General features: G+C 38.2%; 3 protein-coding genes across 10 annotated transcripts in view; 1 reads left to right on the top strand and 2 right to left on the bottom strand.

Annotated features, from left to right (window-relative positions):
- Nucleotides 1-1,559: 1,559 nt before the first annotated feature.
- USP32 (ubiquitin specific peptidase 32) lies at nucleotides 1,560-102,585 on the bottom strand. 6 transcript variants are annotated; one of them, XM_068909801.1, is made up of 34 exons: nucleotides 102,086-102,585; nucleotides 58,031-58,158; nucleotides 53,466-53,571; nucleotides 52,775-52,893; nucleotides 47,723-47,882; nucleotides 36,698-36,829; nucleotides 35,502-35,609; nucleotides 34,607-34,722; nucleotides 34,107-34,169; nucleotides 32,413-32,496; nucleotides 29,705-29,766; nucleotides 29,479-29,581; nucleotides 28,601-28,793; nucleotides 27,311-27,486; nucleotides 26,392-26,532; nucleotides 21,736-21,895; nucleotides 19,269-19,423; nucleotides 17,296-17,377; nucleotides 15,817-15,891; nucleotides 15,078-15,216; nucleotides 14,688-14,793; nucleotides 13,262-13,435; nucleotides 12,616-12,790; nucleotides 11,805-11,956; nucleotides 10,967-11,078; nucleotides 10,170-10,384; nucleotides 8,545-8,729; nucleotides 6,935-7,021; nucleotides 5,901-6,021; nucleotides 5,014-5,205; nucleotides 4,110-4,404; nucleotides 3,227-3,660; nucleotides 2,431-2,523; nucleotides 1,560-1,896 (listed from the first exon to the last, which is right to left on the bottom strand). In XM_068909801.1, the coding sequence occupies exons 2-34, from the start codon at nucleotides 58,091-58,093 to the stop codon at nucleotides 1,723-1,725; spliced, it is 4,752 nt and encodes a 1,583-aa protein (XP_068765902.1). In that variant the 5' UTR covers nucleotides 58,094-58,158; nucleotides 102,086-102,585; the 3' UTR covers nucleotides 1,560-1,722. The 6 variants fall into 6 exon arrangements, with proteins under 6 accessions (XP_068765902.1, XP_068765899.1, XP_068765900.1 ...); XM_068909798.1 differs by lacking the exon at nucleotides 102,086-102,585 and adding an exon at nucleotides 82,902-83,067; XM_068909799.1 differs by lacking the exon at nucleotides 102,086-102,585 and adding an exon at nucleotides 82,902-83,067 and having other exon boundaries at nucleotides 21,778-21,895.
- Nucleotides 99,241-105,289, top strand: CHCT1 (CHD1 helical C-terminal domain containing 1). The gene is made up of 5 exons (XM_009672999.2): nucleotides 99,241-99,465; nucleotides 100,250-100,378; nucleotides 101,389-101,564; nucleotides 102,117-102,216; nucleotides 105,107-105,289. The coding sequence occupies exons 1-5, from the start codon at nucleotides 99,241-99,243 to the stop codon at nucleotides 105,287-105,289; spliced, it is 813 nt and encodes a 270-aa protein (XP_009671294.2).
- Nucleotides 105,290-111,653: 6,364 nt separating this feature from the next.
- The window catches only part of APPBP2 (amyloid beta precursor protein binding protein 2), a 29,878-nt gene continuing 19,635 nt past the window's right edge, over nucleotides 111,654-121,896 (bottom strand). For 2 of the 3 annotated variants that reach the window (XM_068910588.1, XM_068910589.1), the window contains 9 exons: nucleotides 121,856-121,896; nucleotides 120,967-121,056; nucleotides 120,412-120,479; nucleotides 120,228-120,333; nucleotides 119,765-119,889; nucleotides 119,471-119,556; nucleotides 118,859-119,049; nucleotides 118,479-118,644; nucleotides 116,171-117,677 (listed from right to left, as the gene is read on the bottom strand). The exon at nucleotides 121,856-121,896 is cut by the window's right edge and continues 128 nt beyond it. In XM_068910588.1, the coding sequence (XP_068766689.1) occupies nucleotides 117,424-117,677; nucleotides 118,479-118,644; nucleotides 118,859-119,049; nucleotides 119,471-119,556; nucleotides 119,765-119,889; nucleotides 120,228-120,333; nucleotides 120,412-120,479; nucleotides 120,967-121,056; nucleotides 121,856-121,896 (1,127 nt within the window). In that variant the 3' untranslated portion in view covers nucleotides 116,171-117,423. Of the gene's footprint in view, nucleotides 117,678-118,478; nucleotides 118,645-118,858; nucleotides 119,050-119,470; nucleotides 119,557-119,764; nucleotides 119,890-120,227; nucleotides 120,334-120,411; nucleotides 120,480-120,966; nucleotides 121,057-121,855 lie in introns of all 3 variants that reach the window. The other variant, XM_068910590.1, reaches the window with a different exon arrangement.

Below are 121,896 nucleotides of genomic sequence, written 5' to 3'. Positions count from 1 at the left end.
ACCACTTGAAAGATAAAAGAACATACAGGATAGGGAGCAACACTTTACAAATAAGACAATACTTATTTTGGAACTGATCTGCTGTCCTTACTGAGGCACAATCTCCAATTAAGACAACGAGGTTTTTGCCTGAGTAAAGGCAGCAAGAATAGCTGACGCAATTTGGATACATGGATAAAACCCAGATCGTTCTGGAAACTATACACTTACCGGTAGGCTTGGCATTGTTGTAAAGCACATTAAAAGGAAGCCAAACATTAACTTCAGAGATCAATAGGGTAAGTTACAAATTTTGTTAGTGAAGATACAAAATTTAAAGAATTTGGAAGATGTGTTGATAGAATTAGTAAGCTTCTAAGACTCAGCTGAAGAACAAAAGGCTGAAAGAGCAAATCGTTTATCTTGATTCAGATGTGCAAAAAATTTAACACTGAAAATGTTTAAAGAAACGCCTACTCAAAAAAAATCTTTTCTTCTCAGTCTCTGCTAAGATTCAGTCATGCTTTCCTTCATACAATAAACCTGCTGATTTAAAGGGCATCTTACGAAGACATGGATAGCAATTATGTTTTAATTGCAAGTATAGGCATAACCTGTTGCAAGAAACAGACTTTGAAAAAGGCAAACCCAATTTTGAAGAAAAAAGCCCTATTAAATTATGAAATCAATTAAAAAAAAATACATGAATGCTACGATAGCTACCTGACAGCCACAGCTTCTTATCTGTTTGAAATACACAGTGGATAATTCACGGCCATTCACTCCAGAGCCCTTACAACAACAACAAAAAAACCCTATGTTTTTGAATTTAATTATACAAAATTTTAAAAGTGCAAATTTAAAAGCAACACCAGTCATGAAATAGAAGCTCAAGCATCTTTCCTTCCAAAAGCTGGGAACACTTTGTGCAATGTGCACATTTTAAGACACCATGCGTATAACCACAACTACTCTCTTCAACCTGAAGTTTCTTTTCTGAGGCATCTCAGAAGTCTAAGATAGCACTCTTCAGGCCGAAAAGCCATTCCTGAAGTATGTTGACTTGCACAGCCACCACGCGGAGAAAATACAATTATAATAAAACCATTCAAGTGTAGAAATTAATCTCTTCTCAAATTATGATTTGGTTGTGCTCCCAACATACAGAAAGTAATTGACACACGTTAGTGATGGCAAAACTGGAAACATTTCCAACTCTCGATGTTCAGTCTTTAAATTCACACACTTTTCATTCTCTTGCTTTCCCTGTTTTGCCAATAAAATGCAATAAAACTGCAGGGAAAAGGAGGTAGCAATATCATGTTGTCCAAAGACAACACTACAATTTTTTTCTCCATTATCTTAAATCTAAGGATAGCCTTAGGATTTTGTTAGAATAATTGGTAAACTCTGCACTACTCTGTTTAGCTCTTATTTGGACTATTTAATTTAGCTCTTATTTGGTCCTAGTTGGCTTTTCTCAAACCATTTTGTTTAAAGGCCAATGGCAGTTTCAGCCTGATGTCTAACATCAGAAATGTTTAGAGCATGTAGTGAGATAAGAGAACAAAACAATACTATCTTTATATTAACTGCTATTTAATTAGGGTTTTCTTTTTGTGCTTTCATATCACAGGTACAATTACTACACTTAGCTTATCTGTTTCAATAACATTTTCGCCAAATGCAAGTTTCAGCATGTTACCCTTATACTCTCAAAACAGTCCATGGAAGATCATCTGCTTACTGTAAAACACAGTACTTCTTATAATCTGACTCAAAATCTTCATCCATGCTGCTTGTATCTGCCATCTTTTTGCCATCTATCTTTGGCAGAAATTGTGCATAGTCTACCCCCTGCTGCTCGTAGAAAAGAATGTAGGCAGAGTCGGTGTCGATTTCATCAGGATGCAATTCCTGCGAAACAAAAACATTTTCTGAAATATGCAATGGTACAATTGTGTTACTGTCACCAAACTTCAACACATGCATGGCCCTAGAAACAGTCTTTTCGAAATGGCTGTTTACAGCAAGAAGAATCACATTTTCTCAGTCTCCCTTATTATAGCTATCAGGCTCTATTATTTACTTGAAAAGCATAACAAATTTTTAGTGACAAATGCAAATAGTTAGAAATATTAAAACTTAATTATTCACTAATTGAATACAAAACAGCTAGCATAATGAAAAAATATTCTTAAGACTTTCATTTTTAGTAACTTTTCCACCTTTGTACAAAATAAGCATCTTTCCTTACCCATGTTGGCAGCTGATGAACATACACTAACATGAAAAAATGTCATGTACCTTTTCAGTTTACAATTTTAATAGTCATCTGATGCAAACTTTGAGATACTCATGGTTTCAAAGAACAGCTCTCAAAAAACATATATTTCTTTGATGCTAGGTACTCAAGAAAAAAAATATTTCGTACAAAAATAAAACATTTACCTTACAGCTACTGTCATTGTAGCAGTACCACTTGTTGTTTGGGTTTTTGGCATAAGTAACATAATGACCCCCTCCCATAATTCCTGAATGGCACTGAAGAAAATGAAAAAGAAGAAAAATTTGGATCAAACATCAAAACACAGAAACTGTCACAAAGAAATGTAACAAATCCATGATCTTTCCATGAGTGACAATGGTTTATGACAATCTATACTTGCCAAAGGTGCCTAAATGTTACAGGCTCTCTTAAAACAAACATCTTCCCTCTGAAGCAGTAGTGCAGTATACCATATATGACAGAAATATTTTATGCATGCTGGACCCAGCAGTTCAACATGGCCAACCCAAGACCAATGCCCCTCTCACACCTCTTTCTGCCTTCATCATTTTCCTATACTACCAAATTTTGTTTCCTTTTCAACCCACCTCAAAAAAACCTAAAAATGATCCAACTGCTGGAGAACAGAAAGGTCTTGCTTGATAAAAGCAGCAGAGACAGACAACCTGAAAAGTATATTCTAATTCTGATCCACTGTGCTGTGCTTTACAACTTGTTTTTTTAAAAGCGTCTGTAACTGACTAAGTTTATACATTCAAGTAGAAAAAAAATATTATGCAAAGATATATTTTTCAGTTACGTTCAGTTTTATGGCAATTTTATTTTGCTCACAATGATTCTGCTTTGCTCTCCTCAAGAAGAGATCTCTACTTTTTGCAATGAAAACAACAGAGTACACACATTTAGTCAAAACAATGCCATGTAAGGTAGTTTACTTATTATAAAATGTCAACTTACCGAAATTGCATATAGATTGTAAATAGGGTTAACACAAACTTCTTCTCTTTGGTCATCTGTAATATCCTCCTCGCTGTGGTTGTCAATTTGACCATTGATACTTCCATTACTACATGCATTCTGCTCACAAATGTATCCGTTGGCTAAAGTCATCTCAGCATCCTGAGCAGTGTATAGTTCACTCTGGCTACCACCCAAAATCTGCCCTCTAGCAAGAACATCACCTTGATCAGAAGTATATTTCTGTTCCTGGTCAGTACCATTCTCTTTACTTGCATCCAAATTTTCTTTGCTATTTGACAGTTTGTTTTTACCTAGCTGTGGTAGCCGCAGGCGCCCTTTACCTCTTCCTAAAGTCCTTGGGCTACTATTTGGGCTACTGTTTTTACTTGAAGGACAGCTGGTTCCACTTTTCCTTCCCAAAGATGGAGACGCTAGAACAGAAAACAAATACAAACTTGAAAGATAAGTTAACACATAGTCTAGATTTTTTAATAAAAGATTTCTTTCAATAACCAAACATTAAAAATCCACTTTTCCATTGCAACTTACAAGTAGTATATACAAATAGGACCGTCTGTGCACACACACATGCACGTTTCTAAACTGAAATTTAACTTTTAAGCAGGAGCACATTCCTCATTCTTAATCCGGCCCATTTACATGAACAGACAATGCCAGTACCAATACTGTCACCAAGTAACTTCATTTCTTCATGGTAAAGCTTCATTAAACTTCCCACAGAAAACAGCAGCAGCAATGAGTGTTTTAGAATAAATTTAATGCTTTGGCCAATAAAATGCTAACACTTTGTTAAGAATATATTTTTTCCCAAAATATCAGCATTTACTGGAATGTGCAATTTTCCCTAATTATTACCTACCTTTGATATTATTCAAGACATTAGAAGTGTTAAGGGAAGATGGACTTCTGTTCAGTACATCCCCTTCGCCTGCTGTGTAAGTGATTTGCAGATCTATTTTTCTAGACTCCCCTTGGAGAGTCCGTGCATCAGGAAGGTCATCAACATGGGGAGTAAGCTGTTTTCTTTGAAAATGACTTGGATCCCTTTGTACCAAAAAGGCACTTGGGTCAAAATTTTCTCGGGGAAATTTAACAATTTTCTGAGACTTTATCCAGCGGCCATTTACAAACTGAAATCTTTTCAGGTGAATGATCTAAGGAGAAATGTGTTAGAGAAAGTCAATGGAAGACAGTTACACCAAAAATGACCTAATTTTACTGTTAAAAGATATTTTTGTTCCTGAAACTTATACATTTTATCATATACTAATAAAAAGCAATAACAATACTGTATCTGAGCATTTGCATTTTTGGGTACAAGCTGATAAAACATGGAACTAATATTTTCAGGAAAAGGTTGCTTCATTTCAGCCAACAATGCTGTGTAGAACCTACCAAATTTGAAATGTAAACACAGGTGTTATTATATAACTAGACCAAAGACCAAGACTGTGTCACCGAGAAAGACTGCCTAAGTGTGAATTCTACATCAGAGCTGATCAAACTGAATGTAAAATACAACTACTTGCTGCAAAATATCAGCTAAAAAGATGCACAATGATTTGAGGTTTGTTTTGAGTTATCTGCCTGCGTTATGGAAACGCGTGATGCAAATAAAGTTAGCAACCTGCTGAGACAGTGAACAGAAGTAAATCTAAATCTTCTTATTTAGTAAGAAAAAGGAGACATACCTAGCAATTCAAAATTTTTGAGGAATGTACTTTGTTTCTGTTGTTGTAGAGGAAAATTATACAAGATCATACCAAAATAGGGGGGAGCCTCCAAAGATCCAGTTTTTTGGTGGCCAAACAATGGGTCTTGCATTTGGAACAGTAGTACATCTCATCCTCTCCCAACTCCTCCTCACTGGTGAAGGCTCTAAGACAGCTGTCTAGATTGATGGGCTCTGCTTGAGCTCGTCGGCTTTGTTCAACACTTTCGTGTTCTTCTACTATCTAAAGAGGCAAGATTAAACTGAATCTGACTTGGAAACACATACAAACTACTCAGAGGCAGGCTGTAGTTAAAGTACAATAAAAGGATAAGATTCACATAGTTATTTAGGATTAAAGATCCAAAAATAGCTGCACTAATTTGAATAGTTATTTTATTTCAACTATGAAGAGACAGATATATAGATAAGGTGCTGTCTTTATTCTTGGATTTTGCTTATCCACAAGGCACTAGTTTATAGATTCTACTTACAAATTGGAATAGCTCTTCTAGATTAATTCAGTTGTCTGCTTACCTTTTTCCTGTTTTGTAGACTCAGTGAAGCAACTATGTTTACTCACACACAACTATTTGTAGCATTGGTGTCCTTAGAGAGCGTACCAAATTAACATACTCTGTACTATACTGTGGAAAGTAGACTAAAAGCAATTCAGAACAGCCAGAGAATACACTTCTGTCATTTCTTAAAATATTCGCTTTCATGTTATGGACATGTGGGAGGTCTAAAATTAAGACATAAATTTATCCAGAATATACTCTTCAGTGACTACTGCCTTTAGTTTAATAGTAAAGGGAAAAAACAAGCACCGTTAAAAGAAAAGAGAATATCTTCCAAACTCAGTCTTTGTAAAACGGGATGCGTTTCAGAGCTATTAACATTCAAACAAACACAGCAAGCTTTATGTTGTAATTTTACCCGCTCCTGTGATGTCTGGTAGCGTAGGTGGAGTGCTGTTGGATCCCAGTCTACAGCAATGTAAGCATTCCCAACACAAGCACTATCTTCTGTGCACTCAATTTTACAGCCACGACAAAATCTAAAACGAAAAGTTAGATATGATAAACAAATTGCAATCACTCAGATCTACATTAATTCACGCTCCAATTCTACTCCTTATTTTGTATTAAACACATCCCCACAGTTACAGGCTTTGTCTTCAGCGTGAGAGACAAATTTTGTAAAAAAGATAACCAATGCCAGTTTTGCTATTTTGTTACAAAACTCTAATGTGATGAAACACTGAAGCATTTGGGTGAGCTCAATCATCTATGTGCAGAGAGTGCTGAGCAAACCTAATTACCACACCAAAACTACTACAGTTCTTTGTCTTCACAGGTATTCTACAGTATGATAGCTAATATACATTATTTATCTAGCTGTAGAAGACACCTTTTTGGAATGAGCATGTGGTCTGAATACCTTCCAGCAAAAGTCTGGGATTTTCATTAGCATGTCCCTTTTTTTTTTTCTTTTTTTTCTTTTTTTTTTTTTTTTTTTTAGGAAGAAGTCCAAGAGTGTTCCCAGGGTGAATACCTAGTGTCCATTTTAGTTCTTACTTTTCAAATGGCACAGAAACTGCTAACAGTAAATGATTTATATGCAGAGCACTCTGCTGCCATATGAAACCACCATAAATCATCCAAATACGTACAAACACACACCTGCATATATACGCACATGAACAGGGAAGACTCTAAGGGGTTAAGAAGTTTTTGATAATCTGATGTCTATCTCCTAATTTAAAGTTTCTGTGTCAGCAGAGTTTTCAGCTCTTCAAGTCATAACAGCAATTCTGCAGTGAAAGTCTGCCATGCGGGGTTTCTGGTTAAATTAGATTCTAGACTCTCATTGTTTGATATTACCCCTCAAGTCTGAAATGTATCAAAAACCCGTTATCGTAAATTACATTTCTGCTGAAGTGTCTCCCATACTTAAAAAGGGCAATTTACCTGTACCATGGACACCAAGCGCAGGAATTTCCATCCTTCTGAACTACCCTCAGGGTGAATGGATACTGATATCCCATGCTATCATCACTGAAACAGAAGAGAATGCAACACGAAACATGAGCACTGATTCAGACGGCCAATTACTTTTGACCTTACTTTATTACCCTTGCTGTTTACTTAAAAAACAAAACAAAAAACCCACAAAAATAAAAAATCCAAATGGTTAGAAATATTAAACATAAGATAATAAAACAAGATCGGCCTTTATGTTGTCTAAATTCTGAATATGCACATCATAGCATCAGTTTTAAGTTTGCTCAGCAGGATAATCATTAAACAGCAATTATTAAAAGAGATTCCAAGCTGTAGCAGGCACAATTAAAATATAAATCAATCACACATTCAAACTACTATCAATAATTCTTCACTATTTATAAATACAGTAATACCACTAGAGAGAAAGGAAAATTCAAGAATATTGTTAAAGGCCTTGTGGAGGTAACAAGATCTCACATAGGCATCAATGGTAGCAACATTTTCTTGACACTCGCTGGTGGATGCACAAATCAGTTAAGCAATAGCCAAGACTATCACAGTTTCACAGCGGTATGTCCAACTAGAAAATCGTCACTCATCTTATAAATTGCTTTATATACTGAAAGAAATTTAGGCACTAAATCACTATATACTAAAGATATGAGAGAGTTGTTTAGTAGAGGTAACACAGCAAGAAAATAGAAAAGAGCTTGTGATAGAACTCCTAAGGAGCACAAAGAGAAAAATCTGTTAAGAGGGTAGGTCTCATGCATACAAATTGACACACCCTCAAATAAAGGTGAAATTTTCAGTCTAATTAAATCATTAAGAATCTATAATTTAAGCTCATATTGCATTAACTTGGATTGGGTCTGACAGTGACAGAAATGTAACTGAGCAAGAATATCTGAAGTGTTTCCACAGAGGATTTACACATTGTTCAGTACTAAGCCTTAGTGAATACAACAGTGAGCAGGTGTGCAGATGGAGGCAGACACCACAATTTAAAAGACTTGGTCCTCCACACATTCTGCCTCAACAATTAGCCTACATATTCCAGATATTGTGCTTTTTGGGGGGAGGGTGACGGGGGGGAAACCAACTCTCATAAAGAGAATCAGATTTAGCATCAAAATCATCAGCCGCAAAGCAGAATTCAAACAACAGAAAGCTCTCTCCCCAAAAGCCCAAACAGTTTAAAGAGTTTTACAAGAGAATTAAATACACGGAAGACACTTTATTAAAGACAGTCTCATATTTTCACGAAGCTACTCTACTGCCTTTCATTGTCATTACTAAACCAAAGGACTTTTAAATGACTTCCTACAAAAATAACCTGCAAGATGGAATCTGCAAGCAGAAAACATCTGAGGTAAAAGCACACACAACTGTCTCCAAAATTGTTGACATTTAAATCTTAATTACACATTAAAAATCATACATTCATTCCACTGAGGTATTTTCTGCACTTAAAATGGATAAAGATGAAGAAAGAGTATTTTTTTAAATCTTCTAAAGGAACCTAAACTACTGGATTGGGTAATTCAAGTCAAAGGTTGGCATGCCATACTCACCAGTCTTGTGCATGATTACTAGCTTCCTGAGGAGGGAGAGGGCTAGCAAGCCTGGAAACCTGAATCCACACTGCATCATACAGGTCTTTTTTCCGTGTATGAACAGTACAAGGAACAATTAGGGGCATTCCAAAGAGGCTAGGACGGTTCTTCTGAGATGAAAGAAAATATAATTCTGTCCGCATCTGCATACGTGAAATAAAAAGAATGACTCACACATAAGTATGCATTAACTCACATTACCATGATTATTACAATGCTGACCTTGTTACTCGTTTTAGTTTTTGGTAATTTAAACAAACAACTTATTCAATTAAAAGTACTCAATTTCAGTAATTCTTTCAATATTAAAAAACTTAATTTTGATCACTGACTTCAAACTGCCTGAAAATTTAAGTGCATTTTATGATATTGTGGTGTTAGACCATGTCAACACTTAGCATAAACCTGTGTTTCAGCCATGTACAATTTTTTTTAAATTTCACGTGATGCGTATTTTCTTACTTTGCCCATGACATGGTAACTTTATAATGCAGACATATGCTAATATCTTTTCCAAAAGGACTTCTACACTAGGCAAGTTTATGTCCTCTAGAGAAAGGAAACTTATTTCTAAAGAATGTAACTGGAAGCTAATTTGGGCACTACAGACTCATATACAACTCATTCCAGGCAGATCAACTAACCTATGTGCTGTACTCTTTTCATCTCTAAGAAAGATTTAACACACTGACTTAATGATACTGAAGTACAGTAAGCTGCTACTGAGCCTTGCACAAGTTTTATGCAACTGACAAACCTATTGATAACATTTTTATCAATGACAAGCACGGATTCCTGGAAAGGCTTCCAGAAGCAACTTTAATGCTTTGTAAGCTGTAAAACTGGCCGCCTGCAACAACTCAAAAGCATTATACCAATTCCCCTAAGAGATTCTGCCAAATCTTGACTCAAGATCGTAGTGATAACAGTGGATATTGGCCGCCATTTGAGAAACTACAGCAAAAAAAGCCCCACACAAACCTATTGTAAAGAAGGGAGTTCAATGGCCTCCCAGCCCACAACCACTAGACTCTAAACGTCAATAGGTTTTAAAGCCTGGAGACAGAACACACACAGAAAGCAAGGTTATTTGAGATGTTCGGTCATTCAGCTTTCACATTTAGAGCTCAACTTGGCTACAAATGCTTTTACAAAGAGTAGTTCATGCTAACAGACTGACCCATGAAGGCACTATATAGCTTCACTCTATTTCTGTATAAGAAATAAGGCTGTTCCACATAATGGGAAAGAAATTTCACGTTGTTTCTCTAATTGTTTTTTTCTGCTCAGAGACTCTTGGAACATTTTATCAGGGAGTCAGTGAACACCCAACTATGCATCTCAGCATTAAAGAACTGGGAAGCCTGCCAACACTGAGGAAAGACAAATACACCAACTTTAGACACTGCAAATTAAATCTGTGAAGGAGAACTGCGTGCATGTATAGCAGGGAAATGTGTATTCATGTTCCCTCTTTTTAGGGATACGGATCAATTAATCACATGGACTTCAAAAGAAAATCACATTGACTTTGAGAAAGTATGTTACACACACAATTTGTAACAAACACAAAATCTACTCACCATTTTTCTGTGGACTGCAATTATATAGCCTGTACACGGACTATCAGAAAGCAAGGGCACGTGACCATTGAGAGCCCAGTTGGCAACGTTATTACGTTCTGTTCCACATGGCACTACAGTATTTGGCATTCCATTTGGAATTAGGATTGGTTTGGGAAGGTCCCCATTCATCATTATGTTAAGCACTCCATTAGCTGATGACCCAGTTGAAAGATCTGTAGATGGACAATTACTCTCAATAATCCACAGCAACCAGAACTGGTAACAAACAAGATTTTTCTGCCTTCCATTCTGCCCAATGCACTTCATGAAATACCTTCCACCCTCCTTCAGACCAATACTTAATCTTTTGTCTACAACTTGCAGTAGTAGTAGTAGTAGTAGTAGTAGTAGTTGCATGCAGTAACAAGAAATAATAGAGTTGTTTACAATCCATATATGAAACCACAAACAATGAAAAAGAAACCAAAGCTGAATACTGTGCTTACGTTTTTTTAAATGTGTCCTGCCTTATAGCCAATCCGCAAGGAATAAGGAAACATGCAAAATATTTTTATTAAAATAAGCAGATAGTGATCTTCAGACTCCTATCCTGGGCATGATCCTCAAAAGGATCACAGACTATCAGTGGATATTGAGATGGCTTAGTTTCTCTCTGGATCAGAGCTGTGACTTATCTGTCTCTTTAATTCTCAGTGTTCCCAGATTAGTTAGTAAAGATTTTTCTCCCGAATTTCTCCAGTATCTAAGCTCCGTGCATTTTAAATGAGCAGGAAAATAAGTATGTTTTATTTTACCTGTCTGCAAAGGACTTGATGCTGATGTAGGGGATCCTGGAACTGGTACTTCAAATGCACACAAAAACCCACTCACTGATAACCGGACTTTCTGGTTGTCTTGAGGAAAATTCTTCAGTAAAAAAGGGAAAGGTAATGAGACATGCATGTACTTTTATCTGAGACACAGAACATGTTTCATTCTTTTGAAAACAGTACAACTACCAGCTCATGTCTCCCCTCCCATCTTCTTTCTTATGCCTACACGGAAAAAGGAGAGCCAAAAACCACATGACTTTGCAGATCTCTACAGCAAGACCTGAGAGCACTATTATTGGTTCTCTGAAGAGACTAAAAGCACCCAATTTCTACTCACTGAAAGTAGTTTTAATTCTGCTCAGTGACAGCAAAAAAACGTATATATATACACACACATACACAATGTAAAATCTAAGTCAGTCATTTCCTATGCTTCCAGCCTTTTGATAGTGTTTAAATTCATCACAGCACTCTAACTTCAGACTTACTATGTCAAGAAGATTTATCTTTTTTTTTTTCCTAAACATATCATTAGTAATCAATTCAATTAAAGTTTTGCAAGCTTCCTTTTGGTTACAAGTGGTTTATTATGGTTTGGTTGCCTTCAATTTTAAATCTGTTTAAAGTAATACAAATTAAGGTTTTAAAATGATATAGAAGCTCACACTTAACTAAGCTGAATCTATCACACTTTTAGTTAAGTGGTTTCAGGGCTCCTGTAGGCAAAGCTTAGTATTAAAAAGAAAGACATAGTATGCTGATGTACAGAAATAATGAGAAATACTAAAATTATGTTGCAGCAATTATTTTTTATTTTTACCTTTATATTGGAGCTATGCACTTCTGCAAGTAGAATCTGTTCTGGTTTTAGCCCACAGAGTTCACTTAACTGTTTTTTCAAACCTGTATACTTTTCATCCATGTTCAATCTCAGGCCATATCGGACAGGAGTAGTACCATCTAATTTAATTACTTTAAAAGGGAAAAGAAACATCTTGGTCAGCAAATCAGGAAAGATTTAATAGATGAATACATTGCATCTACTTATTTATTAGAAAGTACTTTTCTTCCATTTTAAGATCTGATTATGTTTTCATTATCAGACAATTTTCAAGGTCTGCAAAGACAAAGGCCAGAAACCCCTAACCGCCTAGGCCATAGAAAATGGTTCCAAATTTTCTTCTTTCATTGTCATTCCTTTTCTCTCTTCTCCCACAATCTATTGGCTCTTCACAGTATAGTTCATGACCCACAGAGTAATTCTTGTTTGCCAATTCTCCCTCCTGCCATTTTTGCCCTTTAAGATAACCTACACAATATAAATTTTCAGTGCCCAGAAGAAAAAATGTGCAATATTGAGATTTTGAGATCTTATGTATTAAATACTTTAGCCAAGACTGAAAACGGACCATTTAGGCTGTTTTAGAAGATTTTACTTTAACTATATTCCAATGAAAATTCTTATAATCTAGTCTACTATACTAACTGGTTATACTATTTTTAAAAATTTAGCTGCATTGCTAGTAAGTGCTAACACACACAAAATTTGTTGTGACTGTTCCTTGAAAATCTGTTTTGTATTTATAATTTTTGTTTCAAGAAAATTTATAGTGAGTTAAAACACTACCCACCTGTAATTTCTAGGTGCATGTAGCTATCCATTGGTAAAGGCAAGGATAAAAAATTAAAAGGGTCAAATCTAACACTTATATGTCCACAAGTTTTACATTTTACTTGCGACTTAAGCTGCCCATGAAATAAATCTACGACAATGGATCTGTTTCTTCTCAGATGGTTTTCCCAGGCCTAAGACAAAACGCAGAAAAATAAAATAAAGTTAGAAACTGAAGACTATGTGCTAGAACTGCAGAAGAGGAATGCACTGGAATATCTCCAAAGCTTCAACAGCCTATGGAATATGGTCCTGCAGAAGTTGTTTATCAATTTAAAACAAATAAGTAACATTCAGTAAAGAAAAGTTCTTTCAATTAAGATAATAAGCTTCTGAGAGGACCATCAGGTATTCTGCAAAGTTGTGGTATTCCACATTCTGAAGAGCCATCCAAAATGACTGTGAAGTACCATCTTTATACCTTTATGTTATAATATTTAAATCAAACTCCTTTTCAGTTCAAAGGTGAAACTGATTATTTAAATTACAGATCTAATAAGTTTCAAAAGACAGTATAGTAACAGTAATTACCAGCCTTTAGCTTTGCTAAGAAATAAAGTAGTTTCTAGTAGCTTAGCGCTAAGAGAAAACACCTTAACCCATACCTCTGCTGCTACTTCCCAGTCTGGTCGACCATCACTATCTTTCAGTTCAACATAAGGCTTATCATGAACTCTGTTCAAATCCTCATGAAGGCCATCCAAAAGAAAAGCCAGGAGCTCCTGTGAGTCTTGTTGCTGAAAACCATTAAATCGTGGAGCATATTTTGCTATTGTCCACTACAAAAAAATCCAAAAAGTTATTTAATATTATGGGACAAAAGTTGCAACAATAAATCAAAATATTGCAGAAAAAACGCATGCTGTCAACCAGCACGATAAATGCAATTGCCAGTGTTAAAGTATCTCCCTATGCTTTCACAACAAAAGGCCGTTTACAGGCTATGCACGATCTTCTGTCCCTAACAAGGGCTACAAAAATCCACACATTAAACCACAATTTCCAATTCATTTGAGGTAATTCCACTGAACTTACAACCTCAACACTGAACCATGATTATATTCTGCAGACAGCTGCTCCATGAAGGCTAGGACTAATGCATCCTGGTAACCTACAGATATGCATCTTCTTCCCCCACAGCCCTTTGCTGAACACCTCCGCTACATTCCTTACAGACAAGGAATGGCAAATTCTGTGACCAGTTTGGAGTAACGTACACGATGACATATTGCCCAGGACACGCTCGTTGATATCACAGCCGAATTCTAATACACGGAACGTATGCCCAAGTTCCCCTCCCTTTCTCTAGTGGAGGTGTTTGAGTTTCTGCCCAGTATCTACACACTAACAAAACTGTAGGGATGTAATTACTTCTTTAAAATATGGCTGAAAATGGCCACAGAGTTCAATGTTATTGTGAGCAGAAGGTAGGAGAACTGAGAGAAAATTTACAAAGACTAATTGCATTAAGACTGAAAAAGAATACTACAGGATTAATCATGCATAAAACTAATGACATCGACTTGTGTTTTTCTTCCTTACATAGCACAGATTTCCATACTTAAATAAGCTGAATGATAATCATGAACAACCACCACCATGAACGACAACTGACAACCTGAATATGTAGCCTAACTGTACTAGCAGCACTATAATGTTAAGTAATTAAGTAGTATCAGTGATATGGTGGCCCCCAGCATATCTAATAGGTTGTGTAGTTCAACTAATAGATTGTGTAGTTCAAAATATATGTAGGTTTTTTTAATTATCAAACTCTTAAAATAAGAACACTTATTACAATAAGAACAGCAAGAACATTTTTGTTAGTATTTCCAATTTTTTTTAGCTATCCAAAAAAAAATTTAAAGAAAAATTTAACTTTTATACACATGATCAAAGCAAATATGATAATTTAGTAGCATTGAGGAGGTTTTCCCAGAATTATTACAATACAAATAACACCAGAAAACAGAAGAGTGCTTTTACAAATTTTTGCTATTCAAAAAATAAACAAACAAACTACAGACTTACTCGCAGCTTTAATGGTGCTACATTCTTCTGAGTTCCACTCCACAATTCCTGAACCAAATCCCCGTAGCACTTAGCCATGTGTCCTTTCATTCCTATTGGATTTGTCCTAGGATTCATGAGGTCATTAATGTCATACTAAAACTTAAACAAAGTTCAAGCATGGGAATAAATGAGGAAGCCCAAAGGCTTCTTGCTGAACTGTTCTAACTCTCCCAGAAACAAAATAAACTATATTTCGGTAATACCTAATCTGGTATCAGTTGCATAGCTGATGGTTGGTAACACTAAACTTAAAAGGATTTATTCATGCTTCTACTTTTGCAGGCTGAAACTAATTGAAAAAAAAAGTTAACACAACTAAAATGCTAGTGGGCTCAAATAGAAGATTACCTGTTAAGTTCATAAAGATGTCTTCCAGAGATGAAATATCGTGTTAGAGGTTGCGTGTTACTGACACACTGGATACTAGAGTTCATGAAACATGTGTTACCCAGATTGCTTAATCCAGTAGCACCCTTTTCAGTAGGAACTGAGAGAAAGAAAATATAATTATGTCAACTGTGTGGATGTGAAAAATTAATCCATAATGCTATATTAATAAAGTTAAGTTTGTGACCTTTTAATTGCAACTTATTCAATTTAATCTGCTCCCAGTTACAAGACTACAGTTAGCACAGAGGCAACAGAGGACAGGTCTGTTCAAAATAGCCACTCTCTCAATTTTACTTAAGTGAACAAAAACTGAGGTCAGCCACATTTCGTTGGGTCTGATCTAACATGGCCATCTGTACAGTCCATATGAACTATTTTCTGGTAAACAATTATGGTATTGCAAGTTCTGGCTTCATTTGCTAAAATCTTAACTATTCCTCACCTGAAAAAAAACACAAAATAATAAACACAAAATCTAGAATTTGTTAAGTTCCATTTGCTACTGCTGCACCTATGCAACCCTCACACATTTCCAGCATCTAAGTTAATAACACAGAAGGAAAAAGCAAAGTAGCAAAGGCATAAAAGATCTCATTCAATGTTAAGAGTACTTACATTAAAAATAATTATTTCAACATAATATACCCTCTTGAATTTTTTTCTCATCACAGTTCAACTATTGTGCTGAAACGCTTACCTTTATGTCTGTCTATCTTACTGCTGTTTGCTATGAAAGACATCTCCTCTGGCCAGCTCATGTCTTTGTTTCGAACTAGAAAGAGATATGGTATAAGGGTTATAAGGATTTTTTTTCCCATATTCACACATGATAAAGCTGGGGAAAAAATTCAAGCTTTCCTAAACTGGCCTCACCATCACCTCCCAGTCATGGATTCCTTTCCCTCTGTAAACCTCTCCCTTGCATTGACACAAAGCACTTGTATGGCCATGCAGTACACTGGCTTAGGGAACCGATCTAGCAGAAAAGAGGGAGTTATTTCTCACTGGATCAGCTCTCAGAGTCAGTTCATCAAACAGGTGTCAAGTAGTTGTCCACAGGTAAGGAAAGTGGCATAACACAGGGAGGGCAGACTGCTTCTTTCGGTGGCAGCGTTGACATAAGGCAGTTTGTTCACCAAAGACTGCACTGAAAGGTGCAGTCCCTCTCTCCACTCATCAGTTCCCATTTCTTCCCTTCCATCTACTCTAGTGATTAATGCAGGTAAACAGTAAGTTGGATTAGCCACTGAGCCAATTTTAAATTGATTAAATATGAACTGAGCCAAGTGGCAAAAAGCACTACGCCATTCAGCACACCAGCCTGAGGTATAACATAAAAGCAAACCAAGTGAGGCTTGTACAGAAAGCAACGCAACAACCACTGTTGCATATTTCCTCTAAATATCTATTTCTCCCATTTTAAAAATGAGGATAGCCTCTGCAGTATAAGGGCAATAGCAGAATGGATTAAGTATGTACAGCTGTGCTTCCAAATTTAAGACATTAGACAAAAAGTCAGGTCAAACTAGCTGAAAAGTCAGCTGGTCTGTGCACCCTTCTACCTTTGACACAGGCCTATTTCATGAGCGACTAATAGCGCTGCCGAGCATAAGAGTGCATGGTGGGAGGATGAGCGACAATGGACATAGGTTGAAAGGAGAAAGATAAGGCCTGGATACAAGGAAAAACTTTTTCACCATGAGGACAGTCAGTCAAGTTCAAACGTGTTAGGAAAAAAAAAAAAACAGTTTGCAATGAAAATTTTAAAAATGAACCTGGTTGGACTGAAATAAGCAGTTTTCTTCACCTTTTGCTTTGTATTTAACAACATGTTCCTGCAAATATGATACCCCATATTCTTGTAAGACTAGCGGGGAAAAAAAAAAAAATCAAATAACCAAAAAGTCTCAAATGCTTCACAGAGCTTTTGTTCTTTCTCTGGTGTTTTAGTTACTATTGTAGCAGCAGTGGATTATTTGAAGTTTTGGAATTTTCTTCTGAATTGCTTTCAATATATACAGACAGACAGATGTATATTTACACACTCTTCCTTCCCAAAACATTTCCAAAGATTTAATAATCAGGCAAAAAGTGTTTGTAGTTAAGCACATACATACTCAATACAAAACTGTATTTGCCATTATTGCATAGACTACCCTATAGGCCTCTTTCATACCTTCTATTACTAAATGCTGCTCATCCTGGATTTTAAGATACTCCAATCTGTGATCTTCATCGTCCAACAAAGTAAGATAGTTCTGCAGGATAAAAGATAATTCATATAAATATTACTTCTAGATTTAAAATTCTCTGAGGATAATTTAATCTCAAAGCAACAAAATTAAAATAGCATTAATAAATTTTTCACATGAGTAAGAGTATCTGTTTCCTACTTACATTAGTTAAATATAGTAGTTCACTATTCTCCAGAAGCATGTATGTCAATTCCTACATTTTATATGATATTTCTTTAGAATGAGAAAAACTGTATACTAGATGAACCAGGAAATTTTGAGACAAAACAAGCAGAAAACATTCTCTTTGAAACTATAAGACTGGCATGTTCACAGTTGTAATCAAAGGGTGTTCTTCAGAGCACTTCATGATCCGAAGGAACACGTTCTGCTTTTTTTATTGTGATTTGTTCTCCTGAGTCATCCTAGAGCTATTCAAGTGCCTCCCTAACATTTAAAATTTACTGCATTTGCTAGGCAGTTTAGGGTTAGCCTGCTGGTCCCAGAGGTACAGGTAAAAAAAAAAAAACACATCAAAGCAGAAAAACCCTTAGAATGCTTGCACACTATTGCATACTCAGATCCACTAGTATTAAAGTCTCAAATTACACTGTCAAGGACCGAAGACAAAATTACTAACTTTCATCTTTACTGAATTTCCTGACATTTGCTTTCCCACTTATTATACTGGAGGATTTCACATCCTTAACAGCTTCAGTTGTTTATCAAACTAACTGAAGACAGACACAGGAAATCTCTTCCTTTCTTCTAGGAAGAGATGGGCTAACAAGGTTTCTCAGTTTAAATCTCTTTCACTTAGTGATACAGAAATGCTACTGTGCTTTAAGAAAGCTTCTCTTTTTGAATGCCAGACTGTATTCCCAGAAAGTCTACCTCAAGACAGCTTCTTTATGGCTTAAGTAACCACACTGGAACAATTTCATTGGATTTCTATAGTTTCATTAAAATCATTAAATCATTTAGAAATCTTAAGGTTTTTAATCAATGGGCAAATATCAAATATAAGTCTAATGAAAAACACTATGTGACTCTGGTACATGTGAGCTGAAACCTCAAACAACTTTTTCATCTTTTGGGATAACTGTTTACTGTGACTGTTGTGCTTCTTTTATTCATCATGTTAGAGTGGATATCCATATTTAACATATTTGTTCAGATACTGTGCAACTGTAAGGGAAGTCTAATTTTATTATGCAAATGACTATGGACTTTTCTGTATGACTATTTCAACATACTTACATAGAGCTGAAGAGCTCAGTAAACCGACAATACTGATCACAACTTTGCAATCACTATAGTTAGCTCAATGTAAACTGCACTCTGTATCACACCAATTAATTTGATTTAATGGCAGTTTTAAGTCAGTGACATTTCATACCATTCTTTTTTCAGTTTGTTGCATATATCTTTTTACATTATGTGTAAAAGAGCACCAATAAACGCACATACACATTTGAAAACGATCCTGGATAGCTGCTGGCTTGTGTGTCAACAGAAGCCTACAACATTATGTGCATCAATAAAAAAAACAAAAAAAAACAAAAAAACCACTACTTTCAAATCCTCTGAGTAAGGTGACTAATTGCCAATTTTTAAACGAAGCACAGGATAAATTCGTATGTATGAGGCAGGATGTCAAGAAAAAAAAAATTTTTTTCTGTAACTAAGAACTAAATTTCGTTGCTCAGAATGCACAGCAAACTCCAAAACACAAGTGACCAGACTGAAATCTTTATTTACACATTTTGGCCCAAATTTTTCAACCTGGGTGGCTAAATTGCATAGGAAAATCATGTTTCATTATTTTTTTCTGTGCAAATATGTTCAATAGTTTATGGAAAAGAATACAGATTTACAATATACAAAAGCCATAAAAAAGACATATTGACATTACCTCACTGTTGTATAACCAGAGGCGCATATCCTCTTCTTTTATACGTAGCCTCTGAGAGAGATATTCATGTATCTCTTTAATAGTTTGCATTCGACTAAAGCAGCCACTGTAAGCCAACACTCTTTTTAAAGGAGCATTAGGTGAAGGTACATTTCCTGGATTCACAACCATGAGAAAAAAAGCAAAAGATGTTCATGATGTGCATACCCATATGCAAGGTGAAGTAAAAAAAATGATCACCAATAACTTACTACGCCTACTGTGCTAAGTACTTTTTGCAAAAAATGAACTATAAAGTTCTACTCCTTTTATTTACAGATAAAATAATGGGTTAGATCAAAACCTAGCTGTTACGAACCCTTTGGGGTGTCTCACATCAGCACAAAGCAAACTTGCTATCTCCTATCCAAAATCATCACAAAGAAGATAAATTTATTTCCCTTCTAATCAGAAGTAATAGAAAATTGATCTAACAGGATTATCATGGGAAGTAAGTAGTTTACAGGATATTTTAACAGACTGGTTTGTTTAACAAAATTTATTTTTTTCTCTTAAAGATAGAGCAGAGACAATCATCACTTTCAATATAATTTCACATAATCAGTTTTCAATGCGATTTCCCATTTCACAATAAAAATATTCTTCAAAACTCATGTTCTGCAAACATATTCTGTGAAGATGCCTAGGATTTTGACCAGAATTTCACAACAATCTTATGTTTGCAATTCAAAGTAATTCAACTGATCAAGATCGTTGCTTTTTCTATAATGTTAGCTCAGCTTTATACAAAAAATTTGCAAATGCTCATGTTGAAACAGATGAGATCAACTTTACATATTTTACTTGTTCGCGCTTCTTCCGTCTAAACTTAGGAAGTTCCTACCTGCCACAGACAAGTCTGTAATATGTTTATTGAAAAGCTTCTGTTACACAGAGAAGTTTGATTTGTCAATTGCATTACTTTAAGTAACCACAGAAGCGGCATTGTTCTAGTTTCGTCATCAAAAGTTTAAAATAAATTAAGCAGTATCATATGAAAGGATACAATATTACATGCGATCTGACAGGAGAGTAAAACTTTACTGTAATCATCTTAGAAGTCAGTAAAGCATCAGTTTTGCTTCAGGATACCAGGCAAAGGACTAATTTTTTAAAGAACAACAAAAAGCTTTTTCTAAGATTAAGGATCAGAGGATTAGTTGTAAGATTACAGCAAGAAAGCATATTTGAAAAACTTCAAAAAGATTAATAATTGATTGGACAAATGAATTAGTGCAGAGCAAAATAATTCCAAATCAAGATCAAATCTGGCATGTCAGAAGATCCTCTTTATCTGAATTTGGGCATTTTAGGATTTCCAAACAAAGCAGTTTCCATTGTATTTGGCGAAGTAGGAAAAATGAATTTGGGTAGCAGGCAGTTTCTGTAGCGGAACTTGATCAAGCAGGCAGCCACTATCTGCACAGTAAATATGAGATTCTATCAAAGCAGTGAAAAAACAAGCATCTGCATGAGATTTTAAACACACACTAACACTAATAAGTCTCTAGAATTTAATTTGCAGTAGGCAGGTGAGCCTATTTCTGGACATAGGCTACTATGGTTGTCTAATCTGCGTGTATGCAAATACACATGCATTTGAAAATCGGGTATTTCCTTAGACCCGTTGTACAAGCCAATTATGCAATTGTGCATTCAAACTGATAAGCAAAAACAAGTCCCTGCAACACTTTTCCAGTTGAAAGTTTAAAAAGCTACAAATTAAAGATTATTCTATAACCTATGACTTGTACAATTTTTTAGTGAGTACAAACACTACAATGATGGCATACATGTTTTAGTTGGAAGTCTATAATTTGCATCAAATTCCCTCCACCTGTTTTTCCTCACTCTGTGTTTAACTTTGCAAACTGCATCAAGGAGACTTCATATCCATTAATTTAATCTCTTTCTAAAGAGCATTAAATAACTTCAGGCATCAAAAGTCTAGCCGCCCAAGTAATTCAGAACCAGGTGAGGGCTAAACAACAGTTTAATTTATTATAGCACTATGTTATCAGAGAAAGATATATAGATATGCATATAAGAATATATATATATATGTGTGTACACACACACCAGTATACAGATGCATGTATTCCATGGCTACATAATTAACTACCAACAGGAATGGTAAGATTGGCCCTTTGTAGCCGATTCTTTTATGCGTGCACACTTCTCACTTTCAATTAACCACTCTATTTGCAGTAAACCATGCAACTTAACTGACTTCACTGATAATGGTCCCTCATACCTCCTCCTTCCAAAAGGAGACAGGAAGAAAGCCTTTAAATTTTTACAAAATGCTGATTGTGCCTTACAGGTGATTAGCTGGTGTATAAGCACAGTGGCAGCAAGCTTCTACAGTTGTGGATCTCGCTTTCTTAGAAACTGCGCACTTTGTATTCTTGCTGCATTCTTAAGTTACCTCTAGGTAAATGTTGAGGAAACATTCTCAGGCTCATCATACCCATATTCACCCAGATGTTTGACTGCTGTGTTCGAGTGGCAGGCTGCTGTCTCAGAAAGAGCAGATAGCGAGGAAATAACTCTAGTTCAGGCACATTTGTTTTGCTGTTTTTGATCACCTAATAAAGACATTTAAAACGCATTTTAGAGACTGCTGTTCCAAACATGTAGGAAAACCTAACAGGAACAGGATGTAATGATTAAAGTAGAGGTCTAGGGAAATAAAAAGTTATATCTTACTAGGAGACAAGAAATCTTCTAACTTCTTATGGGGTCTTGGGCAAATATCCTCAGGGATAACATTAATTTACTGATTTTGAAGTACTTTTTGAAACTTATTACTCTCAGATTGTCAAAAGCAAGCACTTTATTCAGTGAAAGCATAGCTTCCTGTACAATACTAGAGAAGGAACACATTCATAATTCCCCTGAAATATTCAGGAACTTACAATGAACCTCATTAATTCTACTCAGTGTATTCTTCAGTAAAAAGGTTCACAGATGTTAAAATAAACCCTTACATTTTGAAGATTTTTTTTTCCTGATCTTTTTGGATTATAGGATCCAATTCAAACCTTCATAAAACTTATTATTATAAGGATATATTAAAACTTACTTTTGTCACATTTTTATATATTGACAGAAAAACCTGAAATTGCCTTCAATACATTACTGCAGCTACTCTAGTCACCATTTCTACAAAGATTTTTCTATCCTAATCTGCCCAGTTGTAGAGGTACATAAACGGTAGAAAGACTATTTTTGTGAATACGTGAACCAGAAAACGCCCACCTTAAGTTGTGAGAAGCGATAAACTGCCCTAGTGGAAGTAAAATGTATGGTATCAAACTTCAGTTACAAGAAAAACAATAGAGCACTGGCCTGTACCAGAAAGAAGTAACATAATATTCCCCTACTGCAGGGTGAGAGATTGAGATTTTAAGTGCTGCCTGTATATAAGGTTACAAGTAACCAAATGGTCTTCATCAAGAGTTCAAGTGTTTACATAACTAGATGTCAGAATATTCTTTAATTATGGACTGAAAAGTCAAATTTTATATATATATATATATATATATATATATATATATATTTTTTTTTTTAAACAGATTGGAATAAACCCCCAAACTCAAATTCTCCCATTCACAGATCATTTGCTTCCAGGAGCCTCCTCACAAGAACCATTCTGAATAGAAGTCTCCTTTTTAATAAGGCTATAGTGAAAATCACAAGCGTATTAGTTTGTGTTGTATACAAAGTGATGTGGCCTTTTCTGGATCACGAAAGGTGTTTGTTTCCATGGAGAACGTGTGGGAAGAGGATAACAGAAGCCAGTGATTTTTCACTGTAAAACAATTGCCAGTATCATGGCTAACAGACCAAATTGTTGAAAATCCTACAGCTAATTCCTTCTCATTTGTAACACCGAATGTTATAAAAACATTGAAAAAGAAAGCAGCTTAAAAGCTGTTTGGAATCAAAACATTTTAAAAAATGAAGCCTGTCTTCCATAAACATTTTCATCTAACAGTATCCAAAACGCTTTACAATTTACTAAGAATATACTACATACATGCAGTCCTGGAATTATAAGATTCCAGCTAACCACAAGGTGAATTCTATTGAAGAAGGTGAAGTTGAAGGAAAGCGAGCAGGATTTGGTAAGTGACTTTTTAGTATCACTATGAGCAGAGAATCCTATTGGCATTGGAAAATGTTTAGGCTATCTAAAGGGATACAAGAATCTCCAGACACATCTGGTGAGAATAAGGGAGGTTTCTTAAGTAACACTCAAGTCCAGACATTGTCTGGCCAAGTCTCAGAGAAATCTTGGTCAACTTACACAGGCAATCAGGAATCAAAGCAAAAATTCTACAAGAACTACTCAGGCTGCTCAACTGAAGGTATCTTTTGTTTGAGCAGTGCAATCCCTCTCAAAAGGGAAATTCCTTGTATCTTCAATCATGTTATTTCAATTTCAGAGCTGCTAGTTCAACCAGGATTTACCTGGCATGGTCACACACTATTCAGAGATGCAGGCTGGTTTTGTCTTTGGAGACGTGGCAAGTACAAGTAGAGTGCCAAGAAATGTCACTGATTGAAAGTTCCTTCAACAGTGTCAGGCATATCAGAGAAAGAATATATAGATATAGACAATCACTTGAAGAAGAGGTAGTATCCAAGTAACGATGTTATTTAGGGTGGGGGAGAGAGGTGTAGAGGAGGACAAAAAGTGTTTTAGGCATAGATCCACACACAGAGCTGGTATCTGGCCAGCATCTTATGTGATGCAAAAAGGGCCAGGGAACTTTCAAATACTTGGTCACAATATCCAGCTTTACATCTTATGAAAAAGCAATAATACCATACAATAGCCTTTTACAACAGAATGGCTTTTATATTTCTTCCAAGTGCCATTAATTCATGGGCTGCAATGAAAGCGGAAGATCTTCCGAAATAAAAACAGAGACAAGACTGGCCACTACAATCCTGCCGTTCAAGAAGAATTGACCATCTAATCTCTAATTGCTACCAAAAAAAAAAAAAAACCCTCACTCCCATTTTCAGATATTAAAGCATAGCTCTTGCATAATTCATTATATGATAAACAAGAAATCATTTTATGGAATTAATTTCTGTTGAATAGAAATTTAAGGAAGTTTCCAATACTGTGAATAGAATAGTCCAAAAAGTGAATAAATTATTTCAACTTTTCTTGACTCTAACTCCAGCCTAATTTTTGATAAATTCAAGATTAATAATTCAAAGCATGTAAGCTTTAGTTCTAAATGCTTATCACCTGTTAATCATTTTGCAATATTATATAGAGCAAAAGAAAGATAGCTGAATAAATTGTAAGTTATATAATTTAACAATGACTATTGCTATAAAACTATTGCTTCTTTTTTAGAGTGTACTTGCTGTTTTAACTATGCCTTGAAAAACACCTCATTGGGGTAACACTACCAGTTCCTTGTTAGTCTACTTAGTCAATTCCATTTAATATATACCACTTACAAAATTTAATTTTCTTGTGCCCAAAATTAATTTTTAAAGATATTTCAGCTTTAATTTTTATATATATATATATATATATATATATATATATATATAATACCACCGGTATTTAAAAAAGCCAACGTCAGTTACCCTCTCCTTTAAAAAAAATTGTACACAAACAAGTAAAAATATCACCTTATCTTTTGACAGGCTTGTGTTAATTACTCAATGTTACTGCAAGGTAATAAGTTATCATAAGCAATAAAAAATAGCTGATATAAATTTACAGTATTACTGATTCGCAAATGCACTTTCTATTACAGAAATACACTTTGGTTAACTGTTTGTAAATCTATTCCACAGTTTTACTGTGATTCACTGGCTCTTCTGCTTATTGTAAAATGTAAGAAGCGTGAAAATTCACCACAATGCATTTACATTAATTCTGTGCTTGGTATTCATACTGCCTTAATACATAGGGGCTCCAAAAAAAATGAGAGTATCCTTTATTTATTTTTATGAGTGCATGCATGCCTCTGCGTGTGTGTGTGTGTGTGTGTGTGTGTGTTTTCTAAAATAGATAGTTCATTCTTAACTTTCAAGAATTTTATATAAAAACCGCCATTCGTATTTTCACACTAATATTATGGCTAAGTAGACTAACAACAGAAGTCAGAACTAATAAGAATTAATATATGCAGAAAAACCTGACTGGATGAGCGTATCAGTGAAGATTATTGGTCTTGCTTTTAGCAATAAGCATGGTTAACCAGAATCGTTCTGACACGGCCTTTGATAGTAGATGGCTACTCAGTTTCAGCATCTATTTCTTGAGGAACTGCCTATGATAAATATTTTCTTGAAAAATCTTTGACTAGAAGCTGAACAACTTAATCAGTCTGTGCAATACTCAAAAGTTGATGTGACCATACTAAAACTTTGTAGGAATACCTTCTCCTGGAGCTTGTTGCTACAGCTCTGGAGTGCTTCTGAGCAACAGTTCTGATAAAGAATACTCTTTGGCTTTTTTTTGAATTTATTTATTTAATTTTTTATTGTGATCACCTAGAGCTACCCATTTTTAGATTTTCAGTAGATCTGGGGCATTGTGTTTTCTAAAGCTTAACTTGAAGAACAGCCATTGTTAGCTCCCCCTGCCATTTCACAGAGTTGTAAAGAGAGAAAAAAATGGACATTTAAAGTTGCAAAGGTTCCAATTTTGATTTTACTGCTTCTATTTTCCTTGCAGAACAGTTGAAAATTTAAAGCTGAGTGTTTTGATGCCACTTGTTTAAACTGCTTTCAAGTTTATTTTTGTCTGCTTTAGCAATCATAGTCAGTTAAGCAGCACTTCTGCCCTTTGCAATGTATTTCCTGGGGTTTACGCTGCAAACCTCCTGAAAAATGTCCATGACATTATGTCCATGTCCATTTCTGAGATTGTTTCTCCCCAGTTTGCTCTTCAGATTTTTCATTCAGTCTAGGCATTTGGGATGAAGTGGGAGGTGACCTTAGAAGATTAACTTGTGCAACTGGAAAAAGCTCAGACACAATAGCTTGTATACGTTATTTCAGTGGTTATGCCACGCAAATAGTGTCTATATTCACAACTTACCGGCCTAGGCAAGGACAGATTTGCTCCATACCAATGATAAAGTGCTCTCCAAACTGGTTCTGGTACCATTATGTAGTCTTTTCCTTCAATCAACTGTGGAGATCGCTTTAATCTTCCACCCTCCATTGTTAATGATGCAGCCTTTAAACAAAAAGGGATTTTGTTAAATCTCAAGTGCAGAAAATAGTATACAGCTGCAATGATTTTAGTTCATGAATACAAAACACATTTTGATTATTAAAATACTTCAAAGTGGCAATTAGAAACTGCTTTTCCTACTGAAAGATGGTATTTAAATGCAACAATAATTAATGCTTGAGTTTTACTATTTACTCTTTCTCTGAAAGGTTGTCAAATACAAAATTCCTATTATGTTTCTTCTGTGTCACCTACTCTGACAATTTTGGATACTGCATAGAAAAATCCTACTCATCACTGATGGTACTGGTCTGTGATTTATGTTTTGTTTCACATGAATACTGAAGAAGCTATCAGTTTGCTGCTCCTACGTAGCCAACTTTCTGTTTTTCTATGCAATAGCAGTATGGTATTATATTTAGATTGAAAACATGGTAAAGAAAATAATTATAAAAATATTTTTAAAATAACATTTAAAGTTGTGTTTCCACAGAAACATTTTTCCTTTTCTAAGTTTTCTGAAGCTATTTAAGTACACTTTGAATGTTTCTATTTTTTAACCAAATACTCAAGAAGAACCCCATTAGTAGAATAGATTTTTTTTTTCTTAAAATAAGAGTAAAATTTGAACTTTGTTATAACAAAGCAACATTTTGTTATAACAAAGCAACGTTAACCTAGACTTAAGCCACTAGCTGAAACCAACAGCAAGTAAAAAATCGTGATAAAAGAATAGTTAAAAGATACTTTTCCTGTATTCACATGAGTCAAATATATTTACCTTCACTGGTTCTTGTGTTACTAGGGGTTGATTATCAATAGCTCCTGGTTTCTGAGGATTAAGTTGTAGTAAACTATTCCCATTGTTTCCAAGCAAACACTGGTTATTATTGTCCGAAGTATTATGCTGCCTAGCAAAACATATATCAGTCCCTGGTGCGCCAGAGTAAAGAGCATCTGGAACAAAACAACAGAAAAATTCCCTATTTCACTTCCTGAAAAGTTAAAATAGTTTAAAAAGGCTAAAACAGTTTAATATTATTGGAGAAATTTCCAATCCTTAATACATCAGTAAAACATACAACTATTCCAAATTACAGAGTAACACATATATTTGTACTCTCAGAAAAAATGAAGTGGATATGAGAGACCTGTATACTAAAGTAGATACTTACACAAATACTGTTTTGAACACAGAGCAACTAGGCTTGCATATGCAAATGTGTTTAGCATATGCTTGCCTGGGTATTTGAATATCACCAAATCAAACTTGTGGAAATTTTATACATAAACACAAAAATATACACAATAATGCCTTATTTGCCTTTTTCCCTCCTTGAAAAGGCAAAATATTTCTGTTCATATAGAACCTCATTCAGTTAACCGGAACACTAGATTCAAATCTCAGGTTTAAAAAAATTTGTAATCTAAAACTTGCTTCTCCTAACATTCCATCCCCACCTCCCAAAAGGATCATGGTAATTTATCTGTTCTAAGAACAAGGATACAATTGTAACAATCAGATTTTAAAATACCAGACTTAATACTCAGCTATCTTATAAGGGGGAAAAAAAAAATCTCAAATTCTCAGAAGAACTGACTGAAAATCAACACTAAAATATCTTGTCCTTTCACAAAGATGGCTCTTAGAATCTGCACAAGCTCCTTTACATCACACGCGTCCTAATTTTTCCTAAATCCTTTTCTGCTTCTTTCCTTTCTGTAGTATCTGAGGATAGCTCACTGAAGACAGAGTACAATACCAACTAACAATGAGCTAGGAAGAACACAGTGAGAAGGGAAAAAAAAAACCACTCAGAAAACGATGAAAGGACAAAACCTATCTTGAAAACAATCCTGGAAACAAATCATAGCATAAAAGATGAAATAGTTTGTTTAAATGAGACTGTTATGGATTTTGGTTACTTAGGCTGTGGTGGATAAACTAGATGTAGGCCACTTATGCAACTTAAACTTCATTATCTTTAGTCTGGAGGAATCCATGCAGCATCTAGTTTTCTCAAAACCTGTTCTATATCAAACCTCCAAGGAAATAAGATTTTATGCTTACTGCTGCTAGTAGTCTCTGAGGCTTCAGATGCAGTAGAAATATTATCTGAAAACTTTTCTTCTGTGGCACTGCAGTAATTAAGACCTCCCATTTTGTCTTCTCCCTGTTCTGAAGTACTGGCTGCAGCAGCTACGAGTGAATTCTTACCTCCGCTCAAGACAGATGAAGGCTCTATCACAATAGGGTTTGCATCCTAAAATTAGTAGATAAGTAGAAAAGTTAATTATAAAAAAAAAAAAAAAGACATTTAATATCAGCCAAACCAATCACCAGAATTCACAGCTATGTTGCCACTTTCACATATCACAATGTGCTTTATAGAAAAATATTTTCTACATCTACTTATTAAGAATCTGCAGAAACAAACCAGTCAAGATTCTTAAAGCAGTGGAATAAACTCCTATGCACAATATAAAAATTGTGAAATACCAGAATTACTTGCTCTGTTTAGCTATCTAAAAAAGAGAATCATTTTAAACAGCTATAATCACAGACTCTAAACATCTGAAGAACTGTCCTTGTTGAATTTCACACGGTTAAATGAGAAGAGCACGTGCAAGAACAAAAACCATTCTTCCCTCAAACTTGCAACGTTTTAGTCTTCCCTAACTTTGTTTTCACCAGCCACAGAAACATTTTAATATCAGAAGAGGCTGAGAATAAGAAATTGACGTAAAGGTGACAGCTTAATGAAATTATAGTGAAAAGCTGTCTGTGTGACAATGATTCAGCAAAACAATTATTTTTCACTAAGAGACAGAAGATGATTAATTTCAAGCATTACTGGTTACGTAGTCTTTTGTTCTCCACTTTTTTCATAAGCACATTCACAAATACAAGGAAATCACTTATTCAGTGTACATTATCACTCTACTTACATATTTGACGTATTCCTTCCACTGGTGCCACCATGGCATTGCAATAAGAAACCAGTTGTGCCCTGGCTGAAGGCCATATCTGCTTTCCCTTTCTAACCAGCCTCTACACAGACAGAATGAACACCATGATTTAAGCATTAGCTGAAACATGCAAATTACAAATCCCTCTTTTGAAAATAATGAGAGGTGCTTTGGAAATCTATATAAGATTCAGATCAAAACACACCTAATAATCTGTCCTTCCTCTTCTGGAGTGGCAGGTCGTAGCCCCAAAACTATGTGACACACCTGGAAAAAGGAAGGTAATTCTTACTACAAACACTGTCGCTATGAAACAAGCATTAGGTAATTGAGAGGCGGGAACTTTAATGGAACTTTTCAAAAAATTTTTATTAACTATGTAGCAAGATGACTAAATCAAACAAATCACCAAACAAGAAATATTCTAAGCTCCCAGATTCACAACCTGCTCCCACTGTTTAGACAAAGATAGCAAGAATGCCAAATGCCCCAAGTTCAATCGCAGGGAATACAAAATGAATTTTCATTACTTTTACGTCTTAAGAAAAGCACACAGTATGAAAGACCACAATAACTGAAACAGATCTGATGTACAAAAAATTAAGATAGCTTTATGTACTTGGTGGAGAGAAAAGGTGGAAAGTGGAGAACGGAAGCTGCTGGAAAAATGGGGAAACCAGGAACACCGAAGAGAAGGGGTTATATAAGGGACTGAAAGGAGAAACAGCATGTGGAAAGACTGAGGGAGAAGTTTAAATGAGCCCAACCAACCAGTCACCAAGGAAACTGCTCTCAAAACCACAAAAAGATCTTTGAAAGTCAAAAGGTCCTTCCTTTGATTTTTTTTTTTTTTTAAATGCAGAAGGAAAAGGCACCATCTCCTAGACAGCTGCCCAGTTTGGGTGGGGTTCTATTCTGAGCACAGGACAGCAGTCCCAGAGGGCCCTTATTTTACTCCTTTCTATCTAGGAAAAGCTGTCGTGCCCTTGGCTGCAGTCAAGTCTCTGGCTAGGTTCTCGCAGCAGATCCCGCAGCTGCCCAGCACACGGTACGGAGTGACGAGCAGAGGGAAACAGACTCTACAGGCATCTTTGTTTTCCGTGTAGGAAGGAGGGTCAGCTGTCTCATCTTCAAGACAGTTTTTAGATTGGTTCCTACTCATAACACGACTTGTAGTCTTTTCCTTATGTCTCTTTTGAGGCTATCAATTTGCATCTCAGCAGGAGATTTCTAATGACTAGTGAGTTATCTTATTTAAATTTATATTACAGTGTGAGACCATTCTACAGTCTGAATAAAACAAAGGCCATCAGCTGCTGGGAAGAAACATTTTCTAGCACATGCAACACAGCTGGCTGTGATCTGTCTTTTTAAACTGATGTTACATTGTACTGGTATTAGCTTCTTCAGATAAACTACTCAGGCTGCAACCGTTAAACCAATTTGTTGAAAAGCTTTCCAGTGTGCTCTACTAAGACAGAGAAGATCATGACAGTTCAAATAAATTCCCAGACAAATCAATGGCAGACTTTGCCCTATGCCAAACAAGGGTGCCTCATAAGGTAAAGGTATCAAAGGAAATCAAAAATAAAAATCTAAAATGAAAATGCATCAACTCTGTCAGGAGAAAAATATTGCAGATGAGACCTCCAACAAGCAATGTGGAACAACTGCAAGTAATCATCATTAAGACAAATTTATCAGATGTTTGTTTGTTTTACCCACAATATGCATAGATATTTGTTAGCTAATCAACATTAAGCTATTATGATAGGATGTTTGACAATAAACAGTGCAAAGATAAAGACAGCCCTTCTTGAGAAGGTTACAACATAAGCAAAAACTGATGCAATTAGCGATAAAAAAAATTCATAGAACTTTCTGATTTTATTCAACTGTAGTAGAGCTGATGGCCTCAATATTCTCGCTCAGTCTACCTGAAGTTTTAGGGAAAGTACAGTTCAGAATACAGTGTGAAAAGTAGTCCAGAATTATAACCAGAGAATGAGTAGTATGCTATTCAGGCAGGCTCTGGCAATAATCAATTACTTGTTTCTTGAAATGCCACATGGCCTCTTTCAGAAGTATTTTCCTGCTAAAACCTGACCCTGTAACTGATCAAGCTTCCCTGATAAGATGAGAACGGAGCCCACTGTTTCTTCCCTGCCCTCACTGGAACAACAGAGACCCTCACAGAGGGCTGGAGGTAAATACTAAATTAGAGCAAATCTTCCAGACTTTATTAGGATTATTATTATTTATACTAAAGCTACCAAGCTCTATGGAAAACTAGTAAGGAATAAATTACACTGAATCAAAATACACTTAGGGGGTTATTATCTACAAAAAGTGAGTCAAGTACTAAAATATGACTGTTTTAAGAACTTTTAAAAATCCAATTCAAGCTCAATTAAAAAAGAAAAATCCAGTGCATGCTAATCCCCAGCTTCTGCAATACGATAGTGATTTGACATCATAGCTTTCAAGGACTGCTCCATTAAGAAAGCGATGAAAGGTTCCTTAGACAGCCTTTACAGAAAAAGGGAAAGCGTTAAAGAGTTAGCAGTACCTTCCCTTATTTCCTGTGTCACTTTCTTTGCAAAGATTTGGAAGAACAACCTTTCAAGGAACATAGCCCTTTTCTAATGGAAAATATACAATGGAACTGCTGATACATTTGAATTTCCTTTCATTTTATAAATATTACACTACATTCATTTTAACACATTATGCACTGAAAAGAATAATAACCAAACAGAGAATCATTCGATCAAGGTAATGCAAAACACAGTTTATTGCAACAGATAAAACTAAACATGTTGGCACAAATACTGATGCTGTACTTCATGGCCACAAACAAAGCAGATGAGTTAATTACCATAATTTTCAAGTTTGAATTTTCTCTAAATATACCTGAAAAAGTAGATTTAAAAATTCATTGGCAAGAGCACTCTTCACACTCCATATCTGGTAGTCTTCCAGAGTTAGATGTCCAAACTTAAAGGGTGGGCAAGAAAGGGAAAAGAAAAAAAAAAAAAAAAAAGGCAAACCGTTAACCTAACAAACTATGAAACCTGCAGAAGCAGTATGTGTCTGCTCAGGGCAATCGTTTAGTAGGCAACCAAACAACTCTAAAACTTCATTCTTCCAGATAAGCTCTGAACATATAGATAGTTGTACCCATACAGAAACAACCCACCATCTTCCTGTGTGTTGGGAAATCAATAAATCCTAAGGCATAAACTCCTCATGGTCTTAATTTACAATACAAGTGTTATAAATTCTGGTAACTGCAAAGTTATTGTAGCATAACACTGACCATTGTCAGAACACCTTCTACTTGCAAAAATTCAATGATAGGATCAATTCAATGCTGTTATATTGTAATAGAATCCATAACCATTTTTGCGGCAGTGGCAGCTACTCTGCCCCTTCTCAAAGACTGTTTTCTCCAGAGTTCACAGGTCAAATGAGTTAACATGTGAACAGAGGCTTAGTAACTCACGTAATAACTGCATCAATACTCTTTCCAGCACTACATTCATGACTCACTGAGAAAGATATTCTGCGAACTTTGATCTCTTCTGTTTTAACTATGTGGATATGAGACTGCTATATTCTTCCTGTTACACTACTTTTATTAAACGAGTAAACAGGTAAAACCTCAAAGGATGAAAGAAAGAGTTTATTTGAAACTGTATTTTCTACTGCTTTGGTAACGAAAGACTTCTAATAAAATATTTGCCTGCCACTTTGTTGGAATACAAGCAGGCAAGGTAATGATTCAAAGGAGTAATTAGGTATTCCTAGCCATCCTTTATAGTTTTTCTTAAATAATTTATAGTTTCCAGACACTCTTCCTCCATTGTGAAGCAATGGATTAAACAACGAAAACAACTTCCCAGGTACTATGGGCAGATGGTAGCGCCTATCTCAAACAAGTAAGAACGTAATTAAAGATTTATACAAAACTGTAAAGTACAATATAAGCTACTGAGATTTGTTAGTTTGTATGTCTGCCAGGACAGATTGCTCCACAGTTTCAGATACTCAGCTGTAAGATCATACTGCGGTATATAGTTCACTGCATGTATATAAAATTATCTGCAAACAACATAGTTTGATAATGATACTGTGCAAGTTACTATTGAATTAATACAGTCCTGTTCTAAGATAGGAGGATAATATGTATTCTTGTATAGCATAAAATGCAAGATACCCTAGCACACTATCCCTTTTTTCTTAAGATCATTTTTAACATGAAATAAAAATAAAGTTTCTTCAGAAAAAGTCAAGCATCTGACTTAAAAGTAGTAGTAATCATGCATAGTAAAGCCTTGCAAACAGCATATGGTTCAAATCTATTTCATCTAGTTATGTATTTTTGATTTAATTTCATGTATTAAAATGTCTTATAAAATTTAAACACAAAATTTTCCACATCGTTCTGTTAGAAAAGGAATAATGGAAACATGGCATTAACTGAAAGAGATTCTTTTATTGACATCTCTCTACTCTAAGAAAACAACAAGACTTTACCTCTTTCTTGAATTAAACTGAAGATACTAAAATATAAAAATGACAAGAGAAGAACAGTGAATTTTTACCTTTGTGGTATCATGCATATTCAAAATATCCTCTACAATTTCAGATAAATCCATGTCCAACTCCTTGAAAAACACAAGGATCAGGAAACAGAGTTAAACGCTTAAGGCACACTCCAGAGCTATATGCGTTCAGAATAAAAAAAAAATAAACTTTAAAAAATGTTGATGATACACTATAACACTGTACACTGTAAAATTCACAACTGAGCGGTTCCAGGCAGTTATATTTTTGTACCTAAGGTTTCTTTATACCACACAGAACACAGACATTATAGTCAAGTAATTCTACTTTGGTTAACGGTAGCGCAAAGCTACAACAGGTAAGTTACACGACTTCCAGTTAACACTACTCAGTTAAGACAGTTCAAGTGTGTATTTCACTGAAACTATGTTTAAGCAATGCTCACGTCTGAAACATGAAGTCAACTTCTAGTTTCATCATTTCGAAGGATAACTTTAGGAAACACGAGCAAATGACTAAAAAGTCAAATATGACTTACAGGTATTTTATCAGTACGGTTATCTTTCCAGACCTCTAAAAGTGCAACCACCATTTCTTTAAGTTCAGTGCGAGACAACACACCATCCCGGTCAATGTCAAAAACCTTGAAGCAAACTGAGAAAAAAGAAAATTATTTCTGTATGCGAGAACTACTCAACAACTATTTTTTTAATTTTTTCAAGCAGAAGGAAAGTCTGCAGAGTCACAAGAACATGATTTAGTGCTGACAGTTTTGACGACGTAAGATGCATGTATGGTAGAGAGGAAATAGAGCAGCTGTGTTTCATAAACTGAAATCTAGATTCCTGCAATTCTGTGCTGTGATTTCTGATGTGATCTAGCATGGAACATATGTGCATCCAGAAATTTCCAGTGAACGGTCACATCTAAGTTACAGTAATACGTAGTTGGAAAAGCATGGAATGAAGATATTTCAAAACGCAGGAACGTTGCGGGGGACCAGCTGAAAAATGGACAGTAAACAAGACAGAACATGCTGTTTACCACAAGACCATCAACAAGACTTGCTTTGTGTTATACATAATGAGCAGACAGATGTTTGCACTTTTCACTTTGTGTACTGAGATACACACCTCTGCATCATGATGAGCTAACACTGCAAAAAACCTCTGAAATAACAAGCTACTTCCAAACATTTATAATTTATATGAAATCATGGATAAAAATATACTGAATTAGATTTAATCATGTTTTATAAAAGAAAGTCTTCGTATTTCAACTAACTTCAACTTCTTAGCTTCTGAAGTCTGTCACCTCCCACAGATACACACTTGTTCCGTGGCAAAGCTTTTTAAAAAGTGGAAATAACAAACATTAATTGCTCAAACTGAAGAAGTTTTCTAAAATTAATAGTTAACATTTTGTGCACTTACATTTTTGTCTTTCTGCCAAGGGTCCCCTGCAGCATGCTGAGAGCCCACATGAAATTTCTTTAAAATCTATGTGATTGTCCCGATTTTCATCAAAGGCATTAAACAAACCTGCAAACCACAGAAGCATCTCCTGTTACGGAGTCTGGCCAAAACAGCTGACGATAGTAGTTGACATTTATATGAAGTTTTAACGGTTTACTTTTTCAAGGACAGGTACTAACTCATGATCATAACTAATCCGTAAGTGTAATAAAGATAAGGAAGCACTAATAAGAGCATTTTATAGAAAAAAATACAAGAATTATGAACAACAAGTCTCATTCTCATGCCTTCCTTGTATTGACTGATTTATAGTAACGTGCATCTAAACCAGGATGGTTAGGATAAGCGTTTTCCTAAAAGCTAGAGGACCAAAAGAGTAAAGGTACTCAGAGGCCACGATGGCTTTTTCAAAGTGCTTTGATACAGACACCTATGAAAATCATTGAATACCTTTGCAAATTTGGCCCTAAGGGAGTTAGGGGTTACAGTCACACCTGTTTAAGAGTTTTATTCATTCTGCACATACAACGCTTTTTATCCTATAAAGTATTTTAGCATCAATGACCCAAATGCTCTGTCCACAGGAGACACAGACCACGAGCAGAAACCATTCAAGTTTCCCCACAGCAGCTGTGTGAATTTATATTACTAAGTAGATGCAACATGCTCATAAGCAAAAGGATAAGGGGATATACCCCAAATTTTCATTGACTATGATACAGCTTCTCACAAAATGAACTGTCATTTCACAGACGAAATCGGCATTGGTCACTTTAAAAAAAAACGTGTTTTTACTTTACCACATTCAGGCACAGCAGGTTATTTTGTCATATTACCAAATCATAAGGAACCCAATGAAAAGTGTCAAGGAAGCCCATTTTGCCATATTTCCTGACAATTTGGAAGAACGCAACACACAGAAGCATCACTTCCTTTGTCATTCCCAGCAAATATAGACTCTCAGACACCTTCTGTCATTTTCAAACATTGTTTCAAACAACTAAGAGAAACGAATCTCCTTAATTTAAGTTTAACATAAATTTTAAAAGAAATAAGCCGACTTTCAAAAATCTAAAATTAATATTTTAGGAGACATCAGGTATTTAAGCCCACTTCAACATCACTTCATCAATCATTTTATCAAAGTTCCGTACCTTCACTCAGTGATGGATGAATAGGAGGGGAAACTAAGGGGGCAAATGTTTCTAAATCAAAACGTCCAGTTCTTGATTGAGCTTTTAGCAGCCAATATCGTTTTTCAAGATCAATGATGTCGGATTCTTCCACTGCATAATCAACAGAAATAAAAGAATTCTTTGGTCATACCTAGACCACGCTACAGTTCAGCATTAAATGCAGCATTACTTCCTCACAAAGAGGAATTGTGGTAATATTTTATGTTTGATTCTTGCACATACAAATTAAAAAAAAAAAAAAGCTGTGGAGAAATAAAGTTATAATTTGACTTTCTTTACCCACAGAATCATCTCAACTGTTCGATATCTAGGAGCATAAAATCAATAGTGTGTAATCATAAGTGTCTAGAAGTACCACAGAAATGAATATTGCTCACTGATAAAGGCTCCAGCCAGCTCTTCCAAGAAGCTAATCTCTTCTTGATGAATTGAACAGGTTGATTTATATATGCTATATGCCATATCATATTTTCATAAGATATCCAGTATTTAAATTCTCTAGAAAGGATGTAAAGTAGCATTAAAAAAAAAAATCCCACAAACTTTTATGGAAAAAGAACAACTTAGAATATGATTTCTCCTGAAAGATTCATCTTTGAAATTTTTAGCCTACATACATAGATAAGGCTAAATTTTATCATGACATTTTGATACAGTGTCTTGGCATTAGTTATTTCCACATATAAAACACTGCACTTTATTATTTGTGCTACAGACGCACCAAGAGACTCAGTCAACTTTGGGGAGTGATCGTACCAACCTAGAATATACTGTATGCTGAGAAATTTATAATCTAATTTAAAGAAAGAAAAAAAGCAACAACAAGTAAAATAAGGTGCTAGGCAAAGGCAGAAGAAATAGCCACAAGAAGAATTTGAGTTTTCTTTCAAACCATCATATATAAATACCATTTTAAAAACAAAATTTTTTTTTAGGGGGTCTCTCATATTTCTATCCTTGAAATTAAAACAAAAAAAGGAAAAAAAATATTATTTCTGCTCAGCAGTATTTTTAGCCTTTTTCATATGCAAGTGTGTCACAACATTGCTTTAGGTCAGTGCAAGTTAATTGGTTCTCAAATAGATGTGTAATGACAGAGCTGTCTATATTAAGAACCGCTACGTGTGATCCCATTCCCAGATTGTTCTGAGCCTTTAAATCCATGTCAGCTTTCTAATAGGTTTAACTTGAGCTATTTGGCCTGGTTTAGTCTACAGAAACAATAATAATCCTGTAAAGCTTAAGAATAAAAGAGAAAAAAATCCACATGGAAAATAAAGGTTTTTTAGTCTTTTTTCTCTTTATTTCTGTCATTGACAGTAGTCATTAAATCAGAACTACAACTTAGGTAACTTACAATTAGTGTGAGCTAGCTGTAATAACTCAGTAGGCATGCCATATAATGCACTGCAAACTGCACAATGCCTTACCCGCATCAGCACAAAGTTTGGAAAAATTATAACAAAATATTAAAATCTGAAACGGGGCTGGAGGACTGTGCAGGGTTTGCATCCTCCTGTAAAGTACTTTTTAGGTGGTCTGAAGAGAAAAGTAACACCAGCGAAAGCAAGTCCTCCTTTTCCTCCGCGCATTCAGTACGATCACTTGACAGACCATACGCTAACATGCGGAACACCCTCCCCAACGCCGCAGCTCTAGGGTTGCGTTAAGCCAATCTGAGCTCAGGCTGCGCCTGATGCCTACCTTTCCCTTAACTCCAGGCATAAGCTGCAGCGTCCTCACTCACACTAATATCGGCTATTGGGCTGAGGTGGAAAATTAGACAGGGAACTGATCCAGTTGAAAAATTAGCCCGACTTCCTTTCTCCTCTCCCCCTTCTGAAAAAGTACTTTCAGGCAGGATCAATTCCCCTCTCTGGCTTACATTTCCTAGCTCTTGTTCTTGTAGTAATACATATGAGAGCAATAACCTAAATATATAAAAAGTTATTCTACTAGGAATCAAGATGGAGAAATAGAAAATATATTCCTCTGAAAATGCATAGCAGCATCAGAGATGTTGAAAACCATGGCACAGATGCAAGCAGTTTCATGAGCTTAAGTAGAACGGTCAAGTGAGATTGAAGAAAGTACTGTATTTGGTATGTCCTCAGAAATATGGGGATGGTCATGCTGACTTAATGACACACCTGTCCCACAATGGTGAGAATATCAACAGATGAGAGAAAACTGTCAGATAAAATACGCTTCCCCTCAATCTTGTTTTGTCTACAGATATCAGGGTGCTACAGTATTGGTAACAAAAAGCTCACAAGTATCACAGTAGGACTAGACTTCCAGCATTCTGCAAGAGATGTAAAAAAGAATACACAGAGCTTCAAGATGAGAAATAACCAAAACAACCAAAAATGAAACGTAAAAGCTGCTTTGTGAGACGGAATCTTAAGTACACAAAGAGATTTGTAAAACCATTACAGTATCTAAACAACTGCTTATAAAGCGCATGTTTATACTCTTATTTTTAAAGAAAATTTGCGGGCACGCATTATTGCTTTCATTAGCAAATAGAAATGCATCAGGCTAACTCTTGAAGATGAGCATGTAAATCAGTTTGTGTCCTTTTAAGCTCCCTGCGTGACTACACATAGTTAAAATTAGGAAGTAAAAGAGTTAACAGGGCTGCTACTTCATTCTTGAAATGATTCAATATTTTAAGAATATTCAAAAAAGAGGAGGAAGCTCGCATCGTCTCTACCGAGGAGTAAACCTTAGGAGCAGACACTTCCTTTCTCTGGCAGGTGCATTATTTACCTTTAACAATTAAGAACTGAAGTTAAATTGTCTCACAGGATAAAATATTCTCAAATACCTATAGTATAAGCTAGTTGTACTCCACTCGCTAATTGTGTTTGACAGCTATTAACAACAGTACTACCTTTATTGCTCTATTAATTTAAACTCAGAAAGAAAAGGTTATCAGAAGGCATCTTATCTGCATTTCTGTCAAGCAGTGACTGAAATTACATAGTCATTAAAAAACAAAGCTTTTCCAAATCATCATATTTGAAAGAATAGCTGCTAAACATGAACATAAGAAGTGCTACATTGATAACGTAGCCAAGGCAGGTCAGGTGTACTGATTATACTCGCACAAGGAAAAGTCAAACATTTTGGAAAGTAAAACTGACAAAGCAGTAAAGAACACTCTTTGTATTAATTAGACTTGAACAACTTGGACTGAATACATTTTAAAAGTGAAACTGTGACACAAGAATACTTTTCATTCACAGTACCAGGAATTGTAGTCCATTATAACAGTTTCATTTACATAAAATAAAACAAAAGATTGACTGCATTATAGTACATGCAAATGTTTAACTCTGAACTCGAAGAGCCAGCTGCTAGATAATCCCATTTCTCCAGAGTGATTTCTTTGCATATATACTGAAATTAATTTACAAAATTATATAGTGCACCATATATTCCTCATTACATTTAAACAAACTGGAATCAAGTAACTTACGGCCTACATACTCCATTTCAGACACTCAGCTTAGGACCCACTGAGGATGTCAGCAATTCAAAATAAATACTGAACATAATTTCATTACAATTGGCACATACAAACTGGGGCATCAAAAGAAAAAATGAATTTCTAAAAACAGTGCACAGTATTCATAATCCATATGCCATACTGGCTTGATTGACAGCACATTTTCAGTAAAGTCTTCTGTAAGTTATGATATATACACATATTTGTAATTGAAGCTTACATGAAGTAGACTGTACTTTTCCAAACATACTAGTGCGTATGAAAAAAGCCATATTTTTCTAAAGAGGTTTTATCTAGATAAAGTATTTTAGCTTTTCAAAGTATAAAATTTTTCTTTTCCTAATGCCTGTTGAAGTCACATCAGGAAGCATGGACTTCCACTCAGTAGTGTGAATTCTGAATAACTTATGATTAAAAAAAACGTATTTTATAAATACAATATACTACAAAGCATTGGAATAGACATTTGTAGGCCAAGTAAGCATTTATTTTCATCAGTTATATATGATACGATTCTTTGATATCGCACTAAGATATTATCCACCTTTGAAATTTGTCATGATTAAGAAATATTTTGCGTAAGTTTAGAGCACACACTAACAGTTTACTCTCCTATGCTTTTTTCACGCCTCTTACCATTTGTCCATTAAAAACATGAAAAGCTTTCAGATCTGTGAAGTTTTAAGAATAGTATTTTATAGTTCAAGTTGTCCAAGAGTAGCAGTTAGAGAAGTTTAATTAGACGAATACAAGTACACCTTAAGTTACAGTCTTCACATAGTAAAGGAAGAACAGTAAACAAAACATTTTCAGCAAGAATATGCACCTAAGAAACTGTAAAATCTATTAAAAATCGCGTAAAACCAGCTTCTACACTGCTCAACTGCGCAACAAGGATAAACATTAAAATAAACACCCTTCGATTCAATGCCATTTTCATGAAAGGTACTTCCTTCTTAAATGTTACAAGTAACAAGTCATTAATAGGTAGCAAGTCATTAATATTCTTTTTTTCTTAGAAAAAAAGTTTTAAAATATGGTCTTTTTCAGGCCATATTTATTACAATTCTTTATAACACCAGAATTAACTGAAGACTTCAATGTATTTTAACAACAATTAAATATTTACCCACCTAGTGGCACGATTCTCTCTGGTTCACAACAGTAGAAGCATACCATATTCCCAACATGTTAACTGAAGCTTGGTTTGTTTTCCTGTTCACCATGATATTCTCCAAGCAAAACCAGGTCCCATTCACATATAGGGCTCTTCGTCACCAAGCGGCTGAGTCGGAGCCACAAGACTGAATGACTGAACAACGGTATTTCTGAACACGCACAGTTGTTTGTCACTTTCAGACTCGCTCAGAGAAGATGCGGGGACCTCAGGCATAGAGAGCTGCTTTACAAGACATCAGATAAGCTGGGAACTAAGAGGATAACGAAGTGGCAAGATGCAGATTAAGCCACGCTAGGGCATTTTCTTATTGGCCTAGTCTGCTGTAATACTTTTTTTTTTTCCTCTTTTAAAACAGAACAGGACACACAGAGAAGTGACTATTACAACTTCGACCAAGATTCTCGGGTGTGCCAGCCACTAGCATCTGGCTGTTAGCCTCGCAAAAGACAGTACATGCTTCTCAGTACCTTAATAAGATGGGAACACGTAAGGAAAAGGTATGAAATACTGAGGTTCAACTCAAAGCACAAGTGTCCACACACTTGAAATAAAACCAGCACAGCTAAAAAAGCTAAAGAAACCTCTGTTAAAAAAAAAAAAATCCAAATCTATAGAAGTATCTTATAGTACCCTTATGTACTTTATTGAGAGAGAGTGTTTCAAGTGTAGATACCAAAACTTAAGTAGGCAAGCTACAGAACAGGAATCTGCATCTAGATAGACTTTTAATATGAGCAAATTTAAGTGATCCCTTCATTTTGCTTTCACAGACTCGCATCTTGTTATAAAGCTCTATCGGTTTATAAACCCATCTTTGACAGGAGAGGTTACTTTCACAACATTTAGTTTCAACTTCATATACTATTATTTGAAAAACTCACTCTTGCGTTTCAGCTATGTCTTCTGGTTATCCAGACCTCCTCTCACTCATTAGGTTAAATTAGCAATAACCGTATGTTCTAAAATATAATCCTTATTCTCATTATACACTGTCTTACTAGATCTCAACAAGTAAGAGCTCTCAGAAAAAGCAAGGGTATGTTGATGAATTTTTCTGATGACAAGAGAGGCTCTTTTTAATTCAAAGGAGAATTAGGAGGCTACTTAATAAGAACTCAGTGACGCAAGAACTGGAGTAACAGCGCAGAAGTACAAATTATACAGCTTGTCAGTTTGAAACCAGGAACTTCTATGATAAATGGGAGCACTCTCCCTGCTGAAAATGGCTGAGAAGAACCTGAACATAAAAGCCCATCACGTGATATTGAGACATCAAAACGACCCAAGCATAAAAAAGGCAAACACCGCCTATGTTGCATCAGAAGAAATATGTCCAAGCGAAGGAAACCAGTGAGGTCTCATCTGGAACACAGCAGCAACTTGCTGCCTGCCAGAGCAGAAACTGGAGGATGCAGAAAATGACTCTTACGAATAACAAAGGGAGATGAAGCACCCAGTCTGAAACAAAGCCTTTAATTGGGCTCATTTTACTTTAACAAAAAGGCCAAGAAGAAATGTAACAGTCATCTGCCTTTATACTGAAGAGTAAAAGGGAAGGAGAGCAGGGACTGCCTGAGATCAAGGAAAATACTGACAGAAAAGATAGATATACACTGCCCGCAGATACATGTAGAAGATTTACTGGAATAGCTTCCCAATAATAACAACTGGAGAAAAAAAAAAAAAAAAACCTCTGTACCTTAGGGAAAGAATAATACAGTCACTCACAGGGCATGCATTCAGTGAGACAGGAGACCCCTCCATGTCTCTCTCATGTTCCTGTGTGTCCATCTGCTAAATTAAGCAGTAGAAAGCTGTACTTTGCGGGGAGAATGACCTCAGTTCTATTCCTGTAATTAAAAGAGTACTAACCAGCCACAGCATGCAATAAAATGACATCCTCCAGCGGCCAAGAATTGTTATATTACTGAAGTACTATATTTGGACTTGGGTACCAGAGGAGATGAAATATCTAATTTGTAATAATTAAGGATATGTAATAATTTGGGGGAATATTCTCCTACTGAGAATTTCAGTGTTAGTCAGTCTCTGACAGGATTTACCATTGATTGAAATGTTTCACTACATTTCTATTCAATGTGACAATAAATAAAATCAAGAACACCCAGTCATACTACAAAACTGGGAAAATTCAAGCTACTGCTAGTTGGACGTTATGCAGGTGGAGGAGAGACTTGTGTTCCTCAAACTGTTTGGGAGGAAATATACTGAAGGTCCAAGACAAACTTAAGTTATTTTGCTAGCTTTCAAATGGAAGGATTCATATTCATAATTTAAGTGAAATAGAAAAAAATTTGATTAAAAACAGCAAGTGCAACTTCCTGTAACTTCAAATTTTAATGTCTAATTATGTGTTGAGAAATACAATTAAAGTCATCTGCATTCTGAAACAAATGTTATTTACAAATGAAAAATTAGAATTCCTTTGTTTCCGTGACATCTTGCCTCATTAAGCAAATTTAAATGGAGTCGCTGATGCTTTGCAATAAAGTGTTTGCTGTCTGTTTCTAAATCAATGTTAATAACTGTCACTATCCTTATCACGGCAATTTTTCTCGTCTCTGACATATCATTCAGGACATTTAACGGCAAGCACATGAGAGGAGGCAGGGCCGGCAGAAGGGTTTGCAGCTCGAGCCGACTGATGTCCCAGGAGAGGGCGCAGCGGCAGATTCTAGTATCCAGGTGACAAATTTGCAAACTGCATTAGCAAGTCTTACAAATTAATTTTCATTACACACTACAAGAGATTTTAAAACGTTCAGTCTTTCACTATACTCTAACAGTGTTTGCGTAGGTTTACTAAGCGTTATTTCACTCACTTGTTCTCCCAGAAGGCAACTATTATCCTAGTTATGAATATTACAAACAAGCCTCTATTTAGAGAAAAGGAGCCTGTCATAAGAGCCTTTACTATTTTCTGTGATCAGCTATGGTAAGACTACTGCTGCACTAACATTTCTTATTATTTAGATTGACACACCAATATATACATATGCATATGTAATGCATTTTTATTATTACTTACTTTCACATCTGATGTATGATATTCCTATACAGCCTCAAATTTCACAATACATTATCAGGCACACTAAAAAAATATTTGTGCAGATTTGTGGGAGGCAGGTTAGTTCACCAGCAGTCATCTTGCCATCTGAAATTCTTATCAGTTTCTCCGCATTCGTCAGTTGAAAGACACTGAACTGCAGACATCACAATATAGACAGTGCAATCACATTCTCTTTTTCTCATTACTACATTTAACTGAAAAATAACAACTTAATTTTATCTTGAGGCCCAAACATACACTGTAACATAAGCCCCAAATTTAGTTAATTATACTGAATCTGTGAACAATGTACAGTTTAAAACATTTTAATCGTTCAAAAAGATATGTAAACTATACAATTCTCTTGAATACAATGAACAGCTTGACCTTAGATCTGACACGCACTTGAAGATTCAATAATCACTTCAAAGACTCAAATATTTTAATTTCAGCTTCTTTTAATCCTAACAATTGAAAACTAGTATTTCAATCAGTTCTATCTTCATTACTTCATTCAGCCTACAGCTTATAAAAATAAGCTGTAGGTAAAGAAATTGAGAATACTACCAACTACCAGAAAACATTAAATTTCTCAGTGGTCTGACCAACTACATAGCAACGTAAATGATTATTTTTTTCCAGAACATACAGTTTCTGTTGAAACACTCAGAGATAAAAAATTCTGCAAAGGTATTTAATGAAGGTTTAAAAATCTTGCAACTTCTCCACCAGAACGCGTAAACAAACCAGCGCACGTAAAAGAGCAGCCACGCATGTTTCCTAGAAAAGGAGGAAGAGTAGATACTTCCTCCTGTAATACAGTTTACAGTATCAGATGGCGCAATGCACAGAAGTGTTATGAAATTATTATAAACCAACTTGATCACAGAAAGACTACAAGCAAACGCATGAAATCTACTTGTATTTCTAAACCTTGAAACATAAGAATTACAAAAATACAACTATCTAAAGAGGCAGAGTGAGCAGATTTCAAGGTTAACGTTTTCAAAGATGATTATCATGCTGAGGTATAATCACTGAGCCTACTCCGAAAAGTTAAACACAGAGCGAGAGGGCTACTTTGTAAGAGTGACAGTATATGCAAGAGCAATTAAGCAAGATTTGAGACTGTATAGTTGAACATCTCAAAGAGCTAAATGGAAGTTAAAGGGGACAACTGCCGTTAAATTGAAAACAGAGACTACAGTTCCTGCAGAGGCATTCTCCAGCAAGCGTTGCATGGCTGAAATGTTAACATAACGTCATCCTGATTTGTTGATAGGTCCCTGCAATCAGAGAGGCTCAAATGTAAACAGGGGTACTTGAGACAATTTGATTTGAAAGAGATTGCTGAAGCAAGTGGAATTCTGTTAAGCCAAGGGCTGAAAAATTTGAGAGGAGAAAGCGAAAACGCACTCTCCACAAAATGAAAAGAAAAAAAAAAAACAACTACACCATAGTAGAAACAAATAAGATGGACCCACTAAAACAAACTTTTCCAAGAATCAGAATAGACTGTGTGTCCTATTCATTGCATTTTAACAGACCTTCTCTCTTGCCCACTTGGTCATCTTAATTTTGTTTTTAATTAGTCTTTCAGTCTTAGTTTTTCAAATTTGTGGTTCAGAAGTGAAAACAACCCTTAGCCTGGTAAGCTGAAGAAAGGCTTTCTTCTTGACACAAGAAAGTAGGTATGCGTGGGCTAAGGTAGAATATTGTCCTCTTTAGATTAAAGACCGTTTCCTTCCTTGAATCATTTAATATGCACATCTGCAACACACAAGGGAAATAGCTGGGCCTGGCCACAGACAGTAACAGTGGCAGGCAAAAAGAGAAAAAGTGAGTATGATATTAAATATGAAGCATAAAGTCCATTTAAAAAGTAGCTCTTCAAATTTTTTTTTACTATAAATCTCAGTTTCAGTATAAATAAACTTTTTGCAAAAAATATAATAGAAAATGTTCAGAAAAACTTCCGATTTTAGAACATGAAGAAAAAAACAAAGCAAGCTCTGAGTTAACATCCAGAGGCCCAGGATGAACCTTTCCTTGAATATCTAGGGCAAAGGACATTTGACAGGTTTGGAGGCATAGCACAGCTCAATTTGATGCAGCTTGAGAGATTCGTACCATGGCTGATGTCTGTTGAATTCAAAGGAGGATTTTTTTTACTGCACTTTCTCTGCTTCATCTATTAGACTTCATAATGTTTAGTGGTTTTCTGTAACCTCAATGCCTACTGCAGTCTCTCATGCAATGTAAATATGTTACCTGTCTATAAACTTCTAGTTTTATTATGCATTTTCATTTCAGAGGATCACAACATGATTTTAATGCTTGTATTTAAAACTTAAAAAACAAACAAACTTTATTCAAGTACCCTACCTATTAGCAGGATCATATGCCATGCCCTCACCAAAGGAAGCCTATGACAGTGCACAGAACAGAACCAGATTGCTCAAATCACGATACCTCAACAGCAAACACCCTTCTTCTCCTAAAGATATGACAACCCCCAGGAGCTATATATATAATGACTACTAATGTTATATTTGCACATAAAGGGTAATTTATCAGCCCTTTATTTTTACATTTAACCTAAAAAACAGCTGCTCCTTCTTTTACATCAATGTAGACATTAGAAAGAATTTGTTCTTTTGAGATCATTTCTATATGCAAATTCTGAACAGGTTTCTCCTTAGATAACTTAGTTGCCTGACTACATCACATGCCAGGAATATTGCTTATTTCACTACTGAAAACAAATTAAGAGGTAATGCTTATTTTTGAGACAAGCATTATTTTCAAAACTGTGCCAATAGTTTTGAGATATACTGTATCTAAAAGAGCAAATACAAAAACTGTACTGTATTAATATTAAGTTCCTTCAAAGAAAGGTATTTATCAAAGGTTTGGGTTTTTTTTGTTTTAATTTACTTGGTAGTCAGTTTCTATAAGCAGCATTGTAATCTCACTACTGTTATCTCTTATAAATAATGACTCACTATGTCCTTGTATATGACAACGCTTTACATGTCACAGCACAAAAAGCAGAGAACAAATTAGCATGGAAAAGAAATTTATCTTGCTGGGCAGAACTGTATGCATCTAATCAGAGTAGTGAGATTTAATGAACAACTACTGCAAGGCAACACTAAACTTGTGAACTCTGAAATAGTTTTTAAAAAATATGCATAAAAAGAACTATCATTTACTTACAGTGTGTGACTCCAGCGAGGGTTTGATAGAAGGTAGGGGTATCACTATCATCAGTGAGCGTCACATACACACCTCCAGACAGCAGCCAACGAGAAAATGTGAAAGCATCTTTGTTGTGTAATAGCCAACTCCTGAATTTCTCATAGTTTACCTTTTCACCCTATGAGAAAAATAAGTAGTGAGCTGTTTTTCTCTCCTTTCTAAGTATCAGTAAACAGAAACCATCCTGCTGTATGAACAACAGGTGGGACAGCCTCCTATAAAAGTAAGAACTAAAATAATTTTTGTGAAATCATGCCTGTTTTTCCATTTTATCCTGAACTATAGCACAGGGAAGGTAATTAGACTCCTGAGTTCCCTCTGCATTTCAACCACCTACTCAATGTGGCCTCTGGAAAGCTATTTACTCCAAACCTCAGGTTAAGGGGATTATGAGAAGAATGGTTACTTACAACTCACAGTAACAGGGACTGTTTTTTATGGAGCAATTTATTATGACTGATGCTCTTAGGTCCCAAACAAGAGGTGCTACAAAATCATAAACTTTCTGTTATATCTATGCAAGTGCATAAATATCTAATATAAAATTCAGATTTGTGACTAATCACACTGTTAGTTATTCAGTGCAGCAGCATATAAAACTTTTCCCCTCTGTCACTTAAAACACTACAAGAGTATATGTCAACATGACATTCACAGTTTCTCCTAATTCAGTCTCTGTTGCTGGTTGTCTCACATGGAATTGCGTGTTCAGAATACATAAAAAAAAAATTCAGATTCACAGAGTTCAAATGCTGAAGAGGCTGCTTAAACTACTCAGTTGAATGGTTTACATGCTGTGACAATGAAATCGTAGAGATCAGACTTATTTCTACAGAACCCACAAAACTAACTAAAATAGAAGACAGACTATTATCAATAGACAAACTCATTGTCGAGGGGTCCTAATATCCATAGGAAATAACAGAGGTTGCAAACTGTGAAAGGTTTCAAGCCACTGACTGTTTAAATCTCCCTGATATGACAGGCTACTAAACTTTACTGATTTACACCTTTTCAGAAACCAGTAATTTGCTTTTGGCTACAGCCTATCTAGAACTGCCAGTTGGAGAAAACTGAAAATCAACTGTTTCCTTTGCAGGTTGCTCAATGGTTAATCACCATCGCTGTTAAAAAAAAAAATAATTTTTTTTTGCTTCATATTCCAATTAAAAGGGATTGTTTCAGGTTCCAGATAGTAGTTCTTTTTATGCTTTTCCCTAAGACTAAAGGGTATTCTGGTGTTATATTTTCCTCTGATAAAAACATGAAGATATTGTAATCAGGACACTTTCTGACCCTCCTCTTAATAATAAACAGAGGAAACCCTGTGTGCTTGTTGCTAGCTTTGTAGCCCTGTATTATTTGGGGGAATTTTCCCTACACCTTCTTGTATTACAACTGCAGTACAAAAGTTAACTTAAGCATGTCAGAAATAAATGGAACTATGATAGAAGACTGACCAAAAAAATATAAGGAGCGAATGTCCTTTTATAATTCCCACACAGTTTTAAAAAACAGTATCTGAACTGCTACATATTTATTATGATATCAACATAGAAATATGGGGTGATGGAAATGGAAAAATAAAAGGTTTGGCTTTTTTTTTCTATGGGTCTTAGTAATAAAATGTTTCAAATGTTTTACAAAGGTTCATCAGCAAGATTCAAATTGGCAAAATTCATTATCTCTTTATCTCTGTTTAAAGTACATGCAAGTAATTCGCCAGTCCCCACCATTACTTGATAAAGCTTTACAAATTAAATGAGAACACAGTTTTTAATTTCTACTCTATTTTAAGATTTATATACTTGATCCAGAAAAATTGAGGTGTTTCCTAAAAGTGCCTTGGTAAACAACTCACCAAGCTATGAAGGATCTGGAAGTTTCACAGATCAGGCAAAACCAGCATATGACCAAAGAGTAAAGCCTCCAGATGTGGAAGCTTCAATCTGTAGCTAAATTTTTGCGTGTTATTTGTTGTACTTCTGGTTTTGAAATTACTATGCCTATATTCAGTAATATGCTTACAAAACTTCCTCACATGTAGATCACTGTCTTTCAAAATTCGTTAACGTACTCAAACTGCAGAATTTACCAGTCAGTATCCAGAGGGATTTTGTTTTTAATGCTTTGGCACAAAGTACTTCATTTTTCCTCAGCTCACTCAAACGTTTATTTAGAATTTAAAAAAAAAAGTGCTCAATCTAGCTAGGGGAAAAAAATGCCTTCACTAATAATTCACAGAGGAGAAAGACTCCCGAACCTTCCAAACAGAGAAGAAAGGTACAGTTTATGAACATGACTCATTTGCTCTCCATTGTAAAACTTAAGGGCTGCGCTACTCACTCATTTGCCTTTAATTACATTGAACTTGATAGCAGAACACAGGGCAGACGAGTTCACTGGATGTTTATGACAAAAAATGGTAAAAATCCCCCAGTACTTACAGTTACTAATCACAGACTCCAACAAACTAGTATCTCAAGAAGTCAGGGTGGAGTCTACATTAGTATTCTGTCTTCAACTTGATCTGTAGTATAAATCCACACTACTGATGAGAGCAACAGTCCTACCCTCTTCCTCCCAGCCCTGTCCTGATCCCTTCTCTTTTGTGATAGCAGTCACATTAGTGCAGCCATGTGGCAAAACAGATCTGGCCGAAAAATAACCTAGAGGATTAAGATTTACAGAAAAAGGGGTTACTTTTCAGCCAGATCAGTTTCCCAGTCCAGTTCATCCAGGAGTCACAGGAATGCTTGAGCCAGCATAAGGGTAGAGAAATGAATGACAGTGAGGAAAAGGGTAAGCCAGCACTTGCACTTTGCAGGATTTCACCAGTTATGGAAATACCGCTTGCTTAAATAAAATCAAATCCACTGTCAAATGAACAGAGAAGCAAAACGTAGCTCGCAACGTAATTTTTCATTTCTATAGCAATTTGGATCAGATACAAGATTATTTTTTACTACCTCTTCCATTCTACCTCCACCTTTTTTCCACTGTTCTTTTTTTTTTTTTTTTTTGAAAACAGAGCAAGAACTGTGCCGTTTCTCTGAGATTCTCTGTTGTTCCAATTGATTAGAGAAACAAGGAAGATGAGACAGGAAGGCTTTGGACAGGGAAGCGCTAGGGGGGACCTCACACATTTCAAGCAAGCAATGCTTACAGTTGAGCTGGGATGGAACTTGAGCAACTACAGCAACACAGATATCACCTAGTGAATTTGTTTCCTGTGTTTCAGAAACAAGAGGGAGACAAAGGTAGATATATTTTGAAACTCATATTTCTAGTTGAGTACATGCAATAATTCTACAGGAAAGAATAAAAGTCCCTATAACTATCATCCTTGAAAGCATAAACTCATCTGCCACACAGCAGGAAGGAAGGCCTTCCTGCAGCAGGAGCGTAAAACTTTCTCACTATCCAGCAATGACTTAGTATGATTAACAGGCCAGCAAATCCTGCCGAGAGGGTTATTACACTATTTTCATTTTAAAAGAAAATCAATACAGAGCATTTTCTTGAAAAGGAAAATGGTAACAAGTTACATAGATGCCTCTCTTCCTGCAACATCTTCATAAAGTATTTCTAAATTTCTTGGACAGTATGCAATTAACTTTTGGGGCATAATTCATCACATCATACTGATGGGAAATTATAAACAGGAAACACTGAAGTGGGTCAGCTCCAGAAAGTGGACCGCGGTACACGTGTGATTTGAGGTTTCAACCAAGAACGAAGAATGTAATCATTGCCTATGAAGCCATCCAAACACCACCACCAGTATAAATGAGTCTGCATCAGCCAACGCCTATTACACGTCTGCTAGCATAAAGTTATCTTCAATACAGTACAATAAAATTTAAGGTAATCAAGTACTCTGAAACCCACAAATGAAGCTGCTTCTCCTCAATCAGCTTTTCACTGGCACGTGTAATGCCTAGATTTTGCTGGTCTATACTCCTCTGACAACAAAGGACATTAATTGATTCAAACAAACCTGACAACTCATTAGGATCACTAGCGGCAAAGAAGCATCAGTGAATATTTAAATGCAACACATTTTAGGGGAGGACTTCGCTGAGCTTCAAAGATTACATCTCTCAATCAACATAAAGCATAAATATATATTGTAGTTCCTGTCAGGCACAATGACACAAAAGTTACAAAGCTTTCTCTGCAGAATGCAACAAATCAGTGGTGTAACTGGAAACAGCAAAGTGTTCTCAAACTCAGACTCTCAGCCCAATCGTCTATTTAAAGACTAATACACTTATCACTAGTAGGTTCTGCTTGCATTTAAAAGTTACAGTAAGATGGCTTTCACATATAAAGTACAAAGTTTTACACAGGAAACTTAAGATTCGTTGGGTATGAGAAAAAATATATATATATTCACAGTGGAAGTAGTCAAACATTTGAAGAGGTTGCCCAGAGAGGCTGTGAAATCTGCATCCTTGGAGATATTCAGAATTTGACTGGGCAAGGCCCCGAGTACTCTGCTCCAGATAGGCCCAGCTTTTAGCAAGAGGTTGGACCAGAGACATCCAGAGGTCATTTCCAGCCTATTTCATTTTAGGACTGTATTCCATAAGTCCTATTTTTAAACAACCATTGCTGGTAGGCTTGCTTTCTTATATCCAGTGAGCAGATTCTTTCCCCTCTCAGATCTGTGTTCAAGATTTCTTAATAAAATGTCCACAATAATCAAGAAAATTCCACTAGCAATATTAATTTTTAAATAAGATAACAAGATTAACCTTAGGAAATTATATCTTTCAAACTAGCATACTAAGTAAAGCAGTATGGAGAACGCCTACATTTATATACCAAGTTGCTATTCACATCAATCCAAATCACTAAAACTCTAATCTTATACTCCGTTTGAACAAGGCCAGTTTGTTTCCATACATGCACTAGCATGCATAGGACAAAGGAAAACAAACTGCCTAAAGTAACAGTAATCTTCATTTTTTGTAAATGCAGTAGGATAAAACCTGTATGAAATACCTCAGAGAAACATTTCTTGAGTGACTCTGGGATTTTCCCATCAACCACATGTAGCATCTTCTCCATGTCTTCACGGACAACATAACTCCCAGATTCATTAGAAAAGAGACTGAAAATGTCTGAGGAAGAAGGGAAACATTTAAGCAACTACAGTAGCTACGTTTTTCAAACATTAAGTTTAAATTGGCTAAAAAGGCTAAAAGCTGTGCAATAATTAAAGCACTAGAAACTCAGATTCATTCAACTGCAGTACAGCTCAAAGTTTAGGTAGAGAAATATTTCCTTTTACCATTACCCACTAATCAAAAGGAAAATAAATACTATCAAGTCAGATTTACAGGAAGACAAAACAACAGAAGTCAGTAGGCAGATGCTTTCATTCATTTTGAAAAATATCAGTGCTGTCCTCCTTTCTCTGCCCACATGCAATGCTGAACAGGTTTTCTGCAGGATCTTAACGTTTACGTTCATGATGAAATATCAAATCAAATGAGTATAGGAAATGAAAGTGCATTGAATTTCAAAATATATAGCTAACTGTCTAAAAATGATACTATATTGGCAACCATGTATGCTCTGGTCACATACAAAAATAGTTACTGAATATATCACAATATAAGCTTACTTTACAAAAATTTTTGTATTTTACACACTCTATACTCTTGTTACGCTTGTAAGTTACGCTACTTACATTTTGCTTTCTCTTCCTCTCTGCCTCTTGTAAGTAGAACTAATCCGACTATCAAGTTATTAAAGTGCAGCCCTTTGGATATTCCTCCAAATGAACAATAGATAACCTAGGAGAACAGAACAGGACAGTTAGCAAGTCTTTAACTGGGAACAGATATGCGGAAAACAGAGATGACAACAGGCTACTATCTGTACACTGGAACTATTGCTGGAAGGATCACTGCAGTTAGTACCCCACTCTATTAAACAACATCAGTTAAATCCTTCTGCCAGTACATGGTGATTCTTTGATACGTTAAGTTTCATTACTTGCTTATAATGCTAATATTTTTTACTTTCAGATATGTAAGCATCCATGAAAGAAAATACGCACACACAAGAGAACATGAAATAAATCACTAAGACAATAAGAAATACTATAAACAAAGAATTCCCCTTTTTTGAATAAAATTAAAATAGATCTCTTGAGCACAATTAGGAAACAGAAAACAATGCAACATAGTTCAATGAAGTTCAATGATGCCTTAACTCAGAGGCAGAATAAAACAGAAGGTTGATCTTGTTTCATTCAGAACAAGGCATCAGAGAAGGGCTCTGTGATTGTCCATTTTTTACAGCGCCAAACCTATCAATGTATTAGATCCCCTCCTAAATAGCAGAATTAGGATCATAAACCTACTGGATGTGTCCACTGAACACTTTACTATAAGCATTAAGTCACCTTTGAAAATCACAGGAATAACTTTAACAGGCATCAATATTTGTTACTCTAACTGTAAGCCAAGAAATCTGTTAAGTACTTGAACAGTATTTGTGCCTTCTACACTGATAAAGCAAAATTTAAGTCTATATTTGTTTAAAAAAAATTACTTCTCTCAAAATAAACAGTTGAAGACCAAGAGCTTTTGAGGTCATCTGCTGACCACTACTTGTTAGTAATAAGAGAACGTTTCACTTTCCTAGTAATTTAATCATTTATAATAATATTTCATAATAAAATATTCATAAATCACAAAGTGATCACAACTCAACACACTTCAGAAACTTCTGATTAATGATGGGACCACACTGACAGCAGTTAGAGGGAACCACCATATATAGGTGCAATAACACCACAGTGAGGCTTCTACGAGACGTCAGGAAGGTAAGCGACACAAGCAGAAAGATTCTGGGGCTAAAAGGCTCCTCTCCCTATACCCTCCAGTAACAGCAATGTCACTGCTGCCACCAGAATTCTCAGTCTTACAGCACAAGTAAAGAAAGGGTGGAAGAGGCAGCTGTCATGTGAATGAGTCATTAGCTCTTACTATCTCAGGTGCAGTTTTCCATCTCAAGTAAAAACTAAGACGGGACTGGGAGTGAGCAGAGACAGCTGGGGGCCTTTCAAGGGCACTGCAGTGGATAGATCTGGCTAAGCCACATAGTACTGTAGAGGTAAAAACAAGCAAAGGAAATACCATGTTACCTTAGGTCAGTTCTCTCCTGGTCTATCCAACAAGCTACCACTTTCATTACTATACGCTTACACTATTACAAAATATCTGAAGGCAAGTAAATTTAAATTAGGCTTATAATACAGAAGGATCTCATTCTAGGGAAGACGTTACGTAGAACCTGCAATTTCATTCTGCTATGCTTAAGACATAGCACTACCCAAACAGACTAAATTCCCACAGGACGTTCAGATCATCTTCATCTATTATTTCAGTTTAATCCATTACAAAAGCTGAGAGGCTAAATTAGTAGAACTAAATTTGTGCTCTGTTTCAACACAGTGATTGTATACGCTTCATGGATAATGTCATGGCAGAGATTTGAATTCCACACTTTCTCCTTCTAACCATTCTGATTTCACAATCAGAAAGTGTAGCCTTCAAGGCTACACTATGTAAGTGATTTTCCTTCAGTCCTGAAAATAAGTAATTTAGACATTGGAATCATAACTGTTTTTAAAATACAGTTAGCTCAGCTGGCCAGCTGAACACTACATTTTAAGTCTTAATATAATTACTTTTGATCTAAAAAAACCACTAGGAGCACAAAATGGGACAGAATTCTTATATTTCGTATTAATGGAACTTCCAAGACAAAAAAGATACATGAGTAAATGAAGCAGTGAAATCACTCTTTTCCCCATCACAACTTATAATAAAAGATTATCTTTCCTGATATAGTGCATAGAGTGTGGAAAAAGGAGAAGCAACAGGACTCAGTTTCTAATTAGTTGCACTGGTATAATTTTAGAAGAATTTATGTTGATTTAAATAAGTCTTAATTTGTGTAAGTGAAGATGGCATTCTCTGTCTCTTCAGACTTCCAGATTTCTTCACTAAGGTTGTTTCTCCCCACAAACTCAAGAGCAGAACTGGTAAAAAAACAAATGCATAGCAATACTCAGCAATTCAGTACAACTTCTAGCATTTAAACTTAACTCGTTGATGGGATTGCGACAAGGTGCCAGACTCTACTGGATGAGTTAAGTACAGACAATTTCCATTCTGCTGACTACCAATAAAATTGAAAACCTTCAGGGAAATTAAAAAGAGACAGCTGGGAGCAGCAAATCACCATAACAAGATTTGGTAGAACTTGTCACAGAATCACAGAACGGTTGAGGTTGGAAGAGACCTCTGGAGGTCATCTAGTGCTATCCCCCTGCTCAGTCAGGGTCACCTACAGCACGTTGCCCAGGACCCTGTCCAGACAGCTTGTGAATACCTCTAAGGATGGAGAGCCCACCACCTCTCTGGGCAATCTGCTCCAGTGCTCAGTCACCCTCACAGGAAAAAAATTTTTCCTTCTGTTCAGATGGAACTTCCTGTGTTTCAGTTTGTGTCCGTTGCCTCTTGTCCTATCGCTTAGCACCACTGAAAAGAGTCTAGCCCCATACTCTTTATACCCTCTGCCTTTTGTCCACAAAAAATCGTCTTCACTTCTTTTTACAACGTGAGTAGAAGCAAATCTTGGGTTTTCTCAAAATTTACATTATTCAAGCTCACAGATATAGCCAATCTTACTGGCTGAATACGAATACTAGAAGTTCACCGTTATGTGTACTAAAATTTTGAGATGCCAATATCCCAAAACGGTAAGATCATATCAGAAAACAATCAAGACTCTTCCATTAATTTTACTTCACCAACTGGAAACTGAGAACTAAGGGTTAAAATAGATAATCATCATACCAAAGCTGTGTCCTTAAGCACAGGTTTATTAAAACAGCAAAAGGTAACTGGTAGACAGCATTTAAAAACCCAGAATCTCTCTACTCCTGACCTCAAAGTTTATATCATTCAAAGCATTAATACTGGAATAAAAGGGATATCAAAGTACAAATGAACTCAGTGTAAAATTCTAAACATTTAAAATTATTTCAAACCAACCGCATGTAGTGCAGGATACATTTTTGCTTTTATCGTAAGGGCTACTAACAGTAAAAGCCATCCAAATAACACATATAGAAATTAATACTGAAGTCACGTTTAAGCTATGGGCAAATCATACACTTTCTTTTAATTTGATAGGTGCTAATATATATTGCAGTATTTCCTGTTAAGTGCTTGTATACCTGCATAAATCAAACTCTCAACTACATTACAAAAGCAACTAAGATCGCCTTTGCTAACGCTTGGGAGAAAAGAACAGAGAAAAAAAAAATCAGCTTAGAAAAAGAAACCTTCTACATTCACAGACAAAACAGCTATTCCCCACAGTAAGTTTTCAAACTACATAAGGAAATAATATTGTGGGAATATATTTCACACTGTTAAACCTTTTGCATTGCATACTTCACTACTCACATTATCTAAATAAAACTGGAAGACTTGTATGTTGCCTGTGAGGTCAGTAACACTGAAGATACTAGAAATAGAAGCTGTGATTAGAAGTGACATGGAGCAAGATATCATTTGAAAGGTCTGGCTAGTCTTATTCTTTCTCTAGCAACAGTATTTTAAATTCTTTCTCAGATCAGAAGCAACTTTATGAAAGAAAATATTTTTCTAAACATGGATGTGTGCAGGATGGTATTGCTACTTTATTTTACACATACAGTATTTATACCCATGTAGCATATTTTGTTTCTGGATATTTTCCAATTCATTTATACATTTACTATAAATAAAGTTAGTTTTGAGAGCTTGTAAAGATCTATCTGTATTTTAGAAAAAACAAAGCAAAAGAATCTCAGAGAAATCAACAGCATGTGTATCTCCACAGTAAATAAAGTACTCTGCTATTAAGGGCTATATATAGTGTTAAACATTCCTAACCTTCCACTTTCCCAAATCTACAGCTGGGTATTTAGGTGTACTTCAAAGTCATCTATCACCTATTACTTGGGTTTGAGCCAGTAGCTTAGTCAAGCTCATGAGTGATAGCCCATATCCATGTCTGGCACGTTATCCTCAGACAGAGGATGCACCCTGTGATACCGCATGAAAAACAGAAATAAATTAAATCAGCTGTGTTCCTAAAGAGGCGTGTTTGTGTGTGCACATCCGTAGACATACTTTATCAACTGCATATACGTTCCCAGGAAAAAAGAAAAGTAAGTACATAGGTTACCTCAGCAACTTTTGGAGGAACTCCATCACCAAGGACTTCTCTGATGAAGCACTGTTGGGTCATGTAATATGAGAGTCCACAAGTTCTCTTGAAAGCATCCTTCAGTCGCTTTAGCTCTATGTCTGTAACTGCATTGAGTGAAAGGGAGGGGAGGAGAGGGAGAGAGAAATTTATTTAATAAACATGTAATAACTCAAGGATAGTCAAATCTTATATAACTAGTGGAAAAACCTGACTACTGGAAGATGAGATCTAATAATCTAATCTTCCAAAAAATGAGAAGTCAAGTAGAACTAAAGCTAGCATCATGCATTACAACAGTTCACTGCTTAAGTCTTCTCTGACTACAATAGCATATTATAATGCTTGTTCCAAATTAAACACCATTACTGTCATGCAAAAGGAAAATAAGCTAGCTTTATGTTCAATTTTACATTGCATGTAGGCCAGAGAACTGATTTGTAACCAATAGTGGTGAACATTTACTAAGAGTGACTCCAATAGAATGCTTCAAGCACTTTTATCTAGCAAGCAGCCTACTTCGTTGTAGAAAAAAAAAGTATTTAATCGTCACTTACAGGTTCATAAGATAGTGCAGTGAAGCATGAATTTAATAGGAATATTACAGCTACATTTTGAAATAAACGTAGTTCTTCACCTAAGTTTTTCTTGCACAGCCAAAAACTGATTACCAACTACAACCTTTTCAAATTCATTTACAAACTGTACACATGAAAAGTTGGAAGAAATCCCTTTTATATCTGCCCATGAGCTTCTTGAAAAGCAACCACTACCTTCACATTTTACAAGCATATAGCAACTTTCTAACAATGTGCCCCAGAGGCTCAGAGTAAAGAAAAGGAAATGCATTATTTCCACATGCATAAAGTATACATTCAAGTACCCCACCAAACAAACTCCAAGTGCTTTGTGAAAAGCAAGTTGCAGAGAATAACATACTATGTCCTAGATCACACAGTAAAAAGAGCTATTTACCATCCAGAAGCCTAAAGAAATTATGCTGTGCTTGATAGCTATTTCACTGTACTTATAGTAAGACATTCTTCTTCCCCTGAAACAAGAAGCCAGACAGAAAAAACACTGATGTGCCCAAAAGCGTGTCAAGTTTTGTCAGCCACATTAAAACAGGACACCTCAGAACTTCATGCAGCAGTCTAAAACTTCTACATTTCAATTAATTCATTCATCAGGAAACGGTTCCTAAAAGGTAAATCATGCTGAAAAATTCCCAATTCTAAAGTTAGTCAATGTTTACACAACTAGTGTGTTAACTTTACAACTTTGTAAAAATCAGACTTGGATCTGATTTTTTCCTCACAATTTTATTTTGGGAAAAAAAGATTTCACAGAGCTAAAGAATAAATCTAAGATCTGACCTGCACTGCACTGGTGCTGTCAATAAGTATGGATTTGGCAAAAGACACAGCCAAGCTATTACCATCAAACTTCTTGTTTTAATAAAATAAACAAAGTTCAATTACATGGCAGAAAAATGTTGGTATAATACAGTTACCTGGCATATGTGGTGTTTAAGTGTCATTATTTCATCTTAACATCTGTACCCACACTCATTTCCTTTATGCCTTTAAACGTGATGCTTTAACAAATGCTAGAACACTTTGTTAGCCACACCAATTAGTTTTCTTCCGAGAATTTCCTTAGCTAATTAAAAAACAGACTCTCAGACATGATATTTACAGTTTTAAGTGACATTCTTCACCCACCCACCCCCAAGCTCTTCTGAATTAAGGAAATGAGAAGCAAAATAAAGATTCTGCAAAGTAAGTGACCCTCAAGCCTCAGCCTTCCTTGCAAACATGAGCAAGAAATTAACAGAAGAGTGCTTCACGGCACAGAGGGAGACTTCACCCGAAGTCTCCCCCCACCCCTTACACACAACACAACTGCAGCAACCTTCAGTCAAAAGGGACAAAAAACTACCACGTAATGCTTAATGAGGTTAAAAACTTGAGGTTTCTAAGGGGACAAAAATAAGGAAGATAATGGCCTCAGCATTTTGGCAAAGTAAGGCACACAACCTAGACAAAATCTAAGCAACAGTTCTTCAATGAAACCCTTTTTTTTTAAAAAAAATTTCTCATGTGTTATGTGTTTCTTATGTTTTATTATATGCACACAGACACATATTTTCAATAAAAAACAGACTCAGGGCTCTGTTTTTTCCCCCCTACTCTGCTAATGATTTTTGAATTCCTCACCAATTAATTCAAATTGTTTTGTGGTCATTCAGCAAAAAAGCTGATATACAAACAAACCTCAACTAACTAGATGCTTAAGGCTTCATACATTATAATGGACTTTCAAGCAAGCTAATTACTGCTCACTGTGACGTAGGTTTTAAAAATGCACAACAGCCACTTCATATAGCATCATATCATTATCAGTTTTCGTATATAATTCAATTATACAAGTTGAACAACGTTCCAGGTTTAGTTTCCCGACTGCACAGAAAATTCAAAGACTTCTCATAAAATTATTCATATTACGTTGGTGAATCTGAATACCAAGAGTTTTGGTTGTAGTTTTTGTTAAACAGAAGAGTTTGTGTACCTTCAGTTACTGGTAAAAGATCAGAACGTAATTAAAGCTGAAGTTGGATAGAAACTCTCTGTGGGACTTTTCTGTCATTGACTTCTCAATTATCTCCCCTCCCCCTAAAAGCTTTTCGGTCATAAAAGAGAGGGAAAAAATATGTAGTGAGATATCTTTGAGATAAGTCCAGAACAATTTCAGAAGCTTTCATACCATAACAAGCTGCAGTCAAACCTGAACAATTACATATTTTAGCCCTGATTCCATCTGTACATTCAACTGTAGGAGTATGTTCTGATAAGAGTCACATAATCGAGCCTTCTGATTAAGAACAAAATCTCCGAACTTTTTTCAGAGATTTAATTTCCTTTCTTTTGTCTGCACAAAAGTTCCCCCCCCACACGCAACAGTCCTAATACTATCAAAATATGTTTCAAGTTAGGACCACAGTTTCTTTCCACTAGCAATCAAAATTAATAGTAGCATTTATCTTATTACCTACGTTTTAGGAATAATAATTAAAAATAAATACCTCTCTAGCATTCATTTCTGACTATTCATTTGGTGTCTCTCCTCAGCCATTCCCCCCAGCTTCTCCACAGGGCAGCACGGCGGCGGGGAGCAGGGAAGGAGGCTCTGTTCGCAGGAGCTGGGTTGCGCACCTGCACAGCAGCGTGCTGCAACAGCGCGCACAAACCCAGCCACTTCTGGCCAGAGCCGTTTCATACGGCGCTAGCTACTTTCCAGCTGCTGTCACTGGTGTTCCCAGTTATTGTAACAGCAATATGAACTGCTCAATAGGAACACGGGTACAGTCTGCCGAGCTATACTTGTGCACTATTTGCTTTCTCGAATTAGTTCAGAAATGTTACATTATATTCTACATATAAAACTTCCAGTCACTCTTCTAACGGATAATTTTATTTATCCGATAAATGTGAACCGATTATATGCAATGTGCTATAATATAAGGTGATTTTAGTCAGCCAAGTACTCATATTCATGAAACTTATTGACCACTCCTTTATGAGATTTATCTGTATTATCAAAAATGAAGGCAATTTGTAATTTGGCAACCTAAACTGTAGCCCATTTAGTACGTCAGAAGTCTTTTATAGATCACCTTATATCCTTAAGTGCTTAACAAGTTACATGTTTCTAGAAGTCACTGAAATGCAGCCACCTCTCTGGTGACAAAACAGCTTATAGCAATGTTTCTTGTGCTAAACTGTGGTATAACAAAGAATAGTGAATTAATTTAACCTTAGTAGATTTGTTGTTTTGCAGTTTCACAAGACAGAGAAAGCCTTTAGGCAAATAGGTCTCTCACTGTATCGTTACATCTGCTTTACTGTGCTATTTAAGCGACTAACAGAATCTGAGGTACTCTACCTCAGCACAACACTTACTCAAAATGCCTACAACTCATTTAAATGAAACTAAAATTGACCTTCAATGTGATTTTCAAGCATCTAAGTGAGTTTGTAGCCAACAAGCACACCTCGGTGTCATTTTTCTCTTAGATAAAAGAGAGAGCCTTCCGTACTTCAGACTCCACTTTTCTACTGCCCTCAGTGCCTCAGGCTTTCCATGCGGCTAGAAGGAGTTAAGGCTCTTCCCAATATTGGCTAAATCCTCTCCATTTCCCACAACGAAATTTCTATTTGCCATTCTTTTGCTTATAATAAAGATCATACTCGAGTCCTACTGAAGGATGGGGTTGGGGGGAGAAGCTGGGGAGGAAGAGGACTGCTCAACTAATATTACCAACACCTTGAAAAAGAACTACCAGTATATCATCTAACAAAAGACAGTAAGTTGATATTGCTAGTCCATGTTTAATTTCAGCAGCAAATTATTAGTGCTAGGGATCACTTAACATTACTGTTTTCATGTAGAAACTACAAAACAGGTCACAGAATTGCAAGCAAGATATTTATTTCCATTCCTTCCCAGAGATGCATTAAAATGAGTAATGTAGGCCATTTGAAATCATCTGCAAAGCTCTATAAAAATAAGTTCTTTATGCATTTAGATCCAGATGCATGAAAGTACTATTGAAACAAGCAGAGTGGAAATCAAAGATGTTGTTATGAATGTTTGCTAAGTCTGGAAGACAAATAAAATATTTGAATGCAAAACTCCAACACCAAAGTGCCAATTATTTGGCATAGTGGCAGAACAAGATGGCCTGCAGAGAGGAAAAAAACACCTAAGTCTTAATTTATGAAAGTAATATTTCCAGAAGCAATTTACTAATGTAATAATAATAAACGGAAACACACACACATGACCTACCTTTTCTCCCTCAATTCCACAAATCCTTATGTTGAATAGGTAGTTCAACTAAGATCAAAGATGTTACTTGTTGTGAGCTTTATACTATTAACAGGCAGATCTCAACCTTGGCCCTCAGCTTCCAGACCACAACTCTTACTCACACTTAGTTGTATTCACTGGTGATATCTTTATTTCCATCTCTTTTTAGAGGGAGGGAGCAGGAAATAAAGAGAAGAAAAAGTGTGAAGAAAGAATTTTAAGACTATTTTCTCCCCTTTTTTCAACCCAAGACCTAGGAGCCTCATAAAAAGCTTGCTCAGAGATTGACCAACACTTGCCCGATCAATCATCTTTACAAATGAATTAAAGAAGTATCTGTTAAAAGCAATAATAAACAACATATAAATAGATATTTACATGGTGGCAAACATCACAAACAACAGAGATAGCTACGTTTATGCCTAAAGGTAGGATTAAAAGTAACAACCCCACTTCATACATTGAAGTTCCCTCATGAAGTACATTCACGTTTTCTAAAGGCACAGTACAACTAAACACTTTCAGAAGACGGTCATCTACAAACACATAAGAAAAGCCTGCTCACAAGCCACTTTTATTATACATACATACAGACACTACTCTTTCAGATACACCGTTGCTGCATTCATAACCTGACTGTGGAAAAAACAGAACACACAAGACTTTCCAAAATAAGCTTATGATACTCAACACAGCAGAAACTTTCTCCGCATTGTTCCTACCAAAAACGCATGGCACCACCACAGTATTACTGCAGTGAAAGCAATGTAGCTAATTGATTGGAACCACACACCTAATTCCTGACACATCACAGTAAGAAGTTTGCTTCGATATCCTTGAAGTTCTATTTCAACATAATAAAAAGTTTCAGCAGTTAAATACTGTATTCTGTTTCTTAAAATTATATCTGACTCAGTCAGCTGCACACAAAAGTAATGTTTTAATAAAAGGAAGCCTGCTTCCAAAGAACATTATTGAAACAAATGGTCTTTTCCACAAAAGGAAAAGTCAGACTATGTCATTCTATCTAGGCAATTTTACTAATAGAAACCTCCTTAATGCTACTTTTGCTGGATGGTTTCCAAGAATGTGAAAGACAGCTTAACAAAAGATTAGTGCTGCATCCCACTCTCCAGGGAATACTTGAGCTCCAGTTTGTTTAATGAAGTTTAAATGAAACCATGCAACCTCAGCTAAAAATTTCAGTTTAATTTACAGTAATTATAACAAACCTCCAGTTCATCCAATTGCTGAGATTATTTTTAGTCCAATGGTGTTACTTAAACCTAATGCTGTTCATATAGGCTTACAATTGTACTTTTTTTTTTTTTTTTTAAGCTAACAACTGTCCAGCTATTTGTGTAACACCTCCCAAAAGCAACTGTGCAATAAAACAATCCCATGCTGGTACTCGCCCTCTTTCCCCTGCTTTCACTCCATGTATTTATCATCAAGCCCTCCTGGAGTTTTCCTTTTAGAATAAAACTACATCTGTAGCTCAAATTATTCAAGCCCCAATGCCAGCTCTGGGCTTTTAAATCCATATTCAGCCACCTATATAGAGGTGGCCTGAATTTCAGAGGGGATCCCATCTAGCAATGCCACTGATGGGAATGGGAGGTGCAGGGAAACTCCCTCTGAAATTATAAACTGCTTTTATGTAGAAGCCTAATGTTAGATACGTACATACAGGACACTGTATTTAATATACTATTCAAAAAAGGAAGGCACAGAACACAGCTGAAGTTACTGCTCTCTTCCTCATCCTACTTAAAATTTTAACAGGGGTGCATAAAATCAAGGTTAATAGCCTGAAGAGTTTACTGCCTAAGACAAATTCTGCAACATTTACATTTGCTCAATCAACTATTCTCATGTATAAAGTCTATTTTGTATTTTAAAAATGTACCCCAAATAAACCTGAAACAGTTAGTTTATTTATCACAAAAAGTTTGTCTTCAGGCAACAGATACTACAGATTGGGCAAGCAAAATGTGCAACGTTGTTAGAAGTACCTTAAGTTCTGTTTAACTAAACTAAGCTAGAGGAAATCAACCCTTACAGTACAGCTTTAGCAAGTTTTAGACATGTTCTCTATTAATTTTAGAAGCTTTTTTCTTTCCACATCCTGTAGCACTAATCCCATCCCCACCTTCTTTTCTTTATCTTGGAAAGTGTTAAAATGCATTGTGAGTAATAAGTGGTTAAACATACTGCACAGCTTCTATCACTTCAAGGGAAAGGTCATACTACAAAGCATATGCCAATTTTGTACAACACACACCTGTGCAATACCTAACAAGAGCAAATACCTATCTCAGCAAAAGTTGCTCTGATGTTACAAGGTTGTTAGTAAACCTTCTTTATTAGGAGTCATCATAAAAATATGACTATGTAACTAAATACACCTAATAATTTTTGCTTGTTCATTGCCTGAAAACAAAGCTAGAAGAGATTAGTTATATCAAAGCCAATTCCTCACTACTGGAAGTGCCTACATTGCATAAACTATCATACTTTCTTAGAGTAGAGAGTAACAAATCTAATCTAATCTATCTACAAATTAGCTCAATAGTATATTTCATTTTAACACTAGAAGTAGTTGAAATCTGCCTAGAAAATTTCAACAGCAGGAAAAATATTGAGGTCAAGAATGTAAGAACTGCCATGCACCACGGACTCTGCTTGGCACCTGTAACTAACTTGCACCTAAAGCAAGAACCAATAGCCCACCTTTCAGCATAGGGCTGCTTTCCAGTTCCCTTGCAAAGAAGTTCAAAGGTTTACAGATAGATTGAAGGGGAGCAACACCAAGGTTCAAGAGCAATCACTGCTGCTTAAAGTGCAACAGTTCCCAGTTGAATTGTAAGCATTATAAGAAATTAATATTAATTGGAGGAGGGAGCTTGTCTAAAGGTTAAAAGAAATGGTTAGTCAGGCTTAAAGGATTTGTTAGAGCTTATATAGCATAATTACTCTCCACCTTGCCTGTGACATAGGCAGGGAGAGCAAGCAAATACCATAAATGCATCTTAAATTTGTATTTAATACTTACTACGAAAGTCAGAACCAGCCACCAACAATACTTTCCTTTACAGTGCTTCTTCCCCTACTTTCAAAATCCAAAATTGCTTAAAAGGCTGTGGGGTGAATTTCAAAATTTGATGCAGACTTCAAAAGCACACGGTTGTCTGTTCAAGAAAGGGATAGCAATAAATCCACAGCATTTGAACTCATTACTTTAATATTGCCTTTCTGAAACACCCAGGCAAGAGATACTTAACCTCCCTGTGTCTTAATTGTCTCACCACTAAAATGAATATAAGTTCTAGTCTAAATAAAATGGATGTTTGATAAAGATTCATATAGTTCCCAAATACTCTGAAATACTCTGTAAAAGTACTATAAACTATTACTAAGGAGCTGCTTTAATTACTGAAAAGCACTGAATCCCAGTAGTTTAACTGAGACTAGGTGGAGTTAGTCTGCCATGGCTACTATAAACTGACAGCCAATTAACATAATCTGCAGTGAAACCGGACTCAGAAACAATACCTCTGTTCTCTTTCCTTTGTTTTATAAAGGGAAAGGAGAGACTGCTGAAAACAAGTCAGTGAGATGGTAACCTCTGATTACATCAGAATCATGGAAGTGACAGGCAATTCATTGCTTTTATTAACATGAGTAGCGGTAAGAGCACCAGAAGGCTGATAAAATCTTTATATATCAAAAAGCTCCAACACTTTAATTTTTTTTCATGTCATCAAACTAAATATTTATTCTTGTTTATAGGTGACCATTAAAAAACATAAATCCAGAGAGCAGATCACAACATATCAGCAGTGCTGAAAAAAATCAACAGGAAATTAGATTACTGCATAAGCAGGAGGAAAAGAAACAGAGGATAAAAAGATCAGTTAAGGTGAGGGGTCAAGAAACTTTGAGCTCATTTGACTAAAGTATCTAAAAATATATCTACTAGGGCTGGTACTTCTTCCCCATAATTATATGCTTCAAAACATCCAGAAAACTATACAAAAGGGGAAAATAATCTGAATTCCTAATGTCATTACTGGATAAAAAACAGCTTGCTATGTCAATGTCTTAAATACAAAAAAAAAAAAAAAAAAAAAGAAGATTTTCAAATATACAGGCAAGCAATAATTTGCAACCATCAGCATTACATGGCATTCACTCTTTATTAAAAATAATCACAACTGAATTTTAATACAAATAGACATATTGATCATCCTTCAGAAAGCAAACAAAATTCACCTATCTCAGACTGTTCCTGACTTCAAGCTCTGGTTTTAATAATTCTAATATTTTGCTCTGGTTTTAATAATTCTAATATTTTGATTTTTAAGCAACAATTTTACAGATTCAATATTAAACTAACAGGATATACAATTCTCTAACCAGACAATTATCTTCCCTGTAATCACTTGCTCGCTATTCCCCCAGGAATATTCATCCTAGTTATACATGGAAATTTTATCACTTTTTTCATTAGTCTTTATTGTGACTCAATTGCTGTGGTTATGAAGTTGTCAAGAACCAAATCAATTACTGAAAAGCTTCAAAGAGGTAAAAGATGCAAGTAAACGTAGAGCATGTTTAGGAATAATCCCAAATAGAAAAAAAAAAATAAACTTCAAAATGCAATTGAGATAAATGAACCAGCTATGACAAAGAAAAAAAAAAAAAAAAAGCCCTCCCCCCACCCACCCAAACACACACACTAAACCCACCTGAGACTACTGGGGGGCAGGGGAAGCACACAATCACACAATCCCCCCCACCTCCAAAAACAAAACAGTTAATCCTCTTAAGGAATCTCTTGTGACCAGAATATCAAAAAGGGCACCATTCAAACTACCCAGTGCATCTCACTAAAGACTTAACAGTCTTAACATTTACCAATAACTGTGCCACAGGAATTTAAGGATAACAGCAACAGAGTTTTGGTATTTAAAAAAAAGTTCAGATTATTGAAGCCATTTTTATTTTTTTCCTCCTACCTATTCTTTATTTTTTGGTAGTAGCGCCTCATCCTGAGGATAAAGCTCTTGGTTCTATTAGACCTAACCATAATGCATATCAAAGATTTAATATCGTGTGTGAGGAGAGTGGAAGAAGATTTAGTTATTACAATAGGATTTGCCAATTTTCTGTAACATGAACACTTAGCATTCATGCGACAGTTTTAATCTTCAAAGAGCTTACTTCTCACAGCTACCATCCTCAAAAAGAATGTTATTAAGTATTATTAGCCTGTTTTATTCATCTGTAAAGTACCTTCACCAGGGCACACACTGTCACATTGCTATTTGGATTATGTTTGCTTCAAGCAAAGCTAATCACTACAGGTTCTGTGACAACCTTCCCCATACTACTAGCGTGGATGGGAATTGCTACATAATAGCCCCAACAGTGAAATAATCCTCCCACCATCTGAGAACTTGAAGCTTACTGGCTATATTTTATACCCTCAAGAATTAAATAAAAGCCTAGTTTTATATGCTTGCCGGTCCAACCTTGTAAGCCATAGGAGAAAGCTGAAAGAACCTGAAAATTCAGAAATCTCTGAAGATCATTAAAATAAGTTTTACCACACATAATACAGCAAATTTAAGTGCGACAGACTGCAACCTTAAGGCCAAAACCAATTACTGTATCAATCACAGAACTGGTAAACTCCTTCCCAGCGACGGAACAAAGTTATTTCCAGCCCTGACTAATCATAGGATGCCACCTCTCCAGGCTACAGGCCCTTGTCAGAGCACATATCGCTTCCTCCCAGATGGGGTGCTGGTATTGCTCTAGATGTTCTGAAGAAACTATTGCTCCCTCTAGAAAAAGAGATACCACTCAGTAACCTGAGCAGCACAGCCAAGCGTGGAAACGTGGCACTTGGTGAGTTTTGCTTGCAAACTGACTGAAGTCTTCCATTGTCATAGAGAACAGCAGCTTCGGTCACAATTCACAAAAGCTCCTTCCATTTTATTACCACCATGAAAATCATCTAGACACTTATACTCGTTAAGATACACAAAATTATATAACTTTTATCAAAGAAATAACCTACAAAAATCAAACTCGGAGGTAACAATAGTCCCTAAAGAGAATTCAGCCTTTTTCAGGTACAAGCAATACTCTGGAAAGAAGTTTAAGGTACTACTGCAAAAGCAAACTATGCATAAGGAGCTTGCTACAAAATAAATCCTAATCTAACAAATGCTCCATATCCTCTCTTCCAACAGTCTAGATTCTTAATGCATCTATATTATAAAATGATACTGCTCTTTAATAAAAAATTAAAATTAAGAATAATCAGCAACTGCTGTGTAGGCAAGCAGTGTTTTCCATAGCTTTGTAGTAAGGCCTTGTTTTCTATAGCCTTGTAGACTAATAATTGGAAGACGATCGGTTTTAGTAAGATTAGCTAGCCGCTATGGACCTGATAAATTTATGACAGAAAATGGGCTCAAACTCTTTTCCGACAGTCTAGGTTCCTGTTTGGGAAAAGTGAATCTTCCATCTATTTAATGTTTCTTTCACATTGACTCAAGTTTCACCATTAATGTAAAATGTGTTAAGACACTACTTAGACCAGGATTTTACTTACACAGATGGTATGATAATCTATTTCCTGTATTACCTGGAAATGGCAAATTCATTTTAAATTAAATTTTTCATTTTCTCTGCGATGTATATTCACCATATAAATCCTTCTTAGTTTATTGAGCCTTCAGACATAGCACTTCTCAAAGAAGCGTGAATCTTTTCCTTCCTCTTACAAAAAAAATTAACTTTGACATCTAGTTATCATCATTGAATTGCTAACTGTTTCACTAGCAAATGGCTCTCCAGACTTTCAGCAAGAGCTCTTGTCTCTCAAATCTGGAACAAGCTGATACTCTCTTCATTGCACTTACTGAAATACATGTGTATTAAAGCAATAAGGAAAAGAGGGAAGGAATAATAATTTGTGATTGCTGGTATACTTTTGATCAAGTATTTAATCAAAGGTTAGTCTTTGGCGGTTAAAAAAGGCATATTCATAGGCATAATTCAGCATAGTACATAAGTACCACGACAAATAAAGGAAGAATGACAATAGATTCAAAGACCTATTTAGAGCTAGCTAAATCTTAATTTCTAAGCAATTAAAAGAAAAAAGGTTACTCACTTGGAAGTCACGTTTTGACATAAACAACATGTCACATACATACAGGTACACATACAACTGACAGACAATAAAAGGTTCTCTGTTTTGAGTGTTCCTATCCCCAACTCTCGGGGATAAATCCATCTGAAAAATAATCTCAAACACAGATGCAAAGAAGGGTGAATCAGATCACAAAATTATGTCTTCTGTTACATGGTTATAAACACACAGTAACGAGTTTGTTAAGCCTGTAAAGGGCTGAAAATAACCAACCAGAATCAGAAATAGAGAAACTAGCCTATAGCCAAGAAATAAAACATTAAAAACTAACACGTTCTGAGCCCCTGTTAAGCCTTTGGTAGAACAATAAGAATTGAATCAGACATGGTTTTTAACATATGATAGCAAACAGGTAGCTTCGCTATTTCCAAATTCCATTTCCGTGGCTATACCTACTGCTAAGAGAATTCTCCATAAACATCTGAGGACTAACATTTTGAAGAACTACCCTGAAAGACTAAGTGTTATGCCACATTAGCTTTAAGTATGGCTTATATTTTATTACAAAATTTAAAAACATTCATGATTAAATGTATATTATTCTTAAGGTCCTACATTCATCTGATCCACATGTGGTTCAAGCCAAAGAGGCACTTACATCATCTCTGCTACAGCCTGTGAGAGGAAAGACATCACCCTAACCCAAAGTAACAGTGCAACATCCGTAAGCAGAGGCACCTACTGTCTCTTGCCATCTTAGTAAGTCAAAGGGTAGCATACTTTAAAACAAAATTTTGTTCTGTTTTATACCTAGTAATAAACATTATCTGACCACTTGACTCTCACATTTCTGACACTCAAGTAATGGCATTGTATATCCCACCAAAATTTACCGCTCTCATACAGAAACGTCAAAGAATTATAAAGGAATGTGACCGATAACTTTTTAGAAGTTTAAGGACTCATCATATCAATAGGGAAAGTTATAGAATAATCATTATTTTGCATAATTAGCAATCAAGAGATTAGTTTGGATTGCACTTGTTGATTTTATAAGCATTTCTATAGCGTCACATCATATACTAGGTATCCAGGTGGATAACAGTTGACTGCCCCAAATTTTAAATTAAACGGAAGAAAATAGGCATTTAGATACACGATCTAACGTGCTTTCTGTCAAACCATCTTCCAGTAATTCTGCTCCCACTGACCAGTTCAGACTGATGTGATGACTCCAATTTCATAGTTCCATATAAATACGCTGTCTTCCATTTCACAAGAGAAGTATAGAAAAAGAAAAAGTACTAGAATGACTTAATCCTAAAGAGCTACAATGCCCTGAATAGCTTAAGCAGTTGGAGTCTCCCACTGAAGAGATCCACAGGATACCCCCCCCCCAGCGACATCACAGTTTCCATTAAAAGCAGTATATTTACATAATAAATTATGAACATTTCATATAAAGATATACTTACCAAATATTTTTACATTCTGCTTTTTAACCTCTGTTCTTGTAATACTCTATGGCTTTTGCAGATATTTAGCCAGTGTTCTATATTAGAATTAGCATATATTACGTTTCCTTCCTCCTTTAACCTGTCTCTACTTTCAATTTACTCAATATTTAGGGAATAAGACTAGTCAACAAGACATTGCTATACAATCACTCTTTAAGCAAGGTGATGAGAAGACAACACTGAGTGTCAGGTAACACAGAAAGGTGGGGAATTAGTTATTGCAAAAAGATTGGCTGTAACTTTTTTTTTTTTTTTTTTTTAAGGGAAAGAGAAATCCTATCAGTATCTGCAAGAAAGGTAGAGAGACACCAAAAAGTTGCTGGATTACTTTTCCACTGATAACAACCTTCATTAACCACAAAACACAGAGCAGGCTATACTGACTGCACTAACTCCTGATGATTATTTTTCTTAAAGCAATGCTATTTCCGCTATAAGATAGACAAAACCACTTTTCTAATTTCTAAACTCAAATCCAGAATTTAACTGCACCATACTGCTAGGTGAAACGTGGCAAAATTCTTCTTTACAAGACTAGGAAATTTCCAGCACAGAATAAGATTTTGTTCCAGACATCACTTAACTACTAGAAACATGGATTAAAAGGAAGCACTTCTCCAGCCCAGAATAGACTCATGGTGGCATATTAAAGTTTATTTATAGAATAAACTTAATCTGCAAAACCGAAGTTCTCATGATTATTATCCCAACACTTTCACATTCATTTTCTCTGTGTCCACAGACTTATTAAATCCGGCACTTCCTGTTCTGCTTAGGTTTCTGAAGTTTTTCCAAATTTTTTTCATTCACGGTTTCAGAATTTTAAAAACACAATTTTCAGAACCAATGTAATAACACAGATCATTTAAAACAATTTCCAAATTTCCAATTAAATTATTCCTATGATTATTTGCAGAGTTCCATCAGGACAGTAGCATATAACTAACAAAGCGTTACAGATCATGACTTCCTGCCAAAGCAGCCTACTATCAGGGAAAACCTGAGCATTTCAATCATCACTAGATCAGGAAATATCAATTCGAAATACAAATGTAAAGACACATTTAACTATTAAATACTTTAATATTAAATTGTATGGGGGGATGTAAATTGAAAAATCATCAGCTAACAAAAAGATCTATGCAATGTGGATAGAAGACAGAGCTCAGCTGAGGAAGAACTTGAAAGATGTAACTGGTGTTACTTTTAAAGGACAAGGAATATATTTTTATGTCAAATGTAATTACCTCCTACTTCAGTCTGACATTACTTCTTTCTCATAGCTTTCGGGTCTAGTCAGGGCCCAATTCAGACTCTGTACAATTGTAACATTACTCCTAAAGTATCAAGGACAAAGCCTTGCTTTTGAATGATTTCTCCCTAGGACTTGTAAGCACAGAATAAAGTTTTATTTCTTTTTTTTTTCCTTATTCTACAGCTTAAAATCTGATGTTGCATGACCATTGAAGTTCTTTTTTTAGGAAAAAAAGTAAAAAAGAGAAAGTTAGAATTTTGTATGAGAAATCACTTTGGAGACAAGTTGGACCTTCCTTTTCACCCTTTTATAGCTTCAAGTCAACTGTTACCTTCAGGACTAAATGAAACAGCTTCAAAGCATTTGAACATAAGAAAATCATCATCAAAATAAATGTTACATAAGATACTGCAAAGTATAGTTTCATTTTTCCTTTGTAGTTGATGGCTAGAAACACGGTATGGCACTTCTGTGACTGATTTCACTGCCCCACTCCAAATCAGTTCTATACTGCCCTTCTCTACTGTTTATTACATGGAACTGCAGAGAACCTGACCAGAAGAGAAGCCAAATCACTTTCTAAGTTACAGAAGGTATCACTAATTGTTTAAAATTATACTACAAGTCCAAGATTAAAGTATCTGGGTAAGGTGTAAGGCCAGATTATGATTCTGCCTGTCTTCTCAGTTTGTCTAAAGTTATCCGTTACAAGTTAGCGGCTATCCTGTTAGCTTCCTCTTCCATTCAACAATTTCCCTTTCCAGCAACCCTTTGCAGTGCATTCTATCTTAATGCACAGGTAAATGCATTAACCCGCACAGCTTATGAATACTGTTCCAGAAAAGAGATTGTTATTCTGCCACATATATACTACATGGTAGGCACAATGAATTATTAGCCTCATCAGCACATTTTCATGTCATAGTAAACGTTTGTTATGCACTCTGATAGGGGAAAAGACAGGAGAATTTTAAATCCTGGAGATCACTGCATGTCATTTGAGACGCCAAGTCACCTTTACCCACGATAGCTAATGATTTCAGCAGAGGTAACGATTCAGTGGAGGTAACAGTTTCAGTGCTTTGGCTATTTTTATATTAAATAATGCACACAACGGCAAATAAATCCAGGTCACTGCAAACTGCCTTGGTTATAATTCATCCAGGCCTCTCTCAGGCATATCCTATTTTTCCTCAAAATTAAAAAAGGCCTTGTTGCAAATTCTAGTATATATTTTTTAAACTATTAGATGATTCCTCCAACCAATATACATCTCTGTCTCCTAGCACTCAGCCACATTTTCAACACTAATTACATGTGAGGATTACACTAAAATAGTGGATTGTCTGTTTTTATTCTCACTACGAAGAGTGACCTAACGGTCTAAATGTAATAAATCACAGCATTCTTCTAACTTGCATCAGTTTTTAAATAGATTTGGTTAAATCACTAAAAAAACTATGTGCGGACTCGTTCTGTTTCAAATCAAGATCTGAGACCAAGCTTATGGACATTAAGAATCAGAAACCCAAAAGACATTTTACATCAGTTTAACAAAACTGCTGTTAAAATAGATGTACTCTTTCCAAACCTGTCCCTGCCTGTAAGAAAGACTATGCCAATCCTTCTCACTTGTAAACACAGGTGAGTAAGAAACCCACTTCTCAGAGGTGTTAAGATTCATTAGGTAGCACAGAAATGCTAAGTATTATTATACAGCTAAGCTGAAAAGACTAAAGTTATACAGAAATCATCATCACTAACAAAAGCAAGATGTCCCCGAAGAAATCACAAAAGATAATGTGCATTAGGATTTTGCCACTCTTTAGGCAAGCAGAATATTTTTATTCCAGTAAGTGCTAGCAATAATATAGTATTCAAAGTTTTGTGAATTAGACCCTTTCAAACTCTTAGGCAGAATCTATATTAATGGATTTTTCTTCTACATTCATCTTTGCCCAAAGGCTTCATTGTCTCATTATGTAAATGACCTTTTCATATGAAAATTAAATGTTAAAGATGCTTTTTGTAGTCTTTCAGTAAACATCACATGGATATTCATAGTTGTTTAGACTAAGTATACCTTAAAGAAAAAGCAAATGCTTCAAACTTCATAACAAATTTAAGAAGTAACTTGTTTTAAAAATACTTTAAAAATGAAAGGCTTATTTAGAATTAAACTCTCAAAGCTTTCTTGCTTATACAGGAACCTAAACTAGAGAAATCTGCAGTTTTTATTATGAACAATATCAAAGACTAGACTGTATAATGTCATTCTGAAAAATATGTAGGTAAAACCTGGAAGGGCTGCATACGCCTGCAGCACACTTTCCATTGCACTGGCTCATTCCTCGTATTACTCAGCTATCCGCAAACACTTAACTGGAGCTCACCTGACAAGAGACTTTGCAGTTCAAACCGTGCTGCAGAATAACCTTCACTGAACCCCACATGTTGTTCAAAATAATTCTGTAAATTATCAGCATATAGTTTAGTGCAGCTAGCTACCTGTGATGCAGTAACCAAGGCAATGGCAAACACATCACACACTACAAAATTGAGGCAAAGAAGTATCAGTCAAGGACAGGCAGAAAAACCTCTCACACTTCTGATCCTTAAAAACACCGCTTCAGAATGGCCTGCAATAAAGTACCTTACTCTGTAAGATTCCACGTCAAGACACCAAACCAGGCACCAAATTAGTGCACTCCCAGCAGCAGCAAATCAATGCTGCCAGCTCCCAAAGAGGAGCATAGCATCCACCTGGCTCAGCAGGACTCAAGTGGAGGCACAGCTCCCTGCTGAGCAAATCTTCCAAAATTAATAATTACTGTTAAATAACCCAGTAGGCCTTAATAAAAAACAGCCGAATACTTCTGGCTTTCAACAGTCCGCGAAATAACTTAGTCAGTAGTCAGAAACAACTAAGTTATTTGGAAGTACACTTCTGTTCTATGCCTCCTCCGTTTCTTTTCTACCAGCTCACTGCATTTTGAACTTCTTGAACCAGAGAGGAAGATTCTTTTAAACATAATTAGTAGCTAAGTCATACAGACACCATAAGACCTCAAGAACATAAAACTCATGAGACCTAAAGGACAACTAATCTGACACTCCCCATATCCAAATTATTTGGGATAAATGTAAATTCACTCACTAACCAAAAATATATACTCAGTTCCCAGAAGATATCCCGTCATTTGAAAGTGACAGACATTAGAAATGTTTGATTGTTTTCAAGTATTAAAAAAAACAGTCCTATCACAAAGCAGCAGTTGTATAATACTCTTAATTTACAGAATTAAATAGACATATCATGTCTCACCTAATCATAAAACTTGTTAATACTATGCTCTGTTTTATTCTTACAAAGCTTGTCATCCCTTCACAAGCACATTTTTTTAATACCATCTCATCTTTCTGAGTACTAAAGAACTGAATGCCTCAGTTATTTTATGAAATGAGACAGTAGGCTGGCTTCCCTTTGAATACAAGACCGGGAAGAGGGTTGTTTTACTGATCTCTCCCATAGTGCCAGAGGCCAGAGAGCCTGATATAGGTCAAGGATAACAAGACTCACGTAGCCCTCTTTCCCCCCTCCCCCTTTAAAGTTTCATTAGTGATGCTACATATCACTTTGAAAAGCTTCTCAATTTCTATTTTTGTCTATTTTATTATTTCTCTAGGACACCGTCAGGTAGATATAGGCCCCCGAAGTTACAGTTCATAAACACAAGGCTTTACGAAATTTAAGATGAATATAAATATTTCATAGACTCCTTCAGGTTGGAAAGGACCTCAGGAGGCCATCTACTTCAACCTCGTGCTTAAGGCTGGATCAACAATGAACTCGCACCAGATTGCTTATGACTTTGTCCAGCTGGATCCTGAAAACCTCTAAGGACAGAAGTTTCACAATTTCTCTGGAGATGTATATTTAAATATATACAAATTGCACATACACACTGCATATACATATGCGCTACTGTTGAGAGCGAGAACTAGAAAGTGAAACTGATCAGGAAGAAACAAGCACGCATAACTCAATTTCATTCATACAAATATGAAAAATAAAGCAGAACAAGAGTTACATGCCTTTATCTTTGATAACTTACACATTCTGTAACATGAAAGAGCATTCCACGTAATCAACTTTACAACATCAATATAAGAAAATATATTATAAAATTGTGTGATAGTGTACTGCTACCATATACTAAGATGTTTAACATGCAAAACACGCATTTGTTCAGCTTATCCTCTGACTTCCAGCCACCACAGCTGGAATGGTATCATCTATTTACCTTTGCTCAGCAGCTTTCCTGATCACTTTGATTTGAATCTCTAGTAACCTGCTGACAGGAGAAAAATGCATCTAATGTTGAGAGACTACTATTATTTAGGGACACATTTCATTTGTTCAAGTGAGAAGTTAAAGGACCCCCAGCATTTACTGAATAAAACTTCAAAGAAAACTTCTAGGTTTTTGAGGGTTTCAACCACATCTTGCGTATTGAATGCCTGCATTCTGAACTCCTGTTCTATCCAACTTGCATCATTACACATACATCCAACATTTGAGAACCAAGTTACTGCCATGCTTGATACAGCTGTACTTAGGAAGCAACTGAGAATCACTGAAAGCCCACCAGAAGGTAAACGATCAGTTCTTTCAGAACCACAGCACTCTCAGAAGGCTGAGCTGAAGGCAGTTTTCTCCAATTTAGAAGTTTTCAGACCATGTTTCATAAAGAACTTCTAAAAGTCCACAAAAGGCATATCAAGAAAGGAAACTTACTATTAGCTGACTTAGGTTCAGGGTACAAATGTTCCTCATTACCAATAGCAAATAATTTAAGCAGTTACAAATAAGAAGAGGTGGAAAACCACTGATCTAGTTCATTTCTCTGAACTTGGAACCTTGAGTAAAAGAAGAGAAAGTGTCACTGTGACTTTGCAGAAGAGTTGCAGGTAAATAACCTCTCTTCTAGTAATAGCCTCTTAAATCAGTTTGTGGCGGTTTAAGTAAAATTCCTCAAGCCACTTACTTAGGCATTACATGTTGAGCTAAGGCTACTGAGGTATCCTCCCAAAACAGGCATTAGCACTGAATGCTAAAGTTGTGAAATAATTACCGCTCTGTGAATTTGAGTGACTCCTTGCAGCTCTACAGATTTATAAACAGGAAGCATGAAACTATGCATTCATACCTGCTTTAATCACATGCCAGAGCCCTAAAGCCATCAGATACTGGTTGACGTAACAAGTCTCCCTGAATAATCTAGACCATCTCAATGGTGGATTCCATGAATTATGACAGCAAAAAACAAAACAAAAACGAAACAAAACAAAGAGAGATCTAAGCATTTTTATCATGTCATTCAAATCCCCTTACCTGTCAGGGCACAGCTTTACATCCCTAGAAAATAAGGTGTCCTGAGGAATAGCAGGAGAATGTTCATCTACTCAGGCTATCCAAGTACTGCCTTTTAGAGATGAAAGAAAAGGATGTAGAACAATTGCTTCCATGGAATATAAGAAAAGACAATAAACAACTAAAATGCATCCCTATTCATTCTCTCTAAATAAATGCATCTAGGATTTAAATAGTTTCATAGCCAGGAATTATAAAAAGCAGTCTCCTGTAAGGGCTCTAGGCTGAGTCCATGGACTTTATCATGATGCTGACATTAGGACAACCTCAAATAGATGATTACATGTTTGCACAAGTCTTCCATCATCCTTTTGTCAGAAGATTGATTAGATCTGAGGATGTTAACATTCAGATACCAGCTACATGTGCATTGATTTAAATAAAACAAATGTAGTCATTTTTCTAATTACACTGAGACACAAAAGGTCATTATCAAGATTTATCCTCTGCCCATCATAAAACATTAGCCATTACCGGGAAGAGTTTTAAGTAATATTTCTGTGTTAAGAGCAGGCTTTCATTGTTTTGAAGGGCTTGGTGTTGTCCTAAAGTTGATAGAATCTTTGAGATACACAAACTGCAGAAAACTGACTTCTAAAAATACTACTTCGTGACCTGTTCAGAGGTAAATCCTGTGAAACTCACGCTTCTGTAAGCTCTGCCTCTGTATTAGCAGGTGTTTTAATCACACACATGTTTTCCAAAGACAGCATAATATTTGCTCTTTCTTATTTGGAAATCACTGTGCACAAACCCAACACAATAAAACAGACCTATCAACAGCCACTCGTTTCTCTGAGCAATATGCTTGTTGACCACACCGATGTCATTGCAGCATCCCCTTCTTCCATCCCAGCATACACACAAGAGTAATTTCCTTTGCTTTTAGCAGATTTGCTATGGAAAACCCAGCCTTCCTCTCCAGCACAAGTTTTACTGATCCATGATTATTTGCCAACGTTTCTTTTGTTAAAGCGGTTACCTGAGTAAATATGCAGCATACATAAGCCGAATACAGCACGAGTTTGCGTGATCTGCTTTCTTGACAAAGTATTCACGGAAACATTGACTTCTGTAATCTCATAATTTTCAAGTACCTTTATAAATTTACAATCTGGATCTGATTATGCTCAAAAAGTTACTTAAATAGCATATATTAACAGTCTTTGGAAAATAAATTATTTTGGGATCCAAAAATAAATTGGCCATCAATTAATGGCACGTACCCACCTCTTTTCTGGGGAACCTTTATTAAAGTATTTTATATGCAACACAACATACCGCAGGAGCTGATGCACTTCAGCTGATATTATTGTAATAGAAAGCTCTTCCCTTTATGAAGCTACATGGACCCAAAGACAACCCTTTAAGGAATCAGGTGTTGAGGCTGCTGGCAGAACAAGCAGAAGATAAGGCAGATTTTAGACAGATACCTCCTCAGCATAAGACAAGACCTAACATCGGGCAGTTCTCAAAAAGAGAGAACAGTCAGGCAGCCTAACAAAGAGAACAGTTGTAGAAGAGTACATTGGAAAAGGCACCAAAACCAAAAAGGAATAGCGATTGAGCTGGGGAAGCCTTCCTGACTTGCAGCATTGTCCGAAGAAAAAAAGGCTGCTGGACCTCAGAGCTAAGAAGAAAAAAAGGCAACAAACCCAAGAGCCATATTAACAGTTTTTACCATCAGAAACTTCCATTGAGAAAATAACCAATAACCTTATGCACAGTTTGGAATAAAGCACTTATTTTTACTTCTTCAATAATGAACCGTACATGGACTTTACCTCCTTAAAAAAGGACTATCAATCTCAGAGCGAGCTCTACAGGGCCAGGGAGAGCTACACACAGTGATCACTGCAAGATCAAAACCTATACCTTCTTCACAACAACAGGCAGAGCAGTGCCTCTGTCTGTTGAAAATAAAGACAGATTACCATAATTCAGCAGTATTCATAACATGAGATGGCTTGAAAGTATCCCCTGCTTTGACTCCCAAGCAACACAACCAGATGCAGATTTACAGGCCAGGAGGGAAAAAGGAGACTAACAGGACTGCGTGTAACCTATGATGGTGAACACAAAACAATTTCACCATGCACATCCACACGGGCACCTCATCCACAGTGCAGTCAGCTCTGGCTGTTTGTGTCCAGAAGCGGAAAAAATCACAGCCCTGTCTCATGCTCCAAGGTGTTTAAAAAAACCACCACCATTAACACTAAACTGCCTTCATATTTTCATCTCCTTGAACAGAAGTTACATTTTAGCTACAGTTATTTATATTGTCAGCCTTTAACCACAAAAACTCTCCTCACCTTCACTTCTCTTGGTTACTCCCAAAATGAGATTAAAAATAAATAAAATTGCTGCCATTCACAACTCAAATCAGCCTTATTTTGTAAAGTTTACAGAGGCATGCATTTTTGTAGTTATAGCAGCATGCATTGTATTTTTCCAGATATTCTGAATAACTGAAATGAAAATTAGTGTCTCAAAAATATGATCAGAGCATTCTGAATGATTACTACTTCTGGAAATACAGTTAACCACTGTTGATTACCTAGGAAGAATTCACAGTTGAAGAATTTGTATAACGTTACTTAATATAAAACTTTCCCACCTTTTAATAACCAGGACAAAACGTTAAGAAGGTTCACCTAGTTATACATAAATATATTTAACTTTTTTAAAAAATATATAAACATATAAATATACGTTTAGCCGTTACCACTGTTTGCCATTTGTGTTCACAAAAACACCACAAGCACTAGCAGTTTCGTGCAAGTGAGAACGACCCTAACAATAACGTTTTGATAACTAGCCTGTTTTATACATACAATAATTCACCAGCTAAGTAAACAACATCGTTATTTACCAAAACATGAATTTATATTAGAGTCTAAAGGAACCTTTCTGTTCTCCTACAAAAAAACAGTATTAAAGGCCTCATACAGATAGAATAACAATGAAGAAAAATATTACAGCTACTATGCAATAAATACTTTTAAGTAATAATTATTTAAAAAAAAAATATTAAGTAAACTTTTCATTATGAAACTTCCAGATCAGCTCCCTAGATTTTGAAGCAGTGCATGACTATAAATCTAACTTCAAAATTCAAAACATTCATATTTTCTTATTTATGAACTTTGGAACACACAAGTAAATCAAACAAATGTATTTTTCCCTAAAGAACTTATTTCAAACACTTCCTGTTACATTCAACTTCACACCACCACCAGACTACCTTTATCACTCGAATTCCTCTTAAGATACATACATTCACATTTTTAAAGACTTCATATACTCTCACTAGAAGTGAAATCTTTCAAGACAACATTGAAAACGACTTTGAGTCATATATTTTTTTCTTTTGACAGTATTTAGAATGTGTTACTCCATTTCCTATTTGGCATTGCATGCCTAAGTGCCTCCACCATATGAAAAAAAAAAAAGGAAAAATAATTAATAAACATACCATTTCACATTTATCTCCATTTCCCCTTCAATTAGCACTCAATATTTCCTCCCAATTTTCCTCCATCAATTATCACCTCTCAGATACAAGCAAAAAAAAAAAAAAAACTGGGCAGCCATGTACTGGTCTGAGCTGAATGAATTTCATCAGTGTTGTAAATATCAAACAGGTGAACTGCTTGAACTACATCCCAACAATGCACAGCAGACCAATAATTATAAAAGAAAAAATTACCCTCCCTGCAAACCATTTACTACTGAATAATTATCATCCCTCTTTGTCCTTGGACTTGGCTATCAGTTCTAGAGCAAGGTAGGTGACAGGGTGCAGCTTGCCGTCGCCTTGGAACCCTGCAGCTGCGAGTATTTATCATTTAATACGTGTATGTTTTCCTTCTCTATTCCCTCTTAAAAACTCTCCCGGAGGAAACCTAGAAGCAGATTAAAACAACAACATATGTAATAAGCCACGCAAGCTGCATCTACCTTTCAACCCAGAGATGCGGGTCCTGCGCTCCCTATCACGGCCAGCGGCAAGTCAACATGAGGAGCTAATATGTGCCTGAAAGCGGTGAACCGACAGGCAGCGCTGCCAAAGGAGAAGCCAGGCACGTCCTCTCACACCGGGACCGCAGGGTTCCCCGCCGCCCTTCCCCACCGCCGCTCGGGGAGCCGGGAAGCGGCAGGCAAAGGCCAGGCCGCCGGCGGAGCGGGCTGCGAGGCACCGGCAGGGTCCGGCAGCCTCGGCCCTCCGCCCGCCGCCGCGGGGGCACCCGGGGCTGCTGCCACGGCTGGCAGGCAGCTAGACCGAGAGGATCCTCGCAGCAGGCCCCGATATTAAAATCAGAAAATTATATGTGTATATATATATATGTATATCATATGTATATATAAAAGCAAGGGGAAGGAGGAAAGGAAGGGGGCGGGGAAGGAGCTTGAGGTAGAGCAACGGCGCAAGTGCCTCGGCGGCCGGGGTCTGTCATGGTGGTGCGAGCGGCGCCGAGTCGCCTCACCCCACCGCACGCTGACAGCCCCGGCACCGGCGGGGGGGGGGGGGGGGGCGGCCCGCCCGCCTGCCCGCCGCCCGGCCCGGCCCGGCCGCAGGCCCCGCCGCGCCCCCTCACCCCTTCGCAGGGCCTCATCGTAGCTGAGGAAGCCGATGCGGGACTCCTTGGCGCCCATGGTGCCCCTCAGTCCATGGCCTCGCCCGGCCGGCCGGCTCGGCGCCGCGGAGCCCGGGCTGCGCCGCTCGCGACTCCGGAGCGCAGGGCGCGGGCGGGAGGGGGAGAGGGGCGGGGCGGGGGGCCGGGGGGAGGAGGCGGCCGCTCGCTCTCCCCGCCACCGTCTCCATGGCGGGTCACGTGAGGAGCCCGACCGGCCCCCCCCCCACCGCGTCACGTGACGCGCGGGAGGACTGTCACGGCCCTGCGGCGCCGCCCGCACCCTTCCCCCCCCCACCCCCTCCTCCCCCTCTCCCTTAGCGCCTCCTAACGGACGTCGCGCGCCGAAGCCGCGGAGGGGACAGCGTCTCCCCGCCCACCAAAGGCGGGCACGGGCACCGCCCGCATCACGTGACACGGGCCGGCCCCGCCTCCCGCTCGCCGCTCGCCAATCGCCGTTGCCGGGGGAGGGGGCGGCCGTGAGGAGCGGCGGCGGGCGACGCTGACAGGGCTGCGCGCGGTGCCCGGGGGAGGAAGGGCGGGAGCAGCGGGCAAGAGCTGAAGTGGCACCAGAGGGAGACAGCTGGGCTTATGCAACAGGGCCGGCGCCTCAGGAGCCGCCCAGGCGTGCCGCACGTTACGGAGGGGAAGAGCACTTCCCCCCGCCACCACACACACAAATTTGGCACTTGCTCCGTCTCGGTCTCACAGAGTCGTCTAGGGAGAGGTGTCATTGTGGTGTGACAGTGGGCAGTGCCCAGACCGTTAAGAAAACGCCCTTTCAGCGCCTGAAACAGAAAGACAGAGCAAATTGTAAAACAAGCAAAAATACCTCTATTGTTTGCCGTTCTTTAGCGTATTCTTTTGCTCTTTGTATTCAGGCCAATGCTTCCACACAATGGGAAGATTTCCCAAAGGGCTTTGTTACAACGTTAAGGCTAGTAACGCACCCTGGGTCACCACCAAGCAGAAATTCAGATAGAAGGAAAACCTGGATTTCCAAGGGCAGCTCATTGCAAGGATAGTTCCTGTACAACAGCAAAGCCTGGAGAAAACACCAGCTGCAAGTTGGTCCCGAGGAGTTTCAGTTTCCTTACTGCATGATCATGCCACATCAGAGCTAAAGAAAGGTCAAGCAGAAGTTATTTCTCATTGATTTAAGTCCACGCAGAGGTATTTTGATAGCAAACATTCCAACCGAGCTCGTATCTGATCTGCCACGCCAGGAATGCTGTTCACAGAGGAGCTGGCTTGAAAGCCAAGTTTGTCCCCACGTAACACCACTGAAGCGCAAAGACACTAGAGGCAAATTTAGCTTTGTAAATCCTCCTCGTAGCTTTTCTGCCTTCATCTGAGTTGTCTTTTACTTCAGATTTGTGACAAAGAAAGTAATTGCTACACTCATGCATAACATCTGCCACAAACAAACCTTTTGCCTCTCTGGAGCAGAGAATTAGGGGGAAAGAGGGGCTGGTGCTTTTTAAAAGTAAAAGTGAAATTTCTGGGAGTATACTTCATCCACTAGCCGCTTGAAACATATTAGTCTTTTAGCCCTGACTTTTCAGCTCCCTTATATCCTCTAATTCCTGTGCTACTTTTACATATCTCTTCTCAATATGCCTTACAGTGCCTCCCCCAGACACGTTTCAGTTTAAATACAGACTTTTAAAAATACTTGGGAGAATGAATTAAACATGGCATGCTCCTAAGCCTAAGTAGGCAATATTAGAGACAGCTGGAGAAGCCTTTCTCTTTAATCTTGTGATTAAATAAGCATTCCACAGCCTCTAACAATGGCATTCATTGTACCACGCTTCATTAGTGATGGATCACTTTTTTAAAGTATTGACTCACAGCTGAGGAGATATGGTTTAATTCCTGACTCTGCTGTGGTGTATCCACGAGATCTTATGCCTAGTAATAATCTTTATGTTTTGGTTGCTCCTCTGAATTACAAAGATAATGATACATAGTCCATTTTGCTTGGAGCAAAAAGCTGCACTGGGATACAGCAAGACCCAAACTGGTGGGGCAGTTAAGGAAAGCAATTAAAACATGAAGCAACCCAGTGGTGTCATAAGACAGATGTCTATTGTTTTCACACCAATTTCTTCAGTTTTCACATCGATTTCTCCATGGCTTGACAATTTATCCTTGCCTAACCTCCCTTCTTCACTTCACTCTCCTACCTTCTTTTTTGTTCTTCTTGAACTCATAACTTAACTGAGAGTACGTAACAAGGCATACCACAGAACTGACAAAACACTCTCGGGCAACATTGATCACTCTTGCCCGTGAGTGCAAAAAGGGGCAAGATAAACCATCTAAATGAAACCATTTAGATATACAGGACTGAAGAGACCTGCTGGGACAATGATTCCCATCTGATGCTATTGGAGCTGCCACAGTTTATAACTCTCTTCACGCGCTTACCGAATTCCATCATAAAAGCAGATACATTTTTTTTGTCCCTACAACTCACATTAGAAAACTGTTCCAGACCTTTTTTCCTCTAGTAATTAGGAACATTCTTATTAATTTCAGGCTAAATTTATTATTTAACAGCTTATGTCTGTGCCAGCATTAAGCTTTACCTCAAGTAGTTGCTTGCCCTTCTTGTATATTTACAGATACCAACCTATCTCCTTTCAGCTTTCATTCTGAAAGAGCGGGCAGGCAAAGCTCTTCTAGTTGCCTCTCTCTCTCTCAAAAAAAAGTGCTCATTCCACCAATTATAAGCAGACTCCTCCTATACTAGTTTCAGATCAGAGTTTTATTTCATTTTTCAGATGAGGCCTCACTAGCACTTTGCAAAATTATTCCTCTTTTGTCTGTTATGTCTCAATAGAACCTATGTTTGTAGCATACGCAAACCCTGTTCTCAGGCAGCAGAGATTATTAGACAATATAGGATTTTTAGTGGCAACTGGTTCACTTGACAAATCATAGAAAGAGGGACCTTTATAATGATAATTGCAAATCAGATTCTGCCCCACCATCTTAGCTACTCCTGTCTGAAGTTTCTACCCCAACTTAAAGTATAGCACACACAAATGACTTCGTATTTGATGAAAATGAGGAAACAGAATCCTCTGAGGGAGGAAGGAGAACGGATGGGACTGATGGTTAATAACTCAGTTTTAAAAAGTTTCTCTTTGCCAGATGTTTATATACATACACATATATCCATCCATACATATATGTAGCATTAAAACTTGCTGCTTCTCACAGATGGCTAAGTTTAGACTAATTCCTCATTTTTGTGTTACGTTTAACAAACCCCAAACTACAGTAACATCTCTTTTATGCCTCATAGATATAAATAATATCTAACAAGCAGCAGAATTTCGCTTGGAAAGCATTTTAAAAAAGCTTACAGTATCCATTGCATGCACCAGATTTAACAACAAAGATGTTTTAGATTGAAAAACAAAAATCAAACTGGAGGCTTATGATGGCAGCATCTTTGTTCAGATTAAATTAAGCATGTTCTCAAAGGCATTCAAGCAGGTACCGAGAGATAAGACTTTGTATGCTAACCATGGATTAGATCTAGCAGTAAGTTTTTAAATGAAGCCTTATTGAGACCCACAAGATTATAGATGTTGCTACTATTTAAATAGTATGTCAAAGGTAAATCAAATTAAGATACAGTAAATGTAGACTTGTATTAGATGAGTTCAGCTTCTCTGTTTTGTTAGAGGAGTGCTACATATGCAGCTGTAACTGGCCATGTGCTCTTTTGATTGCTTTGATTTATTTAATTATTCACTAATCACAAATTAATTCACAAGCATTTAGCAAATATCTTTCTTTCAAGTGGCTTTGCATAAGTGTCAAGTATCTATGGAAAAAACAGACCTTTACTGCTGCACAGAGGCTGAAGGAGGTGTGCAGCAACATTGCCCTCATGGCAGAGCAGCTGTCAGTCACTAAGGTGTTTGGTAATCCACAGGCTAACAGGAGGCAGAAAAAAAAAAAAACCCAGTAACAACACTCCCAAAACCTCACAGACTTCAACTGTGGGCAAAGGCTGAAGTGGGCAGCAAAGGGAGGCAGGCGAGGGCACCTGCTAAAGAGAAGGTGTCTCTTAAGTTGCTCTGAGAAGAAGAGGGCTCAAAAGAAATGAGTCAAACAACTACGAAACAACCACAGTGAATCAAGAACAACTGTGGGAAGAGTGGTATAGTCCCTAAGATTTCCTGGTTTAAAATTCCCTAAAGACAAGAACTGGAGATAAGTTCCAGGGCCCTGCTCTATCACTTGCCTTTAAATTTCTGCTTTACTTTCCCCAACATGCGTCTTCACCCCCAGGGATATAATTTTAAGCATCAGTTGATCTTTGTAAACCACTTTAAAACTTACAAATGTATACTGTTCTATGTAAATGCCACGTTCCATTCTCTGGAATAATTGCAATCTATGTGGAGGATGATCTTAAAAAATATAAAACATTAGAGTATTAAGATATTCTTTTGTATTTGTACTTAATATCAGATAGATGGAAGTAGCACTTTTCAGCACAGAGATGAAAAATGGTAAACAAAGAGAGCTAAAATTAAAGTTAGAACGGCCAGAAACGTATAGAAGGCAATGGCCCAACAGACAAAAAAAAAATACAAAAAATCCTGAGGGGAATGAGGAAGTGCTGGAAGACTGAGCTCACCCCTGTCAAACGCCTAGATCAGAGAGGGCAGAAGGGACCTCAGTTTTCATGCTTCCACAGAATAGCAGTTCACAGCACCAAAAATTCTCTCAACATCTCACAAATATTTCCCCATAACCATTACTTAATAATACTATATAAAAAACAACTGCTACTATTATAGATTACTTATATAAAGCAGAATGCTACTAGAACTTGCTTTGGGATACATCATCATTAAGCATTTGTATATTAGGTCCCCAATAAATGAATTTTCTGGGTTTTAACTACTCCAGAAAGTGAGCATCTAGTCTTCCAAATCAAATTTGTCAGTAGGAAGTGATAATAATCATTTAGGGTTTGACTTTTAAGTAACTAAGGGACAGAGTTTCAGTCTGTCCTGTATTTAAAAAAAAAAAAAAAAAAAAAAACCCTTCCTCATCTGTTCTCATCTGCTTCAGAGAACTGGAGGCAGGGAGGGGAAGCCCACCCCAGGCATTTAAAGCCTTTATTTATTTAGTTATTTAACTTGGGTATGTGCTAGAAGCACGTATACTTACTTTTCTCCGATGGTCTCCAAGCAGAAACATAAAAATAGAATTTGTATTTGCATTTAATGGATTCTGGTCAAACAAGTCCTACTTACTGCACTAGTTTAAAAAGACACTTAAGTGCTTTTGAAATGTAGATCCCCAAACTGACACAGACGCAGCTAACGGAACTACCTTCACCACTCAGCCTAGAGGGGAACTTGGCACAGAATTAGGAGATGATTCTCATCTGTAATTTGCATTTATTGCCCCCAGTAAAACTTTGAGACATGTTGCACTAGGTACTGTACAAGCATAAGACAACTTTTACCCCTTGCTGCTTCACAGACTCTCTTGAGATGGAGTGCAACAGCGCACATCTCAAATATTTGAAGAGAGCAGAAGGTGGGAGAGATATTGAGTATTAATTTACCATAGGCCTGCAGCGTTCATAGCTAAACAGTTGCATATCTTCTGCATTGTATGTAACTGATGGAAGAGAGAAATACTTTGGTCATTTTGTGCCAATCTAATGCTGATCTTTTCAGAGGCAGGGGGATACAGACAGAGGGTTTCCTCAAAGGACAAAAAGAGCTATACATGCAAATTGCAACTTTCATCACATCCCACATTTTCCAGGAAACAAGTGGTTTTGAATAGTAGCTGGAGGTTGAAACTCGCTAGAGATTTACATGCAACTAGGGACAGGAAGGAATGGGTTCTTACCAGGATCCTGCCATGCCACGTTGTTATCATATAAGCGGTACTCCAACCCTGTTGCCAACACAAGCTTTGCAACAGAACATTGCAAGGAAAAAGGCAGATAGGGACACATGGCTTTCATGGCCAAAGCTGAATGAAAAAACAAAAAGCGAAGAAAACAGCTTTAATATTTCTAGAATTCAGTTTTAACAGCCTCACTGTGACTAATAACAACAGATAGGAAAAATGAAGTCTTAATGTTATTCTCTCTCACAGGAATCCTCACAATAAATTTTTTAACAAATTCTGTTTTTTGGGCTTTTTTTTTTTTTTTTTTTAAAACCCCAAATACTCAGATCTGAATTCTGTACGCTTAGTAATCATCCCCCCTTGGTGAAGAGACATGTTAGTGAACGCAGTGCTCACCAGGGTTGCGCCTTGGTGCATCCAGGGGACTCCAAGAGCAACACAATTTGGATGTTTCCCCTTATTTTTGGCACAAGGACAATTCTCTTTTCACGCTATGCCCTACAGTTCCCCGGGTCAACAGCCGCTTCCCAGTGCTCTCATGACTGCGTTCAAGCAGTTGCCCTTCCACAACCCCGACACCGCTGCCTCCTCCGGGAGGGACACGGCCAGGCCCTTTACCCCTGTGCTGGCAGTCAGCCCTTGCAATTTCCCAGCAGCAACAGATGCCTAAACCTTCCTCCTTCCTGCTGGGTTGGTACCACACAAGCAGGGTGGGGCAGCCAAAAGAAAAAGGTGCAGCTCTCCACCCCAGACAGCTGAGCTCTAGCAAAAACACGGCATGAAGGTAGCAGCTACAGCGATATGGGCAATAGCTGCATGAGACCTATGTACCTGTGCATCAGGTTGTAGGAGATACGGAAAGAGGTGTCCGGGCAGCTGTTCCCAGTCTTCTGTAGGAAAGGATGGCAAGGCAGATGGAAGCATCCCACAGGCCTTATTTGGGCTGTGGGCTACCTCTGTTTAATTTGGCCAGCCCTTAAGAGGATTAACTAATATTTTTGCTCAGCCACTTCCCTCTGGATTAGGCTACGCCTTTATATAGGCAGGCCGTGACAGATTTAAAGCCACTCAGAATTGCTGCTCATATTACTACGTAATACATAATTTCAGCTCATGTTATTGATAGCATTATCTACCTAACTAAAGTCAGGTACTTTACCTGCACTCTTAGCTATTTTAAGATTTGTGAGCAAGTGGTCCCCTGCTTTCACTGAAGTTGCCTTTGCAACACATAAAACAGCATAAGGAACCCTCCACTCTTAATGTTCTCCTCAGTGAGGCTGCTCTGTGCGTGGAAGGGCGTCACAGCCACATTTGAAGCCCTTAAAGAACAGTAAAAAACCTTTTCTTCTCCTGGCAGACTTTGCTGACTTTCCTCCAACCCAAGGTGCCACAACTAATGAAAGTCACAAGTAAGTGCAATGCATTAGAAATCTTTTCCTATATATCACGTCCTTGCTGATTTTCTATCAACATGTTTGATTATGTTGGATATGGGAAAAGTGTGATAGAATTAATCAGCCTGCTGCAGTGAACTCTAAAGGAACAGATGAGCTTTGCAAAGACTGTTGCTAGCACTGAAGAACTGCTTTTTTTCTTGTCACAGCTTACCTAAATCCAGATGCGTGTCATTCAGAAAGTGAAACACGCTGTGATATATCAACAGAAAAAGATTGATGGGAACACAGATCTCCCATTTCAAAGTATTGCCTCTCTACAAATTAAGAGTAGTATTCTGTCATCAAGAAACAATGGAAGAATAAATATGTTTGATAAAAGCAATTCTGTACTCTCTTGTCAACAGAAAACCACTGCGTCACTGGAAATAGAACCAAGGGATTTCTCCACAATACCATCCTCAGCAGCAAAAGAAGTGGCATGACAAGAGGAAGAGCAAATAATTAATAATAGAAGATCTAATGGAAGGAGCGGCTTTGCAAGAAGTGACTAATGTTTACCCCATCTCAGAAAAGCCCAAATGACATTGTAGTAAGAAGATGCTTGCATTGCTCCCAGAGTGCAACAGCAAACCCAGGGCACAGCAGGCAGTCGTTTAGCACTGCGGCACAACAGGGCAGCTTTCCCTTTCAAAGAGGGAGCTTCTTTCTTCTCAGATCAACAGCTGCTGCACACAGGGTCTCCAATATCATCTTAGCAGTTTGATTTTTGTATACAGAAAAAGCAATACTGAAACATAAAACATGAAACAACTTTATGAACATTTTGCCAACAGCTGATGCAAAGGAAAGCACGTCTCAGAACAGCAGGACAGCTCAGTAAAACAAAAGCCGTGGAGCTAGTACCTTCATGTAATTTGGCACATACTTGCCCTTCCTCGATTCCCTTTCAGATCTTGGAATGGAAGGCCAAAGTGTCTTATTTACCAATTAAGGTCTCACATGATAAACACTGACTGAACAAGTAAATGACATCCGCAGAGAAACGTGTCAGCCATCATGACCTTGCCAGCAGACTGATTTCTCAGTTCAATAACTTCACACCACAGACAGCAAGAAGAACTCTGGACAACCGCAGACACGTACGTGTATGTGGTGCCTACGCGCGCACCCACAAAGTGTTTTTATGCCGGCATGCACCCAATACCACTGATCATGATCCAAAAGTCACACCTCCCTGTTTGAGCTAAGTGCGCTACAGATCCTACAGACGGGCAGGGGACAGTGGGGAGAGAAAAAGGGACACTAAAATAACAGACCTCTATTTTATAGTGTTGCCCTGTTAATGCTAATAATTAAGGATTCTAAAGTTCTTCAGAAAAGGAAGTGTCATTATCTAAACTAGCATCATGCCCATAATCTGTGCAGAGTCGATGAAGAACTGCTGATGAAGCCTGCAACACAACAACAAAGTCTGACTGCTTGCCATCTGCTCAAACCACTACATCACACCTCGTCCCCTAAATACAGCCATCAGCCACAACAGGATGTGGATGTCCAGAGCGTTTAGCTGTCACTTCAGCTGAACACACAGTGGCCATTGATGTGTTACGGCGGACTCCCGATACAAAGCGTAACACATCACTATCAAACAAATAGCTCTTTCCATTTTTGGAAAGCTTTGCCCATTTTTGTGGGTGGGTTCATTGTACCCATGAAGCAAGGTAAAGCATTAGGGGCTAATCAAACAGTTTGCCTGCTATGTTAAGTATTTGCATGGTAGGCAAATACTTAACTGTAAAATATAAAAAATATATATATATGCTGATATGTATATGTGCTTATATATATTTTTATATATATGCATATTATATATATGCTAATATATCTATTCCCAACTATAAAAATATAGTTAAATGATCCCTAAAACTCTTTGGTACTCACTCCCCCTTTGGTTAGAAGCCCAGCTACTCATATAAGAGCTTTTGTCTAGCAGCTCCTTTCAGCTAAACCTACTATTATAAAAATTAAGTCTGGCATATTCAGTAGATTCTTGATCAGATCTTAGCAGTAGAACTCAAAGTTCAGAGGAGCTGGAGGTTTTCAAACCGCAACAATTCGGCAGAGAAAACTGGTACATTCAAGGAAGGGAGCAATTTGAAATTGTTATAAAGCACTTGGACACCATGATGATGGGCAAGAGTTTCTTCTGTCATTTCTCTTATCACTTCCCAGCTGTTTTTTCCACTTTCAGGCAGTTTCAGTTTATCTTTCCATTTTTACCCACATAGTTAACTCACAGCCTCTAGTTGATGCTGCTGTTTTTAGAGATGAGGTACCAGCTGTGCATCCTTGCAAGCAGGTACATGTATGACCTTGAGATATTTCATGGAGTCAGTCAGAAAAAGGCTTTAAACAGTGCCTCCTATCTCCCTGACAGCATCTCTCAATTTTTAGCTCTAGATATATATCACTTTATAGCATCCAAAGCGTTGTGCAAACGTTAGCCTGCTAATAGCAACAGAAAAATCATTCCTCTCCCAGCCCGTACCCTGTTATTGTCTGACTGTTCCTCCATTTCACTGAAGTCAGCCTAGGGAGTCCTTTTTGCTTGCTCCTCTGCAGGAAGATTGAAAGAGAATAAGAATAAAGGAAGCTGTTAATTTTATGTTGCAGCTAGGAAACCAAAGGGCTTCAGATCACACTTTCTCCCCAGTCTTTAATTGCAAAATTATACTTGAAGGCTTGATGCAAGTCTCTCACCTCCTATTTTTAAGCTACTAACAAGAGAAAACAGCCCCAAACCTACATAGTCTTGTTTAATCTGCAAAGTCTGTACAATGCCTTACTTTCAAATAAGTGACATACTGTTAATTACTAACATATTCTAATAGTCCTTGACGTTTTACAGGGAGCTGTGTTGAACTAAACCAGATTATGGGTTGGAATATGTGCTAGTGTTTTTTTGTTTTTGGGGGGGGGTTTGTTTTTTTTAAACCATTGACACAAATCCCCTCCGTGGTTTATGGCACTCTGAAGTGGCACCCCTGCCCCCAAGATGAGCCTTCCCAGATAAATAACGCTAGCCTCTGGCTAGCATTGCTCAGTCTCTTCAGAATTACTCATCACACTAGATCCAGCAAAAAGGTGTTCACAGCATGCTCTTCTCACATGTTGTTTAATCAATCTTAGATACAATAGCAGTTAACAGACAATTCTGATTTTCAAGCAGGAGACATTGCAATTGTTGGGGTTGGGGGGAGGGAAATCAGATGATTAAGAAGTTATTGCTCCAGAAAAAAAATGTAGAAAAAAAAAGATTCTTGAGCAGAGCATAACGCCTTTCTTCTTTCTTTGGATAAGCAATACTCTAGATCCTGAAACGCTCCCACTTCCAAATATGATGTTTATTTACCTGTACCTAATTCCATATTAAATTTTAAATTAAAATAATGGGAGTTTTACCTAAATAAGTTAGATCCTAACATCCTGTGACACTCCTCCAGATCTCACACTTTTTGTCTTTGCTCTCAGACCTGCAAAAACTCAACAGCACTCTGACCGGTCGCGTCACAGGATCCTTGCCTGGCATCCTGGGTTGCTCATCCCCACCGTTCCCTGCAGCCACCCATTGCCCTTTTCCCGCAATTAGACTCCAGGCTCTAGGATAGAGACTCATTGCCCTGTGTCTGTACAGCACCTAGTACAACAGGATCTTATCATCTAGAGCCCTAGCTGGGAATTATACAAGCAATACGTCATCAAAATCTTTTTTTTCCTGCAGATAAATGTTACGTAAGTCATGCCTGCCATAAGGTATAAACAACATAAAGCGCACCTCTTCGCATTCCAGCGTATTGTGGAAGATCATAAAAACACTTAATATATTATTTAAGCCAGTTATGCTATCTAGCACAACGGCAGTAATTAGCAACAATTCTCCAAATCCCCATATGCCAGACAAAGGATCACGTTTAGCATTTTCAGGCTGGTAGGAGGGAATCAAAACATTGCAGAAATTAAGTGACACACACTGCTTTTTCTTCTTCTGCCTATCCTGCCAGAGCCTACGTTGCGCTTCAGCTACCCCACTGCAATATAAATACCAGAGACTGAAACCCATCACATAAAGGCTGGTTGTCTTTTCATTATCTTTAATCAATAAGAGGGGGCTCAAAGTTTTAAGAAAGGAAAAATTAAGCCACTTCTCTCAATTAGATGCATTCTGTAGGCCAGAAGGGAACTTCCTTTTTCATAAAAATAAAACCCAAAATAAAAAACACCAAAAGCCCCAAACCTGACTTCCCCTGGAAAATCCATGATCTGAAGTAAGTGTTAAGTAGAAGTTTAGAATATCCTAAGCAGCAGCCCCACTGTTGAACAGAGGGCCAGGCACAGGGGCAGCGCGGTGTGCGCGCAGGCAGGGGCCCGGGAGAAAGCCGGGAAGCGCCAGGTGGGACGCAGGAGAAGCGCACCCGGCCCCACAAGGATGAGACAATTGCTATGGGCAGATGGAGCTCTGCAACCCCGGTGGCCCTGGCACACATCACGTGCCCCGAAGCCTGGGCAGGCGTAACCAAGTTGAGGACAGCCTTCTCAAAGGTGTCTTTATCTCGATGGGCATTGCTCTGTCAGGTCCTCAAGTTTATTGGTGGCAGAGGAAAGCGAGCAGGGCAGTTATTGGCTGCGACAGTTAATCTGTTGGATCACATCATATAAACAGAAGAGTTAAGTCATTTTTGATATTAAAAGATACCTAAATTTTTATAGACTTGACTGGGTGAGCAGCAGCGAAGGGGCAGGTTTATGAACACACCATTAACAGTGCATAATCAATTCGCACAAAACCCTCACAAATTCCCAAGTACAATACAAAGGAAGGCCTTTAACTATTCCGTTCCTCACAGGCTGCAAGTCGCACAGCACAGAGGAAGCTGATAATGCCCTTTCAGTTCCTCAGAATACCAAGCAGCTTAAAAAAAAAAAAAATGCAATTAGCAAACACCATTAATAAGCACGCTAACATCTGGCTGGAAATCTAAAGAAAGAAACTCAACAACAAGGTTGCTGGAAGCACAAAAATAGTGTAGGAACATGAAGAGATGCATCTATTGACAAGGAGCTATCCAGCACATGAGATTAGTCACTGGTAGCACTGGGTACTGTGGAAGATTTAGCTCGCTGTGTCTTCCAGTAGGAAGATATTTCGTACATGTCTGGTCAGTTTTTTCAAAAAGAGATGAAGATAGTAAAAGGGACGCAAATGTATTTTTGGTTTCATGCTTAATACCTACATGGCACTGGACACAAGTAGCATTTGAGTTCTTTACCACATCAATTCAAACAAGGGATTAAACAAACAATTCCCAACGCTTAGCAAAAAGAGGCTCCCGTGATATTTTAAAATATCTTTAATAGCACCACAGAAACAAGAGCTAGGCCCAAATTCTCTTTTGGATCTCTTCCACTGATACAAGATTTATTAACTTGAGCTGTATTTACTAGCATCAGACTGCAGGGAGAAGACTGGTCTCCAGCTGGCTGTGAAAGTTTGCATCATGCAGGAGCACCATGAAAGGAATTTCCAGCTCCAATTGGCAAAGCCTCCACCCCTTACGCTAAGCGGTTACACCAAGTATCATTAATCACTCTATCAAATGAAGCGTTCACCACCCTCTTGGTAGGAACAGGTTACTAAAGAGCATTTCTCATTACAAGTCCTTTTTAGTATTACACTGAAACACATCTGGCAATGCTCAATTTGGTTTTTATATTTAACTCAACCACCAGTACCTTCAGCTGATTTTCAAGTATAATGTGAAATACCTGTACATCTGTATGTTTGTCTGGTCTCATTCCCTGTGGCCTATCACTACATAAATATTGCATCAGAGGCTTGTGTATAATATATGCAACCTGACTCATCAAATCACACATGGTATCTATATTAAATCTGCATAAAATAGCAAATTACAAACAGCAGCATACACAGAATATCTTCACAAATATTTTGCTTTTGGCTACGTGCATAATCCTGCACTGGAAGAGCTGCTTCACCAGAAAAGTTGGTCAATGTTTGCATTTTCACAGCTCATTGAAAACTAAGGCACTCAATAAACAGTAGAAATTACTATTCACAAAAGAGCTGTTGGGGAGAAGGAAAAGTTTTCCCTAAGGTGTACTGTTACAGCACTGTATGTCTGCCTGGCACTTAGCCTCCCTTTCCTTCACTAGGGGAATTACAAGATGTGCGATCTACTTGTATTCCTGACTTTCCCCCACTCAATTAGGGCACTTTCAAAGGATTTGTGACCTTAAGTAAGCAATATAACCGAATAGATTTACTATATAGACGTGGTCTGGGTTGTGCCATCTCCAGACATGATGGCTTCAAAAGTGGAAGTTAACATTGTCTTCCAGAGGGGTAAGGGCAGGGATACAACCACAGACATCTACAGACTCCAAGGCATTCTTTGCACCTGATCGTGTAGGAGTGGATTCATCCACAAGACCTTACATGTGGAATAAAATGTACTGAAATCTGACCAAAAAAACCCCACCAAGAGACAGGAAAAACTTACAGCTTCAGTAGTTAGAGTATAGCTCTGAACATTATTACACAGTTCAACAGTGGAAAAAGGTGTTTTGCAACCTCACCTTTCTAGTCCTTTCCTGTTCTGCTACTGTATCAAGTAATTCCAGAGAAGACCAGTAAGATCACTGCCTCCGTTGTTGTGAACCTGGCTAATGGACAACTCTTAGTTCAATGAGAACCTCAGATGAAGAACGTCCAAGGAAGTTCATCTCTACCTCCTGGTTGTATACTTATTGCGTTGGCTGCGCTGTGTGTGTGTGACTTATACCAAAAACATAGAACAAAGATGGGGTTTTCAAGGGGAACTCAAGGCCTTCACCAATCTCTGAAACAATGATGTGTACACATGATAAAACAAGAGCGCCTTTCCATGCCACAATCACATTTGTGGAAACTGTAATCTCACAAGCACACAGATATGACCATGTAAATAGGGGTTACGCCCACGCTAGCAACTGGCGTATGTCCCTAGGCCTCCTGAATGGCTTCTAATCTAGGTGCTAACATGTGCGAAAGCCCATGCTGAAGCAGCTTCATTGTTATTAGCCAGGGACATGCTGTCCTTTGATATCACCTGGCTTGAGGTGAGGACATGAGATGGCAATTTCTTCGTTTAGACCTTTGCAGGGGAAAAGAAGAGGAGCTGCCTGCCACACTGAGGATGGATGCCATGATCACAGGCAGAAGATCCAGCAGCAGAGCATGCTCCAGGCAGTTTGCAACATATAGAGAAACTAACTGCCCTTTCAACATCTCCTTCCATCAAACAGCCTCCAACATAGTCCCCACAAGCACCAGACTGAAGCTGGCATAGGAACACCTATCCGTTGCTATCTTCACACCTTCACTGGGCTACATAGACCTGTGTGTTAATATATAGCATATCTTAAAATCCTATTATAGACTAAGAAGGTGTGACATATCTCAGATGGCCAAAGCAAACTTACCTGTGAGGCATGAAAAGGCTGCTTGTCTTTGCTCCTGCTCAGCATCAGCCAGGAGCAAGGCTCCCCCAGCCTGGAGCTTGCAGTGAAACTGCAGGCATGGGGGAGGCAGAAAGCAGCTGGGGAGAGAAAAGATTCCAGAGACATCCCAAGGCAGAGCTTTTCTTAATGGATTTTTATCATTAAGGCCAAACTTCCATAAGATGGCCTGAAAACAAGAACCTGAATCTGTTCCAAGGTCCATAAAAGGGTACTTTTCCAAGGTTACTACCTGTGACAGCCACATAGCTCAATGGTACCCTGCAGGTGCTCAGCATCTCTGCAGGCAAAAGGAGTTGCCCGGAGACACTTGACCAAAAGCATCCCTCCTCCTGCCACAGAGGGCACCAGTTCCCTCAGCACAGTCCTGTTCAGGGGGCACTGGGTGAGCAGAGGCCTTTGCACAGGCCTGGAGATAACTCCCCATGCCAGGTGCAATCTGGCACAGCTGAGTCAGGGCCACAGCAATTGCTGCAATTGTACAAAGGACAAAACAACTGCACTTGTCTGACTGGTCAGGGCATGACAGGAGCTCAGCACGTTTTCGTTTTCCTTTGTGAAAGCACTTACCCTTGAAGTAAACCTCCCAAAATAAAAAAAAAAAAGTCCCTTTTACTCTAAGCCTTTCCAGACTTCCCCTGGCAAGTACTCCCTTTTTAAAAGGGAGAGTTTGCTATTTGATGTCACCCAGTAGAGTTTGAGCTCACGGAGGCTGGCTTTCATCACCACATGTGAAGGAGATATCCCTGAATTTCTACTAAATTGTAATGGGAATTGAGATCTCAGCTTCATCAAGCTGCTTTAAAAATACCAGCCAGGAGGTTTCTGTCACACCCAGACGCGTGCAGCATCCCACAGCTGGGCCATGAGTTACCTCGCTCCTAACGTGGGAAACTGCGTCCTCTGGAGCTGATCCTCACCCTGCAAACCGGGCTGATCTTCCACGTGATCCTCTGCGCTAAGAGCCTGTGTTTCTGTGAAGCTTTGAACAGCAGCAGAGACATAATCAGGAAAATAACCAGCAGCCTCTGTAGCACTAACAAACAGCCCCAAACTTCTCAAATCGGAGTCTGCCCAATCCCTGAATGCACGGCAGAAACCAGGGGGACAAGGAGCCTCTGCAACAGGGAGTTATGAGAAGGGAAAACTGGTTTTAGGGGGAAGTATTAGACCAAGAAGGCTGGGACAGTCCTAGGTCCTTTACCTGTTAGCATCCGTGTTGCCCATCTTGGGGTCATGGAGATCACCTACATCCAGGAGCCTGCCACCGTGAGCTGAGCTCTCTGGCCCCAAGGGTACAAAAGAAATCAAGAAGGGGACGTCTCCCTCGCTCCGTCCACAGGAGCTGCCGACAGCGCTGAACGTCCTGACTACCGACAGCACGGGGAAAACCCCGGGTTTTCCACCTATTTCTCAGGAACATGGTTCTGTGCTGCCGGCAGGGTCCGGGACGCCGCAGCCCGTGGAACTCGGAACTGGCCCCGGGTTGCCCCGGCGCGGCAACACCCCAACACCGGAGCCGTGGCCCCTTCCTCGGACGGGAGGGGGCCCTGCAGCTTATGGAAGAGACGATGAGCTTGGAAGAGGGGAAGGACAATGCTACTGTGGGCATGGGAGAGCCCCAGGCCGGGAGTGGGGCCAGCCAGGTGAGCGCAGGCAGGGAGAGGGAAGGTGCAAGCAAGGTGCAGCTTCAGTTTTACCTCCGACATGGCATTTGGGCTCAAATTTGCAAGAAGTAGTAATCCTATAAGGGAACAGAGCATGTCAGAGACAAAAAAACTTTTCTTCCTACACTTTTTAGCATGTTTTAAAAGGCAGCATAAGCTTGTATTCAAGTCAGTTATATAATCTTGACTTTCCAAAAGAGGAGTTACCTACACAAATATTGACACTGGGGAAAAAAAGCCATTCCCTTTGCAAAAAGGGAAAATTTCACCCACAGACCAGGGAGGACGGAGTTCAGTGGCTGAGAGTTTTTTTTGTTTGTTTGTTTTTAATCTGCCTTTGCAGTGGGTCAGTCCTGGTACCCTTTGACATTAGTGAAAGTTTTGTAGGGAACAGACCACAGCGCGTTACAATGAGCCTATTGTAGCCACGCATTCCCACTTAATGAGCAAATGCCAGCTCTTATTTGATTAAGGCCATTAGGAACGAGCGACCATTGTTTACCTTGTAATTTATTAGAAGTAGGATTTCCAAAATGGACTTAAAGTAGGTGCCTAATTCTAATAGACTTTTAACTGTAATTGAATACCTAGTTTCATTAAGCACCTCTGAAACTCCAATCTGAAGTGCTAGAGAGAGAGAGAGAGAGAGAGAGAGAGATGCTTCTGAGCCTTAGGACGTGGTTTGTCCTTGGCACCTTTTTAAACAGAGGATTCAAGATTTGCATAGGCTGACAGACTAATCTATGGTTTTGGCAATTTGTAGACCACAGAGCAGGAGCTGCTTGGCACAGCAAGTGAGACAACCTATTCCAAGGGCAGTCCGAGCGCTCCACCTGGCAGAACTCAGCTCGTCTGCTGCACGGACAACCTTGATCAAGACACCTTTAAAATTGTGAGATTTTAGCAATAGAAAAAAAATGGCATTAAGTTCTCTTGAGAGGAGGAGCAAATAAAACTCAAAAGTTTGGCAGAGGGAGCAAAAAAGCATTACAAAATACTTGATTCTGTAGCTCCTTCCTTTCACATCTGAAAGCTTTAACCTCCTCATTGTTTTCCAGTCAACTGGGCATCACACTGTCTTTTAGTAAATTAACAAAAATGCATTACTAAAAAAACCTCTTCATATACCTTGTTGAGTTTTTTGAAACATGTACTGCTATGTTATTATTTCACCGTAATGCCACATGCACCTTGGTTTCAGTTGTTTGGTCCATCTGGATCACTTACACTGCAATCACAAAGCTCAATTTCCTAATGTTCCCCCAGAGCCCCTACAGAGGGGCACCTCATTTCCATTTCTGTTGCATCACAGCGCAACCATACACAGCCCCAGTCCTGCCTGACTGCATTTAACAGGAGGAGAAAAAAATAAAACAGAATAAAATAAGAGGGCATCCAGAACGCAGGGTTTGCACTTGTATACCGAGTTCCTGTCACGTGCTGACATTTGCAACATATCCCAGGGTACAGCCACAGGAAGCAGAACTGCCCAAACAGTGGTTCCCTTCCCCCTCCCTGCAAAACAACAGCTCTTTTGCAGCCTGAAATCTATTCCTTTTGCCCTATGATGTCAAAAGGGAATTCCTGGTCTTGGAAAGCCCTAAATCCCCTTTTGCTTTCATATTTGCTGTGCTTCACTCTGGGCATCATGCCAGGAAGGAACCCCCAAACCTGCAGGCCTCGAGCACGCAGAGCAGGCTGCAGAAGGATCTGCCAAAGACCCCAGCCCAAACCCACTTTAGTTCACCCATGTCCACCCAGAAGATATTCACTAAAACAGGGCTCCCTTGATGTTTCTTCAGCCAGCTATTTAATCAGTTTATTTACTGAAGGGGAATGCCTTGAGTGGGACTGAGTGCTAAAGACATCCATCTCAGCACATTGAACTGTTTTTCTTTACAGTGCAAGGAGTTTTTGAGACCTTTCAAAAAGTCACTTCGGAAACTACACTTGCCCCAGCACCTCGCCGGAGAGAAAAAACTGAAGTACACTAAGGAGAGCTTGACCTTACTCGGGGACCACATCAACATGTTTCTTCAGCAACACTGTAAACCCTCAGAAGTCAAGCACTGGAAGAAGTAAGGTCACCCTCCTCCCAGCAGCGACGGTGCCCCAACAGTGATATTCCCACACGAGGGGGTCCCAGCTCTGCTCCTCACTCCTGGGCCGACACTTGATTTGACATCCCCCTCTCCCCCCACATCCCCATTTCCAGATCCTGGAAAGCAGCTTGGGTGCCTGCTCGAGACTCAAGTAGTTTTGCTCCAAGCGCTGGATGCTCAGAGATGAGATGAGCTCATCTCTGAGAAACACCAGAGCTCTGGTGTTTCTCCGTAGGTAATTTTAGCAGAGGCCACGTGACACTTAGCACTATCTAAAGGAAGGCCAGTTTCGATGAGCTGCCTGGCAGCAACATCCCTTGGCAAGTGCAAGGGTTGCTGCTTGGTCACCTGAGTTAATGGATAATCTTTCACATGCTCAGGGAAGAGCAATTCTTGACAAGTTTCTAAGCTTAAAACCTTGTGCAAAGGGTGCACTCCTTGACAAACCAGGGCCGGCAAGAAGCGCTAGAAAGGGGGATGAAGTAGTCTGTACTCACGTGCACGGCCACGGGTCGTCCTTTCCCCTAGGATGCTGTGGAGATATGTCTCCCTCTTCTCGGAGATGGACGCGAGACGGCTGCACAGGCTGTATAAGTACGCCAAGAACAACCAAATGGATAAGTTTCTGGTAAGCAGCCAGGAAAGTTAAAACCCATCAAGGTCTTCCTGCTTTAAAAGGATACCTATACCATGGCTGGTCAGTGTCAAAGGAGAAGAGTCCCGAGGTGACTGCCCAGGGCACGGGGACCTGAGATGATGTCTCCCAGGTGGTGTTTTATGCTTTTCGTTACTGTTTGTTGACAGCAGTGCCTGCCCCTGCGCTCCTGACAGCGCCCCTGGCCAGTCGTGCCTTATAAAACAAATTCTCTATCATCAAATAGAACTAAGGATAAGAGTTACATTTTGAAACAAGCAACTAACTCGGATAAAAGCTATGCTTCCTAAAGCTCTGAGCTCTATGCCCCGGCACCAGCTACATTAGCCCTGCAAGAAAAAAGGAGACTATAGCGCTCGGTTTCCTGAGAACACAAACTTCACTTTCAGAGGGTTAATCCATCTAAGCACGTTCACGACCAATCACAAATATCTCTCCCGACCAAAGGCTGAGTACTCCCGGAAGTGCAAAGGTCCTGAAGAAACATACTTTGTCAAAAAAGAAAAAAAACCCAACTAAACAAAAACCCCAAAACCACACACGCACACACACACCCCAGCACGAGATCAACACTTAAAAAAAAAAACGTAGAGCCAATTAGGAAACTGTTTCCAGTAAGTTAGAAGACTTTGTGGCAGACAAGGCCTCATTTGGTTATGGCAGCACCGTTTTCTTCAGGCAAAGAGAGAACTCATCCAGGTCGTGTGCTACCTGGCAGTGATAAGGCAATGAATAAGTTTGAAGCTGCAGGTAAACAGATTTCTATTTTGAGAGAAAGGGGGCAACCAGCCATACAGCTAGCTTTTGGTTTCAATTTATGGGAAAATAAAATCATTTGTTTACTTTTAAGGTCAAAAAGATATTTCTAACAATGAGGAAACTAAACTTATAGTTTAAAAAAAATCATATTGCTAGCATGAGACAAGATTAATTGGGATATTAAAATAGCAACTGCAGGCTCTGGGAGCTGGCCTGCATTGGGTGCAATCGCTCCCGTAACTCCAACTCTCCAGCGCTACCCAGCCAAGTCAGCTCCGTTTCCAGCACGGCCGTTCCCAGAGGCTCGGCCCAGGCTGGGACGTGACCTCAGCTAAGGACAAACGTCGCTGCTCTTCGCCCTCCGCACAGAGCCCGTTTCTCTCGCGTTAGCTCTCTATAACCACCCTGAAGAATGAGTTTTGTAAGGAAAATTAAAACAAAACCACCCTCCCATCCCGAAAATAAACCACACAACCAAAGCAGACTCCCGCACCATGTCTCTCTCCCCGCAGAGAGAAAAGGAAAAAATGAATCGTATGTGACAAGTATTAGTCATGCTGCACCGTGCACTATCGGAGCGCATCAGCGCGTGCCGATGAGCATCTACAGGAGCCTGCACAGAAAAGGCTGCCAGATACTACTGCGTAACGTTGGAGACCCGACTGCTTCCAAAAAGGCTGGTAGAAGCAGCGACAAATCAGCCCGTTATATAACGGTTGACAAATGCCTTTTGTTATGCAAGACAAGTGGGAGAGAATAAGCATCTTTGCCCTTTGTGGGAAGGGAACAGCAGTCGGCTCCCTGCTAAATCATAAACAACCGGCTGCGGATCAGAGCGGTACCGGCACGCTCTCTGCAAAACAGAAATAGGCTATTTGGAAACACCTCATTACTTAGATAAATGAGCATAGAAACACAGAATCAATACCGTATCTTGTAATTGAGGTTGCCAGCATGTTAATTTGATAACTTCATAATTTTTTTTTTATTTTTTTTTTTAAAGCAAGAGAGTCTTGCAGAATAGCCAGCAACTTAGCCGCCCTCATCAGTCAACATAAGATCGTTTGGGCTTCTCAGCCTTTTTGTTTTAAAAAGGCATTTGAATTCAAACACTGGCCCCAGTCCTCTAGTTTTAGGCTTCAATACTGAAAACATCAGGGCAGATTAGGTTTTAGGGGTAGAATTGGAATAGAATAATGTTTTCCTTTGAGGTCTGCTTATTTTCAGACAATGCAGAAAGCTCATTTGCAGTAGAAATTAGCCCCATGTCTCAGCCCAGAAGACTTATTTCTTTGCCTGTTAAGACTACCTGTGATTCCAGAAGGTTTTGTTTTTTCTAGCTCTTTTCTTATTATTTTAAAAAGAAGTGTCAAACTTCTTGACTGCTAGCAGCATGAAAATAATCATTTTTCCTATGGGATTCTATAGTGGGACTAAGATAACATCACGAGGTGTTATTTTGCCAAGCCTCATCTCACCGCCACGCTGCACAGCGCTTGCCCAGCACGGCAGGGACCTTTCGGCTCCGGTCCCAGCTCCGGCGGGGCAGCGGCGGCTGCCTCTGAGCACAGACACTGCCATAAACCGACAGTGACATCCAGTGGCAGCCCACACGGATCAAAACCACCCGGGTTTCCCCTCCGCAAGGTGGGGCTGAACGCTGAGGTCTGCTTGGGCACGCTTGAGCCTGAGCTCAAAATATGCAGCACAATGGCTCCATCAGCTAGTGACCCCAAAACGTCTGAAAAATGGTAATTTGTCCCTTTACCAAGTATGCTGGGAAGGATTCTGGGTTTAAACTGCAGCCTGTGGATTTGGGGTGTCTGCGTAGCTGGGGCAAGACGCAGATCCCGCCGCGAGCCCCGCGCGGGCGAGCGCGAGCGGAGGCAGATGCTCCCCCTAGCCCGGGCGGCCCCGGCTGAACCGTGGGCGCAAACCATGCGGGATGAGCGCCTGGGAAGACGCTGTTGTAATTTCTCATCTCGTTGTCATTGCTGCCCAATAGGACTGGGGTTAAGCAAGAGTTATTTCCCAAGCGTGAGTCAGGGTATGGTATTTGCTCACGTGAACACCTTTAAAAGTGTTATTTGTTCTTTTCCTTAAGCGATTATACTGTCATCCAGAAAACCCAGATTCGGCTCCAGTATCTGAAGAAAAGCTGAGGAAGCTTTACGACACATGGGGACTCTGCGGGAGCGCGAACGATGCGCAAGGACACCCGGCGCAAGACGACAGTCGTCCCAAACACCCCCACAAAGCGGCACCCAGCAGCAGGAACGACGCGTGAGAGGTAGCATGGCTGGTGGATGCTGGTACGGCCAGCATCAAACCAGCACCGGCCTGGGGAACTACCTCCCCGCTCGGCCGAGCGTAGCCACTGCTGCTTGGTATCTTTGCAAAATAACCAAGAGGTGAAGATGGACAGCAGCAGAGCGAGAGAAGCCAGGCAGGTTGGACTGCCATCTCAGAGAGCAGACGTAGAAATAGGGAAACCGCCGTAAGAAGGGCTACGATATCAGAAGGTGGTAGGGAGGATGGGCAAGGCAAGCCTCAGCTGGCCCACTGTCAGCTGACATTACTTAGCATATTTTTACATACCAGTCTGGATGCTCAAAGCATAGTTGTGGTTTGTGGGCCCACCCCAGCGTAAGCCGCACATGCTGATGCTCTGCGGCAAAAATGCAGACCAACCTGTAGCGGGCGGATTAGCTGAGAAGAGTCACTGGCGACCTGTTTACTCTGGCATACGCACACCCTGCAGGAGGAATGGAAAAGGGACGCTAGGAGTGACGGCAGAAGAGCCCAGCTCTGCCGCAAGCAGGTGCCCCAGCCTGGCTGTGACAGGGCTTGTCCCACATATGCCTATTTTCAAGCTGCTAAAATGCAATCACGTGTCCTGTGGGAGTTCACATGCGCTCACAAACCATCTTGCTTTCCATCTTTTTTCTCCTCAGGTTCTCTGTTTTACCTAAAAAGGGTGCAATTTGATATGTTACAGCACTTAAAATTCAAACTGATAATTTATCAGTTGAAAAATAAGAAGTAGCTAGACAGCATGATCTAGAAAACTCGGTACAGTTTTCCCCTGCTGGCTCTGTGACTCCAGGCAACCTTCTGCTGCTTATTTGCTCCCTGTAAAAACAGGGAAAATGCCACCTAAGCAAGCCAGCAGAGATGACACAATTCTTAGCTGGGTAAATGCACTGAAGACAAAGTGCATGAAATGCTAAAGATGACTGCAATTGAAGCGTAGTGAACGTACCAAGGATTTGGGATTGCTCTTTGCTGGAGAGCCTGCATCCCTGGGCTCCACGATCTGCTCGACATTCCCATACGTTTACAACAACAACGTGGAATTGAAACATAGGCAGCATCCACCCAGTAAAGACCCCAAAGGGCAGCTAGGAGTATAACAGCTAGGATATACCACTGCTCAGGTCTCGGGGAAGTTACTCATGCTGTTTGCTTTGTGGTTTTGTTTTGTTTTTTTTTAAAAGGTTCTAACGGGCACCTTCAGAAAGGCAGAACTTGACACAAACAGCACCGTCACCCAGCACCCTGGACAAAATGCATGGAATAAAAACAGTTCTCACTGTTTCCCAAAACCTCAAAATACCGAAATACTTGCGGTGTCATAGCAACGAGCTTCACCCAAGCAAAATGAAAGTGTGCAATTTTAAACCATGTGATCCTATTTATAATTATCCTGGAGTTTCTTAACAGTGGTGCACCAGCATCAAGACTTGTTTAAGGATGTCTAGGTATCAGATCTACCTTTACTACATCATCCTTTTTGAATAAAACCTAATAATTCAGGAGCAGTTTTTGTGGCGACACAGCCTGCGTGTACATTCCCATGGAAGAAACCCTCTTCTAGCCAGAGCAGGGTCCCTTCCCCTTTCAGGGCTGCTCAAACACACGCAGGGACACACGGATGCTCCACTGACCAGGCGGAGGGGAGACTGGAAGAGGGAGAGACCTCTTGATGAATATGTTGTGGCACAAAAACAAACAAACAAAAGTTTCATAACATCTACACGTACACTTGTTACTTCTAACCTTTCTAGGCAAATAATGGCCATGAGCCAACACAAATGCCAGCGCTGCTGGCAAACACCCTTGCTGCTGCCCATTGATCCAAACCGAGATGCTGCCAGCACTGTTAGCCCACTGCTCAGGGAAGAGACTCATCTGGGAACAAGCACTTAGGGAGAGTAAAAATTAGAAAAGAAAACAGTAACAAAACGGGTTTGTGCTTCAGGGTGGGCTAGATTTGACTGGTGGAATCTAGCTTTTAGAAAAACATCAAAAAATGGCAATATCCTGGCATAGAAACTTTTTAGTCTGACAAATAAACAAAGTAAAATAAGATGATCCTTCTCTCACGCTAAAAATCAGATGGCTTGGTAATGGCTTTAGGTATCGCCTTTACACCCGAGCCAAAGCAAGCCCAGGGCAAGACCGTTCTTTCCTTTCTAGACCCCTTTTGCCGAGCAGCCGATACTAGCAGTTTTCGGAATTCTTAGAACAACAGATTCACTTTTCAACAGCCTCTTGGATCACGTCTGAAGCCTTGGCACAGGGCTACCGTGCTGGGCTATGCTATCCACACGGGCACCTCCGCAACACGGAGGCAGAAAACCACTTGGGAGAGGCTGTGAAGCAGGAAGCTACAGAGTGCCTTCACCAGGCCTCAAGAGACTTTGTTGCATTGCACATATCGGACAAGCAGACGTGCAGCAAGAGCGGTTCAGTTTTATCAGAGGGTTGCAATGAAAACGGAGCTGTTTGTGCGGTGCAGATGCGGGTCAGCAGAACATGAAGAATTTTCGGGGGTTAACTCTATAGAATATTTCTTTCAACTAAAGGTTTGGAGCTTTTTCCATGGCATGCACTGTATAAATCAAGTATAACATCACATGGAATTGCATCAGAAAAAACGCTGTATGCCCTCAAAATGTCACACTTGTTTAAAACAAAGTTGAGCAAGATTAAAGCATGCTTACGTCTGGGATCATTCCTGAATTTATCCAGTAGGACTTGAGGGTCTTAGAAGTGACAGGAAAGCTCCCAAGGAAAACAGAGCTCTGCAAGGAACGACGTCCTAGCGATCCTGCCTGGGTGACACGGGCAAAGAGAGGCAATAGAGATTTCATCTTGGAGGTTTCCTACTCTCAATATAATTTTCTGTGAAAACCTTTTGTATAAGCTAGTGGATGTACTGGTGCCCCAATGCAATATTATAGCAATGGCTTTTGCCTGCTGTTTAACATTGAAAGCTGGCGAGCAGCAGGACTACTGAAGGAGCACAGCTGCAAGAGTTCCAGCACTCAACACACATTTCCTAACGCAGGCTATATTCTCATTTCCATTTAAACCTAGCACCGGGGAATTCACGGAAGCGTTATGCAACCTTGGTTTGGAGTCTTAAGAAAAGCAAGATTTTCATGCATTTTTTAAAATGCCAATGCATAATGTAGAATCCGCAGAAACATCCCCCAGAAAGCATTCCCTCAACAAAACACAAACCTGAAGTGCAACAAGGCCACTGTTTACAGTTAAAATAAGTTCAGGACAGTGAGTACATAATTTGTGATACAGAAAGCAGAAATTTTGTTCAACAGGAAACAAAAGATGTCAGAAATAAACAGATTTGTGCTGCCTGCAGGCCCGCAGCAGTGACGTCCGGTGGCAGCCCGTCCCTCTGGGATCTGCGTTCCTGGCACACGAGCTGTCTCCGGCCTTGTCAGAGATGCACTAACTTTTCTGCTAACAGAAAAAGCTCCCTGCACTTCAGAAAGTGCAGAAGAAAAAAAAACCCCAAACTCAACCTTAAACGAAAAAGTTGCAGGGCTAAACACATCAGGGCCCCTCTGTGCAACAGGCACCATACGGCATTTGCAACGCGCTCTTTCCTGGATCCCTCGCAAGTTTGCCTCCAGCCCCTTTGAGGGCAATTGTGGGTAAGTTGTCAGCATCAGAAACAGCACTGTACTTGTCGTCCTAGAGCCCTCTTGCTGATGTCAGGGCTTTGGACTTTGTTCACACTAAGTGGGGGAAGAAAGTCATTGCTGGAAAGCAGTTTTTACCCAGCTTGATTTGCCAACTCCTCCAAAATCAACAGGATGACCACATACCTCTATTTTCAACAGGTTTCCTTTACCTAGACCAGTAGACTGCTTCTGTTCATTTCTTCTTCCTTTACACGAGCAAAAGCTCATCGTCTTCTCTTTATTAGCTGTTGGTTTGTGCTTTGTAGTTTGGCTTCGGCACTCTCCAAACGTCAACATTTCCCTAGGGAAAACAGAACGCATTGAGAAAGCTGTGCGAGCCGGGGAGCCCTCCTTGGCTTGCAGCTTTCACCCATTTAATCTGCGCAGCTCCCAAGCAGCAGGCTGCACAGCTACAGAGACCACAACAACCGCAACGACAGCTTAAGCTTCCCAACCTCAGGATTCATCCCGATTTTCCCAAGAGCAGGCCCTGACGAACAGAGGACGGTGAAATGATTTCCCTCAGGGTGTTACAGTGCTCGGTCTCCTAATAGCCAGGCCTGTACTTTAAGGCATTTTTCCTTTGCAAATGGAAATTGCAGAACTGCAAAGTTTAGAGAGGCCTCTGCCCGAGCCCAAAGCACATCTGGGCATTCATCTGTCATTTGCAGGAGAACAGAGGGCAAACAAAAACGACTCAGAAACCCGATGGTTTAACAAGTGCTGGGTTACAAACCGCCTGAAACCTCCTTCACACGGTTCATGCTTCAAAGCTATCTGTCAGGCTCAGTCAATCACCATCACAGCTCACAATAAAAATCTGTAATAACTGGCTTATGAAGACCAGCATTAACATCTTCACCTCTGCACCCACAAGAGTGTCAGCGCATCCAGGATCACAGCAAGGGCCCAGATCCGGAGTGCAGACCAACTGGCACGTAGAGTGCCTCGAGGGTAAAAGCCCTCTGAAGGGCCAGTACAAATTAGGAACAACTTACAAGTGCCGTTTTCTTCCTCCTGGAAAAGGCTCTCCGACTGCTCCATCCCAGTGATACCTGGAAACGTGGCAAAGGGTTTCCCTGGATCTGGCTGCTTCTACAAGACACAAGAACAACCCTCCTCCCCCGAAAGTCTCACTACAAACCTTCTTTATGAAGTCTTAAGATCTGAAGAATCTAGACTGCATCTGTCCAGCCCTCCCAAAGACAGGAGCCACCCTGTGTAAACCAGACAAAAGCAGCTCCCCATTCCCGCGAGGCCCTTGCTTGGTGGCTAGGCTCCCAGCCCGCCTTTCAGAAGGAGCCTGTACTGCAGGCTCAGATCGCATGGCCTTGGAAGGCTTGCCTAAAAGCTGACTGCAGACGAGAAGTTTGTAGATAAGTCTGGAAAAACAGTCAGTCAAGTATCTACCAAAAAAATTGGGACACACACACACACACACACAAAATAAAACCAAAGCCAACCACAGCACCTCCCCCCAGGCAAGCACTCTCTTCTTGCAGAACTCACCCCTGAAAATTAAGGGTCTGGTGCATGGAAACAGCCAGACCTACCTTTCTTTGTAACTGAAGACACTTCACCTTAAACCCAACAGTGGAGTCACAATGCTGCTGAACCCAACCTCCTTCTCTCTCCAAAGGGAGAAGGATACCTTCCTCTTGGGTTTATTTTTTTTAAATCTCATGAGAGCCTACCATCAACAGCTTAAAGTTATTCTGGCACACAGACATTACCATGCTAACACAATACAGCCTGAAATACTGAACTATAAATACCACCTCTTCTTTTATCTACTTCTAAAGCGCATTGCCTAAAGAGCCCCATAAAAAAAACCAAAATCAAGACACTAAAACCATCAAAGCTTACAGCCTATATAAATAATTTCATTAAGTTTTTCGTTTTTCAGATTTTTAATTCAACTGCTAAGAGCATCAGAAGATCCTAAGTGAAAAAGCAATCAAATTTACTACTCCCTATGGATTATCAGAAAGATGAAGCAGTCAGCTAAGACGAAAAAAACCCAAAGATGTATAACCAGAATTTTATGCAAACCAAATCATCTTGCTCAAGGTGGGTTAATCGGTCTTCTGCAAGCTTCTTCCTCCAAGAACGACAATGATGGAATCAGATGTTACCCAAAAGGTAGATTTGTTCAATGCTTTTTAAGTTAACTGGATAAACCAAAACCACACACATGCGGACCAAGCACGTAACCTGCTGTTCCTCCTGTTAACGAATTCAAACGAAAGTGGTGTGAGCTGGCCTCCCATCTGGAGGGCTCGTGCTCCAATGAGGTAGCAAAGAGCTGCCGGCTGACTGAGACTGACTAACCAAATCCAAAAATGGCGTATGCTTTTTATTCCATCTCTAAGGAGCGAGTTTGAGCGCACGCTAGAGCTGAACTCGTGAGAATAAAGGTAACGCTGGCAGAATAGCTCTAAGGCAACGACGACACCAGGCTCGCTGCTGCTCCTTGAGCCTGTTACAAGCCACTTTCAGCATCACAGAAGCTACATTCAAAACAAAGTAGATGATATGACAGTCAACTCTAAAACCAGCTTTATACAGGTTATACTAGAGCAAGGATGGGAGGGAGCGATAAGGTAGATATTCTTCAAAAGCGAAGTTTTAACGGAATTCAATGCAGATACTTCAAAATGCAGGAACACTATGTTTATTAGGTCAATAGTTCATTTTAGCAATACAGTTACAGAATATCACAATGCTGGTTACAAACATAGTATGGTTTGATGGTTACAAATAGTGTCGGGCACTGCAGTCTGTGAGAAGTAGGATACGAAAGGTTAGTCTTGACATGACAAGAAGGGTGGTCTTCAAAGTCTAGTAATGATCAAGATACTTTCATATAAATGACTGTGGCACTACAGGTAGAGATTCTGGTTTAGAGGTGTTTTTTGTATAAGTAGTTTGATTTATACAGTTATACAGTTCAAGCAACATCTTTTTTAGAATGCTATTAAATTAAAATCCCCTGTAGTTCAATAAAGTATAAAAATAGTACTGAGCCTGGTAATATTCAATAAAATGTAGAGTTCATTCACATCATTAAGTAGTAAAGAAATTGTAAAGTTGTAGTTACCATGGCAACATTGCTTCCCATAAAGGAATATACATAAAAGAGTTACACATATGGTACCTGCGACATTTAGTGATCCAACACTGAACTTGCGCACCACAAACCAAGTTTCTAAATATCTCTATATATTTATATAGTATATATCTTTTTCATCTTAAAATTTACTTCTGGAAAAAAAAAAAGTGTGCACTTCAACAAACTCACTAAGGCCACTCATGCTATAGATACCTAGGATTGCAATGAAATATTGTTAAACAAGACCCTAGAGCACGCACCTTTATATTACTGAAGGGAAACCTGTTTCACTGCCTAAAACATTCCTGAGATTTAGGGACAAAAGCATTACCAGTGCTGTCAATTTTTCCATATGTAGTTTATTTATAGGCGAAGGAAATTTCTTCCCTGCGTCTCACAGAAACCCTCAAAAGGCCAAGAAATAAAACATGCAACAGGCCATTTGTATCAAACATGAAAACACAATGAATATTCAGGTTTGCAATTAACATTTGGCCAGTAATTTTCTTCTTATAAAGACATGGTTGGGGGGGGGGGAGGGGGGAGAGAGCGGGAAAACAGTGAGCTTTAGATGAAATAAAACTTTTGCCCAGGCAACAGAGGAAAGAATCTCTGTCTAGAGACTGGTTAACAGCAATGCCTCCACCATCCTATCTGCTGCTAGCCTATGAAGTCAAATCTGATCCTTATCAATCAAGTAAAGTTTTTGTCAATAGCTTCAATCATGTTTTAGGCACGATGCATTTTCCTTTTTTGTATTCTACCAATCTGTATATCTATAAAAAGGAAATCAAGTTAAATGTGCATTTTCTGTACCATGAGAAGCAGCACAATGGCACCTTTAGCATTTTAGACTGCAGCACATTTAAAGAAAAACTTAATTTTTAAAGTTAAAGAAGATCATTTTCCTAATAAGTTAGACTTCAACAAAAAAACCCTTCAAAATTATTTAACAAAAACCCTGTGTGCAAAAAAAAAGTCTTAAACAATAGGTATCTATACATAAAGTAAAGAGTGCACATAAAGACTAAAACTGAGGCAGACACTTGATGGTCATAATCAATATCAGGCCATAAAAGTGACCAAACAACTGCTAGGAGCCAAATAGTCACTAGTTGTACTTCAAGTAATTGAGGGATATACTTATCTTGAAACACCCTTCTGCAACTTTCCCCCTCCTCTTTTGTCAGTTCTTAAGCACTGTGCGCACTTCTCCCTTTCCATAAACTCTAGCGGGGGGGGGATACCTAGAATAGCCTGAGTCCTAAAATTGTAAGTTGAAGTGTTTGCATTAAAACAGGACGTAAAAATAACTGATTCAAACAACTTTATGTTAAAAATAAAATAGTAAGGGCTTTAATATAAACAATAGTTAAAAAATTCTCCACAAGGGCGACACCTGTCCTCAACACCTGTGAAGATTTACTGTAGCGTGACAGATTACTTACCTTCAAGAGAGAAAATTCTGCAGATGCATTTCACTGGATTCCCACTCTCAGGTCTCCCTTTTAATGCCAGCACCACATAGCACCTGCTGAGATACTGGTAGGTGCCTTGTGCATATACAAAATGCCAATAATTAATCAACATTAGCGTTTCGTAGCTGGCTACTTCAGTGACAGGAGGCATGAGTTCTCCCAAAGCATAAGGCTGTCCATATAGCCCCTTCCCCAATACTTACATTTAAACATGCATGCAAGACTTGTTTTGGGGGTAAGACAGGAAGAAAATTCCTCAGTTCTAACACTGGGAGGAGGAAGGTGCGAGGTCTGTGTTATAAGTTCTGCACTGAAAAGCCACACAGCATGGATTTACCAGTAGGAGGAAGGCATGGGGGAAATAGACCCTCTGCTCCTTCAGCTCTGCCTGGTACAGAAGTCATGAAATACCGAAGCAATTTTTACAAGTCACCTGCAAATTTACTGCAATCACCTGGGAGTTGCCCACATCTTTACAGAAGGACATGTCTTAGTATCTTACTCTGGAGGTATGTCCCTGAAGGTGCATTTACCTTGCTCCAAAGTCACCCAACTGCACTAGACTTCTACTTTCTCAAAGAGAGGAAACAACAAGCTGTGCCATCAGAGACAATCACAGAGTAGGGAAACGACTAAAAAACACAGCATTTCAAATATTGTGTCCACATGCCAATACAGAAGGCTAATTTCTTCTGAGAACTCAATTTAAGACATAGATTTAAAAGTCAAAAGAAAGCGACAGTTGTAGTATGATGAATGAAGAGTGCATCTGCAGCAGGGAAAGCATTAAGTCAAGGTTTCAAACTACAGCATGCAGAGCAGGCAACAAGGCATTTTGTAAGCAGCTACAAAGTTGTTCTGCAACCTCCTGTGCTTTGAAAACTTTAGCAATCAGCCACAGCTATCTTCCACCAAAATTAACATGCTGTGGCACGACTGGAGCTGCAAAGGTGCTATAATGAGAAGTTCAACCCAACAGTCACGTCAGTACTTTGTTCAGTCACGTGAAAGGCATGCTAGTAGTCCTACAAGGATCACTGCAAATACTCTTGTCAAAGTCATGTTTTTTGGCCAAAGCCTATTATCAGGGAGAACTCCGAGTGATTTTTAGGACCCTAATTCCTTCCAGACAAGCCTTAAATACACCAAAGTATACAATAAGCTCATGAAGCAGCTGTAAGCAAGAAAGAAAAGCACATGCAGCCAGCAGGTTTGATAAGACAGAAAAAGCTTACTGATTAAGTTAATTAACTGATGTGTTTGGTTATTGGAGAGATGCATAACACCTCCCTAACCTGCCCCACGTCAGCAGCTCTCCTATTGGCCATAAATTGAAGGCAACGGATGAAACAGACACAAACCATAGAGAGCTAGGAGGAAAAACAAAACAAAACCACAGCAATGGTTCACGCAGAGCACTTTTACCAGCATCACTTAAATAACGCGCCCCATTCCAAATGAAACCTTGAGGACTTTGAGGGTCCTCTGCCAAAAACTAGAAGCAGAGACCCAAGATTCCAAACCCTGAGCAAATGATATCTCCAGACAACGTAAATCCATGTACCCAGTTTGAGGCTTTTAAACACTTCTGCAGTACAGAAATTACACAACTTGTCTAGGACAATCTTAAGGCTCCCCCTGCTCAAGTTCCAATACTAGTATTACCTACCTAATTTCACTTTAAATAGTTTTAATATGAATTAAGAAAAGAATTCAGAAATTTTATAAACCATCAGTGCCCTGCTGTATGAACATTCAGGGCTAAATATGTTTTGCATGGTAGTAAGCCAAATCTTTTGCAATATCTAAAGCCCTCACATAAGCAACCACTATTGCTATGAAGAAATCAGAATTTAAATCCATGCATGATTTTAAGCTGGATTTTCAGTGAACAGCCTTTGAGGATATACTGCAGTCTACACGTTAATGCCACAGTTTTTTTGATGCAAGTACTTCCTATCACTTTATTGAAAATATTCCAATTATACAATCATTAAAGCTGCATTCACTAATTACATAAATGCATTTTAAAAGTTGGTATTATTCAGCCTTTCCCCCCCAAAAGATACTTGAAGGCACTAGTATATGAACTATTGGCCTGTAACATTTCAGTTCTTAGAAGAGCCAGTAAGCTCAAAGTAGTGTCTGAAATTTCTATGTTTCTTCTCTGCACTCTCTCTTGAAGACCTTCAAGCAGCTTTCCCTGCCCCAAACTTTTATGAACAAATGAAAAACAACCCCCAAACAAAACATCCAGTCCAAGTCCCGTAGGAACCTTCCTTGCTGAGCCTCAGCTTGGACTGAACTTTCACGGCCAAGTTATAAACCCCCTGAAAATAGGGGAGGAAGGGAGAAAACCCAAAACTGACAAAATCCTAACTATAGGAGCACTGTTTGTGCCACTATAATAAGAACTGAGGTAACAACAGTGAGTTGTTTCTGGTTTGCTATGTTACACAGACGTTCAAACAGAGTATTACCTCAACTGGAAAACAAAAAAACACAAAAAAACCCAAAAAACAAAAAACCACACAACAAAGTAGCCCCCCACAAAACAAGAAAAATTAAGACAAGCTAGTGAGATAGGCGTTATTAAAGGATCTTTATAGCTGACTTCTGCTTTTTAAATTAACATAAAGGAATCAGTTTCTGGTTGTACTATCGTTTAATGTAGAAACGAAGCATCACAAAAAAGACCTGTTGTGCTTTTTGGCATTTTCCACTGACCCCTGCAAACTGTACAATAAGTTGTTTTCTCCAGAAACAAAATTGAACTGGATTGTAATACAAAACTATTAGCTGGTATAAACAAGTTACTGCCTCAATTATTAGAGTAAGCCCATTCAAAAAAGGAAAATCAGATGGCTGCGGCAAATAGTTAAGCATTTCTAGTTTTTGCTTGTGGCATTGACATTAATATCTGTACAAGCTTACTAGTTAAAGACATGCCATCGCAACTGCTAAAGAACGTTCACTTCCTAGTTTTGTATCTATTACATGAATATAATTTTGCACTGATCATACATCTAAATGAAATAATCCTACCGTAAAAGTGAATGCAGGGGCAGAAATATTAAATTAAAGCCACTGGTCCAAAAACTTTTTCTAGCAGGCTGGTCCACTTTTGATTTTCCTGGTCCTGTTATGAAGATTAGCACTCTTGGTTGGTACCAAAGAAAACTAAGATTGCTGGTCTACTGGATCTTCTATCACTTACAGATGAACACTGGTCCAGTTCAGGAGATTAAAAACAACATACGGTGGCTACTTGCTTAACAACCTATCGTGGTTCACAAAGAGCATGTTGCTTTCCAAAGTGGTTCTTCGCCACTTTTCTTCATAAGGCAGCAGCCAAGGCTAGGGCATTCTCCTTTTCTTAAACGTTTGTGATTAACTTTGCTACAATGCATACAGTAGAAAGACCTTTCTCGTATAATTTCTTATAGTACAGCGTTTATTCTTTCTATTTTTCAGAAGAAAGCTCTTGATGAAACCTTCCATTCATAATAAGAATGCAACTCTTTTGGACTCAAACAGTTTTATTTAATGCTTTCTTGCAGACTTTCTGCAAAGTAGCTTCTTTTGAAAGAAGAGAAAAAGAAGGGGTTTTCTGGAATACCAAGTTCAAAATCTGAGCCGAACTAAACATGCCATACACATGCTGATTAAGAATTTAACACACATTCATCCGTATGGGCACTCTTCAGTAGACTGGACCAGTGTTTCAATGCAAATTCCAGCCCCCAGAGAACTACATGGTTTAGATTTCACAGTATGACTTTCCCCTGTAATCTGGGGGAAAAAAAAAAAACCTTAACTGGTTAATTGACCAAGTTCCTTAGCTACTCTGTCCATCAACGTTCTGAGACATGAGAAAAGACTGGACCACTTCTTCAGTGGACTGAGGGCTGGTGCTTACGTCCTCCAGAGCATCTGTAACCGAGAACTGCCGATCCCGCAACCGGTTCCAATTGGCCAAAATATTGTGGTACTCAAAAACTTTCTCATAATTGCCAATAGAATTGTACAGTTTAATGAGACCTCTGTAATCATATTCAAGTCCACTATATCCTTCACCAAAAAGCTTCTTTCCTAAAGAAATTCAAAAGACAATAAAATTAAAAGGTAATCCACTTACAACGTCATACTTTCTCTCGTGTCGTTTTATCAGTGATGTGAATAGCAGAATCGTCACTTCTTCATTAGGACAAATTAAAAACAGGAACAACATGCAAGTTTTCTGGATGTTGATATGAATTATTAACCTTTTCCTTAGCAGATTAACATAGGATCTACCAGTCATATAAACAAGGCAGTCATTTTGTGTCCCAATTTCAGTCCAAGTTCAATTTTAAGAGCTGAAGTTGGTTTTCAGTTTTTTGCCTTCCAATTACGTATTTTATTGTAACAAACCATATGTGCTAACTGTACGAACCAAGGCTACCTTAAAATTGAGCTAGAGCACTGCCCAGAGATGCATTTAATTTGCAGTGGTAAGTTAATGTGAGTGACCGATGGCAAAAAAAAAAAAAAAAAAAAAAAAAACTAACTAACTAGGATATAGGAAGGCTGACAGACAATTTTCCATTCCTTTCAAAATACAATTAAATTCTGCATTTCAGTTCTAGATACAACTCCAAAGCGTAGTCTAAAGATTAACATCCAAGCTTCTAATTAGTCACTTTTCCTCAATGTTTTCAAGAGTCAAAGTGAGTTCTGATGAAGCGCTAAAAATATTCAATCCCTAGCAGAATATTCAAGAAAAATAATTATATTTAGATTGAACCCACATGCAAATAAATATGTTGCACTTCATTAAATCCTTTATTAAAAGGTTTTAGTTTCCTGTAATGTCAGAACATCAATACAGCATACATTATAAGCACCACCTACCAATTGCTATGGATCTCAAATAAAGCTTTTCAGCATTTTCATATTGACTCATATCATAGTTATAGAGAGAAGCTAGATGTCCCACTGACAGGGCAACTTCATAATCTTCTTGACCTAGAAGCTGCTCCTTAATCTGAATTGCTTTGATGTGCATTTCCTCTGCTTCCTATAAGGATCAAATTCATATGGGTCAGTGATAGACACCACTTGTCATGCCATAAAAAGAAAGAAAGAAAAAAAACCAGAAGATTTAAAGAGAAGTAACTATGCAGTGGCTAAGTAGGCCATAGTATTTTATAAAAGGCATAAAACACATAGTAGTAAGAAAGTAAAAACAAATCAAGCTCTCCAAATTCTTATCTACAACAACGTAATCTTACCTTAAATTTTCTCATGGACTGATACAGTCTTCCAAGGTTGCCATAGTGTTTTGCTGTTTGTACATTAAACTCCCCAAATGCCTTTTTAGCTAACTGGAGTGAGGAGAGATGCAAGTCATGAGCTTCTTGAAGTAATCTCTGCTCAGTTTCCTTGTTGTGACAGTCTATTGCAATCTCCTCCAGGATAAGTGCTGAGTACAGGAGAGAAAAACCAACATTACTGTGTTTAGAACACAGAGATGTTAACTCTAGGCAGCAGAAAGTCATCAACCCAAGACATCTTGGGAGATATCTAATCTGGTTTTATGTTTATTTCAAACAGTTTTCAGACAGATATGACCAGATATCTAGCTCCCAACATTTTCATATTCAGTATTTTTACTTCTTTTTTTTTTTTTTTCCAAAAAAGTTTTCCAGCTAATTTTAATTTTTTTTTTTTTTTACATTTTTTTTTTAAACCTCAAAACATTGAGGACTACAATGTATCCTAGAGCAAGCTCCGTTTGGCAGAGGGAAAAATCTAAGGTACGTCACCTCTGCTAGGAACACAATAATTTGTCTGAATAATATTTTATCAGTGGAAATTGGTCAAAACGCAATAAAGGATACTACCTTTAACTCTCTTGGAAGATGCCAAGAGAAGATGGTCTTCTGGGAGAATATGAGTTATAATGCCAATAGCACGTTCAGCGTGGAACCTGAAAGAGTTTAAATGTATGCATGTGGATTTATTTAAGTTAGCAGCTCACTGGTAAAAATATTAGAAACAGAAGCAGTAAGCCAGTAGAGATGTACAATAAACAGATGCATTTAAATTCTAATTGGGAAAAGAGACATCATTTAAGAACATTTTTTCCTGTTTACAGTACTAAATTAGCTGCCAATACCTCAAACAATTGTACTCACAGTGCATTGTCAAATTTTCCAGAGCTGTACTGGTGAACATAAGAAGAGTAAGCCAAGTCTTCATGAGCTGTGGCTACATGTATGTTTTTACCTCCAAATACTGACTGCCGGATATCAAGAGCTGTCTGAAAGTGTTTGAGCAGACAATTTTATCAATACAGAAAACAAAACAACACACCAAAACCCTTCTGATTCCCTCTGATTATTATGAATGAAAACAAACAAACCCCACCCGACTGGCTAGTCCATACCTACAGAATACTTATAGGCAGTAAACGCATAAAAGCCATTTTAGAGTCAGAGAAAAACAAGCAAACCAACCCCTCTTTTTTTAAAACCACAAACTTTGCAATAATTAAAATCAACTATTAATTATCTGAATTAACTGAGAGTTCCAAATAGAAACATTTGGGAGATTATCAATATCAGAAATTGTAGACAGACATTTAGCCTTACTGCATACCTGATAGATTGCAACTGATTGGCATATGTTGTCTACATTGAGCAAGTAAAATCCATAGTCTAGTAACGTATCAGAATATTTGGGGTGCTTGGCTCCGAAATGCTCCCTGTAGAAACACACTTACATTACAAATTGAGGCAAGTTATGCTTTACTTTAAGAGGCATTTTTGGGGGTGCTACTTACCGCGCAAGGTATACTGCATGTTTTATCAGCTGTTCAGCTTTTTTAAATTCACGTTTCACAACACAAGCCTAAATAGAGAAATAAAGTATATGAAAAGGTGTATATTCAAAACATGTCTCCACCAGATATCGGCCCAATTGTAACTACTGCTCTTCATTTCAAAACATCATAATGGTTACTAACGGCTTTTCAGTTATTCAATAAAAAGTTCACAGGTGACATATTAACAAACTCATATTTTATTCTAACATAAATGACATTAACTAAAGGGATAGTACTGTACCTAGTCTAGGTGAAAGAGGGGAATAGACAACCTCTTTACAGAATGTTAACTTTGTCAGGATGTTCCTTTGAGCAGCTGCAACTCGCTTTCGGGGAGAAGGAAAAAATCCCACAAGCACAAGACGGAGGTGAACCAAATAAACAGACAAATAAGAAACCATAAGGCTCATGAAATTAACCTGGTTATCCAAGTATTCTGGAGGCAATACCTACCCTCACCCATTCTTGGTAGTAATTTTGTTACAAAAGAAATGCAGAAGATTTTAAATTCACCTTTGAAGCTTGTCGTAAAACATCCACTACTACTTTTACAGGCAGGCCAACTGTGATCTCCTTCATAGCTTCTATACACCATTTATAAGCCTTTTGAACAAAGAGTTACCAACATAATTAAGTCTGAACTTCACTGTATTGCAACATTAAGAAAAATATTACTTGACTCTGAAAATATACTGTTAGTATTTATATTACAAAATTAAAAAATGCTGTATAATTGCTTATGTTCGACTAAACTTGTTCAGCCAAGTCTTAAAAAAACAGGCTTAAAATCCCTCTTCTCCAAACTCAATAGTGTACTTGTAAATAAGTATTTTATACTAGCATAGATTCTATATTATTACAACATACGTATTACCATCTTCCACAGACAAAAAAAAAAAGTGTTATAATCTTTAAGTAACCCTTACAATTCCTATTGTGGAGGATAGCTTCCTGGACAGTATATTGACAACTTAAAGAAAACTACAGTTTATACAGCAGTTACACTGGAGTCCCAGTTTACACAAAACAGCTACAAAGAAATACTACTTCTGTTCTGCTTTTCATTTTTATATATTAAAAACAGATAAAATACCCATCTTTTGTAATACTTGATTTTCAGATAATCAAAACATACCAATCTATACTGCATCATTTCTAAATGTTGTTCAAAGTACTGTTAAGAGTTCATAGGCTCCAAGTCAGAACAGCAAATAGAAACAAGTCAGTAAATCAAGTTATTCCTCTGGTAGCACCACATCGGTTCCCCCCCAACCCCCCCCCCCCCCAAAAAAAAAAGGAAAGATAGAAAGATACAGTGAACAATAAGTCAGTCATGAAACATCCTAGCAGATTTCATCTCCAGTTTCCTGAAGAAAAACAAAAGCAAACTAGTCCTACTCACCTCATCATAGTGACTCTTGGCAAAAAGCAGCGCACACAGCT

The sequence above is a fragment of the Struthio camelus genome, chromosome 16 (assembly GCF_040807025.1).
Source record: "Struthio camelus isolate bStrCam1 chromosome 16, bStrCam1.hap1, whole genome shotgun sequence".
In the NCBI taxonomy this organism is placed as follows: domain Eukaryota; kingdom Metazoa; phylum Chordata; class Aves; order Struthioniformes; family Struthionidae; genus Struthio; species Struthio camelus.
Note: the sequence above shows the minus strand (reverse complement) of the source record. Positions and strands in the feature narration are given on the sequence as shown.

What these genes read in the sequence shown, in the direction of transcription:
- USP32 (XM_068909798.1), bottom strand. Translation starts at nt 82,959, where the DNA reads ATGGGCGCCAAGGAGTCCCGCATCGGCTTCCTCAGCTACGATGAGGCC. An exon ending in ATCTGTCCTTGCCTAGGCCG is followed by an intron (nt 21,896 to 26,391) that starts GTAAGTTGTGAA and finishes TGTCTTTATTAG; the next exon opens with GTGATCAAAAACAGCAAAAC. An exon ending in CATCTTTATGAACTTAACAG is followed by an intron (nt 14,794 to 15,077) that starts GTAATCTTCTAT and finishes CATGAATCCTAG; the next exon opens with GACAAATCCAATAGGAATGA.
- CHCT1 (XM_009672999.2), top strand. Translation starts at nt 99,241, where the DNA reads ATGGTTCTGTGCTGCCGGCAGGGTCCGGGACGCCGCAGCCCGTGGAAC. An exon ending in ATCAAGACACCTTTAAAATT is followed by an intron (nt 100,379 to 101,388) that starts GTGAGATTTTAG and finishes TTTTCTTTACAG; the next exon opens with TGCAAGGAGTTTTTGAGACC. An exon ending in GAAGTCAAGCACTGGAAGAA is followed by an intron (nt 101,565 to 102,116) that starts GTAAGGTCACCC and finishes CCTTTCCCCTAG; the next exon opens with GATGCTGTGGAGATATGTCT.